Source organism: Lontra canadensis, unplaced genomic scaffold (assembly GCF_010015895.1).
Source record: "Lontra canadensis isolate GAN:19392208 unplaced genomic scaffold, GSC_riverotter_1.0 scaffold367, whole genome shotgun sequence".
NCBI classification, from domain to species: domain Eukaryota; kingdom Metazoa; phylum Chordata; class Mammalia; order Carnivora; family Mustelidae; genus Lontra; species Lontra canadensis.
In genome coordinates this window covers 1-121,824 of record NW_022631361.1, presented here as the reverse complement: position 1 = coordinate 121,824, position 121,824 = coordinate 1, and the positions used below count along the sequence as shown (strand labels likewise).

Here is a 121,824-nt window from a genome sequence, read left to right as displayed (position 1 = left end):
TGGAGGTAACAGTGATATTCAGGCTCATATGACCTTGCCACCCCCCCCTCACATGCACACATGTGCACGCCCGCACACGTGTGCACACGTAGGAACATTGCTCCGCAGGGTGCGGGGTCAACTGTGTTACCGAAGCCCTGAGCTCTCCATCCCGGCTGACAGTTGGCCAAGGGAAGGACTGGCAGCAGCCGGTCCTCTCCGAGGTGGTGACAGAAAGGCAGGGGCACCTGCAGACCCATCTCCCCCGCCCAGACAGAAGTGTGATGCACCCCAGAGTCTCCCTCACGAGTCTACCTTAGGGCCAGATCTGGTTTTCAGGGCATACAGGGTCTACCGGGATTGGTGCTTCCTCTGGCCCTCTCCAGCTGCCACACACACATGTGGGGTCTACCTCCTAGAGTAACCCCTTTGTCCCACAACACACACTGTTCCTCAGGGCCCCTGACACACACAAAGACACAGACACAGAACTGCCCCCCGTAATTTATCCCCAGATAGGAAATCTGGCCACATAACCGGGACCTGCTCTGTAAAGAGAGTAACTCAGGGATGCCTGGGTGGCTCAGTGGATTAGGCATCTGCCTTCAGCCCAGGTCCTGATCCCGGGATCCTGGGATCAGCAGGGAGCCTGCTTCACTCTCGGCCTCTGCCTGCCACTTCCCCTGCTTGTATGCTCTTTCTCTCTCTCTCTCTCTCTCTCTCTCTGACAAATAAATAAAATCTTAAAAAAAAATTAATACAGTGAATGACTCAGAGCAAAAGGAGACTGTGAGGCCATTTGTCAACAAATTATTCAGAATTTCAGGAAAGTGATGGCAGAGCACTTGACCCAGCAAGCTAAGGGTCATTATGAGACTGGGGCCCTGTTGAATGGCTCAGACCCTCTGCTTCACCAGGGGGCTCCCCCATTGGCCCAGGAGAATGGGACAGAGCCAGGTGCATGTGGAGGGATCCGGAGGTCCGGGGGCCGGTACAGGTGGGAGAAGGGGGACCTGCGGCATGGATATGGTATCCAGGCCTTCCCACCACCCCCCAACTCATTCTCACTCACCTTGGAGAAGCCCATGGCTATTCAGGTCTCCAGGGGCTGTGACCTGGTGAGAGAGGAACAAGTGTATGCAGGAGTCTTCAGAGAAGCAGCCTCCCCACCACCCATGGAAAGTCTCTCTGGCTCCCTCCCCAGGCCCCAGCTCCCTCCCCAGGCCTCCACCGAGCCATCACCTTCTCACAGATTCTCCCAGCTGAGGTTTCTGAGGTTTCTGCTTCTGAGAAAGAGCCACTCTCTTAAGAAGAAGGAGGGAGGAGGGAGGAAGTTGGAGCCTGCCCTAAAGGCAGGATGTGGGGCTGTGTGTGTGTTTGACACAGAGACAGAAGCAAATGACAGGCAGGGAGACCCAAGGGCGTGAAAGGGGGTGGGTGGGCACAGCTCTAGCCTAAGCCCCTCCACACCCCGAGCTAGGGCAGGAATCTCAGAGCCTGGAAACAGGCCCCTTCCCCAATCTCATCAGCCTGGGATGAGGGAGGGGCAGTGGGAAAGTCCAGACTTGGGAAAGCACACAGAGATGTTCTCTGAGCTCTGGAAAATGAAGTCATCCAGTTGGGAGGTTAAGGTCCTGAGGAATGCTGGCCAGGTCACACGGAGTGGAGTGGATCCCAGCACCAAAGTCCAGAGAAGGTTCCAAGAACCTCCCGGCCCAGGGGTAGCAGGACCTGCTGGACCCCTGGGGTGGGCCCACCAGGCAGGGCACCCATGGGGTGCGCTGCAGGGATGGCTGGAGCTGATGCCCAGCTGCCAGGGGGCAGGGTGAAGCCCTCAGGAGAGGCTGAACGTGCCTTGCTGTCAGCCTAGGCCCGGATGACCAGGCGATCCTGAGCTCTCCTGGGGCCGAGGGATGTCATGGTCCTGCTGCCCTCAGGCACCTGAGTGTGGCGGGGCAGAGGGGGGACCTCCCAGGCGCCAGGCAGTCCTCGCACGCATGGCTTACCCCCAGCTCCCCCTGCAACCCCGCTCTGGCGCCAAAGCCCCTCCCAGTTCAGCACAGCCTCTGTCTTTCCGCTGTATGGGCGCCCGGGGCTCACACAAAAAAGTACTCAAGCCAAGGGTGCTTAAACTGCAGAAATGTTATCATCTCCCACTTCTGCAGGCCCCGCCAGGACTGGCTCACAAAAACCACCATCTGCAGCCATTTTGTGTTTCGTTGCGGACTGTGCCATTTTCTTTATGGTTTTAGTGAGAAAGAATTCACATACAATTCACCCATCCAAATGTATGATTTTCATCACCTCAAGGAGAAATCCCATACCCCTTAGCCAGAACCCCCAGATCCCAAAACCCCACCCCCACCAGTCCCAGGCAACCCCTCATCTACTATCTGTCTCCAGATTGCCCCCATTCTGGACATTTCATATAAATGGAGTCACATGGAAATGGTCACACTACGTGACCTTTGTGTCCAGCTCCCTGCACGCAGCAGTGTTTTCAATCCATGTTGGTGGCGACATGTATGAGAACTTCATTCCTGGGACGCTTGGGGGGCTCAGTCGGTTAAGCCTCTGCCTTCTGCTCGGGTCATGATCCCGGGGTCGTGGGATCGAGTCCCGCATCGGGCTCCCTGATTATCGGGAAGCCTGCTTCTCCCTCTCCCTCAGCTGCACTCGCGCTCGCTCTCTCTCAAACAAACAAATAAAATCTTACAAAAAAAGAACTTCACTCCTTTTTATGGCTGAATAATATTCCGTCGCAGGAGTCTGCCACCTTACATAGCCGTTCCCCTGCGGATGGGACATTCGGGTTGTTTCTACCTTTTGGCCATTATGAATCCTGTCTTTCGTGAGCACATGTGTGCAGGTTTCTGTAGACAGGTTTTTCCTTCTCTTGGGTAGACACTTAGGAGAGGAATGTCTGACTCATGGTAACTGTTTCAAAGTTACTGCACCGTTTTATATCCCAGCAGCAGCAGGAGAGGGTTCCAGTCCCTCCAGCACTTACGATGATGTTGTTTTGAGTTCAGCCACCGAAGTGGGTGTGAAATAGCCCCCCCGCCGTGTGGTCTGCAGTTGCTTTCCCCTTAGGACGAGTGACCTAGAGCAGCTCTCAGGTGCTTGCTGACCACTGGGGCATCTTCCTTGGAGGAGTGTCTATTCTGATTCTCTGCCCCTTTTTAAACGGGGTTATTACCCTTCTTGCAATGACATTGTATTTAAGAGTATGTTATATATTCCGGATACAAGTCTCTTCTCACATATATCCTTTGCAAATGTGGTCTCCCATTTTGTGGGTGGTCTTTTCATTCCTTATGGTGTCCTTTGAAGCACAGATGGGACCATGCCATTAAAAAATAAATAAAACTAATAATTTGGGGGCGCCTGGGTGGCTCAGTGGGTTAAAGCCTCTGCCTTCGGCTCAGGTCATGATCTCAGGGTCCTGGGATCGAGCCCCGCATCGGGCTCTCTGCTCAGCAGGGAGTCTGCTTCCTCTTCTCTCTCTCTGCCTGCCTCTCTGCCTACTTGTGATTTCTGTCAAATAAATAAAATCTTAAAAAAAAACCCTAATAACTTGATGTGACATTTTCCTGAAGTATACTTAATATATTTTTAAAAGCTAGAGAAGTTTCCACGGAGCAATGATAGCACAGATTTCACCTTGGACACTGGTCCTCTGAGCTCCCTGGCCGACTTTTAGGTTCCCCTCTCTGCTTTCTTCTCCCACTCATTCTCTCTCCATCTGCTGCCCCACTGCCCATCAACTCTGAACCCCACCTTCGTCTACAAAACAGAGTGAGATTCAGGTCTATCAAGCTCTTGTGGCCAAACTCATGCCAGGTCCATCTGTGCTCAGAAGCAATGAGGGGCTTTCATTTTCTTTGTCCTCCTGTACGGGGGCTCGTAAGATTTTAAAATACAAGTTTCCTCCTCCACCTATTTTGAAAGGATCCTGACAGGGGCCCGGACTTCTGGATTTCCGGCAGCTTAGGATCCAGGTCATGGACTGGTTGAAGACCTCTGGTTGTTGCCCTCCTACTGGTCCGCTTGTTGCAGCCCACCACCACCCGACCCCCTCCCCCGACTGACTGACAGGCAGGCAACCTCCCTGCATTCTGGGACTTCCGCCCTCAGCCCCCACCCCAGGCAGCCCTGTGGGCTGGAGGGCAACCCAAGAAATGGTGCCTAAGTGCCCCCACACATAGACCAGGGCCATCAATCTGACTCTACTGGGAATGTCAAGCGCTTGGCCCCTAGGAGGGAGAACATGGCAGAGACACAGGAAAACCACAGGACAGGGTTCCCAGCTGCTGTCCCAGCTCCCTTGCCCACCCCCAAGCTTACTCAAATGCAGACTTTTGCCCCCACCCCATTCAAGGTGAGGGTGTGAGGTCTGCAAGTTTGTTTTTGTTCGTTTGTTTCATTCATGTTTTTTGAGGTCTGCGTTTTTTGGTTGTTGGGGTTTTTTTTGAGGTCTGCGTTTTTAAGTTCCCTAGGTGATTCGGATGTAGAATATTCCAGAAGTATAGCTCCAGAGGCACTGATTTAGATCCTGAGTTCTGCGGGGAGTTGTGGCGGGGGTGAGTGAGGTGGCCCACCCACTATCACCCAGAGGTGCTGAGGAAGCAGTGCCCTGGACTGGGGAGAGCTAAGCCCACCCTGCACAGAGCTGAGGAGAATCCCAGAGTTCTCCTTGAGGGAAGCGGCAGACACTCCGGTGTGGAGGCACGGAGGGGATTTGTAGGGCTAGGAGGGTGTTCTGTTGAGCGGGGACAGTACTGGGTACAGAGTGGTGACCAGAAAGCAGGTGCATGGGGCTTAGGTTGTGGAGGGTCGCCTGGGTGGCCACTGATGTCACCCAAGATACACCCACGTGTGCTCAGGGGTAGCTTCAGGGCTGGGTCTGGGGTCTCCAACCCTGTGGCATTGACCAGTGTCTTGGAAGCGGGACAGAGTGGGACATTCCTGGGAAACTCTGAGCAGCGGGTGGAGACAGAGGCAGGGGTTCAGTTTCCCAGTCAGGCCGTTCCTCCAAAGCCCGAACAGCCCAGAGCTGCTCCTGAGAGCCACTGTCGCCCTGGAGGGGGTGGTTAAGGCTTCCCTCCGCGGCAGCTGCGCTCTAAGAAACACCAGCTATTCAGGGAAAAGGAGCGTCCGCTGGGAGGACAGCGCACTGGTACCCCTGCAACCGCGCAGGTGGGGCAGGGGAGGCGACGCGGTACACCTGACCTGCCCAGTCTAAGCGCCAGCTCTTTCTCCCCCGTCTCCAAGGCTTAGCTCCAACCACATGCTCCCAGCTGCCTCCCGCAGAGTCCCGCCCCTGGGAAGAGAGGATGCACCTCCGCAGGGACTCAGGACCACCCCCCAAACACACACACAGACCCTCAGTGGGAGACCGGTCCCCCTTAAGGGGAGGCGACGCCCCCCACCAGCAGGGCCAGAAGGGACAGCAGGAAGGACAGCGACGGCCTCCCTGAGGCCTCATTGATTTCGCAAGAGCAATCGCAGGTCCCGGGTTCCAGGGTCGCTTTGGGGGGCCTGGGGGAATGTGGACCGGCGCTGGGGGCCGGGCAGTCCAGCCACTTGGGGCCCATGGGCTGGGGGGAGTCAGGCTCGGCCTTGACGCTGCCCTTGGGAAAGCGCCAGTAGTGGGCGCCCTTGAAGAAGTAGGTGTCACCTGCACGGGAGAGAGGAGACACTTCGGGGCCGGTCCAGGCTGCTTCTCCCACGGCGCCGCGTCTCTCCCGAGAGCTCTCGGAAAACCCCGGGATGACCCCTCTCCCCGTGCCCAGGGCCTCCAGCCCCTCCCAGCACCCTCTCCCACCTGCGTTGCTGACGCTGACATCGTCCGGGGCGTGAGGCGCCCCTTCCCAAAGACTCAGGTCGCGGGGGTAGCCGGGGTCTGGGCGCGCCGCCGCCTCGTCGTAGCGCCAGTAGCGCCCGCCCCGGATCAGGTAGGTCTTCCCGTTCAGCGGCCACGAGAACACGGCGTCCACCTCCTCTCCCGCCGGCAGCCCCAGCTCGGTGAGCGGCCGCGGGGCGCCCTCCAGCTGCCGGTCCTGGAACACCCAGAACTGGGGGCCTGCGGGGCGGGGGCGGGGAGGGCCGCTCAGGTGAGCAGGTGCGCCCCCGCCCCCATCCCGCGCGGGCCCCAGCGCTGTCCCGGCCCCCACTCACCGCTGAACAGCAGGATGCGGCCGTCGGGATGCCGGGCGTAGGCGGCCTGGATGACCTTCACCTCCACCGGCAGCCCCTCCCAGAAGCGGTGGAGCCGCGCGGGCCGGGGGGACACCAGCTGGCCCGAGGGCTGCAGGCGCCAGAACCAGGGGCCTGTGGTGGGAAAGGGGCGGGCGTGGGGGCATGAGACGGCAACAGATCTCCCTCCCGGCGCGTGGCTCGGGTACAGTGGCCTTGCTTTGTGGTTTTAGCCTTTAAAGTGCTGCATCCTGGGGGGAAAAAAACCAACTCTGTGGGGTCGGGAGATCCGGAGTGACTGACTCACCTTTGAAGAAGAATATCTCACCACGGATGTTAGCAATGGCGTCGAAATTGCCGTCACATCGGTCGGGGACGGGAAGAGAGGGGCTAGGGAGGAAAGGAGACGTGAGCTGAGAGGGGCCGGGGCTCCTGGTCTATTGGCTTAACTGTTAGGACAGTCCTATGGGTTAGGGACGCTCACTATGCCCATCTCACCAAGGACCACCCTGAGGTTAGGGACTTCACCCCGGGTGGTGCAGCGGGGGGGGCCTCCCCTGTCGGGGGGCAGGGCAGGGGGCGGGGGAGCAGGGGCCAGGGGTTTCCTTGTGGGCTTATCGTAGGGGGTTTCGGGCACCTTCCCTGTGGAGAGAAAGTCAGCAAGGCCTGAGTTGCCTGCCTTGCTGCAGCGGAGGCCGCGGGCAGAGCACTCCTCTCCTGCCCCCATACCGTAGAGCTGCTGCAGGCCTTCGCGGTCATCCTGGGACAGGCGGTACTTGTGGGGTTCGCCAACCGGGCCCTGGTAGAAGGGCCTCATAATCGAGTTGGGTGCTGAGGAGTGGCCCAGGCCCAGGGCGTGGCCAAACTCATGGACAGCCACAGCGAACAGGTCAGTCCCCTCGCCATCTGGGGAAGGAGGGAACTTGGACTAGACCTGTGCCCCTCCCCCACACCGGGAAGGGAGGCAGTCTGGAAGCCCCTGGGTGGGGCCTGCCTGGCAGAGAGGAGCAACCAGGAGACCCTCCAGAGATGGCTGTCCCCAGACCCTTCCGCGAGCCATTTTGTCCTTCTTGTGTGCGTTCACTTATTTGGTAGATTTTTTTTTTTAGTAGCCTTATTTGGCAGTTCTGGAAACTTGGGTACCAGGCTGAAGAGACCCACTGAAGAGGTTAGGAGGAGACAGTCTAGACAGAGGAAGCCGGCCCTCAGGCAGGGAAGCCTGTCCATAAGGAACACTCTGACGGAAACAGGAACATAGGGATGCATTTCTCTCTCTCTCTCTCTCTCTCTCTCTCTCTCAGAAGCCCCAGTCCCTGGAGTTTCCCTCCTCTCGGCTTGTCTGTGGTCAGAACTCCCCTCCCATGGTCTCCTCAGCCTCTGTCCCCAAGACCTTCACTCCGCTCCCACCCTCATGGCACTCCCCCTCTTCCCATGCGCACCCCTCCAGCGCCCCCACCCCTCAGTCCTCTGTCACCCTCCCCCATCTCCCCCTTCCCACAGCCTCCACCCTTCCCCTGCCTCCCCAGGGTCCCGGCTGCCTTCCTGCCTCTACAGTCCATCCACCTCCTCCGGCAGGCACTCTCAGACCACAGCCTGCTGGCCCTGGCAGCCAGCCTCGTACCCAGCCTCTCTGACCACAGCCTCTTCCTTGGGGACCAGCCTGGGCGCCAGGATGAGCCTCTTTACGCTCCCAGTTGCTGGCCAAATCCCAGCTCCTCATCGATCCACGGGCCAGCTCCTGCTCCTGCTGCTGAGAGGCCAAGAGACCACGACAGCAAGATGGCAAGAGAGGCAAGCAGCCACCCAAGGAGGCACGATGTCCACAGATGCTGATCTACTGCATGCAAATCTCTAACTCGGGCCAGTGCTGCTGAAAGTGGGTTTATTGGAAGGGACCTGGTGATCCGAAAAGCAAATTTCTCTCAACCCCTAAGGGCTTCTGGATGAGAGTATAAGAAAGAAATGGGTGAGCAAGTCTTAAGAAGAGCAGTGAGTACTTGTCCACATTTTCCTCTCATAAAACCCCTTCTTCCTGTCCTCATTTGATGGGTGGGAAACTGAGGCACAGGGAGGTCAAGTCCAATGACGGTATAGCCAAGTCCTCTGCCTACATCGTGCTGCCTTTCAGCAGTGACTTCAGATGGTCTGGGTCAAACTGCACAGGTACTGAAGGATTTTGTTGGCTGTGGGTTTTCTTATTGCCCTGGAGCCTTTTTCTGAGAAACAGGAGGAAGTTTGGTGTCCACATCAAGTAGATGTCCTTCTTCCCTCACCTCACCCCTCCTATCCCTGCTTTGCCTCTCCTTTGGCCACACCCTTCCTTGCATCTTCCCCTGCTTTGCAGCTGGGGGAAGACACACCACTGCAGCCCCAGCCATGAGATCCCAGGTGCCCTTTCTTCGGGGTCCTCGACACCTCCGCTTAGCTCTCCTCTAGACCTCAATGGACAGCTCCTCTTTGCTCTCCACTAGCCTGAATGCCAGGCACATGGCCCCTCAGGCTGCACCCTAGCTCTGGCCCCCAACTCTTAGGTGACAAATGCTGACAAATGTGTTTCCTATTTCATCAAGACAGGCCATCCGATGTAATCTGTAACTTCCTGTGTGCCTGGGCAGACAGCTCCACCTCCCCCACGCTCACCTCCTGCCCTGCCCTGTCCTATGCAAGGACCTCACTTCACTTACCTCCAAAAGGATAAGGACAATGCCCCACCCATCCCTCCATCCATCCCTGCATCCATGTGTCTAAGGATGTCTATGTCTATCCATCCTTCCATTCATGCATGCATCCATCCATCCACCTGTCCATACATCCATCCACCCATCCATTTGTCCATCCATCCATCCATCAATCTATCCATCCATCCATCCACTTGTCCATCCATCCATCCTTCCATTCATGCATGCATGCATGCATCCATCCATCCACCTGTCCATCCATCCATCCATCCATCCACTGTCCATCCATCCATCAATCTATCCATCCACCCATCCACTTGTCCATCCATCCATCCTTCCATTCATGCATGCATGCATCCATCCATCCACCTATCCATCCATCCATCCATCAATCTATCCATCCATCCATCCACTTGTCCATCCCATCAATGTATCCATCCATCCATCCATCCATCCACCTGTCCATCCATCCATCCATCCACTTGTCCATCCATCCATCAATCTATCCATCTATCCATCCACTTGTCCATCCATCCATCAATCTATCCATCCATCCATCCACTTGTCCATCCATCCATTCATCAATCCATCCATCCATCCATCCATCCATCCACTTGTCCATCCATCCATCCATCTATCCATCCATCCACCTATCCATCCATCGATCTATCTATGCATGAATCCATTCATCCATTCCCCATCTCTTTCTTTCTGTTGGCTCACCCAGCATCACGAAGTGCTCAAGTCTCCCTCATCCTAAGCCACCCCAGTACCTATCTGCCCACCTCCACCCCCCTGACCTTCCCTAGCAAGTTCTGTGGTCAGTGGTCTAAACTCAGTCTTCACTTCCTCAGCCCCTCTCACGCCTCACTTCACGCTGGTCAGGACTCCTCCCCCACCCGCCAAGTCTGTAGGCCCCAAGGTCACTTTGTCCATAGATGATCAAATCCAGGCCCATGTAACATACTGGCCTGGTTGCTGCCCTGCCCACTGCTGCCTGAGTCCTTCGTCACTCTCATTCCTGGTCACCTGTGGACATGTTCTTTCTGCATTTCCCTTGGTTCCTCCTCTCTTTCTCTCCTCCCCTTCACTGTGGGGCTCTCCACAGCTCTGTGCTTGACCTTCACGTCCTACACTCCCCTCCCGGAACCTTACCAACCTCTGAATGCCACCGGACCAGCTCATAGCAGCTGGCCACGAGTGGAGTGCTACTGTGTGCAGGGCTCGTGCTGACAGCTATAGGGGAATTACAAGCCCACCTGCCAGCAGGCACTATTATAATCCCCATTTCTCAGATGACGAAACTGAGCCCTGACCGGAGTTCGCTTCTAGCCAGTGTGCTTAAATGCTGCGTTATACAACCTCACTTCTGTGGATGCTATGGGTACCTCGTCCAAGTCAGACCCTGTGTGTCCCTCTCCTGGATGCCCCCTCCCCCGGAAAATGGCTTTCCCTCCTGCCAGCCTTCCTGCCATGGCTCACAGCCAACGGAACGGCAGCTTGCAGAGTGACTAGAAGACCTGGACCCCTGGCCTCCAGGCGGGACCAGCAATATGGGTCAGGCTGCTCTCAGCTGAGACCGCATCCTGACTTAGCTGCTTTCCCCAGCCCGCTTTTATTTCCCTTTCCCCCGAGAACATACCCTGAGAAACTGCTTGCACAAGAACTTTCATCTTGAGCTGTGCTAAAGGGGAACCTGACCCAAGTCTGAGAAGTCCCAGTTCTAGAGCAAGACACTTGACCATGAAAGCATCGCCCACATTGAATAGCCCACAAGGGCAGCCAACACGCAGCCAACCTGAACTCCCCTCTGCCTTCTGAGAGCCTGCCCTTCCTCCTCCAGGGTCCCCTGAACCATCACCCCTTCCTCCCACCCCCTCTGCCACCAGGGTTCAGTTAGACCCCACTCTTTGCCCGTCCCGACTCAACTGTCCTCTGACTCCCATCACCATCTTTTCTGGACCCTGCAGCCAGGGGCGTTTCCAGAATGCCAGACCTCCCATGGCTCCCATTCCCTTCCCCCATCCTCCCCATTCTGTCCCTGTGCTTCCAAGACCCTCTGTGTTATGAGACACACCATCCATCCGTCCTCTACAGCCTGCCTCCCAACACCGTATTTCAAACTCCCAGCCCCAGATGGCCCCCTGTGCCCCTCCCCCTGGCGACCTGGACTCAGCGAGCTCACTGACTTGCTCTTTTCTCTGCATCCTCCCCGTAGCCCCCCACACCCTGGGGGAACAGGACCTCATGTGCTAGTTGGCCCTCAGTATACATATGCGGGATGAACAAAGTCACCACTTCTAGGAAGCCCTGTCAGTCAAAGGCTTTGGGTAGGCCTCTCTTCTGAGCACTGGAGGCTAGAGGACTTCCTCTGCTAGGATTCCCCCAAGTTGCATCATCGTGTGTAGCAACTGCCGGTTACTATTCTGACTCAGCTGCTGGAAGGAGCTGTTTTCATCTCTTTAAGTCCGCAGCTCAGGGCTGGGACGCCTGAGAGGCCTCGGTGATGGGTAATTTTCCGTGTCAACTTAGCCAGACTAGGGTGCCCAGTGGTTTAGTCAAACACCAATGTAGATGCTGTCATGTAGGTTATTTTGTAGACGTGATTAACATCTACAATCAGTGGACTGTAAGTAAAGCAGATTGTGGGCCATGGTGGGTGGGCCTCGTCTAAGCAGTTGAAGGCCCTAAGACCAAAACCTGAGGTTTCCCAGAGAGAAAGGAATTCTGCCTCCAGATTGCAACACAGAAATCACACCTGGGCTTCCAGCCACCTGGCTTGCTCTGAGGATATCAGACCCAGGACTGCAGCACTAACTCTCACTTGAATTCCCAGTCTTGCGTGCCTGTCCTACAGATTTTGGATTTGCCGGCCTCCACAATGCCGTGAGCCAATTCCTTGAAATAAATCACTGTCCACGCACACACACACAACCTACTGGTTCTGTTTCTCTGGAGAAGCCCAACCGCTATAGTCTCCATCAATACATGTGATTGAAACCGAATTCTTAAAGACAGACCTGGGGAGAGGATGTCTCAGAATAGGGAGATCATACCTTTTGAGCCGTAAGTCCAGGTTTCCTCATCATCAAAATGAGTGTCACCAGAGATGGGATGCTCCCCGGGGAAGAAGGCGTGGGCGAGGGTACCTCCCTGCCCGTCGAAGGGATAACTGTCCTGGTGATATGCCCGGGCGAAGTCGATGAGGATGTCGGGCTCTGTTGGGTCCTGAGAAACCAGCTCCTGGAATCTGAGGCCTGACTCAATGCCCCAGGTGCTCAGGGCATGGTGCATGAGGGTCCGCACTGTCTCCGAGGTCAGAGCTGAGTTCTGGGGGAAGGAGCGAACCCTGGGGAGACAGAAGGCAGCTGTTCCACACCGGGCCCAGCAGGCAGGCGGGCGGGGTGCGTCCCGGGACCTACCTCCATGTTAGGGTTCGCTTCTCCCACTTGCTGTTGCTCAGAGCGTATCGGCGCCGGCGCCGGCGGCGCCTGACCAGCTCGGCCACCCCCAGCACATCGGGCAGGGAGCAGCGGGGCCTCTGCATGGTGGCCACCGTCACGCGGTCTGGGAGAGAGGGTGTGGGGGGAAGGGGATCAGCAGTAGGACAACCTGCTCTACCCCGTTGTCTACCTGGTAGCTATCAGCTAACTTCCTACACGGACACACTGAGGCTTGGAGACGTTAAACAACTTGCCCAGGAAGCCCCATGGCTTGGATGTGAGCACGGGCTCTCCAAGTCTGGTAGACAGCTCAGGTCAAATTAGGACTCTGCTCTTCAGGGCAGTGTCACCCTCTTTACTGAGCCCTGGACGGACTGGCTGCCTCCATGTGGTGATCAGATCTGGGATCTGGGGCTCCTGCTTCCCTGGGCCCCGGTGCCTGGACTCTGGAGAAAGGAGCCCCGGGGCTGCTTGAGGATTCCTCTCATCGAGGCCGGAGCCCCTTGGAACATTGCTCATCCGTACCTCACACTCTAGGTCCCTATCCTCACCACACATCCTAAAGTCCAAAGCCCCCAGGTTTTGGGGTCTCCCCAGATTAGATCTCCCAGTCTCCCAGATTAGATCTGCCTGGAATCCCCTTTCCTAGCTCAGCTCCCTTCCCAGCTGTCCCCCCATCTTCAAATGAAGATCAAACCTCACCTCATTGGTTGAGGTGACAAAAAGTATCCAGTGGACAGGACAGAGAAAGGTCCTACCTCCCTTGTAGCTCGCCAGCATCCCCCAAGTTCTCTCTTCCCCACTCAGCGCTACCTCCAAAATATGTACCCTGGATTCAATTGCCTCCTTCCTGGTCTCCACTCCCACCCTCCAGTCTCCATCAGCAAGCAGAGGAAGCTTCAACTGTAAAGCCAATCCAATGGCCTCCCTCCTTCAAACCCTCCAGTGGTTTATCATGCTTGTAATCAATCCCAAACACCTTTCAACCATCGCCCCCCCCTCCAATTCCCAGTCAGGTTCTTGCTTAATTTTTTAATCCTCTTCTCGTCACAGGTACACCAGTTTGAGCCTACCACAGGGTCTTTGCACTTCCACCAGGACACTCTTCTCCCACATCTTCCCATGGCTGGCTCCTTCTACTTGCATCTTATGAGTTCTTTATGTCATGTGAGCTCCTCTCACCCCATGACACCTTCCAGAGTGATCTGCCCTGACTAGCATTTTATCTTCTTCAAAACACAAATAACTAACTGAAATTATCTCGCATATGTTTGTTCTCGAACTGTATGTGTGAGTCCCATGAGAGCAGGGACCTTTTCTGCTTTGTTCATCACTGCACCAGCAGAGCCTGAAATGGCCTTACACGTAAGAGATTCTTAGTAAATACTTATTGAAAAAGGAATGCCTGAGAATCTCATGGGTTTGGCCCCAAGACCAGCGTTTCGTAGATCCTGTGATTCAGGTGCACGCTGAGGTTTAGCTACTGCTGGCTAATGGTCAGGCTGGGTGCAGAGGCAGGGCTGGGGAGGGGTGGGGGTCCACCTACCCAGGATGCCTGTCTCAGGTAGGCCAGCAAACCTCTGCATGACCTTGATAGCATCCCTCAGCTTTGCAGGGCTCTGCAGCTGGGCTTGGGCAGGGTGGGGTGGTGGCAGATAGCCATAGCGAGTCAGCCAGTCCTAGACCAAAGGAGGGAACAGGTGAAGCGGAGTGAGTGGGAGAGACACCCCCTTCCTACCACCATTCTGGAAGCCCCCCCGCCTTGCCCCACATCCGGGCATCCGGAGCACAGGGGGGCCCAGCTGTCCCCAGGTGACCGCCTGTTGTCTATCTCAAAGCCCAAGCTCTCCAGCCCTGGGTTGTGTCCGCCCCAACAGTCCTGTCCTCCACCTCCCCATCCCTACCCCTCAACAGATCTTCAAATCCCAGCCCCCTAACAGATGGGGCCAAGAATCTGGGTTCCCCAGACCCCATCCCCAGTCACTCTCTGGCAACTGAATCAGCCCCCAGCCTCGTCCGGACCCCACCCCCACCCCGAAGATCCCAGGAACGTGAAGACCCCCCGCACTCACCACTCCCAGGCTCACGTCCTGCGCGGAGGGCTCCAGGGCGCTCACCGGCGACGGAGGCAGCAGCGGGAGCAGCAGCGCCAGGAGCCCAAGCATGCCCGCGGGGCTCGAGGGGGTCTGCCCAGGGCCGCTCTGGGGACCTACGCGAGGGGGTCTGGGGCCCGGAGAGGCTCGGGGAACCCCGCGCGAGGTAGGAGGGGTGGGCCGGAGCTCCGGAGGCCGCGCTGCGCGCCCGGGGTTCCTGGGAGGCACGACTCGAGGTACCCGGAGACGTCCCGCGGGGGGCCCAGGTGGGCCGGGTGGCCGCGGGTCCCGGGAGGGTGGAGAAGGCGCGAGAGGAGGCGGAGGTGCAGGCTCCGGGTGCGCGGCCGCGGCCTCTGGGTCCTCGGCCGGCTCCGCAGGACCCCGCGCTGCGCGGGCGGCCCCTCCCTCCGGGCGGGGCAGGGCGGCCGCAGCCGTTGAGCGGTAGCGACCCGGCGAGGCCAGTGGCCCAGCCTTTAGACGCCCAGCGAGCAGGGGGGAGCCGGCTTCTTGGACCGCGGGCGGCGCGGGTGAGGGGCGGCGAGGAACCCCCGCCGAGCGCCCCCGCCTCCCGTCCCTGGCCGCGCCCGCAAGTTTCTCTTCCCAGAATCCGGCTCCCCCGGGACTCTCCGCCGCACGGCTTGTTTCTGCTTTCTCCACCGCGCGCAGCCGGCCGGGTGAGGGGAGACTCCGGGGCGCCCCTCCCCACGCCGCCCCTGCCGGAGACCCCGAGGCCCGCCGCCAGAGGCTGGGACGCTTCCACTCTCCGCGGGGTCCAGGGCCCGCTACCCGCCTGGCTCCGCTGGCGCCCCGGCGTGTCCGCTGCCGCTGCCGGGGCTCGGCGCCTTCACTCCCCGAGCCCCGTGGGCTGTGCGGGGGCTCTGCGTCCGCGGGCCGGGGTCCGGGCCTCCCGGAGACGGCGCCCCCTCCCGCTGGTGTTAGCCGTGCAAGAGCCGGTGCCCCGCGCGCAGAGGCTGGAGCTGCAGCCCAGGGCGGGACGCGCAGCGCGGAGGAGGGGGTGAACCGGAGCGGATCCGACAGAGACCTGGGGACCCGCAGAGCCACGCCTCACCCCCGCCGGGGAAGCCCAGGGCTACAAGGCGGTGCCGCAGGAGACGGATGGGGAGGAATGGGGCGGGGGAGGGGACTTCCCGGCGAGGGCCGAAGGGCGTGCGGGTCCCACCGCTCTGTCTCTGCAGCAGGGCAGCGATGGGCGCCCTGTGGCTTAAATAAAATAAATAACGAGCAGGATGAGCGAGCTCCAGATACAAACTAAAACACAGAAATCCTGTATGCGTCCCCGCCAGCTGCGCTAACAAACCACCGCGGACCGGGTGCCGGAAACAACACGAATTTATTTCTGGAGGCTGGACGGCCAAGACCCAGGTGCCGGCAAGGTCTGATCTTCCGGCCAGTTCAGTCCCTCCGCTGGGCTTGCAGGTGGCTGCCCGGGGCTCGTGCCCACCTGGTCTTCCCTCTGCGCCCGGCAGCCCTGGCCCACATCTCCTCTCACCGCTAAGGGCACAGTCAGGCCACCCTCACGGCCTCGTTTTGCCTTCGTCGCCTCTGGAAAGGGCCTGCCTCTCAGAACAGTCACAGGCTGAGGTCCTAGGGATGAGGACCTCAACACCGCGGCTGGGGGTGGGGTGGGGTAAGAACACAGCACAGTCCGTGGTCAATCCCAAGTGCAACGAAAGCCTGCACTTCCCCTTCCCAGCTTCTCCTTGACCCTCCAACTCCTACCCCACTCAGGAGGCTTCCTGACACCAACTGTGTGTTGGGTTTTCCCCAAAGCAAAACATTATTTGGGACAGGGGCTGAGTGATTCCTGTTCCTGTGGTGCTGGATGTTACCACCCAGAAACCTTCCAAAGCCCAAACTTTGGAGAGTTTTATGGAGGCTTGTCACATAGGCACGCTCAACTAATAATTCAATCTCTGGTCCCTCTTCCCTCCCTGGGTGATGGGAGATGGGGCTGAATTTCCAGGCTTCCAGTCGTGGGTTGCTCATTTAGCCTCTGTCCAGGAGCTCTCCGGGAGTCACCTCCTTAGAATAAGACACTCCCATCCCCCAGGAAATTCCAAGGGACTTAGGAGCCCAGTGTCCGGAACTGGGGTCAAAGAGCAAATGTTAGAACAGAAGATGATTTTAGTGCTCTTACCTTTTAGGAAATTACAGGAGATTTAAGACCTCTGTGCTAAGACCCATATATGTATTTTCTTCTGTTATTTATCTCTCTCTCTCTCTCTCTCTCTCACACACACACACACACACACACGCCCCTAGTCTCTGGCCACACGACCCCTTGCAGCAAAATGATAGTACGGCACATTACTAGTATCCCATCCAGTTCTTGGGAACCATTCCAGTCCATCGTTCTCTTGCATGAAAACATCTCTCAGGGTGAGGCCGGTCACCGGGTTTGAAGTCCTCTCCTCGATCTGGTCAGGGTGCAGAAGCAGGAGTGCTCTCAGCACATGCATGGTTTTGCTTCGCCCTTATGGACATCCAGTATAATCGAGCTAAGACGACAACAGCATCTCTTGCTCGGAGCCTCCTTGGAGGGGTTCCTGGGGCGCTGGATTTCCCTTACGACATAACTCATTTAGTCATTACTTTATATCCCCACCCCGTTTTAGACAACCAATGCTTTAATTGCCTCTCCCAATTCTCTACCAAACCAGTCTCCGAGGAGGATATCTCTTTGCCCGCTGTGGGACATTACCGGCTGGCAGTGGTGGTTCTTGGTCTGAAGAAATGTTGGTCTCCGTTCTGGTTAGTTTCTGGCTCTCTGAGCACGTCCATCCACCTCTGGCTCAGCAAAGCCCGGTCCGGAGTCGGTGTCTCTTCCTGTGGGGACCCATCTGCCGCCTCCAGAATGACCACGGGCATCCCTGTGACGATGTGTCAGCACGTTCTGTAGTTCTGTAGCCTCTGTCCCTTCAGCAGGCAGAGGAACAGTTCCTACTGCCATTTCCCATCCTAGAAGCCATGGGGGGAGTGAGTGTCGATTCTGCCCCCCAGGCCCCCCCACATCCACTCATTCTGTGGACCCGGGCGGCCACGTTAGGTGAGTGCATGGGGATATCTGATTGTGGATTCCAGTCACCTTCCAAACCTGGAAGGGGGCTCTTCTGATGGGCTTCAACACACCCTACTTTCTTTAATGCACCCTGCAAATTCCCACAGTGATTTCCACGGGAGCGAGCCCCAGCTGGGCACCTCTGTAGTCAGCCGGGTTGCCACTGTCCTCCCGCCTGTGTGTCAGTAGAAACCAAAACATAAGGACTTTTTAACCCTGCTCAAGTCTTCCTTCACAGCTGGAAAAACAGCCCGCAATTCAGCCCACCGGACTGACTTGTTCATACCTTCCTTGATCAGAGTGGCCATCTTCCGAACAGGATGCTGTCAGTTCCCTTCAGAATGGCCATCCATGGGGCGCCTGGGTGGCTCAGTGGGTTAAGCCGCTGCCTTCGGCTCAGGTCATGATCTCAGGTTCCTGGGATCGAGTCCCGCATCGGGCTCTCTGCTCAGCAGGGAGCCTGCTTCCCTCTCTCTCTCTCTCTCTGCCTGCCTCTCTACTTGTGATCTCTCTCTGTCAAATAAATAAATAAAATCTTTTAAAAAAAAAAAAAAAGAATGGCCATCCATAGAGAGCAAGCAGCTCCCTGATGGTCAACGGAGAGCTGCCTGCCAGGCACAGTCCCAGGGGCAACGGAATCCCGCTGCTCCTTCTGTAGTTCCGGACTCAGCCCTGGAAAGAGGCTTCCGTGCTCAGAGCATTCCCCAGGCAGCAGTCCCATGTAAGCCATTTTTGTTTTCTCAGGGCACGCTGCTGGGCACTGCCCTCCTGAGAGTGTCTCTCTATCATGGGTGACAACAGGTGCCAAGACAACATGGGTGTAACAGGTGCCAAGATCATTTTTTTAAGGTTCTTTTTATTTATTATTTGACAGACAGAGATCACAAGTAGGCAGAGAGGCAGGCAGAGAGATAGAGGGGGAAGCAGGCTCCCACCAAGCAGAAAGCCCAATGTGGGGCTCGATCCCAGGACCCTGGGACCATGACCTGAGCCGAAGGCAGAGGCTTAACCCACTGAGCCACCCAGGAGCCCCGCCAAGATCATTTTAAGTCCTTCCCTCACCAGGGTAACTTCACTCTATGTCGGGAGCAAGGTAGTAAATACCCGTTAAATGGAGGATTCTGTAGTCCGAAGTCCCAGTGGTTGTCGCTGGGGGGCGCTCACAGGCTTGTGCCCGTCTGCACTCCACAGGGGCCAGAACACAGAGAGTCGCGCCTCCCACCCCCATTAGCTGGAGGAAACATTCCCCAGTGGGGCACATTGCCCATCCCCAAAGTACAATCTGCCTTAAGAGACTCAACCATCTCATGTAACACCTGTTCCAACATACCAGTTCTCCGACTTTTACCTTAATTCCACCAACCCTCACATTCCTGACTGGTAATCTCTGTTTAGTACTTAACCCACTCAGGGCAAAACCGAGAGGTTTTGGTTGTACAATACAAAGGTGGGGGCGTGTTTCCTAATGTGACATAATATCCACTTGCATAAAACAGTACGTAAAGGAGACACAACCTCCTGCCAGCAGGCCCGCCCGAACATTCCAACTTGCACCGTTTTACCAACGCTGACATTCTTACCTCCCATCTAATCGTAGCCCAAGTCAGGGCTTCGCCAGTGGTCGGTGGCAAAGTGCACGGGGCTCCTAGGTCAAGGAGTCCGGAAACTTCTCTTCTCCATCCCGGATCACTCATGCCAAAGGCCTTGGATCAGGGAAGATCCTGGGGAAATGGTGGAGGAAGCAGCACTGGGAATTGTCTCCCCACCAGACAACAAGTGCGCTAACAGAACCTCCAGGAACCACTTCAGAACTCTAGAGTCCTGCGGAAGGCTTACACCTTCTGGGGGAGGCTCTGGGAGGCAGACTGCCGTGGATTTCAGCTTTTAGCACAGTAGCAGCACTCTCCAAGCCGAGCCCCACACAGGAAGCCACGCTGCAGCTCGTGGGAACTAGGGTGGACAAAAGGGACCCTGTCCTCCAGATATCAGGAATTTCAGCCCAGAGATGCACAGAGGTGGGCAGCCACTGCTGTCCCCCACCCACTGTGGTGAGCCCCTGTCTCTCTTGCCGAGGTGACTACCAGGGGATTTGAAGGGCCAGTGCCTTAAGCCCCCCTCATTGTCCACTTTTCCGCTTTCGGGAGCCAGACATTAAAAACTAGAACATTTGCAGTCAAATGCTCTACTACTGGGCTATACCCCCCAAAACTAGAACATTTGAAACCACTGCATATAATGGAGACAGAAAATAGAGTAGCATGGTGGTTACCAGGGGCTGGGCTCGCGGGCGAAGGAACTGGGGAGATGTGGTTTCAGTAGTAGGTCATGGAGATCTAAGATCCAGGACAGGCATTACAGTCAACACTCCCATGTCACATGCTTCAGAACTGCCCGGTGATGAGATCTTAGGGGTTCTCACCACATGGAAGAAACGATAATGATGTGGTGTGCTTGCAGTGTTCGTGGGCACCACTGGTGGTAGCTGTTGCTGTGTATAAATGTGTCAGATAAACACAGTGCACACCTTCCACTTACACAGTGTTACGTGTCCATTATACGTCAGCTAAAGAAAACACCAGCCCCCGCTCCCACCTCCGAAAAACCACAATGAAACAAAACAATTGTGCATGGGGTTGGGAAGGTGGAGTGAGAAAGCGACTGCACGTGTCCCAAGAAGGGCTCAGACAGGACCTGGGAAGAGGGTAAGTGTACCCCGGAAGATGCTCCCAGGCGCGGAGACCGCCACGACCTTCACAAAAACACACAATCCACAAGCACAATAACAAAGAGGGAGGAAGAATCTGGGGTCCAGAGCTACAGCATTGTTAGACTCAAATGTCTAGGGTTCCACCAAAAAATCACGAGTCCGGCTGGCTGACTCAGTCAGTGGAGCAGGTGACTTTTTTTTCTTTTTTTAAGATTTCATTTATTTATGTGTTTATTTGTTTATTGAGCATGTGGTGGGGAGGCACGGAGGGAGAGAAAGAAACTCAAGCAGACTCTTCACTGAGAGCCGAGCCCCGTGCAGGATTTGATGTCACAACACTGAGATCAGGAGACTCAGCAGGTGACTTTTGATCTTGAGGTTATGAGTTCAAGGCTGGTGGTGGGTGTAGAGATTACTTTAAGAAACAAACAGGGGCGCCTGGGTGGCTCAGTGGGTTAAAGCCTCTGTCTTCAGTTCAGGTCATGATCCAAGGGTCCTGGGATTGAGCCCCTCATCCGTCTCTCTGCTCAGCAGGAGCCTGTCCCCTCCTCCCCCAACCTCCGCCTGCCTCTCTGCCTGCTTGTGATCTTTCTCTGTCAAATAAATAAATAAAATCTTAAAAAACAAAACAAAACAAAAAACCAACCAGGATCGCCTAGGCGGCTCAGTGGGTGAAGCATCCTCCTGATTTCCGCTCAGGTCAAGATCTGGGTGTTGTGAGATCCAGCCCAGCGTGGAGTTCCGTGCTCACCGGGGAGTCTGCTCTCCTTTGCCCTCTGCCCCTACCCCCCTCTAAAATAAACAAATAAATCTTTTTTTAAAAAAGGCATACAAGGAAACAGGAAAGTATGGCCCACTCAAAGGGGAAAAAATTAAATCAACAGGAACTGTACCTAAAAAGACCTAATGGCAAACAAATACTCTTAAGATTCTACTTCTAGGGGCAGCTGGGTGGCTCAGTCATAAGCGTCTGCCTTCGGCTCAGGTCATGATCCCAGGGTCCTGGGACTGAGCCCCGCATCGCATCAGGCTCCCTGCTCAGCAGGAAGCCTGCTTCTCCCTCTCCAGCTCCCCTTGCTTGTGTTCCCTCTCTCACTGTGTCTCTCTGTCATAAATAAATAAAATCTTTATTTTTAAAAAAAGATTTAGGGGTGCCTGGGTGGTTCAGTGGGTTAAAGCCTCTGCCTTCAGCTCAGGTCATGATCCCAGAGTCCTGGGATCGAGCCCCGCATCGCATTGGGCTCTCTGCTCAGGGGGGAGCCTGCTTCCTCATCTCTCTCTGCCTGCCTCTCTGCCTGCTTGTGATCTCTGTCTGTCAAATAAATAAATAAAATCTTTAAAAAAAAGACTTAAAGAAAATCTTAAAAAAAAAAAGATTCTACTTCTATGAAGTACTAAGTGTCATCAAAACCACAGGAACCGAGAGTAGATGGTAGGTGCCAGGGGCCAAGGGACTGGGCAAGGGGAGTCAGTATTTAATAGGGACACAGTCTGGGTTGGAGCAGCTGAGGGGGGTATCTGGGAGCGGATGGGTTGAGGGCTTCAGGACAGTGGGAATGCTGGCAGTACCTGAACAGCTGAGATGGCAAAGTTTCAGTCTGTGTATTTCCGCCACAGCGAAAAAAAGATTGATGTTGAAGACAAACAAAAAGAGCCAGGCGACCAAACAGATCACCCTGCGTGGTCCCACGTATAGTCAGTAAGTGTGAACTAATTGATGGTGCTAAAAGGCAGATCAGTGCTTGCCTGGGCAGGGCTGGGGGAGGCAAGAGGCATGAGGTTAATGTGGGGAGGTTATGAATACCACCATGACCATAAGGGTTTTAGTATATAGATGTGTCCAAATGTGTCAGATTGGACACATTGTTCCCATTCCATCAATTCAACATTTATGCACCCCACTTAAAAGAAACTATCTAGAAAAACAACAACAGAGGCACCTGGGTGGCTCAGTGGGTTAAAGCCTCTGCCTTCAGCTCAGGTCATGATCCCAGGGTCCTGGGATCCAGCCCCGCATAGGGCTCTCTGCTCAGTGGGGAGCCTGCTTCCTCCTCTCTCTCTGCCTGCCTCTCTGCCTGCTTGTGATCTCTGTCTGTCATATAAATAAATAAAATCTTAAAAAAAAAAGCAAATCCTTATATTCTATTAAAAAAAAAAAAAAGATTTCCACCCTGCTGGGATGTGTCCTGCCACTCCAATCTCCTTTCTCTTTCTCCTCATCGTTTTGTTTCTATCACTCCACTTCCCTTATTCTTTTTTTTCTTTTCTTTCTTTTTTTTTTTTTTTTTGACAGACAGAGATCACAAGTAGGCAGAGAGGCAGGCAGAGAGAGAGGGGGAAGCAGGCTCCCCTCTGAGCAGAGAGCCCGATGTGGAGCTCGATCCCAGGACCCTGAGATGATGACCTGAGCCGAAGGCAGAGGCTTAACCCACTGAGCCACCCAGGCGCCCCATACTCCCCTTATTCTTTAATAACTGTTTAAATTTCCCACCCTGCTCAGACCAGCCTCTTGACTCTCTTCTCTGACTTTCCTCATTTTCTCATTAATTAACCTAACACTAACTTTTTTTTTTTTTCATTTCATGTGTTCTCTATATCCAACGTGGGCTCAAACTCATGTCCCCAAGATCAAGAGTCTCGTGTCTACTGGCTGAGCCAGCCAGGTGCCCCACATTTTTATTTTTACTAAGACCCACAAGAGGAAGCAGAGACAGCAAATGCTAAAAGATTTCCCAAACTGCCCTTCGGTTTTGGAGCCGCAGGTGATATGGGGTCCCCGTGCAAAAGGGCATCCCTTAACCAGAGCGAGCCTTTACCATGACCTGGGAAACCAGCATATTCAGAGGGTGAATGTCCGTCATGAAGCCAGTCCTGCGTGGCTGGCCTACAGAGCACATAAGCTGCTTCACCTTCCGCTTGGCATTTATACAGAGAGACAGCCCACCTGCTTGGGGGAAACAGACCTTGCAGTGGTTTTTATCCCATCTGCTACGCTGGCTGTTCCCTCCCGTGGGTCTGGATCGTGTGCAGCCATCTGTGATTGTTTAATAGGGAGCCGTGCGTTCTGACTCACCCAAACGTGTTCTTCCAGCATTCACAGCCCAAGACAGGCCCCACGTGAGTCACTCTCCCAATCGAGTCAGTAAGGGCTCCTCGGAAGCTAATGATAACGATCTATGAAATGAAACGACTCCTTCGCCCTGGCCTCTGGTTCCAGTGGCTTCTCGGTTTTGCCCTTCCCCTACACTGACTACCTCCTTGGCAAGCAGAGGTCTCAGAGGTCCTTTCTGCTGTCACTGGATCACTTTTCCCTTGGGGAGTGGCTTTTAGGCGAGCGGCCAAAGCAGTGAGGTCTGACCCAGCATTCTCTTTTAACTGCATTTTAACTATTACAGATAAGCAAGGGATTGAATATTTTGTCTTTTTCGTACAAAATAGTTTGCATTTCCATACGGCTCCAATGAACCAGCTCTCAGGAAGTTGGCTCCATCCCTATGTTCCACGGGTAGCCCTTCCCGGGAGTGACTGAGTGCAGGACAGCTCCTGCTTCATACCGTGGGTGACCACGTGGCCACTAGGAACTAGAGGCTCCTCGTTGCCCACCGTTTTGCCCTTTCTCTTCCCAAACCACATTTCTGTGAGTCAGGGCCATTCTGGCAGATCCCACTTCCATGACGCCAACTGTAATGAAAACCTCGTGTCCCTGGCACCCTGATTTACAAGGGTTTGGGGAGCTTTGTGCTAGCACCTGGGGGCAAGTGGAGATACAGAGATATACACCCTCACATTTTTTCCCTATTATTTCACACCGTGTTTGCCACCAGATCGGCAGAAATTTAAATGTCTGGTGATATCAAGTTGTAGACAGGTGTGAGCCGGGTGAAACTCGTGCTGCTGTCAGGAGTGTGTTTCGTGGCTGCCCCTCTATGGGGTCAAGTTTTCACCCAAAATGGGATTCAGATGTGAAGACTGATGAGGCTGCTCATACCAAGACACTGTGACAAGACTGATGACGCACATAATGAGGCTTTCTATGGGCAGCAGGGCCAGTGTCCAAGCAGGTCTGAGATGGCTTGAGAGAGCAAGGGGGGGCTCTCATCATGGTGATGGGGGGCAGGCTGGGTGGAGGCCCCCACACACTGGCCAGGGCTTCCCTGCTTTAAATTTCCCTCCAGTGCCACGGAGAGAGCACCAGCGCCTTCTAATCAGCTTGCCCAGACGTGGAGCACAAGGGGAAGAGGAGGCGTGTAGCTTTAAGGCTGTCAGCCATCAAACGTCAAAAATGGAGTCAGACTCTTTATTACAGACTGTAAATTAATACCTATACTCTGCAAACCAGTTTGGCCATATTTAATAGAGCTAAAGAGCATAACCTCCGTGGTGGGTAAGAGATGGCTGCAAATTCTTTGTTACTCCTCCCACTGAGAGGCGGACTCAAATTCTACCCCCACTACCCTCCCCACCAAGCCTGGGTTGGCCCCAGTGGCTTGACCCACAGAATGCCACAGAATCGATGGTGCTTGGGATTGAGGTTCTCAACCCCCAAGGCTGAGTCTTGAGAAGCCGAGCAGCTTCCGCCCAGGCCTCTCGGACCCTTGTGCTGGGGGAAGCAGCTGCCATGTCTGGCATCGCCACCCTGTGAGGACACCCCTGCAGGCCACAGGCAGGGGCCACGTGGGGAGGGAAACGCCAACTGGCCCCAGCTGATCCAGTGACCCAGACGTCCAGCCCGGGCGCCGGATGCGGGAGCCGAGAAGACTCCCGAGGACCCCTGCCCCAGCCACTACTCATGTGCAATTGTGCAAGAGCCCAGCAGCAAGAATCCTAAGCAGCACCCAGCCCACCCTCGACGCTGTGGAACAGGAAACCAAATCATTGTTTGAAGCCTTCTAAGCTGTGGGATGGCCATTAGGCATAGGAGAACGACAGAACACCTCCCCACGTTGATTCCACTTCTAGATGGATAACAGCATAAGACTCCCACCCACGTGTCCACGGAGGTCTGTGTACAACGATGTGCATTAGAACGTTGTTTATAACACCGAAAAAGTGCCAAAAGGCTAAGTCCTCCACTGACAGAAGAGTAGAGAAATAAATTGGGGCATAAACATTGGATGCAAAACCATATGGCAATGACCAAATTGTATCCAAATACATCTTCAGGGATAAATCTCAGAAACATTTTGGAAAAACAGCTTCCTGGAGTGTTTTTTTTTTTTTTTTTTAGATGTTTCTCTTTTTAAGTAATCTCTGTATCCAAGTTGGGGCTCAAATTCACAACCCCAAGATCAAGAGTCACACACTCCACTGACTAAGCCACCAGGTACCTGGAGTCCTTAAAAAAGAAAAATCAGTGTTCTGAAAGACACAGAAAAAGACAAGCAGACTATCTTTATTTATTATTTTTTTTTAAACTAGGTTCTACACCCAACATGGGCCTCGAACCCATGACTCGAACCAAGATCACGAGTCGTACACTCTATATAAATTGAGCCAGACAGGGGCCCCAACAATGCACTATTTATTTTATTTTTTATTTTTTAAAAGGTTTATTTACTGGGTGCCTGGGTGTCTCAGTTGCTAAGTGTGCCTTCAGCTCAGGTCATGATCCCCGGGTCCTGGGATCAAGCCCTATATCCGGCTCCCTGTTTGGTGGTGGGCGGTGGGTGGGTGCTGCTTCTTCCTCTCCCACTCCCCCTGCTTGTAGTCCCTCTCTTGCTGTCTCTCTCTTTCTCTCTGTCAATTAAATAAATAAATACAATCTTTAAAATTTTTTTAAATAAAATAAAAATAAAAGGTTTATTAATTTGAGAGAGTGAGAAAGTGAGAGAAAGAACTTGAACAGGGGAGGGATGCGTGGAGGGCTCAGTTGGTTAAGTGACTGCCTTCAAAACTGCCTTCGTCTCAGGTCATGATCCTGGAGTCCTGGGATTGAGTCCGGCATCGGGCTCCCAGCTGGGGGGGGCAGTCTGCGTCTCCCTCTGACCTTCTCCCCTCTCACGCTCTCTCTCTCTCTCAAATAAATAAATAAAATCTTAAAAAAACCCACAAAACCTGAACAGGGGAAGTGGCAGAGGGACAGGGAGAGAAGTGGCCTCCCTCTGAGCACCAAGCCCACAGGAAGGGCTGGGGGTTCCATCTCATGATCCTGAGATTGTGACCTGAGCTGAAATCAACAGTCAGGTGCTTAACCGACTGAGCCCCCAGAACCCCTAATGGACTATTTTAGATTAAAGGAGACCTAACAGAAATGATAGTTAAATGCAGTATGTGGTCCTTGATTTCACATTGTCTAAAATGGTATTACCAGGAACGTTAGAACACGGGCTGTACATTAGGTAAGGTTATTGTGTCTTATTTTATTGTTTGGTTATCGCATGTGATAATAGTCCCTGATTACATCAAATATCTGTGTCCTCAGGAGATGCCGGCTGAGGTAGTCAATGGTTTAGCAAAATGTGTGCAGGTATGTGCTGTGTAAGAGAGAGATAAAGCACATGGGGCAAAACGTTCGCAACTGCAAGCCCGCAGAGACGGTGTGGCATTATATTATCCCTGCAACTTTTCTTGAGGTTGGAAAATTTTCGAAACTATGGATTCCGCCAATACACACAACACAGACGAGTTCAGAACCATTACGCTAAGTCAAAGAAGCCAGGCACAAAAGACCATCCACTAGACAGGATTCCATTTAGAGAGCATTCTGGAAAAGACAAAACGATAGTGACGGAAAGCAGATCAGTGGTCGCAGGGTCGAGCTACAGGAGAGAAACTGACTGCAAAGAGGCTTGAGGCACGCTGGGGATGAAGCAATGACAATAAATCATTGCTTACCATGATTGTGGGAGCACTTACACCCCAGATATTTGTTAAAAACTCATAAAATGAAATACTAAACTTGGTGAGTATTATTCTATGAAAACTATTCCCAGGGCGCCTGGGTGGCTCAGTCGTTAAGCATCTGCCTTCGGCTCAGGTCATGATCCCAGGGTCCTGGGATCCGCACTGGGCTCCCTGCTCGGCAGGAAGGAAGCCTGCTTGTCCCTCTTCCGCTCTCCCTGCTTGTGTTCCCCCTCTCGCTGTGTCTCTCTCTGTCAAATAAATAAATAAAATATTAAAAAATAAATAAGCGAAGAAAGAAAGATTTCACGATGAGACCATTCTGGATTTAGGATGGGCTCTACATCAATGAGAGAGAAAGTGGAGAGCGATCTGAGACCCAGGGTCACAGAGAAGACCCGGGGGGAGCCCATGTAAAGAGGCAGGCAGAGCTTGGAGCGGGGTTCTTCCTAGCCAAGAAACACCCAGGATCTCTAGCAGCTAGGCGAGAGGCTCGGAATAGATTTCATCCTCGGAGCCTCTAGAAGGAACCAACCCTGTTCCTACTTTGCTTTTGGACTTTTGGCCTCTGGAACCCTGAGACAATAAATCATTGCTAAAACCACCCAGGTTGTGGTGATTTACAACAGCAGCCTTAGGAAACAAATACCTACTTCCATAAAGCTGACTTTTTTATTTTTTGCGGCTTTTTTTTAAGATGGGAAGAAACTTGGAAACATCAGGTTAAATAGAAACAGCGAGCTGTCAGCCAGCGCGTTCGGCGTGAGCGGTCTCATACGGAGGGTTAAAGTGCTCCCAACAATTCTTATTGTTCATAGACTGTGTCGTAAAAGCCTGAAGTCCCCTCGGTCTGGACTCGAGCCATTCCCACGGGGTTGCCTCTACAGCAGGGGGCATCTGCTGGCCTCTGGATGCCAGTGTCAACTGCCCCTGGCTCTGTGAGGTGTGTGAAGTCTTCCCCAGGGAGGAGACCTTGGAGCCAAGACCTGGCACAGCGCGAGGCCCAGCAGGCGGCGGGGAAGGTGGGGGAGAGCGTCCTCGGGTGAGCACGGGCCTGTCAGAGGGCTGATTCCAGGGGCTGGCTTATCTTTCCCTCCCTTCACTGTCCCAGGCTTCTCCTGGAGACACTCTGCCCCCCTTGGATCCATTTTCCTCCTGGAATCAGCAGGGAGGCTGGGGGAGGGGAGCTGAGGGGCAGGGAAGGGGCTGGGCAGCTGGAAGCCAGGATTCCTGGGTCCAGAGGCAGCAGGGCACTGATTCAAATGTCCAAAGAGTGACTGAGGCTGAGCGCCAGGCAAGCCGGGCTGGGGGCCTCCCATTACAGGCACAGACAGATCACCGGGCCTCCCTGAGCTGGTTTCTGGTCCTCGAATGGTATGACCTCAGAGGGTGGCTGTGGGATTCTCTGGAACATGGGTGGTGAGTCAATTCTGTGGCCTTGCCCTGCCCCTGCTGAGGGCCACCAGCAGGACTGGACCCTTACTTAAGCCCCACAACCCTTGATGACAGCTAGCAAGTGCTGTCATCCCCATTGTACAGACAGGGAAATTGAGGGCTGCAGAGGTTCATCAGCTGAATGACCCAGGGACATCCAGTGAACATTACGGCCAAACTGGAATTTGGCCCGAAGCCATGGATGCTGGAGTCTGTGAGACAACCTCCTTTGCTGTATTGCTTTATGAGTTCATTTCTGGTTTATAGGTCTCTACCCCCTCCCTGCTCCTGGGTAGAGCTTCGAACCTCCTGGGAGGAAGGCCTTGCCCACTTCATCACCAGGTGAGTCCAGCCCCTCGCCTGGCAGAAGGCGGGGCTCAGGGAACATGTGATAAGTATGGGTGCGGGGGGGGGGTGGCTAGGCATTGAAGGAGTCAGATGGTGGCACCCAGGAGAGACTGAGGCATCTCCAAAGTCCACCAGGCTGTTGTCACAGGTGCTGTGGGAAGACATGGTGGCCTCACTAGGCCATGCCACCCTCAGACCTCTTTGCAAAGCAAACTGGCACCCCTACTCCGTGTTGGCAGCAAACTTTGTCCTAGCCTTCCCAGGATCCAGCAATCCCAGCCCCTAAACCATCCTTCCAAGAAGTCCCTGAACCCTTTTCCCACAAGTCAGGAGGTCCAGCTCCCATCTTCCTTATTTCTCTAAGACCCAGGCAGCTGGCCCCAGGCCCCCGACACCCAGAAGTCCTGACAGCCAGCCAGAGGCCTGCGAAGCAGCTGCTCCCAGCTGACAAAAGCCAGTAGCGCACATCCCTTCCCAAATTCTCATGCAGTAATGTCGGGGGTAGCTCGAAATCAGCCAAGCAGGGATCACTAACCCTCCGAAATTGCCAAGTCTACAAACTAGGCCTTTCTTTTTTCCGCCAGAAAGCCTGCTGTTGATAGAACTTCCAGCACACCACTGTTCCAGCCCTCCCTTTGTCCTTGCCCACCAGGCCAGGAGGCCCCAGACCTCCCGCCAGCAAGCCCTGGGAGTCTGGAGAGACTTAACACCCCGCATGCCCAGGCGGCCTTGGGCTGGACCCACCCCGAATGCTCCTGGCCTCCACACCAAGTCCTCTGTCCTCGCACTGGAGCATGGGGTCCAGCCTCGGGCCACCTCGAGACGGAGAGCCCCAAGCAAGTGAGGGGTCCCCCTCAGCCTCAGCTTCCTCATCTGTAAAATGAGGACAATAGCAGTTCCTGCTTCATTAGGATGTCATAAAAGTAAACGAGTTGTGCTCATAAAAGAGCTTACTTAGCAGGGTGCTTGGTATGTTATATTTGTCCTCGTTGTCATTCTCAGTAATGTCCTGCCCCACGGGGCAGTTGTGAGGGGAAAGGAGCTGACGTCTGTGCGCAGCGTGGGATCTGCACCCAACAGGTGATCAATTAATGGGGCCCATGTTTTCCGATGGCAGCGGCACGGAGCCGGTGCCCACAGCTGGGTGGAGGCGACTTTCCTTCAGCCCCGCCGGGCCACTCTGGCCGCCAGGGGGCGCCCCAGTCCTGCCCGCGGAACCGCCCCCTCACCTGCGCGGGCCGGGCACCTGGCGCCGCCTCCGGAAGAGGGGATCCGGGACCGCGGGGACCTTGGAGGGAGCCCGGCATCTGCGGGTGAGAGCCTGGGGGGCGCCTGAGGACGGGGGCCGTTGGAGCTTCAGGTAGAACAGGGTCGGCGTGAGAAGGCGCCGGGGGTGGGGTGGTCGAGCCTGGCTCCTGGGGCGCGCAAGCTGGAGGCGTGGGCAGGAAGGTAGGTGGTCGCTGAGCCTCGGATGCCTCGGGCCGGTGGAGGGGGGTGTCGAGGAGCAGGGGGCCCAGACGCCTGGGTCGAGATGCTAAACAGCAGCTCGGTACGAGAAGGTGCGAGAAGGCGGGAGGAGAAGGGACGCCCCCGGGTCTCCAGAGGGGGTTGGGGCCACAGGGGCCACCTCAGGGAGACTCCGGGACCCCGCTAGGCCGGAACAACCGCGACAACTGGGTCCTGCGGTTGGGGCTGGGCTTAGACATCTGGGGTGGAAGGGACAGGTGTGTGTGTGTGGGGGGGTGCGCGTGTGTGTAAGGGGTGTGGGGGGAACCCCCAGAGGGCTGGAGGTGGGGAGGGTGCCAGCGAAATCTGGTGTGTCTCCTTCTGAGCCCCGGATCGGCCGGGCCCTAAGCAGCCCTGGGAGAGCGCCACCGGGCTCTCGTCCCCAGGGGCGGGCCGGGAAGTAAACAGAAACCTGGAGTGGCCCCACCGTCTGCTGGTACAACTTGTTACCTGGCCCTGCCCTGGGCCTGCCCGGGGGCCCCTGGGAAACTGGGGCCAACGCTCCAGAATGGGAGGACTGGGTCTGGGCACCTGAGCTCCAAGGCATGGGAACCAAAACACCTGGATCTTGAGAAAATAGGAAAACAAGGACCAGGATACCTGGGAGGGAAGGGGGCTGGGGTCCTGGGCTTCTAGAAGTGAAGGGATCTGCAGGCCTAAATTCCCAAGGCCTGTACTCTGGGAGGGGAAGAGGCTGGGCTCCTCTTGAGTCCTGAGTCTCTGAGAACTTGGCTTCTAGAAAGAGCTTCCCTGCTGGTGAGGGGCTGGGAGCCAGGTCAGCTAAGGTGTGGGGGGTGGGGGGCACGGTCAGCAGGGTCCTGGAGCAGTGGGGCAGTTACCTGGGGGCAGAGGATGTCTGTCAACAGCAGCTCATTTCCTTGTGCTCCCTGCCTCAGTTTACCCCGGGGACATTAACGGGGCTGGGTGGCCAAGACAGAGATCATTAACCCTTCACAGCCCAAGGAGGCCCTAGCCGCAGGGCCAGATCTTGACCAGCAGGGGGCAAGTCCCAACCAATTGCCTGTCCCCACTGACCCTCCTGTGCCCACAGAGGCTGCAGCCACCATGAGCTCCCCACAAGGACCAGGCTTCCTGTCGGGGCTGCTCTCTGGAGGTGCCTCCCCCAGTGGCAACGAGGGCTTCTTCCCCTTCGTGCTGGAAAGGCGGGACTCGTTCCTGGGAGGGGGCCCCGGGCCCGAGGAGCCTGAGGACCTGGCCCTCCAGCTGCAGCAGAAGGAGAAGGACCTGCTGTTGGCTGCGGAGCTTGGCAAGATGCTTCTGGAGCGCAATGAGGAGCTACAGCGGCAGCTGGAGACACTGAGCGCCCAGCACTCTGAGCTCGAGGAAGTGAGCTGGTGGCCCGGGCAGGGGTGGGACAGGGGACAGCCTGAGCTGGTGGAGGGCAGTTGGGAGACAGGTGCGCAGGGGGAGGCCCCTGGAACAGCAGTTCAGGATTGGGCCCCGTGTTCCTGGAGGGATTCTCCAGTGGTTGAGGACATGGGCTCTGAGGACAAGCCAGGACCTGGGTTCAGGCCTCTGCCTGGCTGTGGGACCCTGGGCCAGCCACCGGCCTTCTCTGAATCTTGGGTCTGGCCCCTCAGTGGGATGGCACAACCCCAGCCACCAGTTACTGGGCACCCCTTCCCTGCCTGGCCCTGGGCTAAGTCCTTTCTGTGTGTTATCTTGGCCAATTCTCTCCTAGTCCTGTGACATAGAATTCCCTCCTCTGCCCACACAGCCATTCTGAGGGTCACATCGGGCCCCTAAACACCCCGGACAACCCCGACTCCAGCATCCATAGAGCCCCAACCATTGCTTCAGGATAGACCTGGGGAGCTTATGTCCCTCAGTTCCTCCCCCGGCCACCTGGTGGGTATGTCAACATTTAAGTGGTGCATCTTGACCCCATCACCTGTGGTCCTCATCCCCGCTTCCCATATCAGGACCAGAGCCCAAGCGTCTCATGACCTCTCTTCTCCCACATGTGCAAGCCCTAGGGATTTTGCCTCTAAACCAGATTCTGAATCTACCCGCTTCCCAGGGTCTCTGCAGCCTCCATTGCCTCTGCCCCAGCCCCGCAGCTGCCTCCTCACTCATGCCCAGCTTCCACTCCTGCCCCTGGAGCCCGTTCTCCATGCTCCATTATGGGGCCGCCAGAGGCATCTTCAAGAATTGCAAATTGGATCATTTCTGTCCTTGCCTAAAATCCCCTCACGGCTCCCCATCTCACTTACAGTGACACTCTTCACCAGGGCCCAAAAGTCCCTGCTCGAGGGCCTCGGCCGGTGACACCGCTGTCCTCCCCTAGCACCTCTTTTTAGTTTCTCAAGTAACCCCCACGTGTTCCCTTGGGACCTTTGCACATGCTGTTCCTTGCTGTAGCCCTCTTCCGTCCTGCACTTTAGGTGTGAAGTCAAATGTCACTTTCTCTTTAAAGAACCCCCCCCAGCCTACCCCACTCTTTCTCATCAGGGTTTCTTTACAGCTCTTACACACTCCCTCTGAAACGACCAAGTTTGACCAAGTTCAAGCCTGTGTCCATGCTCCTGAGTCTCTAGACTCTAAGCTGCCAGAGGCTGGGAACTCGGTGGTCTCCAGTGCTGCAGACAGCCAGACCCCACAGCGGGAGGAGCTCAGGAAGTACTGCTGGGCTGGCTAGGGGGCTGGAACGGGGGGGGGGGGTATTAAAGAGCTTGTCTAATCACAGAGAGCAGCACAGCAGGGCACCAGCAAGGACAACTGGACCCTGAACCTGGGGATTTAACCCTAGAGCTGTGTTGCCCCCACGATATTTGGTTAAGAGTTTGTGCACATGGGTTGGAATTGCTGCCTCACTGCTTAACTGTGTGTCCCTGGGCAAGGCATTTGACCTCTCTGACCCCCAGGCTCCTCATATAGAAAATAAGTACACTGACAATTCTAACTGTGGTTGGCTGGATGAAACGGCACCAGGAAGGTGCGCGCACAGGGCCCAGCCGGAGTGCCTGCTAATATCTGGAGCACCAGACGTTTAGCACTGCCTTCTTGCTTTGAGGGTTTATAGAGAGTGGGGGCCAGAGGCTGGCCCCCCGACTTGCCTGCCTCCCCAAGCTGGACAGCTGGGTGTGACAAGAGCGTCCCCCCGCCTGTTGGACAGGTTTTGGGGAGGGCACGCTGAGGCCTGGGGCCCAGGCAGGGCTGGCCAGGGTTAATTAGAGAGTGGGGCCAGAGGAGCTGGGGGAGAAGAGCCAAGCAGAGGCTGAGCCTCCTCAGCCCCGGACACTGGCTGGTGAGGCCATGGGCCGGGGCTTAAATTCTGCCAGACTCAGGCGCCAAAAACGACGCCTGCGACCTCGGGTGCAGAAGCCCAGGCAGCAGCCGGAGGTGAGCAGGCATCAGGGATCCTCACTCTCCTCCAGTCCCAGATCAGCTCCTCCTGCCTGACCTGGAAACCTCTCTCCACTCTCCCCCGCTCCAAGGCTCTGGTTTTCACTCTCTGCCTGCTTCTCCCTCTTGCTTCCACACCTGTCTCAGGCCCCCCTGGACCCCCTCTGGGTCCATCTGTGTGTTTGCTCCAGCCTCCCCTCCCCCTATCCCTCCCTCTGTCCCTGACCCTCTGTCCGGGCCCCCACAGCGGCTGCAGCAGGAGAACCATGAGCTCCGCCGGGGCCTGGCAGTGCGGGGTGCTGAATGGGAGGCCAGAGCTGTGGAGCTGGAGGGGGATGTGGAGGCCCTGCGTGCCCAGCTGGGAGAGCAGCGCTGCGAGCAGCAGGACAGTGGGCGTGAGCGGGCACGGGCCCTCTGTGAGCTCAGCGAGCAGAACCTCCGGCTCAGCCAGCAGCTGGCCCAGGTGGGAGAACTGATCCTGTGTCCCTGGCAGAGGGAGGGCAGGTGTCTGTGTCCCATTGTGGGGGTGGGTGCATGGGGCTTGGGGTCAAGGCTCAGGGCCAGCTGGGGGCTCCACTGCCTTCCCCCTCACCCCCAACAGGCCTCCCAGACCGAACAGGAGCTTCAGAGGGAAGTGGATGGCCTTCGGGGTCAGTGCCAGGCTCAGGTCCTGGCAGGAGCAGAGCTGAGGACGCGGCTGGAGAGTCTACAGGGGGAGGTAAGTGCCAGCTGGGGCTGGGGGTGATCTGGGACTGGCCCGGTACCCCCCCTCCAGCCCTGAGGTCTCTCCCCAGAACCAGATGCTGCAGGGCCGCCGGCAGGACCTGGAGGCCCAGATCCGGGGCCTGCGTGAGGAGGTGGAGAAGGGCCAGGCCAGGCTTCGGGCCACCCACGAGGAGCTGCTGCTACTGCGGCGTGAGAAGCGGGAGCATAGCCTGGAGGTGACCGGTGGGGGGGCGGGGGGTGTGCATCTGACCAGGGCAGGGGCCACTGCCTTGGGGCTTCCAGGGAGATGAGGCCACAGCTGGGTCATGGGGAGCCCCAGAAGCTGGGCCAAGAGAGCCTGGGCATTAGCCCAAGGGCACGTGGGAGCTTTGGAAGGAGAATGAGCAGGAGTGGTCTGCCTTTAGAAGGCATCAGAGCCCAGCAGTTGGGAGGCCGGAGATGATGGGGACTTGGACCAGGTCTGGGGCAGTGGAGATGCACAAAAGGAAATGACAAGAGACAGCAATGGCCTGATGTTTGAGCTCTCACCACTCTGTGGTGAAATAACGTGGGCCCGGATCCCAACATCCCTTCTTACTTTCCTTGTCTGTAAGGAGATGGGATGGGGATGATGAAGAGCCGAGGGGAGGGTGAAGCACTCAGCACCGCGCGGGGTTGGATCAATAAACGCTGGAGGAGGGCTGGGAGTTAGCAGGCCGACCGGTCCGGGGAGGGGGCGGGGCCCCTCCAGGTGACCCGATGGGTGGGGCTGGGGGGAGGCGGACTGGAAACTTTAAAGCCAGGGCACCTGTCCGCACCCTGCTTTATAGAGTAGGAAATTGGGATCTGCCTAGGGGACCTGCGCGGCCCAAGGCCGCCCAGCAATCCGGGGGTGGGAGCAGGATCCCTGGGGTGCTCCGACGCGCGGGACTGCGGGCTCTGGGTGGCGCGCCGGCGCCCCCTGTAGGTCGGCGGCGGGATGAGGGTGCGGGGCGTCCCTGGCTGGCTGACCACACTTCTGCCCTTCTGTCTGTCCCTCCTCTGTCCCTCCGCAGCTGGAACGCGCGCGCTCCGAGGCCGGGGAGGCATTGAGCGCGCTGCGGAGACTGCAGAGGCGCGTCTCGGAGCTGGAGGAGGAGTCACGCCTTCAGGACGCCGACGTGTCGGTGGCCTCACTGCAGTCCGAGCTTGCTCAGAGCCTCGACGGCGACCAGGACCAGAAAGCGGACGGACGCAGAGACGCCCCGGTGAGCTCGTGGCCCACTAGCCCCCACGTGCCATGCAGACTCCGCCCCTCCTCCTTTCCCCAGGAGGTCCGACAGCTCACTGACGGATTCCTTTGGCGAACAGAACACTCTGTCCCCTGAGATCCAAGAGGCATTCAGCCACCAGCCTTCAGCCCAAGAGGAAAGCCTGGAGCCTCCCAAGAAGCGAGCATCCCTGAGGCCAGGGGAGATACTCGAGGAGAAGGAGGCCGAAGTGGCCCGGCTGCAGGATGAGGTGTGGGAGTGCGAGAGCGGATGGAGAGCCCCTCCCCAGGCCAGTTTCTCTTGCCCATCTACACCTCTGAGCCTTTGCCCACTAATTCCCCCTCTACATGGATCTGTCTTCATCCCAACAAACTTGTAGTTATGCTTCAAGAGCCAGACTGTATGCCACGCCACCTCTTCCAGGAGGGCTTCCTGGGCCCCATTCCCCCCGGCCCCCAGCCCCACCTCCTAGTGCTTCTCTCAGCATCCCTTCTGCAGGCTTACACCACCCGCCGACGCTACCCCACCCCATCCTGCACCAGCCCGGGGGCTCAGATTATTCTCCACATTGGCTGCAGCTGCCCCGAGAGTTTGTGGAGCAGGCGCGGGAGGGCCTGGAGACCTGAAGCCCTGGCTGCTGGGAGACCCAGGGGCCCACCTGCTTCTCTTCACCTTCCCCTGCCTACAGATCACGCTGCAGCGGACAGAGATACTGTCCCTGCGGGAGGAGCTGCGAAGGCAGAAGGAGCTGCGAACACAGGAGGACCCCGAGGAGGCCCTTAGCGGCGCCCTCTCGGATCGGAACGAAGCTGTGAACAAGTGAGCCTCTGCCACCATGCACCACAGCCCCCGTGGGACTCCCAGGCACCCCGGGCCTTCGAATCCCACCCCCCAACCCCCGCCACGTGATATAGTTACCCCCATACCCACAAGGAGCCCTCCGACCTTGCTTTCGGTGTCAGCAGCACCACTCCCGTCGGGGTCCAGCGGCGTCTCGCCACGCCCGCTCCCTGACGCCCGAGCGCCCTCGGACCCACTCTTTGCCCCTCTTGCCGGCAGAGCGCTGGAACTGTCCCTGGAGCTCAGCCGCGTCTCTCTGGAGAGGGACTCGCTCTCTCGGGAGCTGCTTCGCACTATCCGCCAGAAGGTGGCGTTGACGCAAGAGCTGGAGGCCTGGCAGGTGAGGGGCGGGACCGGAAGGGCGGGGACCGGAAGGGGCGGGGCCAACCGCGCTGACCCGCTCCTCCGGCCGGCGCAGGACGACATGCAGGTGGTGATCAGCCAGCAGCTGCGCTCGCAACGCCAGAAGGAGCTGAGTGCGGCCGGATCATCCTCGCGTCGCGCCACAACGCGCTTCTCGCTGCGCCTGGGTCCTGGGTCCGCCGGCGGCTTCCTGAGCAATCTCTTCCGAAGGACCTGAAGGGCGGGCGAAGGGGACCGCCAGTGGCCTCTGGTTCACGTAACTCTTCCGGCCAATGTAGCACCAGGGCCCTGTCTTCCAGAGGGGGCTGGTGCCCTCCCCGCCCCGGGAAGCTGGGCAAAGGCTCAGTGGGAGCAGGGGCCAGCTTTAGGGGCCAGGGACCCCAGGTGGGTGGCGGGGCAGGTGAGGCAGAGCTGTTTTAAATCTATATAGGTCTCTGTTTTCTAAGCACCTTGCGCCTGGCGTGCTCCAGGTCAGAGATGGGGGTGGGTATTTATGTATCAAGGTCGAACAGAGTAATATATAAAAATCATTACCCCAACTTGGCCTCCATTCTTGGGAAGAACATAAGCGGAAAAATAGCCTGAAATTTATTTATTAAAAAAGAAAGAAAAAAAAAGCACTCCAAATCCCTACTACGGAAGAGGTGTTGACAGAGCTCAGAAGGACAGGGAGAAGGCGCGGTAGCCCAGATTGGTGAAGACATCCACCCGGCAGCTGTTACCCGCGGCTGTCAGGACCTGGAGGCAAGAGGGGGGTGACTGGCCCGGCCATACATGTGTCCCCCCGCCCTTCCGCGCCCCGAGGACCGCCGCAGCCCCTTGCAGGACCTACCTTGCACTCGGGTGCTGCTGGCTGCTGGTTGAGACTAAGGCTAAGCAGCCCTGGGGAGGAGCCAGGCACCTGGGCCTTCAGCTCCCCACTCAGCTGCCACTGGTTGACACAGCGGCCCTGGCCAGCAGACAGAATCTGTGGAGGGTAGGGAGGGCAGTCAGGGGTCAGAACTGGAGAGGGGAACCGGGAAAAGGTGGCAGAAGCAAGACAGAGGGCCTCACCAGGTCCTGGTAGAAGGTGACGTGTTTCTGTGGTGCCCGCATGGGGAAAATGGTGGTGGGCGTGGAGGATCGGAGGTGCCAGAGGGTGAGTGCTGGGCCGCCTCCACAGACCTGGGCAGAAAGGTGGGGGTCCCCAGCCACTTTGAGGTCAGGCTCTCAGCTGGCAGGGCCCGCAGTGGTAACCCCATTCTGCACCTCGCCCTGCTCACCATCCAGTCTGAGTCAGTTGCCAGACATCCGATCCAACGCCCATTGTGGGGTCTCGAGCACTCCTAGGGGAAAGAGGGTAAGAGAAGGAGATGAAGACATGGGTGATGCCCAGGGAGGTGGAACGGAGGACAGGGCATGGCGCGTGCCCTCACCTCATGCTTATATACCTCGATGGTCTGGACTTCCTTGGCTGTGCGGAGGTCTGTGAGGGAAGGACCGTGAGAAGTGCCCTGCTGGCCCCAGTCTTCGCCACCACCTTTCCCTCCAACCAGACACTAACTTACCCCAAAGTCGCACGGCTCCATCCTCACCACCCGACAGCACCTCGGGGCTCCGCTCCCGCAGTGCCAGGCAGTGGATATAGTCTGTGTGGCCCCGGAGAGCCCGCTGCAGGAGGAGGGCCGGTGTCAGGAGGAGACCCTGGAAGGATGGCTCTACTCCCATCCAGCCCTGACCACCCAGCCCCGTGGCCTGCTCACTGTGAAGGCCCCAGTCTCAAGGTCCATCGTATGCAATTGACAGTCTCCCCCCGCCAGGATGAGAGAATTCTCCTACAGAAGAAGGCAGAGTGGAATCGCAAGTCAATGTCGAATCAGGACAGGGAGCGGGGAAAGGCTTTTAAGACTGGACCAAGAACAGGGCAGAGTAGAGCCCCAGTCACAAAGGGCTCAGACCTTGGGGACGAGAAGCAAAGCATTGATCTCAGGCACTTCGAGACTGGTCCTGGGAGAGAGAAAGCGAGGTCAGCTCTGGTGAGGCTGTACCTTTGCCCCCAAGCCCCTTCTGCCCACAGGGCCCTAGCTTACCTGTACGGAGGCTGACGCCGCCACAGCTCCTTAGAGCCCTTCACGGAAGGAAACACTGGATGATGTCAGAGGCTCCCTGGGACCAGGCACCCCAACCGTCCCCCAGCTCCACACTCCTTACCTTCTTGAGGATCTCTGCCCAAAGCCAGGCCTTCACCTCCCCATCCCCAGCACTGAGCAGGTGTCGATCAGTGGAGACCATGCTGTAGACAGGCCCATCATGGGCTAGACGGAAATGCAGAACCTGAGTGACTCTGTCCTGCTGCCGTCCCCTACCCGGGGGTTCTCTAAGCCAGACTCAATGGCTGTACCCACCTTGAAATGTGACCACGGGCTTCTTACTTTCTTCTTTGGCCTCAGAGCTCAAAGCAGCAGACAAGCTGAAGGGAGAGGGAAGGGCAGCCTGAGAGTCAGAAGCAGGGGGTGCCAGTACCAGGGGTTACAAGTGCTAGAGCTACAGGATGGTGGGAGCAGGGATGAGGATACCTGAAGATGGCTATCTGCCCATAATTGTTGCCAGCTGCAAGGAACTTCCCGCAGGGTGAGACACTCTGGGAGAAAATGGTCATGTGGAGCCGCTGCAGGGCCTGAAACACTTCCATCTGTGGGGGAGGGGAGCTGGATGAAGGCAACCTGGGACATCTAGGACCTGCCAGTCACACTCCTTCCTGCATCCCCTGCCGTCTGTCCGGGCTCCCACGGCCCAGATCGCTCAGCCATCCTTTGAGGCGGCCCACCAAGTGGGTGTGTGCCCAGAGTCCCAAGGGTTGTCGAGGTGTGATGTCTACCAGGACCTTCAGCAAGTGCCCAGCCTGGCCTCCTCAAGTGGCAAATGGAGCTCACGGGAGACTTTGTCACGGTGTCTGAGCTCATGTATCTAGAGCTTCGCACACAACTGTCTCGTAAAAAGCGCTTAAAAAGTGGTTCCAGGGGTGCCTGGGTGGCTCGGTGGGTTGAGCCTTTGCCTTCCGCTCAGGTCATGATCTCAGGGCCCAGGGATCCTGGTCCTGGGATCTCAGCGGGGAGCCTGCTTCCCTCTCTCTCTGCCTGCCTCTCTGCCTACTTGTGATCTCTCTTTGCCAAATAAAATAATCTTTTTAAAAAATTTTATATAAAAAAAAAAAGGTGGCTCCATTAACCCGATACATAAAATATACTGACTTCTAATCCCTACCCTCCGACTTTCACGTTAGGCCCCTAAGGTCTTGCTGGGTCAGAGGCCGCTCCTGGGGTCAGAGTCCGAGTCCCAAACAGAACAGGTTAGTCGTGCTCAGGAATGACTCCTTGCCTGCCTCTTCCTAGCCGGGCATGGACTACAAACCCCAGAAGGCACCGCGCACCACGCCCGCCTCACCTGACCCAGAGGTATAGCGTGTGGCACAGCTCGCTCCATGTGGAGAACTACAAATCCCAGGGCGCTCAGCGCGACGCAGTTTCACAAGTCTGAACGTGCCGGCGAGCGGTTCCCTTCGGGGCGCCGGACAGCCCCAACACCGCCGGCCGGCCCGGCGCGAAGGCGGCCGCCGAGTATTACCCAGAGCTTCAGGATCCCAGGTGACCGCCGCGAAGATCGCCAACACGAAGTAGCGCCCAGCGCGGTCCCTCTACGACAGATCCCTCCCCCACTTCGCCGAGCCCACCCGCTTTCTAGCCGCGCGGCGCTCGTCTTCCGCGCCTGCGCAGAACCTCGCCACTGCGCGCGCCTAGTGCCACGCCCCTCACGCTGGACCACGCCCTCTGAGGCTCCGCCCCGTTGCCTGGATCCCACCCTCTGCCTGTGGGACCCCGAACCCAAATGATCCTGCAGCAGCCCCTGGAACGAGGGCCCCCAGGTCGGGCCCAGCGCGACCCACGGGCCGCGTCGGGGACGCCCCGAGCCCAGGACGTGAGGTGTGTGTGAGGGAACTGGGTGGGCCTGCCCCCAGGCCCAGGAGCTTGGGCTGGGGACTCATGGCTGGTCTGCAAGATGACACGCGGTGGGGCGAGTCGGCAAGGCTTGGGCATAAGCTAAGACTGGGCTGAGTTCTGAGGCAGGTTGCTGGCTGACCTGGGAGATGGGGTGACTTAGGTGTCAGCTGTGACGGGTGGTCTGGGGGCTTCCTGGCTACACTGCAGGCACTGGAGAGCCGATCCTGGGGATGGGGCCAAGAGGGTGGGGTGCACCTGGCTTTTTTTTCTTCCCAGCTCCCCTCCCCGAGGAGCTGTGCCCATGAGCACCAAGCGGCGCCTGGAGGAGGAGCAGTGAGTTTGGGGGCAGGGAGGGACTCCCAACAAGATCTCTGTCACCTTAGGTCCCCAGCTGACTGCCACGGATGTGAATATCCCAGCCTGCCTGTCTTCCTGTCTCTCCCCAGGGAGCCCTTGCGAAAACAGTTCCTTTCTGAAGAGAACATGGCCACTCACTTCTCTCGACTCAGCCTGCACAATGACCACCCTTACTGCAGCCCCCCCATGGCTTTCCCCCCATCTCTGCCCCCACTCAGGTAGGCACCATCCGCTGTCTTGGCCTTCTGGAGGATCACACCCGATCTTTGAAGCCACTTTCTAGGCCCTGCCTCATCCTGCTATTTTTAGCTTCTACCCAACCTCTGTTGTTTCTCATCTTGGCTCCTTGGAAGGTGCTGGCAGCCCAAGAGCTCTTGGGGACCTGGACCTGGAGGGAGGTGGCTCTTCCAGGCCAGCCTCAGCCCCATGCTGTTATTTCCTTTTCCAGGAGCCCCTGCTCTGAGCTGCTTCTGTGGCGCTACCCTGGGAACCTGATCCCTGAGGCCCTCCGGCTGCTGAGGCTAGGGGACACCCCCACCCCCCACTACTCTGCAACCCAAGCTGGGGAGATAATGGAGCTCTGAGTGCTGGTGGGCAGTATTTCTGCCCACTTTCCTTCTTCCCCACAACAGAGAAGACCAGCATCCCCACTGAGGGACTAGCTGTCCTGAATATTGTCCAGACCAGGCCCCTGGGCCCCAGGACAGACCCTCAACAGAGTAGGACACTGAATCCCACAGAGCCCTGGAGTGGGAGGGGCCGGAGGGACAGGAGCATGGGAAGGGAGGCATTCCCCCTAAAACTGAATAAAGATTGCTGAGCAAATGAAGGCTTCCGTCTGGAACCCTGGGACCTTTTGGGAAGGAAGGTGGGAAGGCTGGGACACTGGATGCTTGGGGTTTCTCAAAATCTTCCCTGGAAAAAACGGTGAGGGCCTGACCAGGTCCTGGCAGGCTGGGCTCAGGCATTGAGAATGTGTGAGTCAGAGCCTCACCCCCCGCCCCCGCGGCTGACTCACTCCTCCCTCCAGCTCTGGGAAGTTGGGCTGGGGATCATGCCACTCTCCAAACCATTTAAAGTTAAAGATTCTTTTATTAATAAATTTTCCCTCCCTTCCAAACTCTCTCCCCAAAATAAATATTTCCCCCCCTTTGGGGGTGGGGGGAACAGTGTCTTAGGGCCAGCCCCCCTAGAGGGCCAGCCCCCTAGTGTTAGCAACAGGTCCCTAACCCCCCAGACAGAGACCCCATGGTGGAATTTCAGAACGTCCGAGTGGGTGGGGCCTGATGATGTCTGGCCCTCCGGCCCTTGGGCCATGGGGGCGGAGGGAGGGACCCTTTGTGCAAATGCTGCGGTTCCTTAGTGTCAGCTGTCTGGTGTGAGCCAGCGTGGGTCTCCTTTCCTGTTCTGGAGCCAGAGACAGGGCAGTCAGACACCTTGGAAGGCTCCTCTGAAGCCTGGGTCCAGGCCTCGGAGAGCTGATTCACCAGTCCCCCATCCCTCCACACCCCTGTTGTTGGAAGAGTGGCTCTGGCTGTGTCTGGAGTGAGGGGGCTGGCTCCAAAATGAATGAATGAATGAATGATGAGTGGGTGGGGCCTCCTGCTGGCAAGGGCTCTCACTGTCACTGGATCAGTGCCACACCAGGACAGCCCTCCCCGCCGGTCTCCTCAATGGGGGCTGCAAGATAAGAAGAGGGGTGGTCAGGAGCAGGGAGATGGTGAGGAATAACGGGGCGTGGGGGAGGGGGACGGGACGGGAGGGGCTGGCTCACTTACTAGTAAACTTCTCTCTCCTGCGGCACCGTCTCCAGACCAAGAAGCCAGAAAGCAGTCCCAGCACGAGGGCTAGGCTCAGAGCACCCCCCAAGATGGGCCACAGCATTGGGAAGGAGGCTGGAGGGGCTGCAGCGCCTGGGGGCGGGATTCCAAGTTAGGCCTCGCCCCTCTCGGTACTAGCCCCGCCCCCTAAATCCCCCTATATCCCACCTGAGAGAAAGCCCCACGCCTTTTCTCCACCTTGGCCCCTGCCCTAATCCTATCCCTTCCCACCCAACCTCCAACCCCCACTCCTGATTAATTCCCCAGATCTGAAGCCCACTGCGCCCCTCTCCACCCCCGCAACTCTTCTATTCTGGTCCATTCGCCCCTGGTCCCTCCCCCCCACTCACAGCCCAGGCAGAAGTCGCTGTGTGGTCGCGCCGGGCAAGACGCGCAGTCCATGCACTTGTCGAGGTCCGCGCTCCAGGAGCTGCCGCGAGAGCAGGGGGTGGTGCCTGGGGAAGGGGCCGCCGGTCAGAGGCTGGGGCGGGGCACGGCTATTCTGGGGGCTGAGGTCAGGGTCGGCCGGCTCGAATAACGTGAGTCACCGGCGCCCTCCCCCCCGCATTCCTCACAGGTGACCGCACGGCCCGGCCGGGGCTCAGCAGCGTGAGGGAAAGGGGGGCCTAGCGCGGGACGCTGGGGGGGGGGTATCAGGTCCCCACCGCACCCCCCCGCAGCCGGCGGGTGACTCACTCCTGGGCACCGGGCCCGACCCCAGTCCCTCCCCCCGCATAGCTGGGCACTGAAGTCACCGGATGGAAGGGGGCACCCCACATGGTATAGGGGGTACCGACCCCCGTGTCCTCGATACCACCCCCCCCGAGACTCTTCGGTCAATGGGGCCAGACAGACCAGGTACTTAACAGGATAAGGGCGTGCCTTCTCACCGAACGAGACATCCCGCCCTCAAACTTTCTTTTTCCCTCCACTTCCGAGTCTGGACTTATTAGGACAGAAGCCGTCCCCCCATTTGAAATGGGGGAAACTGAGGCCGAGACTGCGGATGAAGTTCGGAGCCGGATGAACCTCTCCCGGCCAGGGAGTGCGGTGTCTGGAGACCACCTAACCCCGAATCCCCGTGTCCGCCTACTTCCCCCCCAGTTGGGCCCCGTTCTCTGGGTCCCCAATGCCGGCTCTCCGATCCCCGGCGAGAGGCTCCCAGGGTCCCCGCGACCTCCCGCCCAGCCGGCGCCCGGCGTACCTGGCACTCGCTCCCCGCCCGCCGCGCCCAGCAGCGCCAGTCCGAGCCCCAGCACGAGGAGCCGCGGCAGCGGACGCAGCGGACCGGGAACCATGGTGCGCGTCCGGCGGCCGCGGCCGTCTGAGCCCGCCGCGCGCGGGCCGGGGCGGACAGCAGCGGCCCCGCCTCCGCCCCCGCCTTCCGGGGCGGTGCCCTCGGCTCGGCCCGCCCAGCGACTGGCTCCTGGACGCCCCGCCCTGCCTGGTCCGCTCAATTCAGTTATTAGCTCAAAAAGCACCAACTCGGTGCGCCTGCGGCGGGGACCCCGCAAGGACGCAGACCTTGCCCTGTGCTGTGGATGCCGAAGTCCAGGAAATTGGGGGTGACAATCAGACACGAACAACGCATCTCAAAGATAACTGCAGCTTTCTTAAGGACCCCGGAGTATAATGATAACGACATAACAAATAATAATAATAATAATAATAATAATAATGTATTTAATTTCTACCTTGGAGCATAGCTACACAGTTAAATCTGCGCTTGTTGTCTCCAATTTTTCCGAGTGTGAAACTGAACCTTGGGAAGGTTGGGTGAGTTCCCAGGGTCCCAGGCCTAGTAAGTCGCGGAGTCAAGAGCCAAGCTGGGGCTTCATGCCCTATGCCCTGACCCACTGGGGGCCGGCGTTAGCCAGCTGAGGTCCCACCCCCCGGGCCACACGCCGGAGCAGCGGCCCCAGGCTCGAGCGACCCCAGCTGACGAGGTTGGGATTCGCGCGCCGCAGTCTGGAATGGGGTCTTTGCCCCTCCCCGGGGCGGTGGTCCAGTGACGTCACTGCCTCTTTAAGACCCCCACCTCCGCCCCCATGCGCACATTCTGCGGCTCCTACGAATCCTTGTGGGCTTCTTCGCAGGTGAGCCTGGGGGAAGTGCCAGAGTTGGAGGGGAAAAGGCGGACTCCTCAAGGAGTGGGGTGCAGGGGGTATGTTGGTGTAGGTAGGGGTGCGTATAGAGAACCTGGACTTATCTGGGGGGACACCGCCCCTGGGCGGGCGTCTGCGCCGAAGCCGCGGAGCTGGTCAGGTTCTTTTGCAGCCACCGAAGGGTTAAACGCCCCTCCCCCTCCCCCGGGACAAAGGCACAGAAACCCGGGCGCCCCTCCCCCACCTGCGCTGCTCTCTGGGGCGGGGCCCCCCTCCCCCTCACCTACCGGAGCCGACCCTGCTGATATTGACTCCATTAAGCCCTTCCCGCAGCACCGCTCCCAAGCTGCGGTCCCTTCTTCGGGCCGGACTCAGATCGAAAGCAGGAGGGGGCGCCCTTGCACTAAGCAGACCACGTAGTGTGCGGAAAGAGAAGGGGTCGAGGACAGGGGTAGGGTCTTGGAAGGGGATAGGAGCTGGGTGCCTGGACGGGCGCTAAGCCGGCCAGAGGCGTGGAGGGCCAACGCTGGGGTTGGGATGAGCACGGCATGGGCCGCCCCGTCCGATCTCCTCCGAGGTCATTAGCTCCGTCAGGTATGGGCGGGATGCAAATGAGTGCAGTCTGTCCTCTGACCACGCGGCTGGGGCCGGTGATAACTTAAGGTCCAAATCCTGTGTGGAAACTTTGGGCAACGAAAACCGCAACAGGACCTCGAGCAGAACTGACCCCTGAAGCCAACCACAACAGAGTGGGGTGCGTGGGGAGACAAGTGAGGGGGGCGGTTCGCTGGACACACTCCAAGAGTTTAGGTCCTTTTAGAGGAATTGAATCCTGAGAGGATGGCATTTGGGGCAGGAAGGCACAAGAAAATGTCCCCAGCCTTGGAAGTATCCTCAGTGTGACCCTAAGGGAGGGAAGAAGAGCAGGACCCAGGGGGGGCAGAGGGGAGCCGTTGGGAAGAGCTTTTGGGCAAGAGGGTGGAATTTTCTTTCTTCTTCACTTCTCCGGCCCCCTCTGGAGTTTGACTGAGGCTGGGCCAGGGCAAGTAGGGCCTGGCTAGGCCAGGGATGACAGATCACCTGAGAAACAAAGGTCACCACCCGCCTGGGGGTATGGAACCAGGTTGGGGTGAGGGGTTTGGACACTGCTATTGGGTGGTGGGGAGGAAGCTTGGATCTCCAATCTTGATGTTGAAACTGACAGGTTTTGAGCCTGAAACTCCTGGCTAGAGCCAACCCACCATCTGTGTGTCCCAAGGAGGGCACCTGGAAACTGCCCTCTTTGGGGGGATTCCTGCCCTTTTGGCTACTTTGCTGTCTGATAACACTGCCCTGTGTGGGATGCCACAGCCTGTGGCGTGACAGTTGGCCCTCATCAGTAACAGAGGATCTGGACCAGCCTGTCTTCATATCAGTATGCTTCTGTCCCCCAGGGCGGCTCCTCTCAGCCTCAACTTGGCCATGGCTTCCGCTGGTCTGCAAATCCTGGGGATTGTCCTGACACTGCTTGGCTGGGTAAATGCTCTGGTGTCGTGTGCCCTGCCCCTGTGGAAGGTGACCGCCTTCATCGGCAACAGCATCGTGGTGGCCCAGGTGGTGTGGGAGGGGCTGTGGATGTCCTGCGTGGTGCAGAGCACCGGCCAGATGCAGTGCAAGGTCTACGACTCCCTGCTGGCGCTGCCCCAGGACCTGCAGGCCGCCCGCGCCCTCTGCGTCGTCGCCCTCCTTGTGGCTCTGCTCGGGCTGCTGGTCTACCTCGCGGGAGCCAAGTGTACCACCTGCGTGGAGGACAAGGACTCCAAGGCCCGTCTGGTGCTAGTCTCTGGGATCATCTTTGTCATCTCAGGGGTCCTGATCCTGATCCCCGTATGCTGGACGGCTCACGCCATCATCCGGGACTTCTACAACCCCCTGGTGTCAGACGCCCAAAAGCGGGAGCTGGGGGCCTCTCTCTACTTGGGCTGGGCAGCCTCCGGCCTTTTGTTGCTAGGCGGGGGGCTGCTGTGCTGCACCTGTCCCTCTGGGGGGTCCCGGGGCCCAAACCATTATATGGCCCGCTACTCGGCATCAGCTGCACACGCCACCTCTCAGGGTGCCCCTGAGTACCCCACTAAGAATTACGTCTAATTCTGGTAGGGGAGTGGAGGCTCCCTCAGCAACCTGCTGGGCTGGAGACACAAGGACGGTGCCGCAGACAGCTTGGGGATTGTTTTGATCTTTTTCACTTTTGTGGGGAGGGGTATTTTTAAAATTCACTTGATAACCTAACCAAGGAACCCAGGTCTCTCCTGGGCTCTGCTGTTGGTATTTCTTGCCTTTGGATGATGGCACCAAGGAGGAGATGCTTTGGTTTCTGGATCTTTCTCCACCCTAGGCATCCCCTTCTTGGAAGCCAGCTGGAGCTGTGGGCCAGCATAGCCGTCCGGGGGCTCTCAGCCTGTCCTGGAGTCCCTCCTCACTGGTCCGGCCTCTGGAACCCCTGGGGGCTCTCAAGCCTCACGGACACCAAAGAACTGCCCACCTCCCAGGTCTCAAGTCCCGTCCCAGCTGTGCTCCAGATGACCCACCCCCCCGCCACCCCGATCCTCTCACCTTCAGCCCTGCACACTTCTGCCACGCCGCCCTGCCAACACACTCACCAGTTTTTGCTAAATAAAGCGTGTCTTATTTTGTTCTTTGCCTTGGGTGCTGCTGGGGGACTGCTGGGTGCCAACCCAGCAGGGGAGGAAGAGAACACAAGGGGCTCATCTTAACCTTGTGCCTCTTGTGCCTCACAGGGGAAGGGAGGGTCTCCACTGCACAAGCCGTAGGCTGACAGCCCCCTGGAAGGCCACCTGGTCTTCCCCACCCAACCACAGACCAGAAGAGCCAAGGTGCAAATTCTCTTGTTTATTCCCCCACTGGCAGGTGGGCATAGAGGGTGGGGTGATTGGCTGAGGCTCCTGGCCTGGACCTCTGGATTCAGGTGGTGGCCAGGCTGGGGAGGACCCACCCCAGGCAGGGATCCCCTCCTTATTTTGGAGCCAAGGACCTTCTGCCCTTTGGGTGAAGCCCAAATTCCTAGGCCAGGGGTAGCCTCAGAGGAAGAGGAGGGCCAGCCTAAGCTGTGGACCAAAGAAGTGAGCAGTTCATCCAGGGGGAGTGGAGCGGGGGGCTGGGGGGGCAGGCGGGCACACCCCATCAGCTCTGGCTCTGCCTGGAGGGCGAGGTAGGAGAAGGACCTGTAGGGACCCCACTCCATAGCCAGCCCTGATTGGAGCTTCTGGGAAAGGGGTTTTGCCTCGGGTGGTGTTGGCAGTGGGGGCAAGGTCAAGGCTCTGAGCTGCGGGTTTCCAGGGACACTTTCCACGTCATACATAGTCCCTCTTGTCCAGTCCAGATGCCCCTGAGCGGGAGGGGATGGAGTAACCCAGCCTTGGTCCTCTTGGCCGCTCGATCTGGGGTGGAGGGCACGTGCAGCAGAGGAGGCCCCCCCCAAGCATGAGCAGGGCAGCAGCGGCCCAGCCCAGGTAGAGGGAGGCCCCCAGCTCCCGCTTGAGGGCCTCGGCCACCAGGGGGTTGTAGAAGTCCTGGATGACGGCGTGTGCTGTCCAGCAGACAGGGATGAGCACCAGGATGCCAGAGAGGAGGAGGAGGACCCCCGCCGTGAGCACGATGCGGGCCTTGGCGCCTTCGTCCTCCACGCACGTGGTGCATTGGGCCCCTGTGATGGCCACCAGCAGCCCAAGCAGGGCCAACAGGAGGGCAACGACGCAGAGGGCGCGGGCGGCCTGCAGGTCCTGGGGCAGCGCCAACAGGGAGTCGTAGACCTTGCACTGCATCTGGCCGGTGCTCTGCACCACGCAGGACATCCACAGCCCCTCCCATACCACCTGGGCCACCACGATGCTGTTGCCGATGAAGGCGGTCACCTTCCACAGGGGCAAGGCACACGACACCAGAGTGCCCAGCCAGCCCAGCACGGCCAGGGTCATACCCAGGAGTTCAAGGCCAGTTGAAGCCATCTTGTCCACTCAGGTCTTCTTAACCCTAGACGGCCTGGTTGACTCCCAGGAGTGGATCCGTTGCCACTGGGTGGGGGTCTCAGTGCCCAGGACGTGGGGAAGTCAGTGGCCTTGGCCAGGACCGTCCCTCACATCCGTGGGCCTCTTGCAAAGCACCTCTGTTTGACCCGGACTCGCACAGATCAGTCTCACAGCCCTCAGCTGAGTAGCGGCGTTCTCTCGAGGGTCCTGTTGGCCGCTGCCCCCGTGACCCAGCTTGCAAAGACCCTCCGGACCCACCTGCAGGCTGAGCAGAGCCTTGTCCCGCCGGAGGCGCCGCAGCGCACTGTCTGTGGGTGTCACCTGGGGACTCAGCCGGCTCCCAGGTGCAGGCGGGGTTTTGAGGTGGAGGCAGGGGAGGGGCAGCGGAGCCGAGACTGGGGAAAGCGGGAGCTACAGGCAGCGGGCAGAGCAAGGGGTGGGATGGGGAGCCTAGGAGGGGGTACTGCGACCGGAATGGGGAAGGAAAGAACCTCCGTGCCTGTGGGAATGCAGGGACAAGGGAAAGGACAGACAGGCCAGCTGGGGAGCAAGAAGTAGGGCGGGGGATGGAGGTCCGGCAGGCTCAGCAAACAGAAGTAGAGGTTCACGCCGCCGCCCCCTCCCCCAGCAACTCCTCCCTGTAGGCGTTTCATTCCGTGTTGCCTACACACCCGGATCCCCCAGTATCGCACACCCCCAACTCCGCTCTTGTCCCCCTGCCCGCCCCAGGAACCCGATCTGTCTTCAGTCTCAGCCCAGTGGCCCCGGCTGCTCTCAAGGGAGGGGCCCTGCCCGCACTGTTCCCTAGGCGACAGGTGCCTGGAGCCCAGCTCAGGTAGCATCACCCAGGCAACGGCCTAGAAACACCCCCCCCCAGCTCAGGTGTGCCGTCTCCACCCCCACACTGAAACTGAGGGCCCAGCTGAGCTGCCACAGGTCTCTAGGGGCCAAGGGATAAAGAATTTCTTGTGAAAGCAGGGGAGGGGCACACATGGGTCTGTGGGTGAAGGGGGAAGAGTAACAGAGACAGAAGCCCCAGCTGGGGGTGAGGCCCCAGGACCCAAGGCTTTGCCATGAGGAGTAAATGATCACTCTGGAGGAGTCCAAGAAGGTGACCCCAGGTGAACCCTGCCTCACTGTCCCCAGGAAAGACCCTCCCACTCCTGAGACCCCATCGGAGCCTGTGACTCCTCTTGTGGGGGGCAACCTGGGACTCACAGACTATAATTCAAATCCTGCCACCAACCAGGGACCGATCATGGAAGGTCAAGGTCCTTAGCCTTCTTAGGTCAAATACCCCTGTGAGAAACCTTACATGACCCACAAACATGGGCCCCTCGTATGAGAGGTCATGAACTCCCTCAAGCCCCTTCCTGGGTGCTAGGAACTGAGGGAAAAAGAACGGGGGTGGGAGACGCTGATGAAAATTCCTTCCTTTCATACATTTTCCTGGGTGGCAGGCGGACCCTTTAAGGCAGAGCTGGGGCCCCATTTGGAAGAGCCTCTCACTTCCATACCTCCTCTTGAGAAGGGAGGGCCCACGGCCTGTCTGCTCTATGAGGGGGCACCCCTTGTTGGCCTGGGAAATAACAGGGCCACTGGGGCCCCCAACATGGGCTCTGAAGGCACCGCCCTAGGGCCCTGGGTGTGGTGTGCACTGGGTGCCTCTCTACCCGTTCAGTGCGTGCACTGCTTCTGGGAATGCGGTTTTAGCACTTTGGGGAAGAGAGGTTTATACTTTCATCAGATTTGCAACAAGGTCATCGACCAAAAAAAGCTCGAGAGAACTGCTGAAAGGGAGACTGAGGCCAGCACCCAAGAGCAGGGCTGTGGGGTAGACTGCGGTGGCCCGGCAGACACAGCGGGAGTGGAAAGGGGCCAGAGGGGCTGTGACTGGGCCTGCAGGCCGTGGTGATCCTGGGGAATCATGTTTGCCCAACTCATCCATCGCCTGGGGCCCTGGATTTCACGCTGGGGAGGGGCGGCTGAGGAGAAGGGCAAACAGAGGCAAGCCTGGGGGTCTGGAGGAATCCGGACACACAGGTTGAAGCAGTTGTTGAGGCGAACCTGAAGCTGAGGTCTGCGAGGGCCCCAGTAACCCTCCCTCAGGGCCTCCCATCCTGGGCAGCCCAGCCCGGGGTCTCTGCTCTCTAGGCTCAGAGAAAGCCTTGAGTTTCGTGAGATCAACTCACCCTGACGAGCCCAGGTCGCCCATGAGCCTGCAGTCAGGCCTTGGCGCCAAGGACCCTCCGTTCCACCGGCAGCTCTAAACCCCCAGCATTGTGCCGGGCCCCGTGCGCGCTGCACCCACACATCCTGGCTAAGCGTCCTGCCCCCGGGCGCAGCACCCAGGACCCTCTGTTCTAGATCCAAATTCCTCTGGGCTCAACAGGTCAACAGTCCAGCAGAGAAGATGTGCACACTACCAGGGGTGGGCTGGCCACATGGGAGGGGGTGCTCAGAGGCTGAAGACACAGACCCCCCAGCCAAGGCTTTCGGGGAGGGTGAACGTGGGACAGGCTGTGGGAGAACAAAGAGAGGTCAGCTGGGCTGGTCAGAGGAACCGCGAGCAGGAGGGCTAGGTGGCCGAGGGTGGATTCCCAGGGCGCCCAGGCTGGACAGGCTTCCCACCCTCAGCCCTCCTTAGGCCGTCTCTTGGGTCCCGGGGCCACCTGGACTGCGTGGGATCCGGGAACCAAAGGGTTAAAGTTGGGGCCCAGCAGGGACTGTCAGTGGGGCTGGAATGCCATTGATATGGAGGTGAGGACTCCCTCTGCGCGGTTACCACCTCCAAGTCCGCTGGACTCCCCACCCCCACCCCCACCGCTTCCGCCCCGAAAGAGATGGGGGAGGGAAACCTGCCCCAACACACGACTGTGGAGGGAAACTGAGGCACGGGGGAAGGGAGGGCGGCCTCACTCCACTCACTGCTTTGGGGAGTAGCACAACTGGACCAGATCTTTGTTCTGTGGGAGGACAGTGGGGTGGGGCCACTCAGGTGGGCGGAAGCAGCCGGCGCTGGGCTTAGGCAGGGGAAGGGCGGAAGCGGGTTAACTCCAATCCCAACAGCTAGCACGCTTTTAGAGAAAAGTGTGGCCCAAAGACAAAGGAGGGGAACTGAAGGTCCAAAAGCCACCATGGTGCCAAGAAGAGTATGGGGGTGGGCTGGGGGACTGCACAACCCCAAGGGAACACCAGCCTCCGCTTCAGGGAGGAGCCCAAAGCCCCAGATTTTATGGGTAGAAAAGCCAGATTCCCCGGGCCCCTGAACCAAAAGGTGCAGATGAAGCCCTGGAGTCCCATGACAGCTCTCTACCCCCATTTTCCAGACAATGAAACAAGCTCAGAGCGCAATGGGAACTTGCCCACAGGTCCTTTGAGAAACAGGACAAGCCTGAAGCAGCCCCAGACCATGACCTCAAGGCCCTGAGCCCAGTGCTGGAGGGTGACCTGGGGCTCCCAGTGCCTCTTTGCTCACAACGGACCCCTGCCCCCCCCACATCCTGCCCCATTCCTCCCCAGCCAGTGTTCGCTCCTTCCCCTCGCTCCTCCAGGCACCCGGCAGTGCTCCAGAAAGCCTGTGCACGAGACTGCCTCTGGATCTGATCACACTGGGAGGACCCCCTCCCAGACCCCCCACCCCAACCCCGCCGCCCCTTCACTGGCTCTGCGTCCACCTGCTGTAGGCAGCCTCAGGGAGGATGGGTCAGACCTTGCTGGGTAAGTCACCAGTGCAGTAACCTCAGCTGCTTCCCTGCTGCAAAATGAGGGAAGGGAGAAGTAGGCCTTACCTACCCCCAGGGGCGCTACAAGAATCTGCCCAAGCAGGGAGCACCCTACGCACCTTGGGGGAGATCACTGTAGGGCCTGACTTGTCACGAGAGTCTTTTGATAACAGCATCATGGCCTTTTCACTCTGGCCAGACTCCGTAGATTCTGGCAACAGTTAACTTTATTATCTGCGGTAACTGAGGCTCTAACCGAGCACGGGCTTCCCCTCACTGAGGTTTCTCTGTGGCAGCAGTTACCCATCTGGGGTTCTGAGTGGGGGTCACCCTTCACCTCAAGGCTGTGAACTTTCAGAGCATGCCTTCAGTCTTGTCCTTCCTGCAGAGTGTGATTCTTAGCGGAGAGAGGAGAGCTGAGGGATGTCCGTGGAGGAAGCAAGCCAGCAGGAATGGGAACTCGGCCATAATTCAAGAAAGGGGAAAGGGAGTCATTAAGGTACTTAGTGGCTTGGGCTCCTGCTGAAGGACTGCAAGGGCACCCAGGGCTCCAGGTCAGCAAGAGACAAGGTGTCAAACACAGGGTTCGGGGAAGCTGGGAAGACAGCTCTGGAGGTGGGCCAGCCCCCCCTCCCCGGGGGGGAGAACACTGCTCGTATGGATTGCATGGCAGCCCTCACCACAGGCCAGGCCTTAAGCCCTGGTACCTGTGAGCATGGCCTTATTTGAAAACAGTCTTTGCAGCTATAATTAAGATAAATTAAAAACCTCAAGATGAGATCATTCTGGATTCAGGGTGGGCCCTACACCCAATGACGGGTGTCAAAAGAAAAAAAAAAAAAACAGGAAGATTTGAGACACAGACACAGGGTAAGGCAGGGTGAAGCTGGAGCCCGAGGCTGGAGGGACAAGGCTGCAAGCCAAGGAACGCCAGGGTCACCAAGAGCTCGGAGAGGCAAGAGAGGATCCTCCCCAAGAGCCTTGAGAGGAGGACAGCCCTAAATGCCTTGATTTTGGACTTCTGGTTTCCAGAACCTTGAAAGAACAGATTCTTTTTATTTTAAGTGGCCCAGTTTGTGGTGATTTGCTCCAGCAGTCCCAGGAAATTCATATACTGCATTTCTTGCTGGTGGATCCCCGGCTCTCAGAGGTCGCCCAAGGTCAAGTTGGCTTCCCGATACCACTCCGGACCTGTAGAAGACCCATTGAGATAGGACATCTGCCTGGTTACCTGAGACCAAGCCACCTGAGTAACAAAGGGAACTTTTATTTGGGGTTGTGCACTGCTGGGGAGAACCTGGCAGGGTAGGGATGAAGGAGAGGGCAAGCAAAGGTGGGGGGAGAATAGTAGCTTCCTTTCATGACTCACCTTGGGAGCGTTCCTGTCCCAGGTGGGGACGACCTGGTCCTTGCATGTGATGCTGCTGCTCCTGGGCCCAGTATCGGTTAGCCATCAGCACCACTGCTCTTCCGGGGTACCCAGGAAGAACCTTTGGATCTATTTCAGTTCACAGCCTGACTCCCGACTCGTAAGGCCATGGGCAGGTTTCCAGAAGTCATACACGCAGAGTAGGGCAGGGCCTTGTGATGGGACCCAAACCCTTCGTTTTAGAGAGGAAAATGAGACATTTTGCGGACCCGGTCAGGGCATTTCAAACTTGTTTTCATTTCCTCAAGCCAAGTGCGGTGGGCGCCCCCGCCCCCACAACCCCCGTCCCTGTCCAGAAGGCTCTGATAAGCCGCGCACTTATCAGCACTCGGGATGAGTTACGGTCTCAAATAACCAGGCGGGAGGCTTGCTGTAGGGCGGGCGGGGAAAATGGAATAAAGACCCTATTCTTTAAAACGAATATATTTTTAGACTTGGTGCTTCCACCCCAAAGCTGGGCGGCTCCCCGGACACTCCCTCCCTCTTGCGCAGTCCAGGCTCTGACCCAGGCTTTCTGAAGCCGTCGGTGTGGGGAAGGCGGTCAGGGCGCCCAGCCCGGCAGTCCCAGGCGGGGCTGGTTACTAACCCGCCCGCAGCCCCTCGGGGTCGACGGTCTCCGGAGGGCCGCGCCGTCAGCAGGGAGGCGACAGGAAGAGGTGCGGCGGCAGCATCGGGGGCGGCGGCAGCGGCGGGGGGAAGGCGGGCAGCAACCAGGGGGCGGGGGGCGCGGGCGGCGCCAGCAGGCTGGAGGGCGCGGGCCGCGGGGATAGGGTAAGGTAGTGGGGGGGGGGCGGCTCGGCGACGAGCTGGGGGCGGCCGCGCGCGCCCACCGGCCCGGGCGTGGCGGCGACGGCGGCCCCGGGCAGCGGCGGCAGCGGCAGGTGCGCGGCGGCAGGCGGCGCGGGCACGCAGGCCTCGGGCGGCAGCTCCGGCAGCGCCAGGTGGGCGCCGGGGCCCCAGGGCGCGAGAGGCTCGGGCCGCAGCGGAAGCGCGGGCAGAGGCGGCAGCTCCGCCAGGGCGAGCGCCAAGGGCGGCGGCGGCGGCGCGGGGCTCAGGCCGGGCGGCAGGCCGGGCAGCGGCGGGTGTGGCAGGGACGGCGCGGGCGGTGGGGTCAGCGACAGCGACGCGCGGGCCCGGCCCAGCCGCGAGCGGGCGCGGGCGCGGACGAGCCGCGGGTTCGAGCGGGAGCGGGGGAGCCGCGCCGCCAGCTTGGCCGCCGCTGCCTGCGCCAGGGCCCGGCGCCCGCCTCCGCCCTCGACGGTCCTTCCCACGGACCGCCGCGCGCGCGCAGGGACCGACCCAGCCAATCACCGGCCGGCGCGCGGGCCGCCTTCGCGTGGGTCCCGCCGGCGGGCACGCGCTACTCCGGGCGGCCAATCAGAGGCGGCGGCGCTCTCTGTGAGGGTCCTAACCAATCACGGCGCCCCGCAGTCCCACAGGCCACACCTCCCACCAGCCCAGCGACAGGGCGCTGCACATGTGCATTTGGCGCCCCCACCTGGCCTTAGGGTGCAGCCGCAGAAGCCGCGCGCCGACGAAGGAGGTTTGCCCTTGGGGGACTCTGGAATGAGACGCCTGGGAGTGGGTCAAGACCTATGCAGAGGGGGACGCCTGGGTGGCTCAGTTGGTTAAGCGGCTGCCTTCGGCTCAGGTCATGATCCCCGATCCCTCAGCAGGGAGCCTGCTTCTCCCTCTGCCTCTGCCTGCCACTCTGCCTGTGCTCACTCTCTCTGAAAAAAAAATAAAAAAAATCAAAAAAAAAAAAAAAAAAAAAGACCTATGCTGAGCGGTGCCAGGGTGGCTCAGTCGTTAAGTGCCTGCGTTCAGCTTGGGTCACGATCCCAGAGTCCTGGGATCGATCCCGCATCGGGCTCCCTAATCAGCTGGAAGCCTGCTTCTCCCTCTTCCACTCCCCCTACCTGTGATCCCTCTCTCCCTGTGTCTCTGTCAAATCAATAAACAAAATATTTTTAATAATAATAATAATTTAAAAAAGACCTATGCAGATTCCCATTCAATTATCTTTAAGAAAAGATCATTCAAAACCAGAATTTGATGACATGGAGCATTTACCTTATCCTTAACAAAGGGTATAAATGACAGATGGGTGACAATCGGGAAAAAGGAGAGAATGATCGCTCTCTTTAAAATCCGAATATAGGGGCGCCTGGGCGGCTCAGTGCGTTAAGCCTCTGCTTTCAGCTCGGGTCATGATCCCAGGGTCCTGGGATCGAGCCCCGCATCGCATCGGGCTCTCTGCTCAGCAGGGAGCCTGCTTCCCCCTCTCTCTGCCTACTGCTCTGCCTGCTTGTGATTTCTCTATCAAATAAATAAATAAAATCTTTAAAAAAATAAAATAAAATCGGAATATAGAAACTTTTACTAGAATAACAGAACATTTCTAGGTGGGTTAGGAAGCCTATCACCCATTGCCCTCACTGAGACAGTCTGCTGGATGGCCCCATGCCCAGAGATTGGGTTGCAATCCTGTTCTCCAGTGTTAACAAAGATTCAATCGAGTAAATTTGCAGATTTAATCGACTTCAAGTGATTCAAGAATCAGACAGCATCTGATCCACCAAATAGAAGGGAGCTGCCAGGAATTGTGTAGCATGGAAGGTTTTTATAGGAAGGAGGGAGAGGGGGCAAGGAAGTTATAGCAAAAAAGATTGTTCCAGGCAAAGTCACCTTCTCTTGCTGGGGGGGCCTGTCTTGGGTGGATTACCTCATCTTCCTTTGGGTGGGGGTGGATAGTGAGGGCCCATGGGCATTAACTCATTGGTGCTGACCAGAAAATCCCTGACTGACAGGTTGAGACTTTCTGGGGGAGGTAGGAACTGCAATTAAGTTAGGTGTTAAGCCTCCCATTGAGGGACTTGACCTAAGTTGCTCCATTTTTGTCTTCTGATTTTCTTTCTAAGACCAGTAAAAAGATGTGATTTATTCTACCACCTTGGGGCAGAAGAAGATGAGACTATTTGGATATATTTTTTAGAGATTTTATTTATCTGAGGGAGAGAGAGCTCGTATGCATCGGTGGAGAGAGAGGAGCAAGGAGAGAGAAGCAGACTCCTGGCTAAGCAGGAACTGGGTCCCAGGACCTTTAGATCATGACGTGAGTCAAAGGCAGAGGCTTAACCAAGTTCTGTGAAAAAGGCAGAGTCCACCAGACGCCTGGGTGGCTCAGTCGGTTGAGTGGCTGAGTGGGACTGGCCTGTCTCTGAGGAAAAGCTCAGAGTGGCAGGTCAATCGCCAATTGTACAACTTCCGTTCTGGACCCAGGTAAAAAGAGTCCTTTGCTTCTGCATTTCTGGGCAAGCAAATTTGTAATCAGAGGATAAGAAAAAGCAGCAATCCATTAGCACTAATATGGATACTGGATTAGTAACTGGCTTTTCAAGACGTTTGAAAGCGTTCAGTAATCTAAGATATTAAAGTTCTGATTTATTCATTTCCAAGAGCCCCTTAAGTGCTTAGGAAGAAGTTACTGGTGGGATTTGCAGATCAAGGAGATTCTGCATGTAACTGAAGTGTCTAAGGGAATTGAGCTAGTCAGGTTTGTAAGGCACGCTAAATATTCAGGGGGGAGTCAGATCCATCAAACTCATAATTTTTTTTTAAGATTTTATTTATTTGACAGAAGTCACAAGTAGGCAGAGAGGCAGGCAGAGAGAAAGGAAGCAGGCTCCCTGCTCAGCAGGCTCGATCCCAGGACCCGGGGATCATGACCTGAGCTGAAGGCAGAGGCTTTAACCAACTGAGCCACCCAGGTGCCCCTCAAACCCATAATCTAACTGAACATGATTCAGAGAATGTGAAAGTGAGTTTTACATCAAATTATAAAATTGATCAGTGCAATAACATTGGGAAGCAAGTGGAAGGCTTAAGAGAGAAAGATTTTTACTTGAATAACTAACTAATAAACTGGTTATAAATGTAGACATAAAGAATGCACCAGTCCCCTCCCTAACTTGGATGTGTCCCCCACGACACTGTGACAAAGTGCTGTCCCATTTGTGGAACGGATGAATGAGGTGGTGGCCTGGACTGCCCCCACACCAACCAGCAACGCCCCCCACCCCCGGCCCCGGCACAGTACACAGAGGCCAACAGGGTAGCATGCCACCTTTATTAATACTCTTAGCCCGAGGGAGACCCTCAGCCAGAAGCCAAGCCCCAGGATCCGGCCGTCCTCGCCCAACACACGGCTGTGGTAGAGAGGCTCTCAGGGTGGTCAGTGAAAGGGCCTCAGTGTTCAGCATTTCCCAAGAGGACAGTGGCCTGGGAAAAGGCAGGGCCCTGGTGAGGTCTGGACCCCTCCTCACCTCCCAGGGCACCTGCACCCTCTCCCACCTCTGGTCTCTAAGATCACTCAGCAGATACCTGCAGGTGATCTGAGTGTGTCCTCTCCCTCCCAAGGGCTGGGACAGCCCCAGTGCAGCCTGGAGGGGCAACCGTGGTGGATAGGGCAAGTGGGGGACAGGGCCACCGTGACCCCTCTCACCTCCATAGCCATTTCCCAGTGGGCCACTGCTGTCTCTCTTCACTGGAGGGCTGCCTAAGGCACAGATCAGCCAGGGCACCAGGTCACCAGGGAACTTTAGAGCCCCCTGCCCTCCCAGCTTCACCCCGGGCCCTGGGAAACTGCCACTCACCAAAGGGTCCAGGGCCCAGCTCTGGCCTTAGCTGTCCATAGGTCGCTGGGGGAAGGGACAGAAGGTGGGAGCACTGAGTCCCCAGTGGCCCTCACATGGTGTCTGTCACTTCCCCATCTTGGTCTCGTGTCCAAGCTCACGCTCAGTGTCCCCAGTTCCAACCGTCTCCTCAAACCCCATCCATTCCTGCCTAATCCCTCTTGTCCCTGTCCCACGCCTTCTCTGCAGAGCTCTGGGTGCGTCTTGGCCCAGGACCCAGCTCCCTACAGCCAGCCTGACAACCCCACGATGCTCGTCCACATCCCCCCTTACCTGGCTGGCTCCTGACCCCTGGGTATGTGCCTCCAGGCCCATATCCAGGCTTCAAGGCAAGCCCCCAAGGCTGCACGGAGGGCCAAGAGCCCCTTAGGGCCCTGGCCTGACCTGCGGGAGGAGAGCTACTGTAGGCACCCCTGCCCATCAGCGCCAGACATCCAGGAACCCACAAGCCCCCTGGGGTTTCAGGTCCCTGCCCACTTGGCTTGGTCCCCGCATCCCTTACCAGGGTTCACCCCCTAAACACTCATTTCCTACCATTTCCTTCAGAGCCCGAAACTACTGCTTTGGGGTACACTGGTGCTTCCTCCCCATACCTTGCAAGAAATCCAAGTGATTCCTGCCCAGCCCCAGGATGTCCCTCCCCCGCCCCTGCACTCTGTCCTCTGTCCCCGACTCACCATTCCTAAAGCCATTGACCCCGGGAAAGTCTGGAGGAGGGAGGAGAAGGTCAGAGACAGGAGGAACCCTTCAGTCCAGGGCCCCCCAGCCCACCCCAGCACTCCCAGGCACCTGGCTTAAGGTGGGCCTCAGGGAAGACCCCAGCTCCCAGACCATTCCCATAAGCAAAACCTGCAAGACAGCAGTGGGAGAAAGGCTGGGTGAGTGGGGGTGGGGGTGGGGCTCATGGTGACCGGCTCGTGGAGAGACAGGAGGCAGCAGATAGAGACTGACTCGGAGGCAAGCCAGAGAGGGCCTCACACACACGGTCCCCATGCTCAGCCAACCAACCCTGTGCAAACTCTGTTGTTCCACCTTCTGGAAGCCTCTCCTGGCCTCCCTCTGGCCAGCTTCCCTTTGCACCCAAGACTGTACCTCGGTGTGCACTTGACCCTCAGCAGACTCCTGTCTCTGGCCTGTCTCTGGCTTGTCTCTGGCTGGCATTGTGGCCTGCTGCAGACGGGATGTGTGCTGGTTCAAGGAGAGAGCCAGCCAGGGCAAGACACAAGGACAAGAGGGCTTGCCACAGGGAAGATACCAGCTTGTACCCTTGGGGGCCCAGGGGGCTCACCAACTTTCTGAGGCTTGAGGCCACCACCAAAGCCTGAGAGAAAGCAAGTGGGGGCGGAGATGGAGGAGTCAGAGAGAGATAAAGCCTCTGACTCCCCTCTTCCTGAGCTAGGGGCCAGGAGAGGAGGGAAGGGGAAGGGCCTCCTCACCCAGTTCTGTTCCCAGTCCATAGCCATTCAGGGGCTGGTATCCTGTGAGGAGAATGGGGCCATTAACTCCTTGGGGGCCAAATATGGACCTTAAGGGCTCTGAGGAGGAAGAAGGGATACTCCCTATCAACAGGGAGCAGAACCAGAAGAAATGGGCTTAGAAAGCAGCAAGAGAGACTACGGGTAGACTCAGGGAGGGACTTCCTGGCCTTAGGAGCCTGGACAGCTGCAGCAGACTGGGGCCCAAGGATGACGGAGGAGTGACCCTGATCTGGGCTAGGGACAGGGGGCAGACAGAGTCACACCTGCTTTCTGAGGTTTCAGCCCCCACTGGATGGCTGGAGTCGGTGCTAGGAAGAAAGCCATGGGACAGAAGTGAGCTTAGGGCGGGGAGGGCTGGGAATGCTGCAGCCTGCCCCTGGGCAGGGGCAGCTGCCATAATGGCCCAGCTAGACCCAGCCCCTCCTGGGAACAGGGATCCCCTGGTGCCCCATCCCCGGCCCCCTACTCCACACTGACCTGGGAACTTGCCATTCTGCCCTGGGGGAGAGGGCTGGGATTTGGCACCCCAGCCGCCGCCCTCTTTAGCAGAAGGGACCCCCGAAGTGGGAGGCCTGGGGAGAAGCAGTGGAGGGACCCTCCCATGGCAGGGACCTAGATGGGGAAGGAAGGGGGGAGGGCAGTGAACCCAGGCTAGCACCTGCCCCAGGCCAGTCTCCCGGCCTCAGCCTGGCCAAGCCACCAGCCCATAATGACTTCCAGGGCAGACACAGCTTCCGAGGGAGGCCATGGCTAGGCCAGAGAAAGCCCCACTCCCGTGGTACCTGGGGTACAAGGGGACCCAGCCACCTAACATGGCTCCTGCTCTTGGCCCACCTAGACCCTCTGTGTTCCAGCAACATCCCTCCTGCCTTTCTCCTGGTGCATCTCCCTTCACCCCCAGCCCTGCCCCAGGAGCCTCACCTGGCTGGGCCCCCACCCCATTTCCGTTGCCATATCCTTGAGAGAAAAAGCAGGGATGTGAGGGGTAGTAATTTAGCGGGGAGGGTTCTGGAAGGAGGCAGGTGGAGGTGCAGGATAGAGACAGGGTGGGGGTGGGGGTCTCTCACTTGCCTGGCTTCTGAGGTTTCACACCCCCTCCCAGAGCTGCAGGAGAGACAGGCCCCCTCAGACTTCAGACCTCAAGCTCCCAAGAAAGAGCCCGGCCCCCCCACTTCTAAAGCCCGGGCCACACTCACCTGCTGGGAGCTGCAGTCCCGGAGTAAAGTCTGGGGAGAAAAGCAGGTGTGAGGGCTCGGGCAGCGGCAACCTCAGGGCAAGGTGGGGGAGGGGTGGGAATGTGCTCACCTGACTTTAGAGGGCTCATGCCCCTTCCCAGGGCTGGGGAGAGACAGAAACAGGCTGAGTGACAGCTGGATGCCACCCTGCCCCTTCTCTTCCCAGGACCCAACTCTGTGCCCCCTGGGGCCCTGCCCCCCCGCCCCCCCACCGCCCCACTTCCTCCCTCACCTGGCTGGGCCCCTTGGCCTGGGAAGACTCCGGCTCCCAGCCCATTCCTGTAAACTGGGAGACAGGGTGTGTGGATTGGGAAGGGGGAAAGCAGTGAGAGGAATAGACAGTTTCTGGGGTTAGAGAGCAGTGGGGGCCTGATTCTGAAGCTGATCCTAATTCTGGAACTTCCCCACAGCACCAAGCAATTCTCCCAACACCAGCTGGGTGTCTGACAACATGCCTCAACCCTGACACCAGCCACCTGCAGACAGCCTCAGACCCCACAGGTGAAGGGCTCAGTCGCCCACCCCCTCATTTCAAGCACCCTCAGCCCAGGTTGCCAGCGGTACGTCTGACCCTCTGGCTAGGAACCCAGCTCCTTGCGTGGGACCGATTCGCTGGAGCAGCTCACAGAACTCAGTAAAAGTTTCCTTACTAGAATCCGGGCTCTTTATAAAGGCCAGCAGATGGAGGATAGGGAGGCCAGGCGTGTGGGAAGGGTGGAGGGGCCTCTGCACTCCCCGGGCCTCCAAGGGGTCACCCGCCACCCCAGAAGCTCTCCCTGACTGGCCCTTTTGGGGTTTTAGGAGGCTCTCTTACACAGGCACGGCTGATGACCCTTTCCATCTCCAGAGGTCAAAGGGAGGGACTGAAAGTTCCAACCCTCCAATCCCAAATTGGGTGCCCCTAGCAAGCAGCCCCAACCTTAGATGACACGGGGCTCTCCAAAAGTCACCATTAACATAACAAAAGACACTCTACCGGTCTCCGCACTTAGGAAATTCCTAGGCTTTGAGGGGTTCTGTGCCGGGACTGGGAGACCAAATAGTTCTACCGTATTAGAAGTCCCCGTCTCGCAGGACTCACAGGGAAGAAAGCCTTACCTGGCTTCTGCAGCTTCCCGCCCTCACCGATGCCTGAAGAAGAGATGGGAACAGGTTAGTGACCTACTCCCCTTCTCTGGGCCTCTCCAGAACCCCGGGGTCTGGCCCCAGCGCCTGCTTCCCTACCTGGTCCGTAGCCCACGGGAACCGCAGGGCCTGTGGAGATGGAGAGGCTCAGGTACGGGAGGCTGGGGTGGGTCGGGGGGAGCTGGAAACCCAGGCCTCCTGGGCCTCCTGCCACTTCCATTTAATCTCCAGCCCCGCCCTCACCTAGTCTGGCAGGAACCCCCCGCCCCCAACAGGGCCTGGGTGAGGACCAGTGCTCCCCGCCAGGCCCTCCTCTCTTCTCCCCTCAGTACCTGCTCTGCAGCCTCTGGGAGCTGGAGGACCCGTGCGGGGAGGAGGGATGAGCAGGGGATTGGGGCTGGCTAAGGTGGGGGAACCGCCAGTGGTCCCCCTTCAAAGCCCAGCCAGAACCGGGCGTCCTGGAGGCCCAGCTGCTCCTAGGCTAACCCGTCCTCCTGCAAGGCCACCAAGGAAGCAGGAGAGGACACCCAGACTTGTACCCCCCAGATGCCACCAGTCTCACCTGGCTGGCCTCCCAGCCCATTGCCATTCCTGAATCCTGGGAGGGACAGATAGATAGGGGTGTGAATGGGGGCAGGAAAGCTCGGGCTTTGGGGGAGGTGGAGAGAGACAGGCAGGGGTGAGGTTCACCTGGCTTCTGGATTTTACCTCCACCCCATGCTTGGGGAGGTGGAGGCTGATGTCCACCCACCAGACCTCTCCTCAGGGTCCCCTGTGCCCCCAGTTTCTCCCAACTCCTCTGGACCCGTCACGGCTGGGCTCCTGGTCTTTTTTTTTTTTTTTTTTTTTAAGATTCCATTCATTTGACAGACAGAGATCACAAGTAGGCAGAGAGAGGGGGAAGCAGGCTCCCTGCTGAGCAGAGAGCCTGATGCAATGTGGGCTCCATCCCAGGACCCTGAGATCATGACCTGAGCCAAAGGCAGAGGCTTAACCCACTGAGCCACCCAGGTGCCCCTCCTAGTCCATTTCTGTTACCATATCCAGGGGAGGACAAACGGGGGTGGACAGGAAGGGCCGGTTTTGGAGGGGTTCAGGAGGAGGCAGGACAGAGCCCTCAGCATGGGAGTGTGGGGCAAAGAGGCTGCGGTACAAGGGAGAGGTCACCTCCTCCCTCCCCGGGCCTCCTGGGCCACAGGCTAAGCTCCCATCTCCCCACCACGTGGAAGCCAGCCCTCCGCCTTCCTCTCTCCCTGAGAGAAGTCTGGGCCCAGGCCCCTGAGACAGCCATGCCTCCCAGCGGGTCCCAGATCTTAGAGAGTGACAAGGAGCCTGAGGAGGGGGTGCTCTGGCTTCAGGGGACCCATGGACACAGACAAGACTGGGCCAGACTCACCTGGTTTCTGGGGCTTCATGGCCCCCCCCAAAGCCTGGAGAAGACACGGGAGCAGGTGAAGGGCCCAGAAGCCCCATCTCAAGGCCTCCCCAGGGTCCTCCCCACCCTGCTTCTACCTGCTCCGTATCCGTTCTGGGTCACTAGGCCTGTGGGAAGAGGAAGGGTGAGGGGAGACGTGGGGTCAAGCTGACGTAGAGGTAAAGGTGCTCCCTTCAGAGCCAAGCCCGAAAGCTGGAATCCTGGAAGATTCTGCTCAGCAACCCCCCCATTACTTACCAATCCTGCCCCTGCCAGGCCTGGAGGGAGGTGGGAGAGGGTGCCCAGATGCTGACCCCCAGACCCCAGCAGTCTCACCTGGCTGGGCTCCCAAGCCGTTGCCATTCCCGAGTCCTGGGGGACAGAGGGGGCTGTGTGAATGGGAGAGGGGAGCTTAGGGTTTGGTGGTGGAGAGAGATAGGCAGGGGTGAGGCTCACCTGGTTTCTGGGGCTTCATACCCTCTCCAAAGCCTGGTGGAGACAGGGAGCAGATGAGAGCCTGGTCCCCATCTCCAGGTGTCCTCAGAGCCCTAGAAGGTGCCTACCTGGTCTGTAGCCGTTTTGAGTTGCAGGACCCGCTGGAAGGCAAGAGGGGCTCTGGAGCCAGCCTCTCTCTGAGGTTCCCCCTGGAATCCGACGACAGCCACCCCCACCCAGTGGAGCCCCTACTCTCCCCCTGGGGCCCAACTCCCTGGGAAACCTGAACATCATCCCCACTGCCTGGGTCCCTCCTGGACGGCTGTCACTGCCACCACATGCATCAGCCAGTGGGGGAGACCAGCAGACTGGGTGATCCGGCTCCGCCTCCCCAAGCACCAGCAACTTTCTTGCTCCCGCCACCTTGGCCTCTGAGCTGTTTCCAGAGCCGCTGCCCTCTCCAGTCTCTCTTAGAGGCCGCAGCTCAAGCACCCACCGATTCAGTGGGCCCCAGCCAGCGGTCTTCCCCCCGACCTCTGCCACCCCTTCCCTAGATGCTCCCGGCTCCCCACTTGTGCTCACACTCCCTACCTGTCCACCTGTCCCAGCGCACCCCAACTCCAGGGGGGCCTGTCTCCCAGCTGGCCAGCCCCTGGTGGGCTGCTGAACCAGTGTTGCTCACACCAGGAGGGAGAGGCAGCGGTGGACAGTGGGTCTCACGTGGCTCCCAGGCAGAGGGAAGGCCAGGAGGCTGTGTGTCCCCCCCCAGCCCCTCCTGCTCCCTCAGTCCTAACTAGGCCTGGGCACCCCCAGTGACCCCTACGCTCCTAGAGCCTCAGAGCCTCACCTGGTTGGGCTCCTACTCCCGGGAAGGCGCCACCTCCCAGCCCGTTCCCATTCCTGAATCCTGGGGAGACAGAGCAAGAGGGAATACGGGGGATCTGGGGCTTGGGAGCACAGACAAAGAGATACTGACAGGGAGACAAAGAACAGGGTTCACCTGGCTTCTGGGGTTTTCCGCCCCCTCCAAAGCCTGGGGGAGAGACTAGCAGGTGAGGGACCCAGAAGCCCAGCCCTGGGTCCCAGCTTCAACCCCATCCCCTTGCTACCCCTGGTCCAAAGCAATTATGAGCTGTGACATCTGCTGGGGGGAGGGGGTGACATGGAAAAGTGGGGTGGCGCTGAAACAGGCCCCCGGGCTCCCCCACCCTGCTGCACGGATTCCCTCCCCTCCCCTCGCACATTCCTGAGTTCAGCCTGGCTGCCAGAGTCAGGGAGGGGGCCATGGAGCCTGTGACGGGAGAGGGCCTGGGAAGGCAGGCTGCAAGGGACCCACCCCTCAGACCTGTCCCACAGCTGCCCTCTGGCCCACACCTCCTGCCACCATGCTTCCGAGCTCAGCCTCCTTCAGTCCTCCCACCCAGCCCTGGAGCCAAGAGTGGCTCTCTCTGGCTTAAAACCCCAAGGGTGTGGGCCTTTGCAAGGTTAAAGCCCCTCAGGACTGGGCATGCTGGCTGGCCCAGGACAGGCACTTGAACGCTGGTGGGATGAAGGAGCCCCTAAGAGACCCTGTGCTTGCACTCAAGGCATGGCCGGGACCTTGACCGCTCCAGCCTTGTGCCCCTGCCCCAAGCTGCCCCAGCCTGGCCAGGCCCCTGGCTATTGCCAGCTGCAGCCTAGAGAGGAAAAGCAGTGTGAGGAGTGGGCTCGGGGAGGAGAGTTAGGGACTAGGGCAACACCCAGAGCCATGGAGCCACATGTGGACGTCATCCCATCCTGTTCTCCCCCGAGGAGTCAGTTTTCTGCCCCCCAGTCACTGACCTCCCTAGCTCCTCCCCAGAACCCCAGCTCGGCCCAGATGCCCTTACCTGGCTGGGCTCCGAGTCCCATCCCATTCCCATTGCCGAGTCCTGGGAAGACAGCAAGAGGGAGTAAGGGGAGGCCCAAAGGCCAGGCGGAAGAGGACAGAGACACAGGGACAGCAGGCAGTGCACCTGGCTTTTGAGGTTTCACGCCCCCTCCAACTCCTGAGAAAGGGTCAGGGACCAGGTGAGAGAGCCCGGAGCTCCCTTGAAGCCTCACACTCACGCCTCTGCCCCCCGGCCCCCACCCCGTACCTGGTGCCTGGCCACCATTCTGAGCCACAGGGCCTGTGGAGAGAGGGAGGGCGGGGCTGGAGCTGGGTCAGTGTGGCTGCTCTGGGGGGCTCCCCTGACCTGTGCCGCCCTCACCCAGGACTTCTGTGTCCCTCAACTGCTCTTTGCAGGAAGCATGCCCAGAGAAGGGCTTGGAAATCAGGAAGACCGTTCTGAGACCACGCTCAGGCCGTAGAAATGACAGCAGCAGCCCAATGAAGAGAGGAGTCCCTTAGGGGGGGTAACACGTGCCCAAGGGGGGGACATGGAGAGAGGGCTGCTCTCCCCTCACCTGGCTTCTGAGGATCCATTCCCCCTCCCAGGCCTGGGGAGAGACCAGGAGGCTTCCCAACCTCCCCACGGCCCCACCCCCAACTTTCTCCCCTACTTCATCCTTGTTCCAACTCTATACCTCCTCCCGCTTTTCCCTCCCCAGGCTCAGGCTCCAGGTGTCCTCACCTGGCTGGGCTCCCAGCCCTGGGAAGGAACTGGCTCCCAGTCCATTTCCATATACTGGGGAGACAGAGCCAGAGGGAGTAAGCAAGAGGGAGGGGGCTGGGCTTCACAGGGAGCCAGACGGAAGGCAAGGTGGAGAGAGGGGTAGGCGTGGATGGGGCATCTCACCTGGCTTCTGGGGTCTCACACCCCCTCCAAAACCTGGGGGGAGAGATGTGGTGGATGAGGGAGTCCCAGGCGCCCAGCCCCTTCCTGTGGCTCCAAGGCCATGATGAGAGGCGAGGCACAGGGCTTCTGGGGTCCCAGCTGAGATGAAGCTGAAAGAGGGGTGCCCTTCTCCTACCCTCCCCCAACGAGTCAGCAGTTCTGCCCTGGGGGAGCCTGGGAAACGACCCTCCCAGTGCCCACCCAGCCTCATCAGCCTTCAGCTCTTCTCCCGCCTTACCTGGCTGGGTGACAGCACCTGGGAAGGTCCCCATTGCCAGCCCATTTCCAAACCCTGGGGAATAGGGCAAGCGGGGGTCAGGGGGGAATAAAGGAATAACAGGGAGGGGGGAGGCAAGACAGAGATGGGGAGAAACGGGGGGGGGGCTCACCTGGCTTCTGGGGTTTCACACCCCCTCCTGTGCCTGAGAGGGAGATGGGGCTCAAGTGAGGGTCTCAAAGCCCATTTCTGGAATACCTAGAATCCTGCCCCCAGCTCCCAATGACCCTGCGCCCACCTCTACCCGTTCTGTAGCCAGTCAGAGCTGGAGGACCCATAGGGAGAGGGAGGGATGAACAAGGGAGGTTTGGAGTCCTCGATACGGTGGGGGTACAGGAGCCTTGGACCACACCAGAAATGGCAAACTGGAAGGCTCCCTGTCTGCCTGCCTCAATCATTGAAAAATCCTGATCCTTCCCTCTAAGGCCTGGGAGGGAGGCAGATAGAACCAACCGAACCAACCCCCAGAACCTGCCAATCTCACCTGGCTGGGCTCCCAGCCCATTCCCGTTCCCAAATCCTGGGGGGACAAATGGAGATAAAGGGTGTGAGAGAAAGGTGGGGAGACAGAGCTGGGGCTGGGCAGGTTTCCCTCAGAAGCCAGGGGAGATCCAGGGACTAGGTGAGGGGCCCAGGACCCTCCCTGCTTCTGAGCAGCAGGCCTATGGGAATTCAGCTCCTATCTGCCCATCCCAGAGGTAGAGAGCCCCGTTGGTGAACGGGGAAGGGGGCCTTGGAGCCCACTCTCAGTCAGCCCAGGGGACATGCAGTGAGCCAGACTTGCCCCCACTGCATGGGGCTCAGTGGGGGCAGCACAGACAACAAGCAGGGACAGGAAAGAGTTGGGGGTGTCCGGGGTGGGGCACACAGGTGAGATGACATCAGAGCAGTCTTGCCGGATTCCTACGTGGGAGGGGAGTGTGTACAAGAGGATAAGGAGGCCAGCCTGAAGGGGTCACAGTTCACTTCTCTGGGGACGGAGGTGGGGGGATCAGCACTGTCCCCACATATTTTTGACGTGGCCGCTTCTCCCAACCCCCAAATCCCATCTGTCCATTTCTCACCTGCTCCCAGGCCACTGGGGGAGCCGTAGCCTGGAGGGGAGGGGATGAAGACAGGAAGTTGAACCTGAAGGGCCGGGAGGGGCTGGGAGCTGGGGTTCCTCACCCTCACTCGGAGGACACCGCTGCTCCCATGAGAGGACCTGCTCTTCCTCTCAGCCAGCTTTACCTGATCTGTAGCCATTGGGGCTCCCGAAGCCTGTGGGTTGCGGAGAAGGGGGTTAACTTAGGAGGGGGCAAAGGGCTGAACCTGAATGCTACCCCTTCTGCTGTGCAAGCAAGAATGTAACCCCCTTTGGGCCTCAGTTTCCTCTCCGGTCACAGGAGGGGTGACAGCACCAGGTGAGCAGCCTGGAGGCAGGGGCCTGGGGGGAGGTGTTCGGGCTGGACCCCTGCTCCTTCTGCAGGGGCGCGACCACCAACCCCCTCCCCGCTCCATTCTTACTCTGGAGAGTCTCTGGACCCCTCCCTTCCTGGTGCCCCACCCCCTCATCTTTCTCTCTTGCAGCTTTGGTGCATCAGGTCTCAGGATGGAGCCACTTCTCCCACCCTGAGGACCCCACAGATCCCTGGATTGAAGACTCTTCTGTGACACTCTGCCCCTACCTGCCCAGCCCCTGGGCCACCGGCCTCGTCTTCTCACCTCCGCCCTACCTCCCAGCCTTTGCCCCTTCTCACTGCCAGGATGTCCTTACTCTTCCCTGTCCTAGCTTGACCCCCTTGGAGACCCAGTTCCAAGCCCCTCCTCTGAGATGTCTCATGCCTGCCGTTGACGTGCTGCCGTACCTCACCCTGGTTCCAAAGGTGTGGGGTGTCTTTGCTCCCCACACTCGAGCTAACCACGGACAAGAGTGTCTGCCATGAAGACAGGGAGGGACCCTGTGCTCTCCTGGGCCCCACATCGGGATCCCAGAACTAGGTAGGGAACATCTGGGACTCTCTTCCAGAGATCTCCCGGACCCACAGGGGAGAAACTAGGCTCTCTCCCTTGACCCCAGTGACAACGGGGACCACTTACCTTTCCCTGGGCCCGGAGACAATGGACGTAGTCCTAGGGAGCAAGGAGGCGCAGACTCAGGATGGGGACCCCAGAGATGGAGAGGGAGAAGGACCCGGGCATCTATCCCTGAACCCCCCATAATCCTGCCCCCCAGACCTCACACACACGGAGCCCCAGCATTGGCCCAGTGCTGTCCCTAGCCCTCCCAGACCCAACCTCAGCTGCCTGCCTCCCGCCCTCACCGCCTTGTAGGCTTTCCGAAGCCAGGCAGAGCAGGAGAAGGGCTGTGGGGAAGGCCCAGGTGCCCATGATGCCGAGTGGAGTGGGAGGGCACACACCCTTTGGGCCTTTAAGCACCTCTCCTGGGTGGGGTCTCTCACCCATGCCCCCCAGCTGTGAGGGGCAGAGGCTCTGTTGGCAGACCCCAGAGGGTCAGCCCCCCACCTCTCTCCGTGGCAGGACTCCAGAGCCCGGCCTTCTCCCTGCCCCACCCCTCATCCATCACGAGTGCTGACAGCCGGGACAGGCCCCCACCTGGCCCCCGAGGCTCACTCCACCCCTGTCAGGATTGGGGCCCTGGCGCCAGGCCTCGGGGGCTCAGATTCCCTCCCCGCAGCTGGCAAAGTGCAGGCAGGCACCCCAGGCCCAGCCCAAACACAGCTGGAGAGAGGAGAGAAAGCCAGGCCCAGAAATGGGGGTGGGGTGGCTGGCAGCAGAGCCCGAAGGAGTTACTGTGTTGCACGGAGAGCGGGGGGCAGAGGCCACAGTGTCCCAGAGGCACGTGGAGAAGCAGCAGTGCAGGACACTGGGTCTGACAATGAGGCTGTCCAGGAAGAGCCGGGCAATTAGCTCGTCAAAGCCCGGAGACTCCGGGACCAAAGCAGGAGCTGCCCCCACCCCCTTCCATAAGAAGTGGTGACACAGAGGGAGCCTATCGAGGGACCACTGCTGTTGCCTGAAGGCTTGGTGGGAGTCCACCTGCCACAGGAGGCCCTCTCGGTGTCACCTCGGTCTCCTGCTCAGCTCTAGCAGCAGTGACTCCAAGGCCGGGGGACTGGAGGGAGGGGCACTGCCTAGGGGGCAGTGGAGATAGGAAGCACTCTGTTTCTAGGGTGGCAGAAGAGCCTGGAGCCCAGGCCAGGTGGGGGGCTTGGTGGGGAGCCAAGTATGGGAAGACAGAAGAGGCAGGCCTGGAAGTGCCAGGAGTGAAGCCCCACCTCTGAGCTGGCTGGGGACAGTAGTGACTCAGCCCCTCTGGGCCCTTGTCCAGAAGGTTCCACACCCTGTCTGTCTGAGGGTCTGGCCCCTGCCCAGCCAGCCCTTCCTGGCACCTCTGGCTAAGGAGGGCGGCCTATCAGGTGGGGCTGCCTGACGGGGTGAGGGCCCAGACAGGGGCTACGGTGGGGAGTCGGCCTGCTGCAGGGCTCCCAAGACCATGGCACATGCAGGGGCTACCTCTAGCCACATGGGACAGCAGGGCTTTGAGCAGATGCCCCCCAACACGGAGACGTGCCTGTCCATGCCCTCCCACCCACATCCCAGGCTGCACCCCAGGACCACACTCCCACGGCCCCTCTATTCCCACTAGGTCCCCTCAACCCGGTACCCCCGGTGAGGCGCCCCCATGTGCCCACTGCTTCCCCTGCCTTGCATAGAGCTATGAGCCAGAGTCCTGAGGGCTGGACCTTTTACTGGCTGCTGGGAGGGGCCCCAGGCCCCTGGGTCCAGCCACCCCATGAGAGCCCAGAACAGCTGGGACGATCTCTGCAGACTCCCCGGGAAGGACTTCCTGCCAGGCCACCTGCTCCATCCCGTAAAGGCAAGCACCAGCTCCCTGGTCTCCTCGAGGGCCTCGGAGTGGGCTTGTGGTTACCAGGCCAGCCACTGGATTCAAATTCCAACTGGGTTCAAATACCTGCTCTATCCGGCCAGGATGCGGGAGCAGGAACCCAGCCTCCCTGGGCCCATTCTTTTTCCTCTACAACGATGACACTGACATCCAGCGTGTCAGGGCTACTGGGGGGAGCTGCTTCTTACTCTCGTCTTACAGATGGGCTCAGGTCCTACAGCTCCCAAGCAGGGGGCCTGGGACTTGACAGTCTGCAGGCCCAGTTATCCCAGACACTGCCTTGCTCTCTGCATGCCTCATGTCGCTCTGGGCCCAAAATGTGTGCTTCAGACTCGGTATAGCTAACAGCCCCCTCTACAGACCCAGACACTAGGCTTGCCCCACCTGGGTGCCCGGGAAGCTTGGCCCACGAGGAGGTGGGCACAGACCAGGAGGGGCCATGCAGGGGGTTCGGGCCAAGTGCCTGCGAGTCTTCTGCCAAAGGGAATGCTGGTGCCCACCACCACTGCCAGGCTGCCTGGGGGCTGGCATGGGCCGGTGGAAAATGCCAGCCAGCCTGGGACTTGGGCCAGCTTCATGCTGCTGGGGGCCAAGCCCAGTAGGGCACCCCTGGCCCATGCAACGGTGCCATCCCTACCCCAGCACATCCAGTCCCTTCAGGCCATCCCCTAGCCCAAGCCAGCCTGGCTAAGAGCCCCTGGACCACGTGGAGGCCGGGAGAGCCCCTGATGGAGTCCCAGCCTCGGGAACCTTCTCTCCCAGGCGTGAGAGGACCTGGTGGCTCAGCTTCCAAGGAGAGGAGCAACTTTGAGGGGATAGAGCTAAGAGCCCAGGCAGGGCAAGGCGACAGCTGGGTGTTGGGAGAGCAAAGCAGAGGCCCAGGAAGCGTGTCGCCTAAAATGGCAAAGCCTGTCAGCAGACTCCCAGCCAGCTGCTCAGAGCAGCACCTGCCCGGGTGGGAGGGAATTTGGGGAGGACAGCTGGAGGGGAGGCAGGTGCCCCGTGAACCTGCGACTGTGCTCAATCCCCTTGGGTCACCCGCCCGGCCCTCCATCAGGCAGCTCTTCAGCGCAAGTGCCTCGGGGACACCGCTGCCGGCACCTCCAGGCCCTCCCAACGCTGACTCCCCGTCTCCACCCCACGCCGGTTTATTAAACCTGTTCTAGTGTGAAATGAGGCACACACCCAGAAGCGTGGGTAAGACAAATGCACACTAACACACCTATACAACACCCACCGCACCTGACACCAAGACCAGCTCCCCCGACGCACCCACCACAATCCCCTCTTCGTTACGGTGCCCTGTTTGCACCTGGGCCGTCCTTTCCCTGCTTAAGTCACGTTAGTCCAACTTCCCTGGGAGAGTCTGGGTGTGGCCATAGCCTTGTTGCGGCGACGGGACACACGGGGGCGCGCGGGGCTCGAGCCGGCTCTCACCGGAGCGCGGGCGGGACCCCGGGAACCCAGCGCTTGGGCGGGGGGGCCGGGGGCCGGGGCCTGGGGGCCAGGGGCGGGGGGCCGGGAGCCTGGCGGGGGGGCTTCTTCGCGGGCCCAGCCCCCTCCAAGTTCTTTGGTCTCAAAGCCTGCGGGCCCTTGCCTCTGCCCCTGTGGTCCCGGGGAGGGTGTGGGGGTCCTGGTTGCTCTCCCCAGGAACTTCCTTTTGGCCTCGGCAGCTGCTTTGAAAACCTGTACAACTCGATACAAATGACAGAATGTTGCTGTTATTATTAAACGGTGAGTAAGCTCCTACTGTGTGCTTGCTCCGCCTTGACCTAAGCCCTTTGCATTCATTTTCTTATGTAGTGCTCCTACCCTACAAGGACATGGGAACTATCATCTCCATTTTACAAACATGGAAACAGGTCCAGAAGCATAAAGCAACTCGCTCACGACAGCACAGATTACCTGTACAGCAAAGCAGGGTAGAGCCCTAATTTTCCTTACTCCACGACCGGTGCTCTCTCCTACTATCTGTACTTAACTTCATAATACAGTCCTTCCACAGAGGGAAATAACCCTTGGAAGTATATTTTTGAATTTTAAAAATATTTACTTTAAATAATTGCAAAGCAGGCTTTCAAGAGTGGGCAGCTGGAAGAAGCCCAAGGTCCCGGACTCCTGGGAGATGGGACTGGCAGAGGGGATGGCAGCTGGAGAGAGAGGCCCCCCTGCTTCCCCAGGCCTCCTGAGGACAAGCTTGGGGTCTTTCACAAGGATCCAGCCTGAGTCACAGGGGCTGTGGCTGCCAGAGATGCAAATGCAAAGGAAGGGTGTGCGGGGGAGGGGGGGTGTCGGATCCAGCCCCCAGAGAAGCTCCAGGTCTATGGGCCTAACCTGATATGCCAGGCCCTCCCGTGCTGGTCCATGAACTGGAATGTTCCCTGAAGGTGCGGGCACAATGGGCTGGGAACCCTAACCTGTCAGAAACTTGGGGGATGGGTGGTAAACAAATAAGCCAGTAAATAGAGGCCAGGATTTCAGATAGAGGAAGTGTAATACGAAAATAAGGTGGGACAAGATGGGGAGTGTTCTAGAGAGGGTGGCCTGGAAGCACCCCGTTAAACCGATAAAAGGTGCCCTATGTGAAGGAAGGGGCAACCCCCAGCCGCGCTATTGTTAGGAACTAGCCCTTGCCCTGCCCCGGCTCCCCGCTAAGGACTTTAAGGGGATCATCCAATGTGAACCTCTAGCTGCTTGGGGAAAGCTGCATCAATCAGCCCAGTTTTTGCAGGAGAAGAGACTAATCCGAAGCTCGGAAAGGCCCGGTGCTTTCCCAAGGTCGTTCAGCCCGGGAGGGGCTGAGGCAGGGTTGAGTTGAGCTCGAATCTCAAATCCAGAGAATGGTTAGGGCTGCCTCGGAGGCGGCCGCGGCCAGTCTGCAGGGCTTCCCCGGGGGGTGGGAGAATGTCTGGCATCCCGGTGAGGTGACGGCAGGCATGAGGGAGCCAGAGAACCCAGGGCGTCCCACCCCGCTGGGACCCGGAGGCCGCAGGGACTTCCCGTCTGGTCCCGAGGGACCGCCTCCTGGGGCACCTCTGGGGCAAACCGCCCCTTTTACAGTCTCGAAAACCAAGCCAGCGAAGCGAGGGCGGTGGGTGCGGGACTGGGGTCTGGAGGTCTGTCCACATCCCGGGAACCGAGTGGGGGAGGTACATCGGCCAACTCGGACCCCGCGCCACCCCTCAGCCAGGACACCGTACCGCGCCCCAGCCTCCGCCCGGGGTGGCGCCGAGGAGACGTCACGCCTGCGCAGTGAGAGGGCACGGCCTGAGGAGCCAGCGGAGCGGGCCCGGTGACGCGCACGCAGAGACGTGGGGGAGGCGGAGCCCCGGCGCCCTGGGCGCCTCTGATGGGCTGCATCCGGGAGTGGGCGGAGCAGAAGGCGTTCTTGGGCGGGGCCTCGAGGCCGGTTTGGAATTTTTGGCGCGAGCCGGCTCTGCGCGCGTTCACGGGCCGTTCCCCTCCGAGAGTCCTCCGGTAGAGAGCTGTCGCCCGCAGGCCCCAGCCCGCCTGACCGCCCCGGGGGCTTCCGCAGCCTCTGCCGACCCGGAATCTGGGACCTTGCTGAGCTGCTCCCCGCCCTCCAGGTGAGCCCAGGCCGGGTCCTGAGGGTGGTGGGCCGGGACTCCCCTCCCGGCAGCCTCTGCCCCGTGACAGCCCCTGCCGGGGTCAGCCTCAACGGCTTCCGGCCCCGCGGGGTCGCGCCCTGCCCGCGGCGGCCCCTCCCTCTGCCCTGGCTCGGCTCCTGGGGTGGGCCCCGGCCCTCTGGGCCTTCCCCGGCCTCCCAGGCCCCTTTTCTGGGAGCGCCTTTCCCCGGAGACTGGCCCCCCCTTACCGGGCCCTCTCCGGGAGTAGCTCCTCACCCTTGACAGCCGGTCTCTTCGGATGTTCGCCAGGGTTTCCCCACGTCCACCGAGGTGAACCAGCTGTGGCCCTGCCCGGGAGGAGCTCACAGTCTAGCGCGGTAGACCGTGGTCAGCGATGTGTCCGGCCCAGTGAGAGGGTGAGAAAGCTCCAGAGGTCACGCAGGCCGGCCTGCTCCGGGCCACCCTGGACTCTCCGGGGAGCCCCTGTTCCTTCTCTCTCCCCTGTCCCCTCCCCAAAGCTGTTCAGCCAGGCCAAGTGGTGCTAGAATGCAAGGGATATTGGGGTGGTCTAAGAACTGGTTTAAGAGGCAGGTGCCTGGTGTCCCCAACATGCTGGGACTGGGCCTCTAACCAGCGCTGGAGGGGGTTCTGACACCCTGGTTCTGCGCTGGAAGAAACCTGACATGGGAATCCTGAGGTGAACCCTGCAGAGGAAGGGTCCCCACAGGGTGTAGGGTGTCTTCTCTGCAGGCCCCCCGGGGGGGTCCCTCCCCTGTCCTCTCACTGTCCCAGCTACTGGAGGGCACACCACTTCAGAGGACTGCTCCCTCCTGGTTCTGTTACTGACTCACTCCCTGCTGGGTATGGTATCTTTTGATACACTGTGGCTTCTTCTCCAAATTGGACTCCTCCTCTTTGGTCTTCTTGTTTATAATGTTTCTGTTATAACATTATAGCAACATAAGAGCCCTTTCTCTCCCAACACACACCTTGGGACGGTTGCACTTTGTGTGTTCCTTCAGTTACCACTCAGAACACTATTATATATTACTTGTTATGTAACAGCATTTACTGGGGGATCTGTATGCCAGACACTGGGCTGAGCCTTCCCTGAGGTATTACCATCCACAATGCCCTGTGACTTGGTGTGTTTCTGAATTCAACATGTCTCTTGATTTTAGAAAGCTAATAGGGTACATACATCATTTATATGTAACATCACCTGTGGGCCTAGGACATCATCCCATAATCAAACCCATTAATATTTCTGTCAAGAAATACATGAACAGGGCTGCCTGGGTGGCTCAGTGGGTTAAGCCTCTGCCTTCAGCTCAGGTCATGATCTCAGGGTCCTGGGATCGAGTCCCACATCAGGCTCTCTGCTAGGCAGGGAGTCTGCTTCCTCCTCTCTCTCTCTCTATACTTGTGATCTCTCTCTGTCAAATAAATAAAATCTTTAAAAAAAAAAAAGATATACATGAACATTCACTGTTAGAGGGTAAAAGAAGTTAAGTCAGAGTTTTCTGCTCGATGATTGTTGCATGTGGAGATCCAGTCGTTGCAGCACTGTTTGTAGAGAAGACTTCTTTCCCACTGAATGGTTTCAGCACCCTTGTCCAAATCAGTTGACTGTGAGTGTCAGGGTTTATTTCTAAACTCTCAGTTGCATTTCAGTGATCTATACATCTGTCCTTCTGTGAACACCACTGTTCTGATTCCTGTAGCTTTACAATCAGGAAATGCAAGACTTCCAACTTTGTTTCGACTATTCTGGGACCTGTGAAATTCTGTATGAATTTTAGGATCAGTTTCTCAATTTCTACAAAGAAGCCAGCTGGGATTCTGATTCTGATTTTACTGAACCTGTAGATCAGTCTGGAAAGTATTGCCATTTTTTATCTATGTTAGTTCTTTGGATCTATGAACATATAATGTCTTTCCATTTATTTATGTTGTCTTTACTTTCTTTGAGAAGCTGAGGGAAGCAGATCTATATGTATGATGTTTGTTATATTGATCTTGTTTATCATTTCTGATTCTCTTCACTTTTCCTGTGGATTCACCTGGTGTCATCTCCTAGTCCAGTATCATTCTGTTCCCACCCAGCTCTTTTGGGCTAACAGTATGTATGTTACATGTCTATACTTAGTATGCCCAACATACAATGACATACATATTGTTTTGTACAATTGCTTTTTAAATCAGCTAAGAGAAGAAATACATATTTACATGTAAACATTAACACTTCCTTTAAAGATTTTATTTGTTCATTTGAGAGAGAGACAGAGAGAGCACAAGCAGGGGGAGGGGCAGAGGAAGAGGCAGAAACAGGCTCCGCAATGAGCTGAGCGCCTGACATGGGGCTCAATCCCAGGACCTGGAGATCAGGACGTGAGCCGAAGGCAGATGCCTAACCATCTGAGCCACCCAGGCACCCCACATTGTCTTCTGTTTCACATAATTACTTTTTTTTTTTTAAGATTTTATTTATTTATTTGACAGAGAGAGATTACAAGTAGACAGAGAGGCAGAGAGAGAGAGAGAGGGAAGCAGGCTCCCTGCTGAGCAGAGAGCCCGATGTGGGACTTGATCCCAGGGCCCTGAGATCACGACCTGAGCCGAAGGCAGTGGCTTAACCCACTGAGCCACCCAGGCGCCCATAATTACTTTTTTTTTTTAAATTACTTTTCAGTGTACTAGAATTCATTGTTTATGCACCACACCCAGTGCTCCGTGCAAATATGTGCCCTCCACAATACCGATCACCAGGCTGGCCCAATTTCCCAACCCTCCCCCCGCCCCTTCAAAACCACATAATTACTTTTATCAGTGCTTTGTTTCTTCATATAGATTCTGATTACTATTTGGAATCATGTACTTTTAGCATGGAGAACTACCTTTAGTTTTTCTTATAAAGCAGCTCTATTAGCAATGAATTTTTTGTTTTTATCCAGGAATGTCTTTATTTTGGCTTTATTTTTTTTTAATATTTTATTTATTTATTTGACAGAGAGAGAGAGAGAGCACAAGCAATGGAGGTGGCAGAGGGAGAAGCAGGCTCCCTGCCAAACAGGCAGCTGGATGTGGGGCTCGATCCCAGGGCCCTGAGATCATGACCTCAGCTGAAGGCAGACACTTAACTGACTGAGCCACCCAGGCATCCCTATTTTGCCTCTATTTTTGAAAGATAGTTTGTTGGATATAGAATTCTTGGCTGACAAACTGCCCCCCCACCCCATCCCTGACACTTTGAATATGCCACACCCCGCCGCCTTCTGCCATTGGCTGTTTCTGGTGAGAAGTCAGCAGTTAATCTCCTGGGGTCGGGGGCTTATAAGTGATGAGTCCTTTTCCCTCTTGCCACTCTCAAGATTGTGTCCTTGTTTTTGGCTGTCAGCATTTTTTAATACAATGTTTCTGGATGTGGATCTCTTGGCTTATCCTACATGAAGTTCATTGAGCTCGTTGGCTAGGTTGATGCGTTTTTCTTGGGGTGGGAGGTTTCTCTGGGAATCACATCTGGGAAGTTTTCCCCTGTTATTTCTTAGTGTATTTTCCCTGCTGCTTCTCTTCTTTCCTTCCCACGTGCCATTCTGCCGACACTGGTGAACTTAATGGTGTTCTACTTTTCTCTGAGGCTCTGTTCCCGGTTCTTCCTGATTTGTTCTGTCTGTTTTTGAGACTGAATAATCTCTCTCCTTCTGTCTTCAGACTGGCTAGCATCCTGCCAGTTCAAATCCACTGCTGGACATCTCCCGGGAATATTCCCATTTCGGTATTACACCTTTCATTTCCATAATTTCCACTTTGTTCTTTTTATAATTTCCATCTCATTATCAACATTCTTTATCTGGTGAGGTGTTGTCATCACAGTTCTCTTTAAGCACAGTTCCCTTTAGTTCTTTGAACCCAGTTGGAGTGGCTACTTTGACATCTTCATCCGTGAAATCTGACATCTGGTCCCTCTTACCAGTCGTTTCTTTCGCCTGCTTTGTTCCTGTGTGTGGGTCACACTTTCCTATGCCTTTGTGTGTCTTGTAATTTTTTGTTGTTGTGGAAAACTGGATATTTTAGACAGTGCTATAGCAACAGTGGGTATTGGTTTCTCACTGGTCCTCTGCGGCTTGTGACTTTGTTTGCTTGTTTATTTGCTTCGTGACCGGCTGGGCCCTTGTAGTGACGTCTCTCTCACCCCCTCCTCGGAGGGCCCAGCTGGGCACCCCGTGCACCCCTTGGAGCACCAGGGGCTTCCCAGGGGCTCTCTCTGCCCTTCCCCTCCCTCAGCTCCTACTCCACCAGTTGTGGGCTGATGGTCCCACTGTTTCTGATGCTGCCTCGGGCTCCACTGCTCCATAGACTGATGTAATTAAATTGGGGCTCCTTCAACAAGGGAGTTTTTGCACTCAGTGTCTGGTGTGTGTTCTGACCCCAGCAGGGCTCTTGCTAGCTGTCTCCTTCCCCAGTTCTCTCTGGGAAGCTGGCTGGCCCATGGGGTACTTTGTTGCACTAATGGTGGTGCCAGCTTCCTCGCATTTGCTTACCACCAAAACCTCCACTGACTTTGAGAGCGCCTTTAAGCTTGAACTTCCCACACATTGTTTCAAAAAAAGTCTTCCCCCCCCCCCCACCCCAGAGAGAGCCTCAGAACTTTCTGTGTCATTGTCTGTTTCTCCATAGGCAGAATCCCTAGGCTGCAGCTCTGGAGCTGAGGGCAGGGACAGTGGTGCCTGTCTCCCTGGGTGACACTGCTACCTTAAGGTGGGGACAGCAGCCTCTGGCCTTCTCTGCTCACCTTTCCCACGGGGGAGCCTCCTTCCTGTGAATGCGCTTGGGCTTGAGTGATCAGGCCTCCGTTTCCCAGCCCCCTGGCCCTGAGGCTGAGCTTTTGCCTCTTGAGCAGGGGCTGATGGCAGAGGGAGCCCCCGGCCTGTCTGCTGCACCTGCCAGGAACGCAACTTCTGCCACCCATAGCGGGAAGTGGAGCTTCATGAAATGAGTTTCAGCCCCACAGCTAGGAGAAAGAAGTCAGGAAAGAAACTTGGCTTCAGACCTTTGTTTGTACTTTTGAATTGGAGATAAGAGATGCTGGGCCTGTGTTAATATTTCCGCCTTACATTTTTGGAAGAAGGTGTAAATTTTCAGGCCAAACAGCTGGTTGTGATGGGGCAAGGACATACAGGCAGGCGGTCTGGCTCTGGAACCTGCCTCAGCTTAAACTCTGCTGGGCTGTGGGAGTCTCTAGGACATGGCCTTGGGCTTTTCAATTTATGCTTCTATGACCTCCAAGGTACAGATGACTGTGTGCTGACACACACGTATTTGTCCTCTACTTCTCCCGCAGGTGCTTGCTGTCCCTGTGGCCTCCATGTTTAAAGCTGAACGTGCGTGCGGAGTGGGCGTGGCTCTTTTTCGAAGCCCCTTTGGGGCCACAGGACCAGGCACTGTTTGAGGGGACACAGTGCTCTGTACTGTGCACTTGGGGTCTCTTGCGCTGGCCATGCCCGTGCCCACGGAGGGCACCCCTCCCCCGCTGAGTGGTACCCCTGTCCCAGTCCCAGCCTACTTCCGCCATGCCGAACCTGGCTTCTCCCTCAAGAGGCCTGGGGGTCTCAGTCGGAGCCTCCCACCCCGACCCCCTGCCAAGGGCAGCATCCCCGTCAGCCGCCTCTTCCCTCCTCGGACCCCGGGCTGGCACCAGCCGCAGCCCCGGAGGGTGTCATTCCGAGGCAAAGCCTCTGAGACCCTGCAGAGCCCCTCGTATGACCCCAGCCGGCCGGAGTCCTTTTTCCAACAGAGTTTCCAGAGGCTTGGCCGCCTGGGCCACGGCTCTTACGGAGAGGTCTTCAAGGTGAGTGGGGGCACAACTCGCTGGGGCTGCTGGGGGACCCCCCCCCACCTCCCTCCCCTGCCTGCTTCTCATGGCTTGACAGGCTCCCATCGTCAGTGCCTGATCTGACTGCTTTCCCCGTCCCCCTGCTCAGGCCCCCCAGGACCCACACTCCCCTTGCCCTGAGCCTGGCACACCGCACAGTGGCTCCCGGCTGCCCTTTCTCCTGCCATGGAGCCGGCCCACTCTGTGCAGTCAGTCCGCCCTTCCCCCATCACCTCAGGCAAGCAGGCACCCAGGCTACACTCTCCATGCCACTTTTTTTTTTTTTTCTTAAAATATATTTCCAATCATTTATATTCCCTTTAAAATGGTCATTCTCCTTACACAAGTACTACACGGGAGACAATTTTGTCGTTAAAAAGTACAAACAACAACGGCCCCAGACCAGTTCTTTGCAGAGGCAGCTACTGTGCTTCTCAGGGGGGGTGTCTTTCCTTCCAGACCTTTCCCTATACATGCCCAGAGTTGATCATTGAGAAACAAACTCGCTTTATATTCCGCACAGCGCTCACCCTGCCCACGCGGTTCTGCAGCCGGCCCTCACAGAACCGCGGGCCACAGAGACCCTCCTGGGTCGAGACTTTGAGCTCTTGGAGTGGGTCATCCAGTTTCGCTATTGCACGTGCACAGGTCTCCCTAAGGTAGCCCTGCTAGAACGTCCACGCATGTGCAGTCATAATAGAACCCGCCCGGCAGGCCTCCTAAGTGCCGGTGCCCCCTCCCATCCCCCCCACGGGCACCACCTCCCTTCCAGGTACGCTCTAAGGAAGACGGCCGGCTTTATGCAATAAAACGCTCCATGTCACCGTTCCGGGGCCCCAAGGACCGGGCCCGCAAGCTGGCCGAGGTCGGCGGCCACGAGAAGGTGGGACAGCACCCACGCTGTGTGCGGCTGGAGCAAGCCTGGGAGGAGGGCGGCATCCTGTACCTGCAGACAGAGCTGTGCGGGCCCAGCCTGCAGCAGCACTCTGAGGCTTGGGGCACTGGCCTGCCCGAGGCCCAGGTCTGGGGCTACCTGCGGGACACCCTGCTTGCCCTGGCTCACCTCCACGGCCAAGGCCTGGTCCACCTTGACGTCAAGCCTGCAAACATCTTCCTGGGGCCCCGGGGCCGTTGCAAGCTGGGTGACTTTGGGCTGCTGGTTGAGCTGGGCACACCTGGAGCTGGAGAGGCCCAGGAGGGAGACCCCCGGTACATGGCTCCCGAGCTGCTGCAGGGCTCCTACGGGACAGCGGCGGACGTGTTCAGGTGAGGGCTGGGACGTGAGAGGCTCTGCGGTGGGCCAGGGGTGGGTGCAGTTAGCAGAGGGAGGGAAACGCTGCCCTAGTCCAAAGTCAGGAAGACTCGGCCTTGGGCTGGACACCCTGCCCTGAAGGGGTGGAGGCCCGCCCTGTAGTCAAGGGGGTTCCGTAGAGTCTAAGCAGCAAACCCTCTGGAGCCACTTCACATGGGTCCACCCCATCCTTGCCACACCCCCCATGGGGGAGACAATGACCACACTTACAAGTAGTGGACACAGTGGGGTTGAGGGACTTGCCCAAAGTCCAGTTAGCACGTGGTGAAGCTGGGACTGGACCAGGCACTGGGTCCCCTCGTCCATGCTGATAACCCTGTTTGGCCTCGAAGAGCCATGTCCAGCCTTATCCACAGAACCATGATGGGAACATTAGTAACCACAGTGCCCGTGCAGTCAGTGAGGGGTGCCAGGAGGACTCACCAGCTGCTGTAGGCTGTGCTCTGCCTGGGATCCATGCTCCACAACATGATCCCATCACTGGCCCTGCTGAGTCCTTCTCAGGGCCCCCCAACTGCCCCCCCAACCATGTCCCTGGCTCACAGCAGAAGACAGCACCCCTTCCCCACCCTCTTGGGTAGCCTGGAGCTCTGGGGTCTGTCATCCCAAGGCCAACCTTGCCCCTCTTCTGTCACTGCCTCCGTCCTTCCCAGTCTGGGTCTCACCATCCTGGAAGTGGCATGCAACATGGAGCTGCCCCATGGTGGGGAGGGCTGGCAGCAGCTTCGCCAGGGCTATCTGCCCCCTGAGTTCACGGCTGGTAAGTAGAAGGCAAGGATGGAGAGGACCGTGCTGCCCCAGGGAGGACAGGCTTGCATGGGAGGGAATGGCCGGCAGTGGGGAACACTGGGCTTAGAGCCCCTCACTCCTGACATGGCCCTGCCCCGTGGACAGGCCTGTCCTCCGAGCTGCGTTCTGTCCTCACCATGATGCTGGAACCTGACCCCAAGCTGCGGGCCACAGCCTCAGCCCTGCTGGCCCTGCCCATGCTCAGGCGGCCTCGGCCCTGGAGCGTTCTGTGGTACGTGGCTGCCGACGCCCTCAGTCGAGGGTGGGCCCTGTGGCAGGTAAGTCGGTTGATGGGGCAGGGTGCCCACCCTGCTCCCTGACCACAGGGTCTGATCTGCCTCCCCCATCCCTGTCCCCGCAGGCCCTGCTCTCCTTGCTGTGCTGGCTCTGGCATGGGCTGGCCCACCCTGCCAGCTGGCTGCAGCCCCCAAGCCCCCCAGCCACCCCACCTGGCTCCCCACCCTGCAGCCTCCTCCTGCACAGCAGCCTCTCCAGCAGCTGGGATGATGACAGCGTAGGGTGGGTGAGAGCTGAGGGTGCTGGGGGTGGGCGACGGGGTGGTCATCATGTCCAGGCCCCAGACCCAAGAGAATTAGTGATGAGCAGGACCCTTCCCACAAACCTAGGCCCCGTCATGCCCTGGGACGGGAACTGAGGCCGGTGGGGTGCAGCCTGGCCGTGAATGCAGTGGTCTCTTCCAAGCTCGGTGTAGGGAATGTGTGGAGCAGATCATACCTGGCAACTTTGGGCTTGGGGCACTGTCCCCCAAGTCCACCCCCACCCCCAGCAGGGGCTGCCAGTGTCCACAGATGAGGCACCGAGGAGCTGGTCCTGGGAAACTCCTGGTGGCCAAGTGAGGGGCTGTAATTAAACTGCTGCAAAAGAGAACCACATGCTTGGGGCACAGGCCTCAGGAGGAATCACCATTAACCCCTTCCTTACGGAAACGTCACTCCCTTGCCACGGGGACACTTCATATTGACAGGAAGTACCCGAAAATCTTCATCTCCACAAGGTCACTACAAAGCCAGCCGTCCTAACCACGTGTTCCAAGACAGAACGGACGTGGCCTTTGAGTGGTCAGGTGGCCTTTCAGAGTTGTGGAAGTGCTTCTGTCAAAGGGCACCGAGTTTCTGCTGTTCCCCACTGGGTCCCCATCCCCACCCATGTCAGGCTGGAGCCTGGCACCTGCATAGGGACAGGGTTGGTCTTGCTGCTCCCAACCAGCTGTGGCCTCCTCCCCGTGCACCCCCCACCCCTCGACACCTTACTTGTCTGGCCCATCCCGTGCAGGCTCTCGCTCTCTCCGGAGGCCGGCCTGGCCAGGGCTGCTGGGAACACCTCCACCCCCCGCAATGGCTCCCCTGCCCCCCGGAACAGGTACTCACTGAGGTGAGCAGGTCCAGAATCCAGGGGGATGGGAGGTAGTGGCTTTCAGACCCTGACTGTCATTTGTCTCTCTTCCCTCCCACCCCAGGGAAGCCCTGGACCTAAGTGACATTGACTCTGAGCCCCCTCGGGGTTCCTTCCCCGCATTTGAACCTCGGAACCTCCTCAGCCTATTTGAGGACTCACTGGGCCCAACCTGAGTCTACAGGCCAGCCTCAGTGCTTTTAACCTTTTAGTCTCCCCCCCCCCCCAGTCCTCCTGGAGGCTGGGGTCCCTCTGGGAGCTCCAGGGTTGCCTCCTGCCTACCCATGTCTAATAAAAGGTATTTGAATCTCGGGAGCACCCACGCTTGTTTGTGTGGCAACACTGTGCTTCCCACCCCTTTATTGATGTTGCCCAGGGTCTGCGGCCCCAGCATGGGCCGAGGCTGGGCCCTCATGCAGGGCCCCAGGCCAGCTGGCTGGAGTCAGGAGCCATGCACTGCATGTAGCCGAGATTTCCTGAGCAGGCACATCCCCACTGTGTAGGTTGGGCCATCAGAGCATTGCACTCAGAGTGGAGAGTGGGCCTCAGCCCAGTGGGCCCCCGAGTCCAGTGCCCCTCAGCTCTCATGTCTCTTTGCTACCTGCCTGGAAAAAGCACCTGCAGCTGCCCTCCTACCCCTTGGTCCTGGGTTAAGAGACTGGTCCTGTTGTCCAAACTCCTCACTCTCTGGACAGAAGGGAGAAGAGGGGAGGTGAGCCTCAGGCTGCAGGGAGGGCTGGCATGCAGAGCAGAAAGACAAAAGTCAGGAAATAGGGTCTGAAGGCTGGGCCAGGCACCCATAAGATAGCTTATGTGTGGGGCAGAGTGGGCTCATGGCTCTGGGCTGGTAGGGTTCCAACTGTCAGAGCCAGACATGACCCCGGAGTCCCTCCAGCCATGCCCTCATAGGTCACAAAGGATAAACTGAGGCCTAGGAAGGAAAGGGTTCCTTCTAGCCTACCCGGACGGTACCCTGAAGGAAGGCAGCAGGGAGAGAAAGCCAGAGCTCCGAGGTATGAGTAGAAGAGGTTAGTCCACAGGGAAAAACGGACGAACAGATGAGGGCTCCCAGCTGGGAAGTCCTGCTTGCTGGAAGCATCCAGGCCATCGGCCCCTCCAAGACCAGCAGCAGGAGTGACACACTATTGGTTCCAGAGGACTGTCGGGAGGCCAGCGTGGCAGGCGGGAGGTGGCTCAGTCTGGGGGACAGGCGTGGTGGGCAGCCCAGAGCAGGTCGGGCACGACGCCGGCGTGCAGCTGGAGGATGGAGCCCACGCTGAGCAGGTGCATGATCTGGTGGGAGTTGCCCCAGTAGTCGAAGCGGCCGGGTCCCCAGCGCTCCGGCAGGCGGGCCACGTTCACCAGCCCCCCCGAGCAGTGCCAGCGCATCCATGCGCAGGTAGCAGGGTAGGGAGCCTGGAGCCCCGGAGCCCAGCCCCATTCCCCGGGCCCCAAACACCAGGAGGCGGGCCGCAGCCTGCCAGCCGAAGGCGCGGAGCCGGGCACTGGTGGAGGGAGCCGTGAGGGCCCGCCAGCCGGCCACACCCGACAGGACGGTGTAGCCCAGCAGAGCGGCTGGGCGAAGCCAGGGCCTACAGGCCAGGGTACAGTGGATGATGGGCAGAGCCCCTGTACCGGAGAGAGAGGCAGGAGAAGGCACATCAGTCTGGGCAACTAACTGCCTGCCGTTTATACCCAGGGTTCACGTGAGTGACCCCTGCCTCCACCACCTCCCCCACTGGCTCCCACCCTTCAAGCCGACCCACTCCATCCCTTGGCTCACCGAGGGTGTTGACGAGGCAGACCCCACACATATCCAGGGCAAGGAGTCGCGTGTATACAGCACTGCCCCCTTGGTGGCACATGAAGAGGTGGTACAGCACGGAGCCTGCGGGGGGTGCCAGGCAGGCCACACAGTGCGTGCCCCCCAGCCAGCCGCCCTCGCCCAGCTGACCCCACGGCATGGTCGCTGGCAGCAGCACCAGGAAGCCTAGCAAGGCCAGCCCTGGGGGAGGGAGACAATGAGCCATCACACGGCTGGAGCGCAGAGGACAAGTCGTGTCCTCAGGGAGTCCACAGTCTAGAGATAACACAAGAGGGATGAGGCAAGACCAGTCTTGGCAGTGCTCTCAGCACAGAGCAGCCGGGCCTCTGACAGGGGCAGCCCTGTGCCTTCAGTAACTTCCATGACAGCAGAGCTCACAATTCTGGAAGTAGAGATGGTTATCAACACTTTCAGTTGAAGACACCGAGTGAGTGCCCCGGGTGAGCCCAGCAGGTAGGCCATGGACACAGTCTTAATGCCCACACTGTTCCCATCCCTCAGCCACATTACCTCCGCAGAAAGTTGGGGGCCCCAATCCCCCAAACTTGGTGTGTCAGCAGAAGCCAGAAGGAGGCATGACCTCATGATGAATTCTGAATAGGATATGTGGGCAATGATACCAGATCCCCTGGTCACTTAGCTTGCTTCTCCCAAAGCCTGTGTGACCAGACACCAGGAGGCTTTGGATCTTTTTGTCTTCCAGAAAGGGGCAAAGTCAGGCAAGGGAGAGGGGCTGAAGAAGCTTGTTCCATCTCCTTTAGGCACTTTTTTTCCTCCTCCTCCATTCCTCTTGGCTCCAACCAGGGCAATTCCTACCCCTTCCCCTGGGTACTGGCATTGCCCTCACAGGGGTCAAAGGTGGGCACAGCCGACTGAGGCTGCACACCAGCCAAGGTCTGGCCGGGCCATAGTACCCCAGTGAGGCAGGTACCAAGGTTGGGCCCAGTCTGCTCAGGCCCCTCTTGTGGCGCCGGGCAGCCCAAGGACGGGCAGGGCTGTGTCAGCAGAGCAGGGCCGCGGAGGAGGGGCTGGGCGCCTGCGGGGGGGAGGAAGGAGCCGCCACCAGGCGGAGCCTCGCGGCCGGGCTGCTCCGGCCCGGGGTGGCAGGGCAGCAGCACGGGGAGGGGCTGAGGCCTGGCTTCTTTTCCTGGGCCCCTCGCAGCCGCTGTCAACACCCGTCTACTGGACGAATGTGGGCGGGGGGAGGGTGCCCCAGACGCAGGGATTATGAAAGGGGGCGGACACCAGACTCCTCCCCGGGGCTCAGAGGGATTAAGCGGACTTGGTCCCCTACTACTGCTTCCCTCGCCTGCCCCGGGGCCCCGCCCGGGGAGCGGAAGGACAGTTCCGTCCGGGACAATGGCAGCTTTGTCACCACGGCTCCTGGCCGTGCCAGGGCCCAGGCAGCCCAGGACCTTAGCAGTGGGGCGCTCACCGGCCTTCCGGCCCCCGGCCAGGCTCGGGCAGGGCTGCCGCGGGTGTGGGATGCGGGGCGCGGCTCACCGTGCGTGTAGATGTTGCCCAGCTCGTTGTGCAGGTAGAAGAGGCTGCGCAGACAGCCGGAGCCGCTGCTGGCCGGCCGGTAGCCCGTCAGCACGAACTTGTTGAACTGCAGGTGCGGTGGCGAGCTGGCCCAGTCCAGCAGGCGCGGCCCGGCCAGGAACGCCATGGCCCGGCCCGGCGCGGGTGGTCCGCGCTCCCTTTGGCCCCCGGCCTCCTCCTTAGTGGTGCCACAGCGCGCGGAGACTCATCCGGATGCCCGCCCGCCGCCCAGGCTCCGTGCGCGCACGCGCCGGCCGGGGGTCCCAGCCCGCGCCCCCTCCCGCGCTGCGCACGCGCGGGCCCGGCGCCCCCACGCCGGGGCCGAGGCCGGGGACGCGCGGGGCGCCGGAGCGCAGTGCGGCCGGCCCTGCCGCGGCAGGCGAGCCGCAGGGACAGCTCGTGGCGGCGGCGGCGGCGGCGGCTGCCGGTCTTCTCTGCTCAGCCGGGAGGACGGGTGCGGCCGGACGCTGGTGGGGACGCCAGACTCCGCCCCAGCTGCTCGCCCCCGCCATCCCGCCAGCGTTTCGCGCGCGGTGCTCGTGACGTAAGCCCTGAGAGGGCCAATGGGCGCGGCTGGTTGGGGAGGCTCCGCCCACGCCCGCCCAGACTTTCCTTTAATTAGCATAATATATGCGGTCCCAGATTCATTTGCATGGGGTAGCTGTGGGCGAGGGATCCGGAGTTCTGGGTCCGGGTGGCTCTGCTGGAGAGGCCCTGGCGCCTGAGTCTACCTTGCGCACCCAGGCTTTCCGCGCGACCCCCCAGATCGAGGCACCCTTGGGCACTCACCCTCTCACTCACCCTCACCCAGCCCCACCCCTCACCCGGGCTCTGTCCAAGGTGCTGCCGGCCCCGGACCTTCGGACCAGTAAGGTCTAGACCCGGCGCGTCCCCACTCCACGGGCGAGCTCTCCACCCTGCCGACTCAGCCAGAGCGCAGCAAGCCGCGCTGAGATGCCCAGGCCTCTACAGGTGTGTCTGACGCGCCCAGCACCCTCGGGTGATGCCCTACCCTTCTGGCCAGGCTCCCTATAGCTTGGGCTCGGTCAAACTCGCTCCCTGTTAGTGCCCACTGCGGACACCTTCAGTTCCACCCAGAAAATACAGGAAACGGGGGGAAGAGAGAGGGCGGGAAGCCAAAGGAGAAAGGTCGGTCCCTGCCGGGGTTCATCCTAAAGTCGGTCCAGGAATGCGTCCCTTCTCCGGCTTAACCCCCACAACCGGCTTCCTCCTCCTCCCGGTCTCCAGGACCCCGCCCACCCATCCTTTCGCCTCCGCGGTTCCTCGGTCTTCAGCATTACAGGCGCCTCCAAATCACTCCTTGCGGGGACCGACCTTAATTTGCATGGGCACACCCAACCCTGGCTCCGATACCCTCATTAACATAACCCCTCCCATCAAGCAGGAACTTGCAGAACTGTACCAAAATAGGTCCTTTATTCAAAGTCTATAGTTGGTCTTTTGACTACTTTTCTTGACCTCTCACACTTCCCTTAGGGCAGCAGTCCAGGACCACCACCAAGAGGCTCTCAAAGCAACCTGAAATCAGACACCCCCATATCAAAGTTCATGAGGAAAGGAAGCTGGGATTCCTCTTGCCCTTTGGCCTCAACCACCTGGACCCCGAGGGTCAGACCAAGTTCTCAATAGCATCAGATGCTTCCTGTCCAATGTCTGGCCTCCACCGGATGACCAGGGATCGAGCTGCCCTTACAGGGGCAGAAGGTCAACGTAGAGTTGGCATGAAGTCCAAGGTGTCCATCCCTCTGGCGGAGGGTCCAGTGGACCCTGGGGTTCCCGAGTCAGAGAGCAGAGATGAGCGAGCGCAGGGAACTCTGGCTGGAGGCGCTCAGGGGCCGGTAACTCGTGGCTAGACCCACAGCCTGAGAGTCGCCGGGAGGGCAGGGCAGGGCCACCCCTCGAGGCCGGCGGTACCACACAGCCCAGCTTCTCCCGGGGCCCCGGGAAGGCCCCAACGCTGGGGGACCTTTTCCCGGAGCCAGCAGACAGCTCCTAGAGAGGGAGCAGACGTCAGCCGAACCCTCAACCAATCTTAACTCCAGCGTCCTGCTTCACCTGCGATCCCACGCGCGATTCCCTGTGTGGACGCAAGGCTTCGGCCCTCAAGAACCCAGGATTTCCTCCCAGCCCCGTTTCCCTTGGAGGCCCCAGCTTCCCAGCAGGGTCCCCCTCCCCGGGGCCACCAAGGCGTCCGCCCTCAGGCCCTGCCCCAGGGGGCGCACCGTCGGCGAAGCAGGCGCAGCAACGACAGGAGCAGCAGCAGCAGCACCGAGATGGCCGTCACCGTCGAGAAGACCCGGGCTGCGGGCGCACCGCGCTGTGAGGACGGGGTCTGGAAAGGGCGGCTCCCCGAACTCCCTCCCGTCTCGCACGCCCGCCTCACCTCCCATCGCGGCCTCCGGAGCCCCGGGCCGGGGACTGCAGCTGACGTTAGCCCAGTCTGGGGGCGCCGCGGGGGTCTGCGCCGAGCCCTTGGGCTCCGGGTCGTCAGCGGCATCCTGCAGCCCTGCGGAGAGAAGTGTGAGGCGGGGCGGCGGGGCGGCGGGCGGGGGCGCGACCAGGCGGGCGCTCACCGCGGTAGGTGAGCGCGAAGCCCTGCGCGTGGCCGCGCGCGTCGCTGCGGAAGGTGAGCAGCAGCGCGGCGGCGCGCAGGCGCAGCGTCCCGGGCGGTGGCGGGCGGGCGCCGTCGAAAGCGCGGAGCAGGCTGCCCGAGGCGGCGTCGCGCAGCTCCAGCCGATCGTGCGGGTCGGCCAGCTCGAAGAGGCGGAAGGTGAGCTCCAGCGCGGCGCCCGGCGGGCTCAGCGCCCAGCTGCAGTTCCGGTCCGGCCCGTACTCGTCCGGGAAGTCCGGGGAGTAGACGACGCCCTGAGGAGCCGTCCAGTTGCCCTGGCAGGAGCCCACGGACACTGTGGGCGGGGCCGGCAGTCAGAATCCCGGGGCCAGGCTCCTTCTCCTCCCCCGCGGGGCCTCGACCCCAGATCTGTCCCCCTGCCACCTGAGCCGGGTCCCACTCCTTCCGTAGACCGTGACTCCCCTCCTCAAGCCCCACCCTCAACCCAGGCCTGGCCTTTGACCCCCGGGTTCGGCCGGGTCCCCACTTCTGCGCGTCTCAGATCCCGCCCCCTATGAGGGCATCGCGCTCCCCGGTCTCACCCAGACTCCGGCGCTCCCCCAGGGCTCTCTTCCCCGCTCACTCCTCACCTTCGTAGATACCCAGACGTCCATCGCCTCCGCACAGCTGGCCCGGGTGGCCGAAGCAAATCTGGTCACAGTCGGTAGCTGGGGCCGGGCGTCCCCGGTCCAGGTCGCTTTCAGAGCCACAGAAGCAGGCATAGCCAGCCTCCACGCCCGCCAGCTGGGAGCACAGACTGGGTGACCCCAGAGGCAGTGGTTGGGGCAGGGGCGGGGTAGTGGGAACCTAGGGTCTGGGTCGCAAGTGGGAATCGGACCGGAGGTTCCAAAATCAGTGTCAGGGTTTGACGTCAGGGTTGGGAGTTGATTTGGTGCTGAGGACAAGTTCAGGGTGCCGTTCTGGGCGGGAGGTAGGAGCAGTACCTGGTAGCCCTTCATGCGGCAGAAGCGAAGGCACACCTGGACCGTGAGCTTCGTTGAGGTGCCGCTGGGGCCACTGAGGGCGGGGGGTGCCCCCGAATCCACGAAGCAACCCAGGTATCCGGGCACTGAGGGGGCAGCGGAGTCAGGCTTTGTCGGGTGCCCCCAGGAGAGAACTCTACTCCGGCAGCCCAGCGTTCCCACCCTTGTCCAACCGGGCCCACTCACTGTGGCACGTGGGGATGTCACAGTAACGCCAGTAGATCCCCTCCTCTGTCTCGGCTACGTAGCACCAGGGCTGCACGTCTCCGTCGGGGTTCCTGCCCGTGGAGGACAAGTGGTCCCGATCCAGCCCCCCCAAAGGCTGCAAGTCCCAGGCCCCACCCCACGGCCTATCCGCAAAATGGCCACCGCGTATGTTAGAATTTGTGTGTTCCTCTTCGTTGTCGCACAAATTCTGGTTTGTCCCACGTGCTTTGGGACTTCCAAAGGGTTGGGTGGGAAGTCCTTAAAGGGGCCCTGAGGGCATATTTTGGGCTTCAGCTGTTGCTAGGACGTGACCTTATACATAAGAACTTTGAGGCCACCAGACGTGTTGTCCCCAACTCTGCCTTGGGCCTCAGCCACTTCCCTCGCCTTGGGACCCTGCTTTAGAGCAAAAGTGCTGAACCCTGAGCTTTGTGGTGTCCTCCTGCGCAGGTCCAGACATCACTTGTGGCTCTGAACACCCAACCCCTCCATAACGAGTAGAGCCCCTCAAATCAGTCGTACGGGGAGGACCCGGCCCCTCCCTCCAGGGCTCCTCCCCCCACCCCCACCTCCGACTGGATCCCGACCGGGGGGCCTCCTTGAATGCCCAGACCCGACCTGAGACTGCAGAGTTTGGGCACCTAAGGCGGGTTCCACGCGCGACAGTGTTCTGAGAGTCCAGCCCCGCCCCCAGGGTGGCTGGGCCTCGTCCCTCGCCGAGGCTCCGCTCCCAGTCCCTCCGGGTGGACTTTGTATCCGCCCAGCAGAGCTCTCCAATTCCGCTACAACTCCCCCGGCGAACGCCGGCTCAGCGGCGCACAGCCCCGCCCCCAGCGCAGGCCCCGCCCTCACCGGCAGAAGTTGTGCGGGCCCAGTCCCCAGCGGCCTTGGGGGTCGCTGGCGCTGCTGTAGCTGTGCTGCTGCGTCTGGTCCCAGAAGAGGCACGGGCGGCCGGCCCCGCGCGGCCCCGTCCGGTTCTGGTGGCCGCGGTAGTCTGCGCCATTCACCTGGAAGCACTCGGACAAGCCTGCACGACGACCGCGGGGACTGGGGGGGTCCGGACCTTCGCCCGCATCTTCACCGCCCCCCCCCCACTCCAACTGCCCAGTCCCCGCCCCCCCCCGTCCCCGGCTGCCCAGACAGCGCCCTCGGCGCCTGCGGGGCCCTGGCGCTGCTCAGCTGCCCCTGCCACCTGCTCTGCTCCCTCCTCAGCCTCTGGACCCGGGTCTTAGGCGTGAAGGTAGAGGACAAAATGGTGACCACGGCTCAGAGTTGGGCCAAAACTCACCTGGGCTGTGCAGGCTCCCCGCGGAGGCCCCGCGTGGAGGCAGCAGCGGGAGGAATAGGAGGAGAAGGAGGAGGCCGCGCGGGGCCCGTGCGTGCATCACCCCCAACCAAAGAGAGGTTGCACTGGCCAATGCACGGTCCATGCCGCCCCCGGGGTCGCTCCGGGGTCTTCCAGGCGACCTGGGGGGGGCGTTGTCCTCTGACCGTCTGTTCTCGTCCCACTCTGGGAGGCGCTCTCCGTCTAGGGCGGTCACTCCCACGGGTTTCCGCCCCTGCAGGTGTCTCTTTGCCCCTGTGTCCCCACTGGGGGTATCTCCTGGGTTCTCTGACCAGGAGCCGTCTCCGTCACTGCCCCTCAGTGCTCCCGGTCTTGCCTCGGCTTCCACGCCCGCCCCCTCCCGCTGCGCCTTGCTCTCTGAGCCTCCCTCACTCAGGTCTCTAACACACTGGCTCCTGCCCCCTCGCGTCCCTCTGTGGGTCCCTCCCCCTTGAGTCCCTCCCTCCCCACCCCATCCCCCGAGGCCGGGAAGCCCCGCCCGAGACTGGAGCGGAGGCAGCAGGTCCAGACGCCTCCCACGCCAATCCCCCCCCACCACCACCACCAATCCACTGCCCCGGGACCCTCGGTGTCCCGGCACGCTTCTCCCCTCCCCTCCTCCTCTCAAGGTCCGTGCATGTTCTAGGGGTGTGTGGAGGAGGACAGGTCACGCTGGTGGACAGACAGACCCTAATGGGAGTGATACGTGACCCTCTCCCGAGACCACACGCCTCTGGGACACCCCAGAGTCTCCTGTTCACAGGCACCCTTGGTTCAAGGGGACGCACGCACTCCCAGTCTGTCACCCATTCATTGTCGGAAGCTCCAACGCACACCCTCTTTCGGATCCTCGCGTCCCTCTTTCCAAGTACCGAATGCCTCTGGTTTGACGGAGGAAGTGCCACTCCCTGCCCCCGCGCCCGCGAGACAGGCGGGAATGGTGGACTTTCAATCCCGGACAGGCAGGGGCAGCTGGTGTCTGGGGAGGAAGGCAGCTGCGCCCCCGGTCCCAGCCTGTCCCCTCCTGTCTTCCCCCTTCTTTCCGTAGGACCCCCCAGCCCAGGCTCGCCTGAGCCCTCGCAGCGCAGTGGAATTCCCCCAGCGGAGCCCCCCCCCCCGCCCCCAACCTGGCGCGGGAGGGGGAGGGGAACAGGCCCAGGCAGGCGTGGGGGGAAATTCCCCGCCCCCTCCCCCGGGCCCGACTCCTCCGAATCCTCTGATCTCGCAGCACCGCCCGCCGGCTGCCCCCAGGGCTTGGGGGGAGGCCAGCGCAGGTGCGTGGGAGGGCGGGGGCGGGCGCCGGGGAGGAGATGGGTGGTAGCCGGGCCCAGAGCGGCCCCGCCCCGCCCAGATCCCTTGCCCCTCAATCCAGCCTCCCCACCTCTCCCCAGGTCCTCGCCAAGCTGTCCAGCCCTGACGGACCTGTGCCGCCCGTAAGATAGGGGCGTTCAGGAAGGATTCTGGAAAGGCCAAGATGTGGGTGGCGACCATGGGACGGGAGACCTAGCAGTTAGTGCTCCAGTGATGAGGTTCCTGGATCCTAGGGGCGGGCAGCCCACGGGGTGAACATTCGAAGTGGGGAGAGGGGTTTGTTGAAACTCGAATTGGACACCAGGGTCGTCTCCTGGGGAAGCCCTCTCAGCGGCCAGGCTGGCCAGGGCTCGACTCCTAGTTCCCTGGCCCCGCTGAGCGCCGGACTGGGAGTCTCAGCTGCTCGTGCTAGCCCAGTACAGACAACCTGTGGCTACCCTTTGACCTGAGCCCCTTTTCCCAAGGGGGTTACCGAGAGAGGCAGTGGCTGCTTCGGCTTGTAAGTGTCCCCCCAAGTCTCTGGCCCACAGGGAGCCTCAGGGGACTGCAGGCCTGGGCCATAGCCTCTGTAGTGGAGGTGCGTGGGGAGTGTCACCTCCAGGGTCACAGACTGCCCAGGAAAGGGCTAGGTGGGGGGACAGGGATAGTGGTCAGTAGGGACAGTAGAGTAGGAACTGGTTCCTGTCAGGGCAGGAATGGACCAAGCTGTCCATGCAGTCTACTTACTGTACTTTGGCTGCCCAGTCCCCAAGGGCTCAGTCTCCCACAGAGGAGCTACTGGATGAGCGGGAGGGGGAGTTCAGATCCGGGACTGGGGCACTGAGAGGAGGGGCAGTGTCTCCTTGCAAGCTCTGGTCCCAGATGACTCACAGAGCCTCAAATTGAAGAAGATCTTGGCCCTCACCTTGTCACTTGCAGAGTGTTCAGGAAGGCTAAAGGGCCCCACAGTCTCGGTCAAGACTTCCCCTTGATCCCTCCAGAAAAACAGTACTGCTTTTGGGGGAGGACTCTGTCCCTCCTACCTGCTCTGGCCCTCCACCTGTGTTTCCTGATCCTGGTTCCTCCAGCTCCCACGAAAACAGCTGAACTCCGCTTCCCCGCCTCCCTTGCATTTGACTATGGGAATGAGTTCAGGCCAATGGGTGTGGGCAGGAGTGATGCCTCCTGGTACTGAAAGCTGGGGGGGGCCCAGACTAGCAGCATCAGCATCCCTGAGACGCTTGTTAGAATGCAGATTCTGGGGTACCTGGGTGGCTCAGAGGGTTAAGCCTCTGCCTTCGGCTCCAGTCGTGATCCCAGCGTCCTGGGATGGAGCCTCATATCGGGCCCCCTGCTCAGTGGGAAGCCTGCTTCTCCCTCTCCCACTCCTTGTTTGTATTCCCTCTCTCGCTGTGTCTCTGTCTGTCAAATAAATAAATAAAATCTTACCAAAAAAAAAAAAAAGAAATGCAGATTCTCAGGCTCCAGCCCAGACCTCCTTCATCAGAACCTGTGTTTAACAAGATCTCCAGGTTTGCAAAGCACACCTGGAGATCTCTGCCAGGGCTCTCTCTCTCCTCTCTTCATCAATTAGATGTGGGAGAGCCCAGCGCCTGGGGAGGATGGAAGGAGCTGGATTCCTGAGTGCCTTAGTGGAAGGTGCCCACCAACACGTGAGAAATAAACATGTGTTGTGTAGCCGCTGAGACTGGAGGCTTGCTTGTCACACCAACTGGCCCAACTTTGCTTCCCTGACCCACCTCCTGCCCCATCTAGTTACTGTCTCCTTTGTTACTTTCCCAGGGCGTCTTAGCAGAGTCCCACAGACTGGGGACTGGAATCCGGAGACTAAGCCATCAGTGGGGAGGGCTCCTTCTGTGAGCTGTGAGTGCAGATTTGTTCAATGCCTTTCCACTAGCTTCCGGAGGTTGTTTGGTCGTCATGGGTGTTCCTTGGCTTATAGAAGAATCACCTGGATGTCTGGCTCAGTCTTCACATGGTGCTCTCCCTGTGGGTGTGGCTCTGCATCCAAATTTCCCCTTTTTATAAGGCCACCAGTCATATTGGCTCAGTAGCTCACCCAAGGTCTATGACCTCATTGTAACTAATCACAACAGCAATGACCTATTTCCAAATAGGATCCCACTCTGATACTGGGGGTTAGGACTTCTGCACATGAATGGGAAGGTGGGAAGCTCACAAGTCAATTCATGACAGCTCATCTCTTGTCCCTTTTCCATCTTTACTGCCACTTCCCTAGTCTGGGCCACTACCGTCTCTTGCTTGGACAAATCATACTCCAAAATGATGTTCAGCTCCCCACTCTAACCCTCTACAACCCCTCTGGCAGCCAGAGTCTTTTGTTGGGGCGGTGGTTAACTGCAAGAACCTTCTGGCTCTTGGCATCCGCTCATTTTATTTTTTTTCCAGTAGTAAACAACACCTAACGTTAACTTTATCATCTTAGCCTTTTAAAAAAAATATTTTATTTATTTATTTGACAGACAGAGATCACAAGTAGGCAGAGAGGCAGGCAGAGAGAGGAGGAAGCAGGCTCCCCGCAGAGCAGAGAGCCCAATGCGGGGCTTGATCCCAGGACCCCAAGATCATGACCTGAGCCGCAGGCAGAGGCTTTAACCCACTGAGCCACCCAGGCATCCCTCATCTTAGCCATTTTTAAGCGAACATTTCAATGATGTTAAGCATATTCGCATCCTTGTGCAATGCTGAAGCTCTCTCTTATCAAACCCTAATTCCCTTCCCCTCTACCAGCACTCCCAGAACCACCTTTCCACTTCCAGTTTCTGTGATTTTTTTTTTTTTACTACTTTAGGTATTCCATAAAAGTGGAATCACAAAACATGACAGATTTCCCTCTTTTTTAAGGCTTCATAATAGCCCATGGTATGGCTAGACCACATTTTCTTTATCCATTTATCTGTCGATGGACATTTGGGTCACTTCCACCAGCCAGAGTCCAACAGATGTGGGACAGGGGACTGAGCAGGACCCTCACTGGTCCCCATCCCTTCCCTCTTCACTTACTCAATCACATCTTTAACAAATATTTTTTGAGCACTTGCTAGGTGCAAGTCAAATACTCCTCCTTTCTCTCAAGCACTGGGTGTGCAAGGCCAGAGCCCAAGGCTCAAGCCAGGGCCTTATCTCCAAAGCTGAGGGGCCCTTCTAGTGCCCCCCCCCCGAGCCCTCGGGGTGACAGTGGGGCGGGAAGCCACAAGGGTCTGGGCTCTGCAAGGCTGTGGTGAGGATATGACCCACGGCCAGAGGATGCCCTGCCCCCGTACCTCTGGGTTTTGGTCCTTGAACCAGGTGTCACATTGATGTGGGAACCAGAGAGAACACCCAAGCCAGGTGCTGCGTGATGGGACTGCTCTCTAGAAATGCCCCCGGCTTTCTGGATATCATGGGGATGGACTGCAGAAAGGGGACACCAGAGCCTGCTGTGGTCAAGGTGGCAGGCGGCTGGGGTTCGGGATGGGGATGTTTATTGATATAAGGACCAACTAAAGGGTTGTCTTTACTCTAAGAGCGCCTTAGCTGGGTTGTGGAGTGACTGTGTCCTTCTGAAATCCGCATGTTGAAACCCTAATAAAATGTGATGATCTTAGGAGGTAGAGCTTTTAGGAGGTCAGAGTGCAGCCTCCCAATGGATTAGTGCCCTTATGAGCAGTGGTAGGTAGCTGGTCGGGTCCCCCGCCTGGTACGAGGACCCACCTAGAAGGCAGCTGTTGTACCTCAGGAAGGAGGCTCTCTTGGGACTCGCTGGCACCCTCACTCTGATCTCAGGCTTCCAGCTTCCAGGCCTCTGAGGACTACGTGGGCCTTGTTTGGGCGCACCCCACCCCCCAGCTATGGTATTTGTTAGGACAGACACCTGAATTCCCCAAAACCGCCCAGCACCAGAGGAAGGAACCCCACCAGCCTGACCACGGAGGGAAACACAGGGGCAGAGCGAGTGAGGCTAATGGGTCTGGGGTTTCTTTTCGGGGTGGTGAATATTCTAGAATTAGATGGCTGGACGGACACACCACTCGTGAGTATACTGAGGGCCACGGAGTTGCACACTTTGAATGGGTGAACCAGATGGCGTGTGGGTGACATGGTGATAGACAGGTAGCGCTGGGGGGGCACTCACAGCTAACAGGCTCCCGTAACAGGCCACTGCTCCCCGTTTTAAAAAGCAGGGCGCCTGGGTGGCTCAGTGTTAAAGCCTCTGCCTTCGGCTCAGGTCATGATCTCAGGGTCCTGGGATCGAGCCCCACATCGGTCTCTCTGCTCAGCGGGGAGCCTGCTTCCTCCTCTTTCTCTCTGCCTGCCTCTCTGCCTACTTGTGATCTCTGTCTGTCAAATAAATAAATAAAATCTTAAAAAAAAAAAAAGCAGAGCTCATTGGGGTGCCTGGGTGGCTCAGTTGGTTAAGTGACTGCCTTCTGCTCGGGTCATGATCTCAGGGTCCCAGGATCAGGCTCAGCTCCATGGGGAGTCTGCTTCTCCCTCTAACCTCCACTCTCATGCTCTCTCACTCTCTCTCTCTCAAATAAATAAATAAATAAATAAAAAGTGGAGCTCCTTGTTGAGACTTCTGTTATCCCTGGTGAACTTCTGTAAACAATTTCATAACTGAAACCTAATTTCATAATTGTCACTCACCGTCATAGGAAGGGGAAGAGGCACACGAACAGCTCCGTGTGGTGCAGACGTCATAAGATCGGGTTTATTGGGGGAAACAGCAGCAGAGCAGCAGCAGGGAAGGAGGCGAGCCCTGCTCACCCACGGAGGCACCAGCTTCCGAGGACCTGCCCCCCAACCCCAGTGCACTTTGCGCTGTGACAGGACAGGGCAGGGGACATCTGTGTGGCCCGGCAACGGTGGAGGAAGCAGACATATGGGAGGAGGCCTCTGGAGCTGGAGTGGTATCCAAGTTCCTGTCCATGCGGGCGTCCTCAGGCCAAGCAACATGGACCATCCATCCTCTGAAGTCAGCGCAGGAGCAGAGGAGACAAGCATGCAGCCCTTGTCGGCATGGACTCCAGGGGCGAGGAGAAGCCCGCGTCCCTCTGTGACTCTCCTTGTGCTGCATCCTGGAGCCTGGCCAAGCTGAGGGGCATGGGACATGGGACGCAGGAAGTCACTGTCCTTGCAGAGAGCCAGCTGGGGAGGCTGCAGGGCCAGCAGGTCCCACTGGCCTTACAGGGGGTCACGGCTATGGGGACTCAGTTATTCTCACAGGAGCACCTCACGGCTGTCTGAGGCATCCTGTCCACAGAGGGGCTGAGCCACGGTGGCACCTCCCATGGACATGCGTCCTTGTGATACAAAGATGGGCCCAGGATTGGGGTGTCCTATCCCACAGGGCTGTGTCTTTGGCCTTGGCCGTGGGCAGTTCACTGTCGCAGGGGAGCGGGCTTCATGGCCAAGAGCTCTCCTCAAAACCTAGCCCCTGGGCCGTGTCCTCTGCTGAGGGGTCCTCCGGCAGACAGCTCCCGCCTGGGAGGGGACTGCTGTCCCCAGACCGTCTTCTTGACTGCTGCCAAGGCTGCGGGGCGAGGGCCCCGGGGAGCCGGTAACCGGCTCAGCTGATGGGCCACGACTCGCCTGGGAAGGGAGCCAGGGTCTGAACTGAGGGTCTAAGTTGCCCTGTCCTTGCGGGAGCCATTTCCATTTTAAGCTTGCCCCAGTCCATGAGAAAGACGGCGTCCACGGTGAGGGGCCGCCACAGAGAACCAAGGTCTCTCTTTCAGTGACAGGAGGGTCATGGCCAGCAGGGGCCGCAGCGCCCCCTGCAGGCTGGGAGCAGACCCCTCACCAACGGCTCCAGAGAACCCCCCACCAGCTCTTGGTCCAGCCCGCATGGAGGCCAGGTGAGCTGGCACTGCCTCCTGTGAGGGGGTCTCTTCCGGGGGTGTCCAACCAAACTCTATCACTCCTGACCTCATGGCACTGAGACGCTGTACGCGTGGCTTCGTGGTGGCCAACGTGGACGCACATACCAGTTCTACACGGGGAGATATAAAACAGGGTTTATTGGCAGGAAATCTATAAGCAGAGGGACGGGGGCGGGGGGCGTCCCAAGCTGTTGCTGTCCCATAGCCGGACAGCACGCCCCACGGCCAGCTTGGCAGGAGAGAGGGGGCCTGCGGCTGTGTGCTCCCCCCCCCCAGCAATTATGCACGGATTAGAGCATGGACGCAAGGACGCTCACTGTCAAGGCTGTGGCCCAGTTAGCAAGCAGCCACCTTGGGACCACCTCCTCCTCGGCCATCAGGCCGGCCCGCCGCAACGCTACCAGACTGAGAAGGGGATGGGGCTCCGCCGCCATCGGGCCCACCTCTCCTCCTGCATCAGAAGGTGTGGACCACCCAGGCAGCACTGGCCTGGTAGTGTCTGCCCAGGGCCGGCTTCTTGGAGATGTCCGGGCTGGCTCCTGTGGCCAGGAATGACACCTACTATGGGGACGGCGACCCTGGATTTAAGTCGGAAGACAGCAAAGGAGAGAAACTCTGACGGAGGCTGTGGCGAGGCCTCTGCTTTGGCGGGCTCTGCTATGGTGAGGGATGGCTGCAGCCCAGCCGTGGGGGGGCCCAGGAGCACAAAGGGCCACCCCCTCCCCACACACCCCTGCACCTGTCTGGAGAAACCCGTGGAGAGGTCGCTCCGGAAGGGCAGCTCAGTGGAAAGCAGCAGCGACTTCAAATGCGGCCCCACCAGGCTGGACTGTCCTTGGCAAAGTCAAGTGCCCTGACAACAGACGGGTGTTCACGGCTCAGAGCAGCAGAGAAGCGAAGGGGCGTCTTTGCAGGAAGAAGCTTCTCCGGCTCTTTCGTGGGCCGGGACCTTGCCCCAGGTCACGTATACCTGCAAGGAGGCGAGCTCCCGGCACTCCCACCTGCCCGCTCCGGAGACACCATCCACATAGCGCTACCAGAAGCCCCTCACAGTGAAGGCCGCCAGCGTTTAGCAAGAGTGGAGGAGGGTTTTTGTGAGGCAACATCTAACCAGGCGGGAAAGGCCAGGGGCTCGGGCGCACAACGCACAAGGTCCGTCTGCTCGTGTCGCAAGGAGCTTGGCCTCCCTGGGGCTTACTGTCCCGTTTTGTACCTTCCACCTTCTTGATTATAAAGAAACACATATTCAATATAAAAATCCAAACACAGCAGAGGTAGGCAATGTAGAGAGTTTCCTCTTCCCCAGAGATAACCGTCAGCTAGGTCGTTTTTGTACACGTTCACCTGCACACAGCTCCCCGTTTCCTTTAAAAGGGGAGGTTGCCCCATAACACACAGTCTGGGGGTGCCTGGCTTTCTACACTAGCATGTCCTGGGAGGAAACAGACACTCCTGAGAGGTCCTGCCTCCCACTCCAGAAGCTGCTGGGACCCGCACCGTGGCCTTTTCAAGATTCTTTGTCAAGAAGCGATAAGTCTCTTATTACGGTGATGGGTTTGGGGAATGTCCACAATTCTCTGATGTCCCACAGGGAATGTGGGGTGGGACGGAGGGCAGGAGTCCGATTCCCCTGTGCGGAGGCTGCGGGGGCGAGCTGGCTTCTAAGGAGCAGAGTAAAGCAGAGCGGCAGGGTGTGACTGTTCTAGAAGTCACGGTCACCTGCTTCCTGGTGTCGTTAGAGAGCTTTACTAAGCTGCCATTCCCATGCCAGCCTGCTGGCCGTGTCCGTGCAGGACTCAGCAGGGTCGGCAGGTCCGCAGCCACGCGCCCAACCCCACAACCACTTCAAGGACCTTTCCAATCTCCCTGGAAGTCCTTTCCGTCCATGTCCACTTTTGAGGAGAGTCTGTGTAGGACTGGTGTCAATTCTTGGCTAAATGTCTGGTACAGGGCACCAGGCATGCCATCCAGGCCTGGGGGCCTTTCTTGGTGGGAAGCTTTAAAATGACTAATTCAGGGGTGCCTGGGTGGCCCAGTGGGTTAGAGCCTCTGCCTTCAGCTCAGGTCATGATCCCAGGGTCCGGGGATCAAGACCCGCATTGGGCTCTCTGCTCAGCAGGGAGCCTGCTTCCTCCTCCCTCTCTCTGCCTGCCTCTCTGCCTACTTGTGATCTCTGTCAAATAAATAAATAAAATCTTTTAAAAAATAAAATAAAATGACTAATTAATCTTATAGGTTTATTCAGATTTTCAGGTCTACTCAGATTTTTTTATTTCTTCTTGATTCGGCCTTGGTAGCCTTTCTAGGAACGTTTTCACTTGATCTTGGTTGACCCTTCCGTGCGAGTGTGGTTTTCCTTGTAGGGTAGGCAGTAATGCCCCATTTTTAACACTTGATTTTAATAATTTGAGTCTTCCCTATCTTTATTTTAAGATTTAATTTTGGGGGGGGGAGTGACGCCTGGGTGGCTCAGTCGGTTAAGTATCTGCTTCAGCTCAGGTCATGATTCAGGGTCCTGGGATCGAGCCCCGCATCTTTTTGAAAGATATTTATTTGACAGAGAGAGAGCACAAACAGGGGAAGCAGCAGAGGGAGAGGGAGAAGCAGGCTCCCTGCTGAACAAGAGCCCAATGTGGGGTGATCCCAGGACCCTGGGTCATGACCTGAGCTGAAGGCAGAAGCTTAACCCACTGAGCCACCCAGGCACCCCCTAAATAAATAAATCCTAAAAAAATATAAATAATGGTATTATTTTTTTAAGTAATCTCTACACCCCACATGGGGCTTGAACTCACGACCTCGAGATCAAGAGTCACACACCCCTCTGAGCCAGCCGGGCACCCGTGAGTTTTCCCTAAAATTTTACAACCAATTTTGAAAAAAATTACATTAAATTAAAATAATAAAGAAATAAAAACCAATTTTGGAGGCGATGTAGTTAAAGGTTTGTCGATTTGGTCGATCCTTTCAAAGAGCCAGCTTCTCGTCGCGTTCATTTTCTCGTCTCTATTTCATTCATGTCTGTTCTCTCTCACGTCCCTCCTTCTGCTTTAGGGTCGCTCCTTTCTTCTTTTCCCAGCGTCGTAGCATGGAAGCGTAAGCTGCCGAAGGGAGACCTTTCTTCTTCTTGAAGGAAGTCTTTCCAGCCACCAGGCTCCCTCAAGCGGTGCTCTGCCCGGCCAGGCGTCTGCAGGGCTGCGGCTCCATCCTGCTCACTTCAGACCAGGTCCCGCTCATCTCGGGATTTCTTCCAGTCACCGGGTGCACGGGAGTGGGGTGACATCCGATATCTGTAAGCTCCCCATCATTTCTGGCTTCACTCTGCTGCGAACACATAACATCCTTTGTGTGATCTCAGTCCTTGTTGCTGGACGAGTCCTGCTATTTCGGGGCCTGGGTCCCGTCTGGCCCGGCGAGCACCCCCCGCGCTTGGGGAGAAGACCCGCTGCTCCCCTCCGGGCCCCCGTGTCGCAGGGAGAGAGCTGTCACTCACAGGAGTGGTCCCCCCAGGGAGAGCTGGGGCCCACGGCCACGTGAGCGAGAGAGTGAGGCACCGGGGAAGGGACCCCTCAGGCCCCGCGGGCCTTCAGGTGACCACAGCCCCGGCCCCCAGCTTTCCTCCAACCTCAGGGTGACCCTGTGCCAGAACCACAAACCCGACCACTCCGGACATCTTGCCCACTGACAAGGGAGAGATGGTAAGTGTCGCCATAAGCCACTACGTGTGGGGGGTGACCTAGGGGACACGAGACAACTCACAGTTACCCACGCGTCTGGGGGCTTTCCGGAGAGCCAGGCTGCATGGACGGCGGCGCTGCTGGGGGAAGCTCCATCTTTCCTGAGGAAAGAAAGTGGAAACCACGGGTTAATAATTCTTCTCTTGTTTAAGATTTTCTTTTCTTTCTTATTATTTTTCCCAACGTGGGGCTTGAACTCACAACCTGAAATCAAGAGTCACGTGTTCTACTGACTGAGCTGGCCGGGCACCCGGTTAACTCTTTTCTTGTTAAAGCTACTAGAGTCAAAGGCATGCACTTTGTAATGTCGACTTTACGGGCCTGAGGATGAGGAAAACGGGGTAGAAGGCTCCCCCTCCAAGTGGGGAATCCATTGGAAATTCTGGTTTTCTAACGCCCCAAACTACCTGTGCCTGGTGAAAGAAGCCACTGGGGACCCTGAGAGTCAGCATTCGGCCCCGTCGTTCAGGAGAGCAGGACTAAATGAGACATCGAACTGAGGTGCCCTCCACTGGGTCACAGGTGTCCCACAACTTTTTTTTAAGATCTTTTATTTATTTGTTTGACAGAGAGAGAGAGAGAGAGAGCAAGAGAGGGAACACAAGCAGGGGGAGTGGGAGAGAGAGAAGCAGACTCTCCACTGAGCAGGGAGCCCGATGTGGGATTTGTTTGTTTGTTTGTTTGTTTTTTAAGATTTTTTTTTATTATTCATTTATTTGATAGACCACAAGTAGGCAGAGAGGCAGGCAGAGAGAGAGAGAGAGAGAGAGGAAGCAGGCTCCCCGCCGAGCAGAGAGCCAGACGTGGGCCTCGATCCTGGGACCCTGAGATCATGACCTGAGCCGAAGACAGAGGCTTAACCCACTGAGCCACCCAGGCGCCCCCGATGTGGGATTTGATCCCAGCACCCTGGGATTGTGACCTGAGCCAAAGCCAGACACTTAACAACTGAGCCACCCAGGCATCCCCCCTTTATTTTTTTTTAAGATTATTTATTGGGGCATCCGGGGGCTCAGTCAGTTAAGCAGCTCCCGTGGCTCAGGTCTTGATCCCGGAGTTGGGAGATCAAGCCCAGCATAAGGCTCCCGCTCAGTGGGGAGTCTGCTTCTCCCTCTGCCCCTTCCCCCGGCTCCTTCTCTCTCACTCACTATTCCTCTCGCAAATAAATAATCTTTTTTTAAAAGACTATATGACAGAGAGAGAGACCACGAGCAGGAGGAGCAGCAGGCAGAGGGAGAAACAAGCTCTCCGCTAAACAGGGTGCCTGACGCGGGGCTCGATCCCAGGACCCAGGATCCTGACCTGAGCCGAGGGCTGATGCTTAACGACTGAGCCACCCAGTACCCCCCACGACTTCTATTTCTTACTGATGCCAAACACTCCTTTCTCCCAGAAACCACCTTTTTTTTTTTTTTTGAGCAGAAGCCATATTTCTTTTGGTTGTTTTATACAACTTGGATTCATTTTTCTATTTTCTAAGATGTGGCCCTTATTGTTCTCATGAATTAATATGAAACAAAAATGCTTTCTAATGACTTGTTTTCTATCCTGTTTATGTGACGGGAACCCACTTTCAGTTCAATAAAATTAGTTCTTGGCAAAACCTTACGAGTGTGCGTGTGTATGCATGTGTGTGTGTATGTGTGTGCATGTGCACGTGTGTGCGTGCGCACGTGTGTGTGCAAGCCTGTGTGCGTGCATGCACGGGTGTGCGTACACACAAACACTGGCATGCTCTTCTGGAGTAGTCTCTGTTTTTTCATCTGATTTTCAAGAGACTGATCTGTGACCAGTTAAGACCTCTTAGGATAAGGGAAAGGAGAAGATATGAATGAGAAGGGGAGTTGCTCTGAGAACGGGATGGATCTAGGGGTGCTTTCAAGTTCTGGAGAAGGCTCCAGCAGACAGGAGAGGTAGAAAACTCTGGAAAGGTAGAAAGGCCAGGGCACAAAGCTCCTCAGACAGTGCCTGTCCTCTGAGGTGTCCGCACCATGGGCTGGGAGGGCCTCGAGCCCCACCGCTCTTGTGTCTGCCCGCTCTGACCGCCAGCCCCATCTGCACCTGGGTCCGCCTGCGGGGCCACGCTGGGAAGCCGCTCCCGCTGCCTCAGGGCCTCCAGGCCCGCCAGGTCGGGCGGGTGGCAGTGGCTGCGCATCACAGTCACCAGCTGACCCTGCGTGATGGCCCGGCTGCGGCAGCCCAGCCGGGCCTGGTCCCGGCACATCCAGTAGACCTTCTCTCCCGCCGCCTTCTCCTTCCTGTAGAGGAAGGACTCGTACACCAGGAACCTGCCTCCGAGGGACGTCCTCAGGAACTCCAGAGGCTGGAGGGCTCCTGGAAAGAATGTGGCAACGTGAACGGGGCAGCTCGGAAGCAGGCTGCAGAGCCCCCGCTCTGGGGCCCGAGGGCTGCGGCTCCAGCGGCCAGCCCAGGGCCTGCAGCCCTGACACCCTGGAGGACAGACTGGCCGTCTCCTTCTCAGGGCTGGGGGGCTACCTGGGAGGCTGGCCCTGCGTCCCTGCACACCCCTCCTGACCCGCCTGGGACCCCACACCTGCTGGCAAGCACCCCACTCAAAGGTTGGGCTAGAGCATTCAGCGGGGCCCATGGCTAGCTGGGACCACGCACCAGGAGCCTCCTGGCTCCGTGTCCCCTCTCCCCGCGGCCAGGTGGCAACTGATCAACTCTCTCTTGAGGCTCTTAAGACCCTGAATTGAAAGGTCCTGCAATGCTGGGGTCTGGGGGGCTCGAGAGAACTGGGTGGGGAAGTGGGAAAAATAGACCCGAGAGGGAAGACAGAATGTCCCTGAGGTCCAGGCTCATTGCCCCATAAGTGGGTGCTGGGCACTTCCTGTCCTGTAGCAGATCACGCCCCCTGCTCCCTTCCCTCCAGCTGAGTGGGTTTCTCTCTGCTGCCAGCCAGTCCCACACCAGCACCAGCCTCAAGGATGGAGCCCATACGCAGCCCTGCCTTTAGGGAGCTCCCGCTGTGGGCAGACCACCAAATGTGGGTGGCTAGACCCCACCAGGCCCAGGGCCAAGGACAGAAGGTCCCAGCAGAGAGAGCGGGGCCCAGCACCTGCCACACTCTGTACCAGCTCACCCGCACCTGAGCCTTCCCTCTGCGCCGGGCTGGGGATCTGCTCCCGCTGCCTCAGGGCCTCCAGGCCCCCCAGGTCGGGCGGGTGACAGTGTCTGCGCATCACCATCACCCGCTGGCCCTGCGTGATGGCCCGGCTGCGACAGCCCATGCGGGCCTGGTCCCGGCACGTCCAGTAGACCTTCTCCCCAGCCGCCTTCTCCCGCCGGTACAGGAAGGACTCGTACACCAGGAAGCTGCCGCCCAGAGGGGTCCTCAGGAACTCAGGGCCTCCTGGGGAGAAACGGGACAGGTGCGGGGGAGAACTGGGATCCAGGTCTTGGAGTTCAGTAGGGAGGCGATGGGAGCCCCTGTTCTCAAATCAAGAGCAGCATAGCTCCTGGACGGAGCAGCTCACGGAGGGCCCTGCCCAGACAGAGCAGGGCTGAGGTGAGGAGGGGAGGGTTGGGAGGGGAGGGGAGAGCAACTGGAGAGGGCTGAATCCACTTCCAGAGTTTTCCCCTAAGGACGGGACGCTGCTTGCTGGAGCACACGGGAGGGCTGAGGGAAAGGTGGCCGTCTGGGTCTCCTGCTTGTCACCAAGGCCCTGGCCACAATCTGTCCTACCTGGGCTCCCCCGCTGAGCCGCACCGGGGCGTTTCTCCCGCTGCCTCAGGGCCTCCAGGCCCCCCAGGTCGGGCGGGTGGCAGTGGCCACGCATCACGGTCACCCGCCGGCCCTGGGTGATGGCCCGACTGCGGCAGCCCATGCGGGCCTGGTCCCGGCACGTCCAGTAGACCTTCTGCCCCGCTGCCTTCTCCCGCCGGTACAGGAAGGACTCGTACACCAGGAAGCTGCCGCCCAGAGGGGTCCTCAGGAACTCAGGGCCTCCTGGGGAGAAACAGGACAGGTGCGGTGGAGGGGAGGGAAGTGGCAATTCAGGGTCTTGGGGTCCCCTCCTACCTCCCTGGACCTGAGGAAGCAAGACCCGAGGGGGCTCTGGGCCAGCAGTGTGAAGGGCTCACCTGGGTCCTCATCCTGGTCCTCGGCAGGGGATCCCTGCGGGTCCTGGGGCTGGGCCGGAAGGACTTTTGTGCGCTTCCTGGGCCGGGCTCTGGTGACAGTCAGGGTCCCAGGCCCCCTGTGGGAGAGCAGGCTGTCCACGCCTCGGAACAGCTTGTCCACTTGGCCCCCAGGTCCCCCAGGCCGGGCCTGCAGTGTCTCAATGGCCTTCTCCTGCTGTCGCCGGGCCTCCAGGCCCTCCACATCGGGCGGGTGGCAGTGGCCCCGCATGACGGTCACCCGCTGGCCCTGGGTGATGGCCCGGCTGCGGCAGCTGTGAAGCGCATGGTCCCGGCACGTCCAGTAGACCTTGTCCCCCACGGCCTTCTCCCGCTTGTAGAGGAAGGACTGGTGCACCAGGAAGCTGCCACCATAGCACGTCCTCAGGAACTCCAGGGGCCGGGCTTCTCCTGGGGGAGGAAGCCGGCGCAGTCACGGCAGGCGGAGGAGAGGAGTCTGGGGCAGCGTGGGGGGCCAAGCATTTTTTCCCTTGATGCGGACGCCAATTGTGGCTTCCCCTGAGCTGGGCGTGCATGGGCCCCTTGGGCATTCCCCAGACCCCCCCCCCACGCCCCCAGGGAGCCAGGGAGAAGGTGTAGGTCCTCTCTGGGAGGTTAGTGGGGAGGCCCCAGCTCAGGGTGGTTACACCTCATGGTGTAACACTCCTGTTCATACTCTTTTTAAGGTTTGCTTGAAACTTTTATCTAAGTTTTTTAAGATTTTATTTATTTGGGGCGCCTGGGTGGCTCAGTGGGTTAAGCCTCTGCCTTCAGCTCAGGTCATGATCTCAGGGTCCTGGGATCGAGCCCCACATCTGGCTCTCTGCTCAGTGGGGAGCCTGCTTCCCCCTCTCTCTCTGCCTCTCTGTTACTTTTGATCTCTGTCTCTTTGTCAAATAAATAAATAAAATATTTTTTAAAAATAGACAGTAAAAAACACATGTTCCCCGCCTCCCCCCACCCCGCCCCTTCCCCTGCTCTAGTACCCAGCACAGCAACAGCCCTAAGTCCTTAAACCCTCACATCTGGATCAGGAGGGAGACAACCCTTGGGACAAGCCCACCTCCCCTTTGCTGGTAATAAAAGCCACCAAGGCTACCGTGCACTAGGCGCTACCACACGTGGGACTGGCGCTGATTGCTTCCAGCCTGTCAAGCATCTCATCCACCTTGCCCGGAGCAATCCCCCAACCCGGACAGCCCCCGAAACCCCAGAGCTTCAGCACCTGTGCTGAACCCTGGGGGGTGGGGGGCTGTGACCTGAACCTGGTCCAGAGCTCTCCCCTAGGCTGACCTCCCCTAATGCCTTGGGCCACCAGGACCGCCTCACTCTGTTCAAACTCACGTTTCTGGGCCTCGCACCAGACCCTGCTGCATCACAAAGTTCCAGAAGGACTTGGGCCCCCTGGTTCTGGAGCACTAGTTCTGTCCCCCAGGTTCGATGATTTCTGGGACATGTTTCTATCTTTCGGCCATGCTGACTTAGAGTGCATTACAAACCACGGAGGACCCCACGTTTCCTTCTGGGCACAGGTAAGGACCCCCGGGTTCTTGCCTGCCCCAGAGTGGAGGCCAGGCATGGGGCACTCACCGATCCCCAGCGTCGGGCGTTTTTTGGGGGGCAAGCTCAGCAGCGACACAGCTCGCGGCCCCTCCTCTTCTGCAGCTGGCTTGCTCAGCACCAACCCAGGGGTGGGCTTTGGCTCCTCAGGGCACAGCCACGGGCCCAACCCTTCCAGCGGCTCCTCTGGTCGGCCGCCAGGGCCATCTGGACCCCCCAAGCCTTCAGGCAGGGCTGGGCCGGGCAGCTTCTGTCTCCGGCGCCGCGCCTCCAGGCCCTCCTCATCGGGCGGGTGGCAGTGGCCCCGCATCACCGTGGCCCTCGGGCCTCGGGTGATGGCCCGGCCTCGGCAGCCCAGCTCCCAGTGCTCACGGCATTTCCAGTACACCTTGTCCCCCACTGCCTTCTCCTGCTTATACAGGAAGCACTCGAGCACCAGGAGGCGGCCCCCGAAAGGGGTCCTCAGGAACTCCAGGGGCTTGGGGGCTGTGGAGGAAAAGAGAGGGCTGGGTTGGCTGGAACTGAGCAAGTGATGAGTCCAAGGGCATGGATGGGAGAGCGGGGGTATGTGCTGGGACGATGCCCTGAGATCATCACACCAGCCAGACACAGAGTCCTGGTTAGAGACGAGGATGCTTGGCTCCAAGCAGAGATGGGACCCCAAGGCCACCCCCTAGAAAGGGGTCCACAGGGCCTATGTCTGAGTGCGCAGGCCCACAAAGGGAGCTGGGCCAGGAGCAGGAGGCCTGGAACTCACCTGTGTCTGGCTTGTTGTGCTTCTGCTCAAAGGCCTGGGGGGTTGGCTGGACTGCCCCCACTTGCTCCTCCACTGGCAGGATCTGGGGGGTCCTGACCAGTGCATCAGGACCGGACATCTCCAGGGACAGGACACAGTACCCTCCTTCAGGCTGGGAGTCCACCCCATCCACGCTCTCGGTGGAGGCCGTCAGCAGGACCAGTTCGGAGAATTCTTGGGGCTTCGTGGGCGCTACAGGGACAACATCGGTGCCTGGCTCAGGGGACTCCGGGGACGGCTCCTGGCCAGCCTTCACACTCTCACCCTCCTGCTCGCTGGGCTCCGGCAGGGGCATTCTGGGATGATGACCCGTCCCTGCGGCCACGCTCAGGACCCAGCAGGTGGAGTTCACGTCCTCCTCCTCCTCCTCCCTGCTCAGGAACCTGGCAGTCCAGGGGGTCCGTCCTAAGGAAGGAGGCAAAATCCATCCGTGAGGCCCCCTTGGGCCTGGGGCTTAGGAAGATGGACGTGGGCCTGGGGCTCAGGAAGATGGAAGTGGGCTGGAGGTGGAGCCAGAGGGGGCTGAAAGGCTGGGGAGAGTCCTGCATGGAGCGGGGGCACCCCGGATAGGTGCCTGGGGAGAGTCCTGCATGGAGCTGGGGCACTCCAGGTAGGTGCTTCTGCTCCTCTGTGTCCTCTCAGGCAACTGCGGTCTGGTGACGTCCCCTCCCCAAATGCCACATTCCTGTCTGTAAAATGTGCCACAGACCAGGCTCTCCAGGGGCTCTTGGGGAGACTGAGGCACTGAGGACCATGAGCTTCCACAAATAGAGGCCCTTAGGTGCTGAGCACAGTGGGACGCATCTTCACAGGGTTTCCCATTTAATCTGGCCCCATGTTATAATAGTTGATCGTTCTTATTGATCCAGTGTACAGATGAGGACACTGAGGCACGCTAGGACAGCCAACACGGCCATGAAGTGCAGAGCCGGGAGTCAGGTCGAGGGGGTTTCAGAGCCTGACCTCTCACAGGACCTGGTTTACCTCGTCTGGGATGAAGGTAACTGGCCTTCCTGAGCACCAAGCCTCAGAGACCAGCACGCAGGTCACAGGCTCAGGTCCCGGACCCTCCCTGGATACCCAGTGTCCCACCTCCTGACACTGTGTCACAGGGAGACCGAGCCAGGCACCCGCGGGCGCTCTGCAGACCACAAAGGGGACGTCTGGCTCTGAGAGGCAGGACTCTTTGGACTCACAACCTGATCTGTCCCCCAGCCTGGGCCGGAGGCCCCGGACCACACAGCACTCAGGAGATGCCGGGACACCTGGAGGGCAGTGACCTTGTGCCTGAGCCGGGGCTGGCGCTGCCTCAGCTGGGAGGGGACGGGGCAGTAGAGGTGTGCAGAGAATCCACAGTCACTCCAGGACCCCTGGCTTCTGGGCTGGAGAAGCAGAAAGGATGTGTTACAGAGGTGGAGCTAGCCTGGAGACGGGACCCTGGGTACCAGTGTGGGTTGAACTTCCTTGCTTTCTTGAGGGACTGGTTGGTGGGTGAATGACTCGGTCTCCCCGACTCTCCTTAAGAAGAAGCAAGACTGCAGCCTCCCTGCACATTTCAGCTCCCCATTTGTGAGCTGTCACCCTCGTTTCCAGTGTCGCCATTCCTGCTCTGGAGTTCCTGGTTTGGGGCCCAGATTCAGCTCCCCAAAGCCTGGTCAGCCTAAGGGCAGGGCCCCAGTGCCCCACTAAGACAGAGCCAAGGCTGAGGGCTCAGAGGGGTGCCTCATCTCCACCCCCATCTCGCCATACACGCCTGCCCATCCCAGGGCAGTGGAGAAGCCCATCACGGGGGTTTGGGGTGGGAGGTGGTGGCGAGACTCAAGGAAATCTTCCAGGTCCCAGGCCACCTGATTGAGAATCCTGGCTGTGCTGGCCTCCCGCGTCATGCCCTGGACTTTCCAATGCTCGCTCCTCCCATGCCACCCTTCTTTGCCCTGCCCATCCCACCCCACACTGCAACGTGGTGGGGCTGGGACGCGTGGACCCCTGGAGACCGGCCCCAGCAGGACCCAGTGTGCGCGCAAAGATGCTCTGGGCAGAAAAGGGTGACAGCGGGAAGCCCCACCCCCGGACTGCCACGTACCCCTCGCGAATTGGCCTGACACGGGACCATCAGTCAGCAGCCCGCCCGGGCTGGGGGGCTCTGGCTCCCCTCGCGCTGTGGTCCCTGTGCTCCGGGTCCCATACCCCAGCCGGCTGGAGCTCATCTGCGTCCCAGCGGCCTCCAGCCTGCAGGACCAAGGGTGCAGGGGGCCGGCCCTCTCTTCTGCAGAGGCCTGGGACAACCCTGGCCAGGCGAAGCACTGTGGTCGCCGTCCACACAGCACACACACTCCTACAAGGCCCAGCCCCGGATCCCCGCCACGTGCAGGGCAAGAGGGGATGCTGTGGGGACCCCGAAACGCCATCGGCCTCAGACCATCAGATGCCAAAGGCTTGCCTCCTCCAAACCAGAGGGCATTGGCATGACTAAGAGCCCCCACATTCCACAGGAACAGGACCCGGAGTCATGGGTACCCCAGAGTCAGAAGATGGTGAGATCTCCTCAAATACAAGTTCTGCATAAAAGGCTTCTAACATGTACACCCCTCAAAGGATACGGAAGAAATTTCAGCACAACCAAAGGCGAACTCTGGCCACCCCCAACTCTCCCCACCTAAACCCCCACCATCTGCTGAAAAGCAGGGGTCTGGCAATGACCTTGAACTTGGATTGGTTTGATGATTACCATCCTCACCCACTAAGGGATCTCGGAATGTAGATCGTCTAATGACCACAATCCTCCCATCAAGTATGCAGGCCCCCCTCGCAATGTGGTCTTGAATCTGGACAGGCTCAAGCCCAGACGGGTCCCTCGCTCTGAGACTTGCTGAGTGTGGCGGAAGCAAGCTGGGGGCTTGGAAGTCCTCACCCTTAGGAGACGCCAGGTTAGGAAGCCGTGTGAGCGGCCATGTGCAGGGAAGAAGCACTGCTGGGCATCGAGGAAAAGCATCCTGCACTGTGCGGTCCAGCAGACCCCCCGCCTGTGCGATCCTGCACTGCGGCCATGGGAACAGCCCACCCACCTCATGGGATACCCATCAATAATAAACTTATCTTAAGCCAGTGAGATCAGGGTCATTTGTTACTCAGCAGTAACTGGTACTCTTGGAAGGTGACTGAACCTGGTAGGTTTTGGCTTTTTGATGGATGGAACAGAAAAGGTTGTGAGATGTACAGTATCAAAGTGCATTTGAACTTCAGGGGCCATGATAAAGAAACATTAAATCCCTCAGCTGATCACGCTTAATGGGCTGGTAATCCACCAAGAAGAACAAAAAAATTAAGTATGAAGGATGGCAATGAGAATTAATTACTTAAAAAGTCCATAACGGGGGTGCCTGGGTGGCTTAGTCAGTGAAATGTCTGCCATTGGCTCAGGTCATGATGCCAGGGTCCTGGGATCGAGCCCCACATCGGGCTCCCTGCTCAGCAGAGAGCCTGCTTCTCCCTGTCCCTCTGCCTGCTGCTCCCTCTGCTTGTGTTCTTTCTCTCTCAAATACATAAAATCTTAGAAAAAGAAAAGCAAAAAGTCCACAATGTAAAATAAGCCAGTCACAAAAAAACTAATGCATATGATTCCACTTCTGTAAAGTCCCTACACTAGTCAAATTCATGGCTGCAGAATCGGGGGGCCGCTGCAGGGGGAGGGGACGGGAAGCTGTTGTTTAGTGGGTGTGGTTTCAGTTTGGGATGATGACGACATTCTGGCAGTGGAGGGTGGCGATGGTGGCATGCCACTGTGAGAGTTAGAATGATTCAAGCTGTAAATTTTGGTGATATATGTTTTACCACATGCACACAAATCTGCAACAAACTACATGTGTAATGTTCCATTTACCTAACATCATTGGGGAATGAGGTTGTGCAGAAAAGGCAGATTTCAAACAAGCTGAAGTTCTCTCTCCAGGATGCAGACTTTAACCATTTTATCTGCTTCACAGTTTACCCTCTGAGGATGGATCTCTCCATAAGCTCTTACCACTCTTCACTATCTGGATGAAGGGGGCATACATATTTTCTCCTGACCAGGAAATAAACTGTCTCCCCCCAGTTCCCTTGGTACAGCTCCCCTCCCCTCAGGGGCCCCTTCTCCACCCTTCATGTCCTGATCTCTCTGGTCACCAACGCTCTCTGCCTCCACGTTCTTTGCACCGGGACTACCAAGGTTCTTCGGTCTCCTGTGTCCGAGAATAAGACCTAACCAAAGCCCCTCCTTCCCTCAACCATCCGACTTTGGAAGGCCGGCCCACACTCCTGCCTTCTCAGCCCAGCTGTCTGCAGGCTCCCCGCCAGCTCTGCGGACACCAACCACTCTCTCGTTCAGCGCCCCGTGCAGGGTTGGCACCAGCTGGGTCCATCTGTACACCACGATCTCCCTCGGAACCACCTGCGCAGGCCTATGTGTGGTCCGTCCATACGACAGAATAATATTTGGCCATAACCAGGAATCAAGTTCTGGCACGTGCCAGATGAATGCTGAGAACATCATGCTTAGTCAAAGAAGCTGGGCACAGGGCGCCTGGGGGGCTCAGCTGGTAAAGCGTCTGCCTTCAACTCAGGTCATGAGCTCCAGGTCCCAGGATCGAGTGAGGACTCTGCTTCTTCCTTTCCCTCTCTGCCTCTCCCCCCAGCTCGTGCTCTCTCTCTCTCTCTCTCACAAATGAATAAATAAAATCTTAAAAAAAAAAAAAAAGCAGCAGCCAGACACAAAAGATGGCATACTACATGACTCCGTTTATAGGACATGTTGAGAACAGGCAAATCCACCAAGATGGAACGTAGATGAGCGACTGCATAGGATTGGTGGCGGGGGGAGATTTGGAAGTGATGCTAAGGGGTGTGGGGCTTTTGGGGTAATGAAACTGATTGTGAATCAGTAAAACTGATTGTGGTGATGGTTGTTGGACTCCGTGGACACATGGAATACAGTAGTTATACACTCTCGACAGGGGAATTGTATGCATGTAAATCAGATCTCAATAAATCTGCTTAGAAAATATCCTTATAGGGACTCAGGTCCCCAGGGTCACTAGGATGAAAAATAGTTTTCTTTTTCTTTCCTTTTTTTTTTTTTTTTAAAGATTTTTAAAAAGTCATCTCTACACCCAGCGTGGGGCTCAAACTCACAACCCTGAGATCAAGAGTCACATGCTCCACTGACGGAGCCCATCAGGTGCCCCGAAAACCGGTCTTCTACACCCTAAGCAGGCCTTTCCCTACTGGGCTTGGTTTCCTCATCAAAGAAGAGGGATTGAATATTAGGAGATTGTGGAGGTTGCGAAAATTATATTGTAAAAACGATATAAAAATTTGTTTAAACTGTTAAGAACCGAATTCCTAGTCAACGTCCCATAATCCTACCCCTCAGACGCATAGCTCTGTCCATTTTTGGGTCAGAGCTCTGGACGGACATTTTGTTTTCCGTGACACTCACATCGCATCAACATGTCCTTTGCGATTTCGCCCCACTTTACGGTGGGAGGCCCCCACCTAGACCAGATGGAGCCCCAGCCCAGGATCAAATCATTACGTAAGGCAGGCTTGGAACCCGCGCCGGCGTGCGCCGAGAAGACCGGCAGCAATGCTCCCGGCGGCCGCAGGGTGGCGGTGCTGCTCCTTAGGGCCCGCGCACTGCGTCCTCGGCGAGAAAGAGCGGCCTCACACGACCGTTTCCAAAACAAGAACGTGGGAGTTCTTCCATGAAGCAAAAATAACCAAAGATTTCCCAAAATGTTTGTATTTACAAAACTTAATATTTAGGAAGCAGATGCAGTGAACAAAGTCTGCAAATACCATCTTTTCTAAGTTAAGGTTTTCCCAAAAACAAACCCAAGTACGCTTGGAGCCTCTCCCTCGGCCTCTGGAGGCTCTGCTCAGAGTTGTCGGTTACAGACTGATTTTATGTATTCATGGCCTCAAAAACAAAACAAAACAAAAAAATGGGGTGCCTGGGTGGCTCAGGTCATGATCCTGGGGTCCTGGGATCGAGCCCGGCATTGGGCTCCCTGCTCAGCGAGAGGCCTGCTTCTTCCTCTCCCCCTCCCCCTGCTTCTGTTCCCTCTCTCGCTGTGTCTCTATCAAATAAATAAATAAAATCTTTATTTTTATGTTTTTTAAAGATTTTATTTATTTATTTGACAGAGAGAGATCACAAGCAGGCAGAGAGCTAGGCAGAGAGAGAGGGGGAAGCAGGCTCCCCGCTGAGCAGAGAGCCCAATGAGGAGCTTGATCCCAGGACCCCAGGACCACCACCCAAGCGGAAGGCAGAGGCTTAACCCACTGAGCCACCCAGGCGCCCCAATAAATAAAATCTTTAAAACAAAAATAAAACCCCGAAGCCTTACATACCTAGGAAGAAATATCTCAAAATGTTAAAAGTAGGAAAAGCAGTCATTTACTTTCTCCTTCCATTTCTTTTTCTTGAAATTGTGGACAATGTGCATGAACTCGGCACCTGGGGAAACGGGAGACAAGCTCCATCTCCTCCCTCCGTCATTTGTCCGTTAACTCCGTAACTCTCCTGTGACAAGTCACATGAGAAATGAAAGGGTAATACAGATGACGGAACAGAGAAATGAGCAACACTTGAGGACATTAAAAATCCTTATTGTGGGACCCGCAGAGCCTCAAAGACACTCCCTCCGAGATATTTATTAACTACAAAGGGAAAGACAGTAACGACGGAGGGGAAATCCTGCGAACACCCCCGGTCACCAAGGCCGACTTCGTCGGTCATAAGACACATCAACACCATGACGTCCTTGATGAGATGCACCGAGGACACCCCACGTCTCTGGGATACTCCTGCCCCAAGTACACACGTCCACTTCAATCAGACAAGGCACATTGAGGGACAGCCCACAAAACAAGTGAGCAGAACACTTCAAAACCGGTTGCTGAGGTCATCAAGGACAAGGGCAGGGTGAGGACCTGTCACAGACTGGAGAGGGCTGAGGGGACCCAGCAGCTAAATGCCATATGGGATGGCAGGATGGAAAAAGGATGTTGGGGACAAGCTGGAGAAATCGGAGTCAGGTCAACAGTGTAGGCAAAGAGAACTGTACCATGTTGATACCCTAGCATCGGGTAAGAGGCTGACGATTGGGGGGACCAGGTGATGGGTATGTGGGAATTCTTCATACTACCTTTGCAATGCTTTTAAAGTCTAAAATTAGGGGCACCTGGGTGGCTCAGTGAGTAAGCCTCTGCCTTCGGCTCTGGTCATGATCTCAGGGTCCTGGGATCGAGCCCCACATTGGACTCTCTGCTCAGTGGGGAGCCTGCTTCCTCCTCTCTCTCTGCCTACTTGTGATCTCTCTCACTCCATCAAATAAATAAATAAATTTTTTTTAACGTCTAAAATTAACTCAAAAAACTCTTGAAAACCCAAGTGTCAAACTTACAGACGAAGTGGGAGTTGATGGAGAAAGTAAGTGACAGAGACCTCCTGAGTGTAGGGTGAGAGAGAGAGAGAGAGAGAGGGAGACACCCTCTGGCCCAGAGCCTCGCCGTCCAACCTGGGACCTGGGACCTGAGCCAGGAACAAAGCTCCTCTGGCACCAGCCCACACCTCCAGTCCGGTGACCCAGCAATCTTCTTACCAAGCGTCACCACCAGCCCCGCTCAATGTCTGGGGCCTTAAGTGAGCAGCGCAGGTGCACATGGCTAGCAAGAGCTAAGACTCCAGCCCAGGCCCAGCTGGTGTGGAGCTAACGGGGTGCCTCCCTGTGCCCTGGGCGGCTACAGTAAGACGTAAGAAGCACCTCTTGCTTCTCCCTCTTGCAGAGGAAGCAGATGCTCAGAGCTGCCTTCAGAGTAAGTCATCAGCTGCACCGATGAGGCCCTACAAACCGGCTGTTTCATGGTTCATCCCAGTGACTTCCGGCTGATCTGGCCCGTGGGAGGCGCAGTGGGACACTGGAGGCTGGGGCGAGGAGGGTGTTCCAGAAGCCACCTGCCTGCCGTGGAGCTCGGCCTGGCTGTGCTGGCAGCGTGGAGCCCCTGCCATGCTCGGGCTCGCTCGTCATTTCCTGTTTGGCCTCCCAACTCCTCCACCACCAGGGACCACAAAGAAATCCCCAGTGGAAATCTTACAGCGAGGGTGCCTGGGTGGCTCAGTGAGTTAAGCCTCTGCCTTCGGCTCAGGTCATGATCTCAGGGTCCTGGGATTGAGCCCCGCATCAGGCTCCCTGCTCAGCGGGAAGCCTGCTTCTCCCTCTCCCACTCCCTCTGCTTGTGCTCCCTCTCTCGCTGTCTCTCTGTCAAATGAGTAAATAAAATCTTTAGAGGAAAAAAAAAAAAGAAATCTTACAGTAGTTTCTGTTTTCCCAGCTGGACAGGATAGTGATGACAGTATTTTCTATTTACCAGACACAAGGACGTGGCTGCCACTAGCCGGGAGGGGCTCTGCACTCACTACCACAATTTATCTTCCAAATAAGCCCCTCAGTTAGAGTCCACTATTTTGTCGTGTCCCAGCGGAGGAACCAAGGCTGAATCCTCGGTTCCTGTGACCCAGAACAGGCCGATAAAGACAGTCCTCATTCGAGATGCCTGTGTCCGCCTTCAGGGCCTCAACTCGTAAATCAGTAAAAATGGTTCTTTTCACACTAAGGATTCTGACCTAGGTATCAGTGCAGTGGGTTCAGACTGGTGGTTGTCGGTCAAGGTGATTTGCTTCCCAGGTAACACCTGACAATGTCCAGAGACATTTTTGGTTCTCACCACTGGGAGGCAGAGCGTGCTACCAGCATCTATCGGGCCGGGTCAAGGATGCCGCCCGACATCCTACAGTGCCCAGGGTGGCTTCTCCAACACCCCCTAAAGAAGCATCTGGTCCAAAATGCCAACCAAGCCAAGGCTGAGAAAGCCTACTTGAGATCAGTGTTTAAAAAATGAAATAAAATTTAAAAAATGAAACAGAAGAGAAAGAGTGAATCCATACAATGAGCTAAGTAGAGTTTTCATGCAAGTTTTATTATAATTAGTTGTATGTGTAATTCTGGCCTTTCTAAGAATTCCCCGGGGCCCTTGATAAAAATACAAATGCTTGGATTTCCATCTGAAATTCGGACAGAGGATCTGGAGAGGGATTCAAGAATCTGGATTTTTAGCAAGCACCCCATGAGGCTCTGGGAGACCACGGACTGTGCTTTGAGAAACACTTGAGGAGAGGCCCTGGAGAAACGTGTCAGTCACTAAGTGAAGTGCCTAAGAAGGATTTAAAGGGTTTTCTTTTTGTGTGTGTGCCAGGCCCCACAGGAAGTATTTTATATATGTGATCTCACTTAATCTGTCCCACTGTACATGCTCCCTCATTAATGTGTTAAATAAAATCATAACACCTGTTTATTTTGTATCAGCAGGAGACTTATGATTTCATCTTTTCTGAGACGATCCTGTAACATTTTTTTTAAAAGATTTTATTTATTTATTTGACAAACAGAGATCACAAGCAGGCAGAGAGGCAGGCAGAGAGAGGGGGGAAGCAGGCTCCCCGCTGAGCAGAGAGCCCGATGCGGGGCTCGATCCCAGGACCCTGAGATCATGACCTGAGCCGAAGGCAGAGGCTTAACCCACTGAGCCACCGAGGTACCCCGTGACGAGTATTTTAAATTGGGCAGATGTACACGGAAGGTTCGAGAGCCTTGCGGTTTGCCTCATCCCTCTCTTCTCTTCTCCCCTCCCCCAGGATTGAGACACAGAGCAATTCTGAGCCCACATTCAACTGCCCACTGATACTGCTTTCCTGCGTGCGGTCCTAAAGGGCTCAGTGTCAACCTGACACACCTAAGAGACCCACAGGATTCCAGACTGCTGGGAGCCTCTCAGGTGAGAGCTCATCCCTAAGGTCCTAAACGTCTGAGCCTCACTCAGCAGCTGACAGTGGATCAACAGAATTACCTTCAGGCACAGAGATCGAGACCCGCCATCCCCATCCGCCAGTACTCCGGTCCTTACGGCTGAGGCTGACTTGCTTGGTGCGACACCTGGGGCAAATTCCATCAATCCTCTGGACTGATTTTACCTGTGAAACAGGAAAAGTGGCGAATGAGATGCTGTATGTGAAAAGTTTCCATAAACTGTAAATCATCACGCAAGGAGTTCTTTGTTGGGCCCAGGGGTCTTGATGTTTGAAAAAGCTCCTGGGGGACTCCAGCTGCTCTCCCCCTCCCACGTGCGCTATCGAGCTATGAGGGGTAGAGGCGTGCACTCACTGACTGGTGAACTTCCTATGAAATACGCGTGTTCTCCGTGTGTGTGTACACAGAGGTATCGCTCCTGGGAGGTGATGAAGGTGGCAGAGACCCCTGCCCCCCACACCCCCCCCCCAGCGATTCGGAATCAGGGCTCTAAAGCAGGGCTTCTCAACCTCAGCACCACTGGCATCTGGGGGGAGGGGGCTGTTCTGTGCAATGAGGGATGTTTAGCAGCATTTCCGGCCTCTGCCTGCTGGATGCAGCACACCCAGCCCAACAATGCCATTGCTGTATGTCCCCTGGGAACCCCACTCCTGAGTACCTGAGAGATGCACAGGGCACAGAAAGGAGGATTCTGGCTCCAGGTCCTTCCAGCCCCAAGTCCTTCAGTCACCAGATCAGAATCTTAGCTTTTTTTTTCTGTTTTTTGTTTTGTTTTGTTTTTTGTTTTTTAACTAATCTCTATGCCTGATGTGGGGTTCGAACTCACAACCTGGAGATCAAGAGTCCCCTGCCTTACCCACCGAACCAGCCAGCACCCCAGAATCTTAGCTATTTTTTTACTCCTTCCTCGCCAGGCCTCATGGGTCCTCAAATCTCATTCTCTGTACCTGGTCACACCACCTTCCCGTGGCCTTCCCACGGAACCACTCCAGGGCTTTGGACCTCACCTACTCCTCCGTGGCCTTCCCATCCAGCATCCAGACTGGCTAATTCTCCCTACGCAGTGCCAACCGGTTAATCTTCCTAAAGCTGAACTTCAATTATTTCTCTCTCCGGTAAAAATCGTCTCCTTCTCCCTTATAAACACTCCCTGCTCCAGCCCCAAGCTCACACACTCTCTTCTCCCAGTCCGACTAGAAGCCTTTGGAAGAGGAACAAGATAAACCTGATGGCATCAAACCAAAAAATTCAAATCCAGTCCTCGAAGTGATTTTTGGCCCTAAGAAGCAGAAATGCCAAAGTATTAAAAATATACCTTTTTTTGGGGGGGGGTGTTGAAGGTTACCATGATTATCTGATTATTGGAACTCA

The 121,824-nt window shown here is 58.1% G+C and overlaps 13 protein-coding genes and 1 long non-coding RNA gene across 22 annotated transcripts; 4 read left to right on the top strand and 10 right to left on the bottom strand.

Moving 5' to 3' along the window:
• Positions 1 to 5,188: 5,188 nt before the first annotated feature.
• LOC116862880 (matrix metalloproteinase-25-like) lies at positions 5,189 to 14,614 on the bottom strand. Its single transcript, XM_032850313.1, has 10 exons — positions 14,371 to 14,614; positions 13,845 to 13,977; positions 12,278 to 12,422; positions 11,912 to 12,204; positions 6,907 to 7,083; positions 6,738 to 6,819; positions 6,485 to 6,570; positions 6,160 to 6,312; positions 5,807 to 6,064; positions 5,189 to 5,659 (listed from the first exon to the last, which is right to left on the bottom strand). The coding sequence occupies exons 1-10, from the start codon at positions 14,461 to 14,463 to the stop codon at positions 5,388 to 5,390; spliced, it is 1,692 nt and encodes a 563-aa protein (XP_032706204.1). The 5' UTR covers positions 14,464 to 14,614; the 3' UTR covers positions 5,189 to 5,387.
• Positions 14,508 to 17,778, bottom strand: LOC116862884 (collagen alpha-1(I) chain-like). Its single transcript, XM_032850321.1, has 3 exons — positions 17,738 to 17,778; positions 14,632 to 15,433; positions 14,508 to 14,537 (listed from the first exon to the last, which is right to left on the bottom strand). The coding sequence occupies exons 1-3, from the start codon at positions 17,776 to 17,778 to the stop codon at positions 14,508 to 14,510; spliced, it is 873 nt and encodes a 290-aa protein (XP_032706212.1).
• Positions 17,779 to 30,016: 12,238 nt separating this feature from the next.
• On the top strand, positions 30,017 to 37,356 carry LOC116862871 (BICD family-like cargo adapter 2). 3 transcript variants are annotated; one of them, XM_032850299.1, is made up of 10 exons: positions 30,017 to 30,159; positions 31,357 to 31,652; positions 33,919 to 34,134; positions 34,273 to 34,389; positions 34,466 to 34,612; positions 35,432 to 35,623; positions 35,727 to 35,876; positions 36,315 to 36,445; positions 36,686 to 36,806; positions 36,885 to 37,356. In XM_032850299.1, the coding sequence occupies exons 2-10, from the start codon at positions 31,371 to 31,373 to the stop codon at positions 37,044 to 37,046; spliced, it is 1,518 nt and encodes a 505-aa protein (XP_032706190.1). In that variant the 5' UTR covers positions 30,017 to 30,159; positions 31,357 to 31,370; the 3' UTR covers positions 37,047 to 37,356. The 3 variants fall into 3 exon arrangements, with proteins under 3 accessions (XP_032706190.1, XP_032706191.1, XP_032706192.1); XM_032850300.1 differs by having other exon boundaries at positions 30,028 to 30,112; XM_032850301.1 differs by lacking the exon at positions 30,017 to 30,159 and adding an exon at positions 30,180 to 30,248.
• Positions 37,357 to 37,404: 48 nt separating this feature from the next.
• LOC116862872 (THO complex subunit 6 homolog) lies at positions 37,405 to 40,365 on the bottom strand. Its single transcript, XM_032850302.1, has 13 exons — positions 40,253 to 40,365; positions 39,385 to 39,500; positions 39,214 to 39,278; positions 39,020 to 39,123; positions 38,899 to 38,936; positions 38,767 to 38,815; positions 38,572 to 38,643; positions 38,377 to 38,479; positions 38,245 to 38,294; positions 38,092 to 38,154; positions 37,883 to 37,993; positions 37,662 to 37,796; positions 37,405 to 37,567 (listed from the first exon to the last, which is right to left on the bottom strand). The coding sequence occupies exons 1-13, from the start codon at positions 40,289 to 40,291 to the stop codon at positions 37,487 to 37,489; spliced, it is 1,026 nt and encodes a 341-aa protein (XP_032706193.1). The 5' UTR covers positions 40,292 to 40,365; the 3' UTR covers positions 37,405 to 37,486.
• Positions 40,366 to 40,669: 304 nt separating this feature from the next.
• On the top strand, positions 40,670 to 41,988 carry LOC116862875 (host cell factor C1 regulator 1). Of its 3 annotated transcripts, XM_032850307.1 has the most exons (4): positions 40,670 to 40,788; positions 41,083 to 41,139; positions 41,253 to 41,381; positions 41,612 to 41,988. In XM_032850307.1, the coding sequence occupies exons 1-4, from the start codon at positions 40,694 to 40,696 to the stop codon at positions 41,745 to 41,747; spliced, it is 417 nt and encodes a 138-aa protein (XP_032706198.1). In that variant the 5' UTR covers positions 40,670 to 40,693; the 3' UTR covers positions 41,748 to 41,988. The 3 variants fall into 3 exon arrangements, with proteins under 3 accessions (XP_032706198.1, XP_032706199.1, XP_032706196.1); XM_032850308.1 differs by lacking the exon at positions 41,083 to 41,139; XM_032850305.1 differs by lacking the exon at positions 41,083 to 41,139 and having other exon boundaries at positions 41,190 to 41,381.
• A 238-nt stretch (positions 41,989 to 42,226) lies between these two features.
• Positions 42,227 to 44,320, bottom strand: LOC116862876 (tumor necrosis factor receptor superfamily member 12A-like). Its single transcript, XM_032850309.1, has 4 exons — positions 44,188 to 44,320; positions 43,334 to 43,438; positions 42,942 to 43,076; positions 42,227 to 42,843 (listed from the first exon to the last, which is right to left on the bottom strand). Exons 1-4 carry the CDS (start codon positions 44,279 to 44,281, stop codon positions 42,788 to 42,790), a joined length of 390 nt encoding a protein of 129 aa, XP_032706200.1. The 5' UTR covers positions 44,282 to 44,320; the 3' UTR covers positions 42,227 to 42,787.
• A 2,229-nt stretch (positions 44,321 to 46,549) lies between these two features.
• Positions 46,550 to 47,248, top strand: LOC116862873 (claudin-6). Its single transcript, XM_032850303.1, has one exon. The coding sequence runs from the start codon at positions 46,550 to 46,552 to the stop codon at positions 47,213 to 47,215; it is 666 nt and encodes a 221-aa protein (XP_032706194.1). The 3' UTR covers positions 47,216 to 47,248.
• A 1,061-nt stretch (positions 47,249 to 48,309) lies between these two features.
• Positions 48,310 to 49,292, bottom strand: LOC116862874 (claudin-9). Its single transcript, XM_032850304.1, has one exon. The coding sequence runs from the start codon at positions 49,090 to 49,092 to the stop codon at positions 48,439 to 48,441; it is 654 nt and encodes a 217-aa protein (XP_032706195.1). The 5' UTR covers positions 49,093 to 49,292; the 3' UTR covers positions 48,310 to 48,438.
• A 4,571-nt stretch (positions 49,293 to 53,863) lies between these two features.
• On the bottom strand, positions 53,864 to 54,369 carry LOC116862877. The gene is made up of 2 exons (XR_004381732.1): positions 54,208 to 54,369; positions 53,864 to 54,029 (listed from the first exon to the last, which is right to left on the bottom strand). It is a non-coding gene; the product is annotated as an uncharacterized LOC116862877 (long non-coding RNA).
• Positions 54,370 to 58,430: 4,061 nt separating this feature from the next.
• Positions 58,431 to 80,719, bottom strand: LOC116862883 (elastin-like). The gene is made up of 40 exons (XM_032850320.1): positions 80,690 to 80,719; positions 75,497 to 75,567; positions 74,787 to 75,171; positions 73,968 to 74,163; positions 69,803 to 69,835; positions 68,954 to 68,983; positions 68,788 to 68,817; positions 68,208 to 68,243; positions 67,836 to 67,868; positions 67,685 to 67,738; positions 67,408 to 67,440; positions 67,243 to 67,296; positions 66,766 to 66,798; positions 66,643 to 66,675; positions 66,517 to 66,558; positions 65,649 to 65,681; positions 65,496 to 65,555; positions 64,777 to 64,809; positions 64,670 to 64,702; positions 64,550 to 64,585; positions 64,301 to 64,341; positions 64,196 to 64,229; positions 63,362 to 63,397; positions 62,899 to 62,928; positions 62,773 to 62,805; positions 61,907 to 61,960; positions 61,745 to 61,777; positions 61,636 to 61,665; positions 61,361 to 61,396; positions 60,917 to 61,051; positions 60,703 to 60,747; positions 60,398 to 60,439; positions 60,250 to 60,282; positions 59,751 to 59,810; positions 59,635 to 59,668; positions 59,496 to 59,554; positions 59,235 to 59,345; positions 58,923 to 58,967; positions 58,772 to 58,825; positions 58,431 to 58,548 (listed from the first exon to the last, which is right to left on the bottom strand). Exons 1-40 carry the CDS (start codon positions 80,717 to 80,719, stop codon positions 58,523 to 58,525), a joined length of 2,259 nt encoding a protein of 752 aa, XP_032706211.1. The 3' UTR covers positions 58,431 to 58,522.
• LOC116862878 (membrane-associated tyrosine- and threonine-specific cdc2-inhibitory kinase) lies at positions 75,054 to 84,827 on the top strand. Of its 2 annotated transcripts, none has more exons than XM_032850311.1 (9): positions 75,054 to 75,220; positions 75,530 to 75,636; positions 80,562 to 81,068; positions 81,865 to 82,358; positions 83,058 to 83,164; positions 83,299 to 83,471; positions 83,555 to 83,712; positions 84,487 to 84,573; positions 84,671 to 84,827. In XM_032850311.1, the coding sequence occupies exons 3-9, from the start codon at positions 80,718 to 80,720 to the stop codon at positions 84,780 to 84,782; spliced, it is 1,482 nt and encodes a 493-aa protein (XP_032706202.1). In that variant the 5' UTR covers positions 75,054 to 75,220; positions 75,530 to 75,636; positions 80,562 to 80,717; the 3' UTR covers positions 84,783 to 84,827. The 2 variants fall into 2 exon arrangements, with proteins under 2 accessions (XP_032706202.1, XP_032706201.1); XM_032850310.1 differs by having other exon boundaries at positions 84,487 to 84,585.
• Positions 84,828 to 85,384: 557 nt separating this feature from the next.
• On the bottom strand, positions 85,385 to 88,397 carry LOC116862879 (progestin and adipoQ receptor family member 4-like). Its single transcript, XM_032850312.1, is given in 4 exon segments — positions 85,385 to 85,977; positions 85,979 to 86,235; positions 86,390 to 86,611; positions 87,935 to 88,397. Coding segments are annotated over 4 exon segments (822 nt in total). The 5' UTR covers positions 88,101 to 88,397; the 3' UTR covers positions 85,385 to 85,800.
• A 1,009-nt stretch (positions 88,398 to 89,406) lies between these two features.
• Positions 89,407 to 93,225, bottom strand: LOC116862881 (kremen protein 2-like). 4 transcript variants are annotated; one of them, XM_032850315.1, is made up of 9 exons: positions 93,084 to 93,225; positions 92,648 to 92,822; positions 91,775 to 91,866; positions 91,550 to 91,674; positions 91,196 to 91,349; positions 90,568 to 90,900; positions 90,378 to 90,500; positions 90,217 to 90,295; positions 89,407 to 89,986 (listed from the first exon to the last, which is right to left on the bottom strand). In XM_032850315.1, the coding sequence occupies exons 1-9, from the start codon at positions 93,223 to 93,225 to the stop codon at positions 89,776 to 89,778; spliced, it is 1,434 nt and encodes a 477-aa protein (XP_032706206.1). In that variant the 3' UTR covers positions 89,407 to 89,775. The 4 variants fall into 4 exon arrangements, with proteins under 4 accessions (XP_032706206.1, XP_032706207.1, XP_032706208.1 ...); XM_032850316.1 differs by having other exon boundaries at positions 91,196 to 91,232; positions 93,084 to 93,180; XM_032850317.1 differs by lacking the exon at positions 90,217 to 90,295 and having other exon boundaries at positions 93,084 to 93,180.
• A 10,008-nt stretch (positions 93,226 to 103,233) lies between these two features.
• LOC116862882 (FLYWCH-type zinc finger-containing protein 1-like) lies at positions 103,234 to 120,562 on the bottom strand. The gene is made up of 9 exons (XM_032850319.1): positions 120,551 to 120,562; positions 110,510 to 110,953; positions 109,783 to 110,238; positions 108,157 to 108,603; positions 107,759 to 108,022; positions 107,162 to 107,425; positions 106,114 to 106,386; positions 104,075 to 104,153; positions 103,234 to 103,639 (listed from the first exon to the last, which is right to left on the bottom strand). Exons 2-8 carry the CDS (start codon positions 110,841 to 110,843, stop codon positions 104,077 to 104,079), a joined length of 2,115 nt encoding a protein of 704 aa, XP_032706210.1. The 5' UTR covers positions 110,844 to 110,953; positions 120,551 to 120,562; the 3' UTR covers positions 103,234 to 103,639; positions 104,075 to 104,076.
• Positions 120,563 to 121,824: the final 1,262 nt, after the last annotated feature.

What these genes read in the sequence shown, in the direction of transcription:
- LOC116862880 (XM_032850313.1), bottom strand. Translation starts at nt 14,463, where the DNA reads ATGCTTGGGCTCCTGGCGCTGCTGCTCCCGCTGCTGCCTCCGTCGCCG. An exon ending in ACCTGAGACAGGCATCCTGG is followed by an intron (nt 12,423 to 13,844) that starts GTAGGTGGACCC and finishes CCTCTCTCCCAG; the next exon opens with ACCGCGTGACGGTGGCCACC. An exon ending in AAGCGAACCCTAACATGGAG is followed by an intron (nt 12,205 to 12,277) that starts GTAGGTCCCGGG and finishes CTGTCTCCCCAG; the next exon opens with GGTTCGCTCCTTCCCCCAGA.
- LOC116862884 (XM_032850321.1), bottom strand. Translation starts at nt 17,778, where the DNA reads ATGGCCACTCTGATCAAGGAAGGTATGAACAAGTCAGTCCG. An exon ending in GGTATGAACAAGTCAGTCCG is followed by an intron (nt 15,434 to 17,737) that starts GTGGGCTGAATT and finishes GCGGGTCCCCAG; the next exon opens with GTCTCTGTCGGATCCGCTCC. An exon ending in CCCCCGCGGGACGTCTCCGG is followed by an intron (nt 14,538 to 14,631) that starts GTACCTCGAGTC and finishes GGGTTCCCCGAG; the next exon opens with CCTCTCCGGGCCCCAGACCC.
- LOC116862871 (XM_032850299.1), top strand. Translation starts at nt 31,371, where the DNA reads ATGAGCTCCCCACAAGGACCAGGCTTCCTGTCGGGGCTGCTCTCTGGA. An exon ending in TGGAGAGTCTACAGGGGGAG is followed by an intron (nt 34,390 to 34,465) that starts GTAAGTGCCAGC and finishes GTCTCTCCCCAG; the next exon opens with AACCAGATGCTGCAGGGCCG. An exon ending in CGGAACGAAGCTGTGAACAA is followed by an intron (nt 36,446 to 36,685) that starts GTGAGCCTCTGC and finishes TCTTGCCGGCAG; the next exon opens with AGCGCTGGAACTGTCCCTGG.
- LOC116862872 (XM_032850302.1), bottom strand. Translation starts at nt 40,291, where the DNA reads ATGGAGCGAGCTGTGCCACACGCTATACCTCTGGGTCAG. An exon ending in ACGCTATACCTCTGGGTCAG is followed by an intron (nt 39,501 to 40,252) that starts GTGAGGCGGGCG and finishes CCTCCCCCACAG; the next exon opens with ATGGAAGTGTTTCAGGCCCT. An exon ending in TGGAGCCGTGCGACTTTGGG is followed by an intron (nt 38,295 to 38,376) that starts GTAAGTTAGTGT and finishes CTTCCCTCACAG; the next exon opens with ACCTCCGCACAGCCAAGGAA.
- LOC116862875 (XM_032850305.1), top strand. Translation starts at nt 40,694, where the DNA reads ATGATCCTGCAGCAGCCCCTGGAACGAGGGCCCCCAGGTCGGGCCCAG. An exon ending in CCCCGAGCCCAGGACGTGAG is followed by an intron (nt 40,789 to 41,189) that starts GTGTGTGTGAGG and finishes CTGTCACCTTAG; the next exon opens with GTCCCCAGCTGACTGCCACG. An exon ending in CCATCTCTGCCCCCACTCAG is followed by an intron (nt 41,382 to 41,611) that starts GTAGGCACCATC and finishes TTCCTTTTCCAG; the next exon opens with GAGCCCCTGCTCTGAGCTGC.
- LOC116862876 (XM_032850309.1), bottom strand. Translation starts at nt 44,281, where the DNA reads ATGGTTCCCGGTCCGCTGCGTCCGCTGCCGCGGCTCCTCGTGCTGGGG. An exon ending in GGGCGGGGAGCGAGTGCCAG is followed by an intron (nt 43,439 to 44,187) that starts GTACGCCGGGCG and finishes CCCCTTCCCCAG; the next exon opens with GCACCACCCCCTGCTCTCGC. An exon ending in CAGCGACTTCTGCCTGGGCT is followed by an intron (nt 43,077 to 43,333) that starts GTGAGTGGGGGG and finishes TCCCGCCCCCAG; the next exon opens with GCGCTGCAGCCCCTCCAGCC.
- LOC116862873 (XM_032850303.1), top strand. Translation starts at nt 46,550, where the DNA reads ATGGCTTCCGCTGGTCTGCAAATCCTGGGGATTGTCCTGACACTGCTT.
- LOC116862874 (XM_032850304.1), bottom strand. Translation starts at nt 49,092, where the DNA reads ATGGCTTCAACTGGCCTTGAACTCCTGGGTATGACCCTGGCCGTGCTG.
- LOC116862878 (XM_032850310.1), top strand. Translation starts at nt 80,718, where the DNA reads ATGCCCGTGCCCACGGAGGGCACCCCTCCCCCGCTGAGTGGTACCCCT. An exon ending in CTTACGGAGAGGTCTTCAAG is followed by an intron (nt 81,069 to 81,864) that starts GTGAGTGGGGGC and finishes CCTCCCTTCCAG; the next exon opens with GTACGCTCTAAGGAAGACGG. An exon ending in ACAGCGGCGGACGTGTTCAG is followed by an intron (nt 82,359 to 83,057) that starts GTGAGGGCTGGG and finishes CGTCCTTCCCAG; the next exon opens with TCTGGGTCTCACCATCCTGG.
- LOC116862883 (XM_032850320.1), bottom strand. Translation starts at nt 80,719, where the DNA reads ATGGCCAGCGCAAGAGACCCCAAGTGCACA. An exon ending in GTCTCCGGGCCCAGGGAAAG is followed by an intron (nt 68,984 to 69,802) that starts GTAAGTGGTCCC and finishes CGCAACCCACAG; the next exon opens with GCTTCGGGAGCCCCAATGGC. An exon ending in GGGAGTAGGAGCCCAACCAG is followed by an intron (nt 64,810 to 65,495) that starts GTGAGGCTCTGA and finishes CTTGCCTTCCAG; the next exon opens with CGGGTCCTGCAACTCAAAAC.
- LOC116862881 (XM_032850315.1), bottom strand. Translation starts at nt 93,225, where the DNA reads ATGGACCGTGCATTGGCCAGTGCAACCTCTCTTTGGTTGGGGGTGATG. An exon ending in GGCCCGCACAACTTCTGCCG is followed by an intron (nt 91,867 to 92,647) that starts GTGAGGGCGGGG and finishes CTCCACGGGCAG; the next exon opens with GAACCCCGACGGAGACGTGC. An exon ending in CTTCGCGCTCACCTACCGCG is followed by an intron (nt 90,501 to 90,567) that starts GTGAGCGCCCGC and finishes TTCTCTCCGCAG; the next exon opens with GGCTGCAGGATGCCGCTGAC.
- LOC116862882 (XM_032850319.1), bottom strand. Translation starts at nt 110,843, where the DNA reads ATGCCCCTGCCGGAGCCCAGCGAGCAGGAGGGTGAGAGTGTGAAGGCT. An exon ending in GGACCAGGATGAGGACCCAG is followed by an intron (nt 108,023 to 108,156) that starts GTGAGCCCTTCA and finishes GTTTCTCCCCAG; the next exon opens with GAGGCCCTGAGTTCCTGAGG. An exon ending in GGCTCAGCGGGGGAGCCCAG is followed by an intron (nt 107,426 to 107,758) that starts GTAGGACAGATT and finishes GTTTCTCCCCAG; the next exon opens with GAGGCCCTGAGTTCCTGAGG.